Source organism: Pogona vitticeps, chromosome 4 (assembly GCF_051106095.1).
Source record: "Pogona vitticeps strain Pit_001003342236 chromosome 4, PviZW2.1, whole genome shotgun sequence".
Taxonomy (NCBI): Eukaryota; Metazoa; Chordata; class Lepidosauria; order Squamata; family Agamidae; genus Pogona; species Pogona vitticeps.
The window spans coordinates 214,255,676-214,399,854 of record NC_135786.1 but is presented as its reverse complement, the minus strand read 5'-3'; the positions used below and the strand labels follow the sequence as shown (position 1 = coordinate 214,399,854).

The 144,179-nt window shown below is 41.0% G+C and overlaps 1 protein-coding gene and 2 long non-coding RNA genes across 4 annotated transcripts; 1 reads left to right on the top strand and 2 right to left on the bottom strand.

Annotated features, from left to right (window-relative positions):
• Positions 1 to 3,887: 3,887 nt before the first annotated feature.
• LOC140706974 (uncharacterized) lies at positions 3,888 to 13,376 on the bottom strand. Its single transcript, XR_012086958.2, has 2 exons — positions 8,392 to 13,376; positions 3,888 to 5,946 (listed from the first exon to the last, which is right to left on the bottom strand). It is a non-coding gene; the product is annotated as an uncharacterized LOC140706974 (long non-coding RNA).
• A 1,155-nt stretch (positions 13,377 to 14,531) lies between these two features.
• LOC144589292 (uncharacterized) lies at positions 14,532 to 62,342 on the bottom strand. Its single transcript, XR_013545337.1, has 4 exons — positions 52,145 to 62,342; positions 34,663 to 34,750; positions 17,046 to 17,157; positions 14,532 to 15,590 (listed from the first exon to the last, which is right to left on the bottom strand). It is a non-coding gene; the product is annotated as an uncharacterized LOC144589292 (long non-coding RNA).
• Positions 62,343 to 77,368: 15,026 nt separating this feature from the next.
• On the top strand, positions 77,369 to 128,268 carry NIPAL2 (NIPA like domain containing 2). Of its 2 annotated transcripts, none has more exons than XM_020785393.3 (11): positions 77,369 to 77,523; positions 81,263 to 81,331; positions 87,389 to 87,560; positions 94,567 to 94,626; positions 97,760 to 97,881; positions 106,206 to 106,302; positions 111,796 to 111,931; positions 121,221 to 121,309; positions 126,341 to 126,404; positions 127,497 to 127,591; positions 127,936 to 128,268. In XM_020785393.3, the coding sequence occupies exons 1-11, from the start codon at positions 77,431 to 77,433 to the stop codon at positions 128,028 to 128,030; spliced, it is 1,092 nt and encodes a 363-aa protein (XP_020641052.3). In that variant the 5' UTR covers positions 77,369 to 77,430; the 3' UTR covers positions 128,031 to 128,268. The 2 variants fall into 2 exon arrangements, with proteins under 2 accessions (XP_020641052.3, XP_078249734.1); XM_078393608.1 differs by lacking the exon at positions 77,369 to 77,523 and adding an exon at positions 77,806 to 77,910.
• The last annotated feature ends 15,911 nt before the right edge of the window (positions 128,269 to 144,179 follow it).

Below are 144,179 nucleotides of genomic sequence, written 5' to 3'. Positions count from 1 at the left end.
CTGCAGTCTTAAACAAAGCAATTGTTTTTTATCCCTGCAACATCCTTCTTTAGCACACAGTGCCCAAAGGAGACAGATGGTGAAGGACGGCATCCTATTACTATATTATTGGAAGTCATAAATGTGACCCCTACACATTCTCCAGTCAAATGACTTTCACCTTTCCCTCCAACTTGTTTGATCCGACAATGGATTCATTCTGCAAGTCTCGACCGCTTCTTGCTGCTGCACATTTTACTGACCAGCAAACCATTAAAACAAGAGTTCATTTTGTGGAGTAAAGTATTCTGGGAATTGTAGTCCAAAACAGGAAAAATTTCCAAGTTCCCAATGAAATACCTTCTTGTGCAACTTTCCTCAAAATGTCTGTATGAATAAATTTCAGAAGCAACGTAATGCCTTTCAGTTTGCTTTCTTATGTGCCCAGGACATGATTTAATTTCTGCTTGTCTGCCTGTATACATGTTCAATGACATTTTTACCTAAGCCTCTGGGACAGGAAGAGTACAAGTGCCAATGCTGGCTTCAATGTTATTCATGCATATCAGGAGATCTGTGGCTACCATAAGTAGATTACTGCTAGAATGTTCTTTTTTTTTTTTTCAAAAATAAAACTATTCTTTGCAAGCCTCAAGGGCTAGAAATTTCTTGCATGTCTTTACATGAAAAGCCAAAGAAAGCACTGTGGTTCATGCTGACAATAATATCTAAAAGATAACAGACACTGCAGACAGGTCTGGGTTTTCAAAGGATCTGGGAGAGGAATGCAGCCTGATGGTTATGGGAGAGAACAGAACATGTTCTGCTATTTGACCATCCAGGAGAAACTTGAGAGAGATCTCAAACCTGTTATAGGAATTGCCTGGATAGGATTTTATTCATGAGGAAATGCATTATATTTGTTCTTCGCTAGGTACTGCTTCAGAAGTAAAGTGTTGGGGCTTAGGAAGCTGCCTCACACTGTTTCAGAGTCCGGTCTGGCCAACACTGAGTGACAGCATCTCTCTAAGGTTTTGGGATGGGTTTTTCCATAAACTTATCTGGATATGCTGGGGGCTGAAACCTGGGCCCTTCTGTGTTCAAATCATGTGCTTTATCCTAAGTCTATGCCACATTATACTGTTCAGTGCATAGATTAAAGAAAGAAGAGGAGGAGGAGGAAAAGTGGGTTGAATCCAGGTTTTTTCTTTGCATTGTGGGAAGCGTGAGTCACTCCCTTGCAATACACGGATGGTACCTGCATAAGCATATACCAAGAAACAATGGGTTTCCCTTTTCCCTTTGATATCTATTGTGCTCTGTTTCCTTTCCTTTCCTCTTATTTTACTTCTTGCTCCTCCTCGATGGGTTCCTTGTCCCCTGTGTTTTCCGAGAAGGAGAAATTAAATGTGACAGCCGCATCTGTTCTGTGAATTTCTCCGAGTGATATCAGATCGGCGGCTGCGGCAGCCCAGGCAGCATTCAAATAAATGCATCCTTTTTCCATGCAGGTGGTCCTGAAGCAAATAAAAAATGCTCCCGGCTCCCAGCTCAAGATCTCCAAGGAGGTTTATAAATATCAATTAGTTTGGTCTCAGTTCATGCCTTGAAGGGGATGGTGGGTGGGGTAACATAAATAAGCCTATAAGAAGGTTAGCATGACAGCCTTTTGCTGTCTGCAGAACATTATCTATGATTCTCACAAGCTGGCCAGGTGCAGAGATCACTTCCTATTTTAACAGAAATATTCCTGATCCTTTGTCTTAAAGATACATAGGCCTATATCCTAATGCTAGTCTCTAATTATAGTAGGCCTGTTAACTCACTAGGATTTACCTAAGTGTTGGCTTACTATTCAACAATTGGTTCAATGGGTCTGCGCTAGCTGGGAATAGTGATAGGATACTAGTTGGGGTGTTTTACCTCTAAGCAATCACAACTTACACTTTGGGAGCATTTTTCAATTCACAGTTGTCACTGGCAACCAGTGACAAAGACTGCGGCCATGGTTGCTTCAATAACTACAAACACTCTTGAACAGGGATGACATGGCTATAATAGTGCATACTCCCGACTAGACTTTTATAATGCGCTCTGTGTGAGTTTCCCTGGAAGACAGTCTGGAGGCTGCAGCGGATGCAGAACGCCACTGCACATGCATCCATAGCGGCACCATAAGATGGACATATTACACCTGTTTTGAATTCTGTGCATCAGCCATTATTCAGTCCCAAGTGAAGGTGTTTGGACTAGCATAAAAAGGTAAAGGTTCCCCTTGACAATTTGTCCAATCGTGTCCGACTCTAGACGGCGGTGCTCATCTCCGTTTCCAACCCATAGAGCTAGCGTTTTGTCCGCAGACAATCCTCCGTGGTTACGTGAACAGCATTAGACACGGAATGCAATTTACCTTCCCACCGAGGTGATACCTATTTATCTACTTGCATTTTTGCATGCTTTCGAACCGCTAGGTTGGCAGGAGCTGAGACAAGCGACAGGGGCTCACTCCATTGCATGGATTCGATCTTACAACTGCAGGTCTTCTGACCTTGCAGCATAGAGGCTTGAGGCTTCAGCAGTTTAAGCCTCAGCATACAAAGCTCTAAAAAGCTCAGGGCTCAGGTGTCATGTCCTGTTTCTCTGATACCTATATCAACCACTCTTTGCTTTGTCACTTGACTGTTGAGGTAATGGCCTCTTTAAGTCACAACAGGAATAAACATGCTTTCTTTAATAATATTCACTCCACTTCTCTTTCACTGTTACTAACTTTAGTTGCTCCTATGTGTGCATATATTTGCCTCTTCACTCAGGCCCTTTTAATACTATGGGGAAACATCGCTATACGGAACAGAAAATGCCATAGAAACGCATTAAACATAGTTTAATGCGTTCCTATGGCTCTTAAACTCACCGTTCTGTGAAGTTTCTCCATAGCGCCGCCATTTTCGTGCCCTTGGTAAGCAAGGGCAGGGTGCGAAAATGGTGCGGGCGGCCATTTTCTTCACCCCGTGGCCATTTTGGAACCGCCAATCAGCTGTTCCCAAAATGGCCACCGGGTGCAGAAATGATCGCAATGCGATGTTTAGCCTATCTAAACATCGCAATGCGACCGCATTAGCGACCCCAAAAAACGGGTCGCTATGCGGATTCTTCGTTAAACAGTGCGAGGCACCACTGTATTCACTCCACTTATCTTTCACTGTTACTAACTTTAGCTGCTCCTATGTGTGCATATATTTGCCTCTTCACTCAGGCCCTTTTAACACTATCCACATAGCCTACTCTTGTGTATTTAACTGAGCACCATTCAGCTTGAATGGAACAAAAATGTTTTATTAAAAGAATGCTGTTCCTTCCTTGGCTTTTAAATTCATGCAGCACGATCCTCTCTATTAGTTCTTCTCAGCTCCTCAATCTCTCTCTGTCCACGTGTTCACTCAGATCCCAGACTCCAAACCACCCGCTCCCTGGTCACTCCACATAGACTGCTCCTGTATCAGATTCAAGACTAATTTATCTCCCACACACATTCCTCAACCTTATCTAGTATCTTACTAATAATAAAACCATTCTTACTAATATTCTTCACTCACCCTTCCTGTCACATACTTACCAAATCATATAAACAGTACATTTAAATGTGACCAGGCTTCATACCAGATACCTGAAGAACTACTTTATCCAGAACAGACTAACCCAGGATTTAAGATTAGCCAAAGGGTTGTGCTTATAGTATCCTGAAGTGGCCTGATTCAATTGCCCTCTCCAAGATATCATCCAGATGTCAATTTAAAATGAATTAGCTTATCCAAGCTTTCTACATACGTATAACACAAGTGTTGCATTTGTTTTCCTGAACCTATGTATTGTTGGGTTTATTGTATTTTTTAAATATGTATTTGTAATTTTAGATTTCTAATTCCATGTGTTTATGGAGGATGCTAGCCATCCTGGCCCCTTGGGAGGGAGATGGGGTAGAAGTCAAATCATGAATAAAATAATTAATTTATGGAGTTGAGAAAGGTATCCGTTGTTGCTGTTTGTTCATTACTTCCACTGCAGCTGGTCCTATTTGATACTTATTGTTGTTGTCAGCAGCAATATTAACAGTGGTTAGTAGAGCAGCAATAACAGCTATGGCAAAAGAAATAGTAGCAATAGCAGTTGATGTAAAGCACAGTGTTTATTAGGCTGTGTAAGCTCCTGTACTCTCTCCAAAAGTGATACAGTATATGGGTTGAAATGATATTTTAAACTTGAACTATAGAATGTCACTATAAACATGCAGGCCATTTCCACTCCCAGATCCCAGTATTCATGGGAGACACCACCTTGTGACTATCTTAAAATCACAAACTAGGAAGTAAAATTTATTAAATTGGGTTGGATTTACTCCTTGGTAAACATCTGTAAAAATGTGCTGTATGCTGTGTTATCATATCTCTTCTGACAGCAAGGTAAACAAGAACAGGGGTTCAGCTGGATTTTGTACTTCAGATACAGTGGCCTGAATCCAGCTTCCTTTCACCAAGGGTGCAGTGGTCCATTTTACATGCAGTTGCCTTTTCCTCATCATTTGCATGAAGAGGTATGATTCATTGCCACCTTAGACAAGTGAAAAAGCTTGCTGCTTTGCACAAGGAGATCTTCAATTCACGCTCCATAATTTTCAATAGAATTCTGTCTAGTTTGTTGTCTTGACCATGGAATTGTTTATACAGTATTTTCTTGAGGGTAGAATCATCATTCTAGTGACTCAGTGTCCAGTGAGGATATGCTGCATTATTTTTTATTTATAATTTCTGTATCCTTTGAAAAATATGGATGAAGGGGGTGAAGGTGGTAGTCGTCCATCTTGAACTTAAACATGAAACATGGAATTATATCCTGAAGTATGCATAATAAATTTCAATTTGAAAAAAATAATGTTCAGTGGACTTAAAACACTGGAAACGAAATGTCTGTCAATGATATGTTATTGTCCCAGTTATATTGTCTCCCGAAGACCCATATGGTGGTTTAGATCATTCAAGCCCTTGAATAACAGCAGTAGCCAACAGCTTCCATCACTCAGTGCTTCTGTCAAAGAGCAGAAGCATGACAATTGTGATAAAAGAATGTAAACACTGAAAAGAACTAGGTATAGGCAATCAGTCAACTTGCAAGCCACAGGGCAGCAGCAGGATGAAATATCCTCAGTCACACAAACCAGACATAAATCAAGGTTCCAGAACTTCAGAGCCAATCTTAGTAGCCATCACAAACCCCTAGAACTGATGCTTGGAATGAGTCACTACTTCCTGTTTTAATTGCTCCACACTGCAACCTGGACATACGTCCTGGATCTTCACATCACTCAGTAGCTTCAAAGACAAGGCAACTGCAGCTTCTCTTACTGGTCCTGCTGTCTTCTATCTGTCTGTTACTTAGTACGACTGGAGTTCTACTGATTTACAGCAAACGGGAGATATGCAACATAGGTTAAACCATGGTTCCTTCATATTTTATTGAATTGAGGTATGCAAATATAGTAGCTATCCCTGGGCTAGCAGTCCTTTTTTTTCTGTACAACCATTATAACATTATTGGTGGATCCTAGGTTCTTTTAAAGAAAATAGCTGGTACACAACATTCATTGAAGACAGCAATCCTGTTGCCCAGTTCAGTATAAAAATTCCCCTATAATAAATAATTTTTGAAAAGGGAGAATTTGAGCATCTCCTCCCACTAACGTTATGGGAGTGATATGACAAACTGTTCATTTTGATCCTTTATCTTAGGATCAGACTAGTCAGTACGCTTATAGTAATGTTTGCAGAGATTGTCTTGGATCTGATGGATCAGCAGTATGTCTGGAGGAAGAAGAATGAAGCATACACTGAAAAGAACACTCTATCTGCAATTAAGCATGGTGATGGCTTGATGATGCTCTGGGGCTGCTTTGCATCTTCTGGCACTGGAACCCTGCAGGATGTGGAAGACAAGATGAATTGTTGTTGTAGGTTTTTCAGGCTGTTCGGCTGTGTTCTGAAGGTTTTTCTTCCTAAAGTTAGGAAGAAAACATTAGGAAGAAAAACCTTCAGAACATGGCCAAACAGCCCGAAAGACTTACAACAACCATCAGATCCTGGCAGTGAAAGCCTTCGAGAATACACAAGATGGATTCATTGAAGTATCAGGAAATCCTAGAAGAAAATGTCATGCTGTCTATGAGGAAGCTGAAGCTTGGGCATCATTGGATCTATCAATAGGACAATGATCCCAAGCATACCACAAACTCCACCAAGGCTTGGTTCAGAAGAAGTCCTGGAAGATTCTACAGTGGCCATCAAAGTCACCTCACTTGAACCCCACAAAAAATTTGGTGGGATTTGAAGAAGGCAGTTGCAGCATGCAAAACCAAGAATATTACTGAACTGGAGGCCATTGGTCATGAGGAAAGGGATAAGACTCCTCAGGACCACTGGTGTCTGGTTCTGCATCTCATTTGCAGCAAGTCATAACAGCAAAAGAGTGCTCTACTAAGTACTAAAGATGCTTTGCCATGAAGAGGTTGACTAATTTTAAGACAACAGAATTCATTAAAAGTTGCATTTTCAGTTGAATTTGGGGGAACCACCTGAAGCATTCATTGTGTTGAGCTACTTCAATTGCTTTTGTTTGATTTGTTTGATATAAACAGCTGAAAGTTTGTAAATTTGAACAATAAACTGATTTGCAACGGGGGTTGAACATTTTTTGATTATAACTCTATGTACAGCCAACTTTCTCTATATTTATATTTCACTAACTGATACAATAAGAGCAGAGCATTTCACTAATGAAGAAATTAATAAGAAAACCAGACATCAAAGGATAGCAGCATTTGGCATCAATGCTGGGACCATCTAGGCTGGATAATGCTTATTGTCCTTGAATTTCTCACACCCGAATATCTGGGGTAAATAATTCATACTTTCATCATACAAATCGAGTTCCTGCCAGTTTCTAACAGCTGATTCTTCCCCCTCTAGTAACCTCTAGCATCTATTCAGTGTCTAGTAGCAGCTTAAGCACTGCGTACATAGGGGAATATTGGTACATACCATACTATATCTCCTTACCATAACAAAATTTTCTGTATGAAGCTGGCATCTATATGCATCCTTCAGACTGTGTTTTTTTATTTTTTATTTTTGTGATTGGTCCCTCAAAGGTAAACAAGGGTTTAATTTTAAATTCTGCTTTGCAAGCACGTCTTTGAAGAAAATCTGCTTCAGGAGGAAAAGCAACAATTCTGGGGAACACACGTACCATTTATCAGTTAGTTTAACTCTTCGTCAAGTAGCTGTGGCCAGCACTTTCCATCCTTACCACCCTTAATGCTTTCTCACTAGCCTCTCATGGCTAGCTAAATGTACTTGAAGGTCTCTTTGGACTGTCCCTTCCATGTACAAGTCCTTTCCATGTGTGTATTGTTGGTACACATAGTGGATGATTTGACACTGTTCACATGATGACAGCTTGTGGTCTGAACCGATGGGGAAAACCTCATCCCAAAATCCAGGGATGTGATATCACTTTGTTCCAGTTCTGAAGTTTCCATGTTGTTTGATGGTCATACTTTCATTTTATTTGTTCCAGTGCTAATAATCTGCCTAATTAGGCGTACTTGCAGGTTCCTGGGTGTTATTCCAATAGGCAAAACATAAGAAATCCTATTCAGGTTCTAAGGAGGCTAGTGTGCTCCTTACATGAGGAAAGAATCATAGTACACAGCTTTCTCTGACACCATTTTAAAGACTCGAAAGCCACATGTCTGAAAAGCAGACATGATTGGTATGTGTACTCCGTGTGCAATACAAGGGAATACTGGGATTCTAGCCTGTGTTCAGAGCCTCTGTGGATAGCATCAGTCTCTCCTCTTCAGAGACATTGCTTTGATGTGGAAGACATCTTTATTAAAGACCAAAAAGGGCTAAGATTGAAATAGGAAATAATCCAGCAGAAAATGCAAAAAGACTGCAAATGGCCAACATCTTGGGCTGACCATATATATCCTACTATTCTACATTTGTGTGGGGGATGAATATGCATTATCACACACTCAGGCAGTTCAAACAATCTCAAGCAGGTACAACTGATTGCAATCTGTATTTGTTTGGATGCTCGTGCACATTTTTCTTGGTATGAAATATATACACTTTAATAAAGATGTCTTTATTTTAAAATTGACATGTACACACACCCAGTAGCAGTATGTTTCCAGCATTCCCTCTCTAGAGTGCTTTGTCTCTCTCCTTTGCTGAAATTTCTTTCCAGACCTCTTCGAAGAAAAGAACTTTGGGTCTAGTCAATTCATCTAGGGGAGAGTTTCACTGGGAGGCAGAGGGAACTACAATAGTATACCAACAAAGAGTCTTATGGTACCTTAAAGACGAACAGGTTTTATTTGGCATAAACTTTGTGGACTGCAGCCTTTTCATCTGAAGAAGCGGTCTCCAGAATTCCTGCAAAAATGCTTTAAGGTCATCTCATAGTGTGTTTGCAGATGGAAGGCTCCAAATGTTACCAGTTAAAGGTCATTCTGTGTAGTTATTCTGTCTTTCTCTCTGTAACAGAAATGTCCGGTAAGAAAAAAATATAGAAGAATTGGTGGGAAAACACCAGAGGGGAACAAGGAGAGGATGACGTTATCTGGACTCATGAACGAAGCCTCAAGTGGAAGGACCCCAAGTTCTTGAATCTGGCAATCGGAAATGAGATATAAAGAAACTTCAGGTGCAAAGGATACTTACTATTAAAGTTGAATGTTTTCACTCCAAAAAAACCTGTTTACAACAATCCTGATCCAAATGTCTTGTGAATTAAAGGCCAGGGATATAAACATAGAAAGACTGGGAATCAAGAATGTGACAAAGGTTGAAGTTTGCTTTTCACTTCTGAAAGTATGTGAGCTTAAGCAAAGTACACATGCCTTTAAAGAGCTTAAAGTATAGAACAACTGGGAAACCTTTATAAACTCTGAGCATCCCATCCTTAGCACAGCAAACAGTAACCTAGAAACATATGTGGTGAGCAATAACAGTCATAAATCTTATGAGATTATGTGTTCCTAATGTGAGATTTCAGACTGATCCATTCTGTCCCCTGTGCCAAACTTCAGCAGGGTTCAATCAAGTTTGGCTTAATCTGAATTTATTTACTCCTGGGGAAGATGATGATTCACTGAATATGTCTGTAGTCCAGACTGCTGAACTAATTTATCAGGTATTTTGATGGACATGATTTTTGTTTTTCTTTGTGTATTTCTTTGTTTATTTATATCATCATCATCGGATGAGAGCTGGATTGCACAGAGCGGGAGCTGCACATTCTGCTATGAATTAAATATTCCAAGGAACAATTCCATCTGTTAGCAACAGTAAACACCTGGCACATAGGCATTCAGCTGTAGCTGAACTTGAGAAGAGTAAACTCAGGGAAAAGGCATTTCTGAAGACTGGTGTCCAGTGGCTTCAGCAGGAAGGGAGCCAAAGCTGGAGCCTCAGACCCTCCACTGTTCTCCTGGATACTGCTTTGGGGGGGGGGGCAATGTCATGCAGTTCACCCCTTGCACTAGCCCTGCACCCACTGGTCTTCTGCTGCTCTGATTGCTCCTTCATCATCCAAATGGAGAGAACACGAGAGGTGGTTGTAATGTTGAAAGCACTGATGAAGTGATGCAGCGATAAACGTTTTATGAAAGAATACAGAAAAATTAAAAGGAAAAACAGTGATGCCCCTGCTATCCAAAATATACATAGGCACAAATTAAAATGACAGCAGCATCCACATCCACAAAACCACATTTAACTGAATCTATTTAGGTATTTTAAAAAGCCCTTGCCAGTTAGCTGGAAAAAAAAAACTCACTTTGTAGTCCATATAAATCAATTTCACCCATATGTCATGTGCCCAGGAAATGATAAATCAATTTAACCGTGATTCTTATTGCCAGTGGGACCACATCCTCAATGGGCTATCCAGCTAGCTGCCTCCTTTTAACATCATAAACAACAGAATACTGAGGCAGTTGACATTAATAATATTTTCTAAGAAAAAATGTTTTGAAAAGGTGCCAAAAGCACCAGATCCATAACTATGATGTGTTCAGCAACAATTAATATTACTGTACATCCCTGGAATGTAAAAAACAGATCTTGATGGTGAATCCGTCCCTCTGGACTTTGCAAGAGGGCTTTGCTCTCTTCCTCCCAACACCATTGTTTGGTCATTTCCAGCTTTTGTTTGGATTTTTCCCCAGTCTAAATGTTCGAAAAGCCTTGTCCTCAAGCCCATTGCAGGCAGAAATATTTTTCAGCCAAAATATGCTAGTAATTTTGGTTGCACCCTTTTGTCTTTGTCTCTGCCCACTCCCAAGAACTGTTAAGAAACTGAATTTAAGGGTTGTTGTGGGGGTTTTCGGGCTCTTTGGCCGTGTTCTGAAGGTTGTTCTTCCTAACGTTTCGCCAGTCTCTGTGGCCGGCATCTTCAGAGGACAGCACTCTGTCGGCTAAACTGAATTTAGCTTTCCAACTGAAAGATGTTCCATACCCTTGCAAAATTTTGTTCTGGACCAAGTATCTGTCAAAAGAGCCAGCTCGTCAATATCCACTCTATTATTGCCAGGTCACTAGTATTCCTTTCACTGAGACTTCGGAACCTGAGACGAGGCTTTTTGTCACAGACAGAGATCCTTATTAAATATCATGGAGTCCAGGCAAGCAAAAGAGGAGGGTGTTTCTCTTCCAGACGTTTGTGGAAACTGAGCCCAGAATCTAGATAGAGCCAGCCATTCAGGTAATATGGCAACCATGAGTGGAGTGGAAGGAAAGCCAGGTATTTTGGCAGCCAGCATAGGCATCCTTCAGTCTCGAGAGACTATGGTAACATGCTCTGAATCAAGGAGTGTCCTCTCCAGAGCATGAAGCCCGGGTAAGGTAATATGGAGGATAGGTTGTTACCCAAGCAGCAGATCCCCCCTCTCCACATTGCTGAAATGGTCCAATGGAAAGGCAAGAGCCAATACAACTGGTTCCAGCAATGTCGCAGGAGTTGGCAGAACGACACATGCTGCCTTCAGGACTCCAGCTCCGGATTTTGCCTCGAGGTTAACTCCTGAAGCCTTTTCCATGAGTCGATATAGCCACAAGGCAGTGGAGGTTTGAAATCGGAGTTTTCCTTCTCCTAGATGGGCTGCCTTCCATGGCTGACGAGCCCCACCTACCTGGCCTGCTCTTTAATAGTGCAGAAGTATGATCTGACACTTAAAACTTTCCTGCCTCCCAGGCTTATGCAAATCTAATTGGCTTTCCTATTTACCATATTAAGGCCAGAGATAGAATTTGAGACTTTCCATGCAAACATACCTGGCCTTCGCCCTCAGCCCAGCTTCCTAGGGAAAAGGGTCCAGAGTCCTGGGACACGCTCTTTTAAAGCAGAAAGTCCCACCCCTAGGCTCCACCCCCAGGCCATGTGGTGAGAAGACAAAAAGAAAGCCCAGGGAAAAAAAACTCAGCAAGGCATCCATGCAAACATCTGCTTGGCAGCCAAGCAGATGGCAAAATGCACTGTGGTGCAAGCTGGAAAGCAGTGGAGATTAGTGCCCAGGCTTTAAAACCATGTCACGTACAAGAATCATGCTTTCTTCCTCTGCCATGCTGCTTGTCTTGAGATTTCTCTCACCCCCTGAAGAACCAAAGAAACACAGCAATTTCCTGAGACTTAATCCGGTGTCATGAGAGCTGACAATCCTAACTAAGAAGGCGGAGAATGGGTCTCCTTGTGTGCCACTTGCACCATGAATGAAAAGTCCTGCCTCTTATGCCATCTCCCTTGTCACCTGCTTGGCCTGGACCTTTCCTCCAACAGCAGGAAAAATGGCTGCATTTATACAATGCTGTGCGTTCTATGTGCAAAAACGCTTTGCAAGACAGCCTGAGTGGCTAGAAGAAACAGCACATGTATTGAAGGACAAGAGTGTTCAAGATATTCAAAATACCTGGCATCTCTGAAACACTTATTTATTCATGTATTTATTTAAAATAGTTTTACTCCACTAAAAAGACCCAAGGTGGCTTACAACATTGAGAGAGAATATTTAAAATTTAGAAAAATGAGTATGCAATGGTGATTAACAGCATCAAAAGACAATACAGTGTTTAAAACTAAGAACAATGAACAATGAGCATAAAAAGGCATCTGACATTATTAAAAGGCACTATTAAGGCTAGAACAAATATATATAAATATTAAAAAGAGAGGGGGGAAAAGTCACCCTGAGAAAGGGAAAACCCAAAAATGGAAAACACAATTACAATCCATCTAAAAATGACATACAGGTAGCGAGATTACTGAGGGAAGGCTTGCCTGAAGAGAAAGCAAAGATGGGGCCAGCCTGGTCTCGTATGGGAGAGAGTTCCATCCTTTCCCATTTTTCTAAGTTTCTATTATGAGTGATAGCAATAGTCATAGCATTTATTTTTTTATGGGTGACTTTTCCCCCACCCTATCATTATGGGAAAAACAAGTTGTGCTCATCTTTGCTACAGATTCTATGGGACTGTATTGGCACATTAGTGCATTAAAAAAATCTTGCCTGACCTTCCGTCACTTTTAAGGGTAAGTGGCTTCCAGTGGATAGTGGATAGCATTCCTCTGGAGTCATGATGATTGTGCAGCAATAGTGAATTCCACCTAAAGAGCTAGAGTTACTTTTTATTGTAGCATCTTGTTGGTTCTATGTTTATTTCAGTCCTCTTGGTGTCCTTGGCAGAAAGATGGTTTACATATTTCAAACAACTTAAAACACACAGACACTAATTGTAACTGCTTGGTAGGATGGGTGTGCAGTTTAGGTCTGAAACATGTATCATTAGAGGACAAATGCTTATTATTGAAGAAGAAAATACTGAAGAATACATGGCCCCTGTTCAAAAATTCTAAAATGATATATGCAAAATATCTCCAGGGATACAGTCTGGTGCAGGAAGTAACCTCTGAAACGGTACAAGTCTGTTGGCATGAAAGCATCATCCAACTGCCCTGTTTCCCTGAAAATAAGACCTAACCCGAAAATAAGCCCTAGTATGATTTTTCAGGATGCTCATAATATAAGCCCTACCCCAACTATAAGCCCCAGTTAAGTGAAACCCTGCCCTCCATCATTGTGCAGGGCATCCTCCCTCCTTAATAGCATTTCAGCTTTGACGGACCACGTCTGGTAATTTCTCTCGTTTAATCCTGTCAGGGGAAAACCTCCCATGCTAGTTCCCGCAAACGCCTGCATGCTGGTGGCTCTGCTTTCAGTTCTCCGTTTTCTATCTCCTCCTGGGCTCTCAATATCAGAACTCCCACCTTCCAGGACCTCCAACTCTTCCTCCATCCGCTATAGTGGCACCCACTGGTACTCACCAACATTCTTTGCCCAGGCCGGTCTTCACAGGGCACGTCGCTGGGCCCATACCCCCTTGTTAGTGCGTGAACATGCGGAAATTTAGCAGAGTAACTTCAAGGTCCTTGTGGCAAAATGACTCACACAAACACGATCAGCTTCTTCCACCACCAGATGTGTATTTACAGGATATTTACAAGTATACAGAGTGACAGCATGACACCATGAATTCATCAGAATAGCAGGAATACAGTGGTGCTTTACTTAATGATTACCTCGTTAAACGACAAATCCGCTTGACGATTAGGTTTTTGCAATTGCTTTTGCGATCCCAAAACGATGTTCCTATGGGAAAAAACGCTTTACGATGATCAGTTCCCTGCTTTGGGAATCTATTTTTCGCGATCAGAAAACAGCTGATTGTCGGGTTTCAAAATGGCCGCCCGCTGTGCAAAATGGCTCCTCGCTGTGTTAGGGACGGATTCTTCACTTTACGGGTACCTGAAAATGGATCTTCACTGGACGAGCAGGTATTTCGCCCATTGGAATGCATTGAACGGTTTTCAATGCATTTCAATGGGCTTTTTAATTTTGCTTGACGATGATTTCGCTCTACAGCGATTTTGCTGGAACGGATTAACATCATCAAGCGATGCACCATTGTACATCTTCTCTGCACAGTCCACACACACATGCGCGCGCGCGCGCGCGCGCACGCACGCACACGCACGCACACACGCACACACACACACACACACACTTATGCATCTGGCTGTGTCCAATCAACACAGATGTTGCATCATCTTTGAGCCAGCCCTCCTGAGTCACAGTGACTCAGCATTTTGACACACCTGAACATCATGGCTGCTCATTAGTACATTTGTTCTGCTCAGGCCTGTAAATTTTATACTCTGACACAACCAGAAGAAGACAACATGACAATATTTGAATAAATGTAGATTGTTGTGCATGAATAAATAAAACATTCCCTGAAAATAAGCCCTAATGCTTTTTTTGGAGCAAAAATTAATATAAGACCCTGTCTTATTTTCGGGGAAACAGGGTAGTGGCAAGTCCCTATTCATAAGTCCTGCCAATACTCTGTCTGTCCTCTACTCCATGGACGCAGCTGCATCATGGGGGTTATTTGTGTCTGAAAGTACAAGAATTTGCCTGTAGAGAGACCAGTTTGCCTGTTGGGATTTGCATTTGTGACACATGATAAGCATGGCTAGCATGAAGGCAATAAAAGTCCACACAATTAAGTGCCCTAAAAGACTTGCCAAGCTTCTGCGGCTTGATTGGTTCATGCACACTGTGGCATATGGAAGCAGGGCATGTTTATTAACATTGTTAATTAAAAACTGTTAGAGAGCTTTGCATATTTGTTTCGGTCGGCTGACTGTTGTCACTTTAAAAACAGCATGGCCATTTTGGAAATATAGCATTTCCATTTAAAAAAAACAATAGATCAGAATTATCCTGCTTGACCTTTACTTCCTTATCTTTTCAGTGCAGCTATAAAGCTGGTCTCATATCTGGAAACAAAGCCAGAACAAATTTCTTTGTTATAGCTTTATAGAAGGAGAGAGCACCAGAAGACGGGATATAACATTTTTTTTTCTTTTTACGGAAATGAAATGAAATGTTCTAACTATTTCTGTGCTTCATATGGCAAGAGAACCAGAACTAGCACCACTACTCCGGATGACTACCTCTCTCCCAGCACCATCAGATGTAACCTCTTTCGTATGGCTCCAGACACAGGATAGCACTGCAGGATTTGGGGTGCTACTTTATACAAGCTGGGCCACCGTCTTGGCAGTGATAGTGCTCAGGGTGAGCAACACAATAGGAAGAATATGACCAGAGGGGCAGTCTTGCCTCTTGCACTCCACCATTCAAGGTATGGCATTCCTCATGCATTAATTCATTGGGTTATACACATAAAGATGTGTCTTGTTCTGATCTTTCTTAACAAGTTTCCTGTCTGTCAGAGGGGGATCAAAGCTTTTTATATTACTGCATTCCAGGTTGCTTCCTTCCACAGAGTGCCTCTGTTTTCAGATTCTCCTGTTTCTAAATTGCATCTGTTGTTCACTTTCTGTCACATTTCAGCTCAGAGCATGCTGGGATGTGTGTGGTTCCTTTCTTTTCTTCATTTTTTGCAACACCTCCAATTTGTTATAATCTTCTACAACGAATATAAACTGAGTTAACATTTTGTTTATTCATCTCTTCCAGATCGTTAATATATATGCTAAATAAAACCAGATCTAACCCAGATCCCTATGGATACTTCCTGATGAACTTTATGCCTGGCTGTTTTATCATTCATTACTCTTTGTTTATGGTTCTCAGCCTGTTTTCAATCTACATGACAGCACTTTGCATTTCAGCCAATTTGCATTAATTTTTAGCGGAATATTTCTGTCCCAGAAGCTTCATTCAATTCTTCCTGTGTTAAATTTACTTAGTTCCTGTTACTTATTGTTCTGTTAAGTCACTGAATCCTAAAAGCAGGTCCAGTGTCAACACATCTTATACTGAGACAGCTAGTTGTAAAGTTACTGATTTAGACTACAACTCACAGAGTCCCATAGCCAGCATGGCCATGTGAATTCTGGGATCTGTAGTCCAAATAATAAGAATTATGACAACAACGACTTATGTGAAGACCATAAAAAGGAAGCTGCAGAACTACCCTGTTTCCCCGAAAACATGACCAGACCTGAAAATAAGCCCTAGTATGATTTTTCAGGATGCTCATAATATAAGCCCTACCCAAAAAATAAGCCCTAGTTAAGAGAAACTATGCCCTCCATCATGGTGCAGCAACCAGAAGATGACATGACTCTATTTGAATAAATGTAGATTGTTGTACATGAAAAAAAAAAATAAAACATCCCCTGATAATAAGCCCTACTGCGTTTTTTGGAGCAAAAATTAATATGACCCTGTCTTATTTTCCGGGAAACATGGTATAAATTCGAAATGAATTAGAAATAGCTGCACCTCAGCTTCTCCCAAGCAGAAGAGAAGCTCAAATAGGGCTTTAAAAAAAAAAAAAGGGACTGCTTTGTTTTCATTGTTGTTATTTTAAAGGTTTTTTTATCTACTAGTTTTAATATTATATTTGTTTAATTCTTTTTTAAAATATGGTAATAATTTATTGTTTAACTTCTCGTATTGTTTATTTTAATAGTGTGAGCCACCTTGGCTTCTTTTTAGGAGAAAGACTGGATGTAAGTATTTTTAATACATACATACATACATACTGTACCACCTAAGGAAGATTTTGAAAAGTACTGGGTAAATTTGTGGTCTTAACTTAAATGCCCCTTGGCTCAAAAATTAACATGAAATATACACCAGCCTTCCAGTTGTGGTCCTCTGTAAAATATATGTCAGGGAAGCATGTCAAGCATTGGAGAAGACAAAGTATTGGAAAGTCTCTGGAGTGAATGGAATCTGTAATTATCAATGGAAAAAATGCCTTCAACTCACATTGTCTAAATTTCTTTAATGAAACACTGAGCAACCCTAATCTTATCCCAGAATTCTTCATGCAAGGAATAACTTTTCCCCTCTATAAATCTAGCAAATGTTCTGGTCCTAAAATTTACTGATCTATCATCTGCTTACTCACCTTTTCCAAGCTGTTTACAGCAATTACTTCCCAAAACATTTGCAGTTTCCCTGAATATAACCATGGCCTTATCTTCTCCTTATATCCCTGTTTTGAGCTTTGGAGAGAACACCTACAAACCAACAGAGAGGTTGCATTAAGAAATCCTACAGTTCTAAGGAATTGCTCAGTGCCAATTCTTTCATATAGTCTAATGTGGTTCAGATCTTCACGACACTCTTTATCATGGTGTTCCATCATATCTCGTATGATAACAGGCATTGCAGATAACAGGCACCGCTGTTATGGCTTGAATTTTGCTCGACTGGAATGAGCAAAGATGGTAAAGTTAGTAGAAAAGAGTGCATAGTTTATCTAACTGTTAGTGAGCCTCCAAACCTAATTCAGTTAAGTTAGAGGAGGCACATTTTTAACAGTCAAGTTGGTGTTAAACTGCCATATGGATTAGGTGACTAAAATAAAGTCTTTCCACAAAAAAGAAGTAAAATCTCACTCTTCTCTCACTCTTAATCTTCTTCCCTTTGGAGAGACCAGTTACATGACGAGCTGCTGGATAGTCCAGTGGTGGAGCCAGAGGTTGGGAGTTCAATTCCCCACTGTGCCTTGTTGACAGGGGCTGGACTCAATGATCCATTGCCCCACATCACTCCTGTCAATCATATTCAGGATCTCATTTGCATGAGCCTATGAGAGGAGTGGAGGGGTGGAGTCAGGGGATATAAGAGGTTTTGGCAGAAGAGATGAAAGACAAGAAAGAATTTGCAGAGAGAGAGAGACAGATAGTCAGAGAGATAGTGAGAACAGATACTAACAGAGATAAGCTGGTCAAGATTAATAGATAGAGCAGGTGGTGATTAAGTATGTGGCAAGACATATGATATTTTACTGATTTGATTGTATGCATTGAATAAAGAACATCTCTGATTCTGATTAAAGTTAATACACTTCAATAAATAAGTTCTCTTGGCAGTAACCAGACAAGTGTCTGACTAAAGTTCTTTGTATATTGTGGATAAAGGAAAGTCATTGCTGGCAGTGAAGAAAAGAGGGAACGTCCCAATTGGTATCTGCTGGTGGGAGGACATAGCATGAGCCCTTTGTTTGGGGGAAACAAGCAGGGGCCATGTGGTAAACATCACACCCCCCAAACCCTTCTCTTGCTTGCCCTCTCCCCTTCCATATCATCTCCCCCTTTATGATTCCCAAGGGCCTATCATTTTGCCCCACCAAGTCCATGCAGATTATACAGATCTGAGGTAAACTGGAAACCATTTTCCATCATCTTACACTCAAGGAATACTTCAAAGACCACAAGAAAATTGGCCCAATGGCACAAAGGTACCATTCCAGGCTCCTAAATAAGGATGAGGAACAACTCACCGTCGTGCTTCTCCGTGGCACATATCCCTACAGAAAGAAGAATTCTACAGGGAAATATTCTAAAGGCTGAAGCAAAGAATTTGATTTCTACATTGAAAGCACAGGCTGAAATAACCAACAAAGGGACATAATTTGCTACACAATCTCAGCTGGATGAAGTTCAAGGCCATCTATGTATAGCCTCATAAACAAGCCTAATGCCATTATCTAACAGGCAGATGAAGCAGGCATTATTGTTTTCATGAGCAAATTGATTATACACAGAAGGTTGAGAAACAGCTGTCCAACAACCAATTTTACACACTCCAGCCACAAACCCAGTTACTAAACCTAATGAAAGAATCCCATGGAGACATCAATGACTAAATCCTAACAGATATACCATAAAATCTTCAACAGACTCTTTCTACCTGCTACCCAAAATACAATTCCTGGACTTCCCATTGTTTCAAGTACTGGTACCGTTACCATTGTGGTATCTGGATATGTGGACCTTGTCCTCAGATCATATGTCTTCAGCACCCTAGCTACATAAAGCACAATTACATGTCTGGCAATTACATGTCTCTCCAGGCACAGCTATGGTGCCATAGAATGTAAACCTATTCATGGCTGACCTGGAAAAACACTTCCTCCATTCTTATACCTAGAAACCTTCTCTCTGTCGGGGATTCATTGACAAAGTCTTCATCATTTGAACCCAAGTCAAGCAGTCACTGGAGAAATTCCACTGGAGTAGTTCAACAACACTAATCCTTATTTGAACCTCTTACACTGAAATAAATCTTTAAGTCTTTAAAATGTCTCACCTTTATTTTTTGCCAACAGACTGGGCAGATTCCAAATTTCTTTGGAATTTTTTTTTCAGTAAAACACAGTTTTTGGAGATATTTTGTACGGAGGGAGGCTGTAATTAGAAGATATATAACTATAATCCTAAACCCACATGGCTGGAAGTAAATTCTACTGGATATGATGGGAATTCTTTTTGAGCAGAGTCAGATCTTTGTATGTTTGACACTGACTGAAAACAGCTCTTCAGTGTTTCTGGCTAGACATTTCTCATAGAATACTGGGAATTAAAGCTGAGATCTTCTGCATGCAATGTTTGTGTCCCATCATGAAGACATAACCTGTCCTCTAAAACAGAAAGAGTTGTCATTTTAAAAAAAATCTGTGGAGAAGTATTTATGACCGGGATCCGGAGTAGCTGGCGCTGGCGGCGGATCTGAGTGGTGTGTCTCCAGGCACCTCTGTGCCCAGGATTCCCCCTTCCGCCACCACATCCAATTCTGTTGCTGCCCGCTGGTTGTCCCCCCCCCCCCATTTTGGGCACTCGGGCTCAAAAAGGTTCACTATCACTGACCTAGGACTAAAAAAAGATTGGGTAAGAATTTAGAAGAGAGGGAAAACACTTACTTTTCAAACTAGTGGTTTTCAGCATATGATACTAAGGCTAGCCTATATTTCAGTCAAGAAAATGAAATGTGGGCACAGTCAGTTGTGCTGCTGGTAGTCTCAAAAATGGTCTCCTATAGACTTCAGGAGTCCATAACTCATTTGTCGTGATAGCTACACTGGCTAACCACTTGTTTCATGGGATTAATTCAAAGGGCTAGTTTAGTCCTATAAGACTTGGATCTAGGCTATATGAAAGACCATATTTCCTGATATGCTTGGGCATTAAGACCTTCAGGAGGGACCCTTCTCTTGATCAGACAAATCTGATGAGGACATAAAACAGGGCCTTTCGGGTGTCTACCTCCAAGCTGCAGAACTCCTTTCCTAGGAGGCCATGCTGGCCCCTCCTTCTTGTCCTTCCACTAACAGGCAAATAAATTTCCTTACAACCAGGTTTTTGGCACCAAACAGGCTGCTACAGAAAGGCATTTTAACAGAAAGAGCTTTTCATTTGTTTAGAAAATGATGTGCTGTTAGTATAGTATAGGCATCCTTCAGTCTTGAAAGACTATGGTAATGTGCTCTGTATGGAGAACTTGGAACAGCGTCTAGTGTGGCTGAGAAGGCCAATTCCAGAGTGACAGTCCCTTCCACACTGAAGACAAATCCAATCTGTCCCCTGTCCGGCTCCCTGGTTTTGCTGCTTTTGTGCCTTCCTCTTTGCCTCGGCCTGCTGGGCAAGGGTCTCTTCAAATTGGGAGAAGCCGTGATGCAGTGCCTGCCTCCAGGCTGAACGCTCAGATGTCAGGGTTTCCCATCTGTTGAGGTCTATTCCTAAGGCCTTCAGATCTCGCTTGCAGATGTCCTTGTATCGCAGTTGTGGTCTCCCTCTGGGGTGCTTTCCCTGCACTAATTCTCCATACAGGAGATCCTTTGGAATCCGACCATCAGCCATTCTCATGACGTGCCCAAGCCAACGTAGACGTCACTGCTTCAGTAATGTATTCATGCTGAAAATTCCAGCTCATTCTAGGACTACTCTATTTGGAACTTTGTCCTGCCAGGTGATACCAAAAATCCGTTGGAGGCAACGCATATGGAAGGTGTTCAGCTTCCTCTCCTGCCATGCACGAAGGGTCCAGGACTCACTGCAGTACAGGAGTGTGCTTAGGACACATGCTCTATAGACCTGGATCTTCGTATGTGTCGTCAGCTTCTTATTGAGCCACACTCTCTTTGTGAGTCTAGAGAACATGGTGGCTGCTTTGCCAATGCGTTTATCCAACTCGACATCTAGAGAGAGGGTGTCAGAGATGGTTGGGCCGAGGTACACAAAGTCATGAACAACCTCCAATTCTTTTGTGGAGATGCTGTTAAATCACTTTGAATTTAGCTGTTGTTTTAATATGGTAATCCATTTAATTGAGGTTACACTTCAAAACTTTTTGTCCTTTTAATTTTATCTGTTTGGGATATGTTTGTTCTATAAATCATGTTAGTGAGCTTTCCTGAAGCAGGAAAGAAATAAAATAGAAGGAAGGAAGGAAGGAAGGAAGGAAGGAAGGAAGGAAGGAAGGAAGGAAGGAAGGAAGGAAGGAAGGAAGGAAGGAAGGAAGGAAGGAAGGAAGGAGGCTGTTTTTCTATGGCTTCCCAATGTGGTGCCCTACAGGGTTATGGGACTTCAGCTCCCAAGATACACAACTAGTGGCCATGTTAGCCAGTATTGATGGGAGTTGCAGTTCAGTCTACATCCCAATCCCAAAGAAAGGCAGTGCCAAAGAATGCTCCAACTACCGCACAATTGCACTCATTTCACACACTAGCAAGGTTATGCTCAAAATCCTACAAGGTAGGCTTCAGCAGTATGTGGACCAAGAACTCCCAGAAGTACAAGCTGGATTCCGAAGGGGCAGAGGAACTAGAGACCGAATTGCTAACATGCACAGAGAGTTCCAGAAAAATATCTACTTCTGCTTCATTGACTATGCAAAAGCCTTTGACTGTGTGGACCACAGCAAACTATGGCAAGTCCTTAAAGAAATGGGAGTGCCTGACCACCTTGTCTATCTCCTGAGAAACCAATATGTGGGACAGGAAGCAACAGTTAAAACTGGATATGGAACAACTGACTGGTTCAAAATTGGGAAAGGAGTACGACAAGGCTGTATATTGTCCCCCGGCTTATTTAAATTATATGCAGAATACATCATGCGGAAGGCTGGACTGGAGGAATCCCAAACTGGAATTAAGATTGCCGGAAGGAATATCAACAATCTCATACAGTATATGCAGATGATACCACTCTGATGGCAGAAAGTGAGGAGGAATTAAAGAACCTTGTAATGAGGGTGAAAGAGGAGAGTGCAAAAAATGGCCTGAAACTCAACATCAAAAAAACTAAGATAATGGTCCCATCACCTCCTGGCAAATAGAAGGGGAAGATATGGAGGCAGTGACAGATTTTACTTTCTTGGGCTCCATGATCACTGCAGATGGAGACAGCAGCCCCGAAATTAAAAGACGCCTGCTTCTTGGGAGGAAAGCGATGACAAACCTTGACAGCATCTTAAAAAGCAGAGACATCACCTTGCCAACAAAAGTCCGAATAGTCAAAGCTATGGCTTTTCCTGTCGTGATGTATGGAAGTGAGAGCTGGACCATAAAGAAAGCAGACCACCGAAGAATTGATGCCTTTGAACTGTGGTGCTGGAGGAGGCTCTTGAGAGTCCCCTGGACTGCAAGGAGAACAAACCTATCAATTCTAAAGGAAATCAACCCTGAGTGCTCACTGGAAGGACAGATCCTGAAGTTGAGGCTCCAGTACTTTGGCCATCTCATGAGAAGAGAAGACTCCTTGGAAAAGACCTTGATGTTAGGAAGAGGAGAAGAGGACGACCGAGGATGAGATGGCTGGACAGTGTCTGCGAAGCAACCAACATGAAATTGACAGAACTCTGGGAGGCAGTGGAAGATAGGAGGGCCTGGAGTGCTCTGGTCCATGGGGTCACGAAGAGTCGGACACGACTAAACTACGACGACGCAGTTCAAAACATCTGGAAGATGCTAGAATGGGGAAAGCTACACTACTGGGTTAGCATTTTTACCTGCACATATGCTACTAATTTTGGTTCAGTATACACAGGTTCTGTCTATCCATCAAAGTAAGCAAAATGTGTTCTGTATAAACTGCTCCAACTTCCAACAGGGGCTAATCTGACCCCACAGCTGCCTTTAGGACAAAGCAAGGTACGGTGACTCTCACAGGAACAACTCTTGGCCTGGAATACATATCTAAATTCCAGCAGAGCATATTATGTTTTATCCCATTGTGACAGTAAACTTAGCTTGTAACAGGTTTAGCTCTGCCAGATTTTAACTTGGAAAGCAGCACGAAAGCAAAGCAAAGGGAAAAGGTCGGTGCCCCCATTCTGCTCTACTTCTGTACTTGACTGTGTTTATGTTACATTGTTATTCCAGGAGTTCAGCCGTATCTTTGTTGGGAATAGTTTCTGTGTATCAGGTTTAATACCATTTCTTCTGTGGCCATGTGGAGGAAGACAAACAAGAATATAACTAGCTGACAGATCCCCTTTCAAGCTGCTGCTTGACTTGTGAGAATGTTAATTGTGGAATGTTAAACCTTCAAGTAAGCAAGCCTTGGACATACAGTCAAGCAGTCAGTGACGTGATGGTAGAAGAATTCTTGGATACTATTTCTTGGCTTTCATCTTCTGACTGACTGACTGACTGACTGATTGATTGATTGATTGATTTCAGTAGCTTTAGACTGGCCTCCATCTTTGCAGATCTCACAGTTGGTACAAGCATATAATAAAGACGACCATATACTTCAGAATGAAGAAAACGTACCATCCATAAAAGAAGACAGAAAATAAAATCAATGGATAGATAACCTCAGTGGATTAAAATAGCAAGGGGAGGGATGAAAACATGTTGAGACAGTATTGGTGTCTGTCAGACCTCCAATGTCTGTCAGTATAAGTAATCGGGGCACTAAAAAAAAAAGGAGACTGCACTTGGCATACATTCAGGGGACCTTCTCTGGATGACCTTCAGTCACAGGTAACCTGATACAGGAAGAGGAGTTCCATAGATATTTGGGTCCTAAAATCAGGACTTCAAACCAGATATACAAAGTACATATGCTCAATGTCACTCACCAGCTTTGGATGCCTCTAAAGTCTCATTAGCAATTTCACTTCCATTTTCCATTAAATGTTGCCACCAAACCTGCACATTTCACTTAAGGACAATGTAAACAGAGAGTGTGCCTCTTTCTTTATAACCAATTTACATGCATAGAAGCCTCTTGGAAATATGAATTGCATTTAATACAAAATGTTCACTCTTTACCCATTTTGTTTTCAAGTTAAGCTGGGGAGCGTGTGGGTGGGCCTGCTACCGTACCACTGATTTGCTGTGTCCAGTCTGTGGCACCATGGCAGATTGCAAGCCTTAGGAGCCCCAGAACATCTACTATACATCCCCACTTCAGAAAATAAGTATCAGAAGAATACTAAATTGAGCTTAGAATGGCAAAGTTACCAGTACAGTTTCTCCACCATTGGTTCTGCCTGACACTTTCAAAGTACCGTCTTGGGGTAGATGTGGGTCAGAGGGTCTATCCTGGTCTCAACCCTCAGGAACCTGCCTCCACCTGCTTTAAACCAACACCTGAATAAGCCTAGTATATGTAGTGTCGAGTTCTGTAGAACAGGATTCTCATTCTTCCCTTTAAAACTGGGGATGAAGGAACTGCATCTTAATGATGTGAATGGAGCATGTTAAAGAGCTCCACTGCTGTGCTGTTGCTCCTAACAATGGATTCCCTTTGGCCTCTTCTACTCCATTGACGCTCTCCCCTTTGAGGGATTGCTTTTAGGGTTGCCAGGTCTGCTCAGTCTGGGCAAGCAATCAGGGAGCTGTAACCAGAGCACTGACAGGCCCTTTCCCTGCCTTTCCGAGCGGGAAGTCAGCTGCAGTGAAGAAACTGTCCTCTTCTGCTTAGAAAATGAGAACAGACTCTCTGACCAAATGTACAAAGGAGATTAAGGGTCAGCTCACAAAGGACCAAACTGTTGACGTTTTCGTCTTAGAGAATGTAAAATTACCCAACTGTTAAAAGCTGTTTGAATAAGCCTGACCTGCAAATGCTATTAAAAGATTCATGCTCAGGCCAGCCACGGTGACTTTATCCTCTGAGGGACTTCTGAGAATAGGCTGCTGCGCTTTAAAAGAGGCCTGTGTTGCTCCCAGAAACCTCTGGTTGTGTTGTAACCACAGCTGCAGGCATGACAGCCAGGCTGGAAAGCTCTGCTCTTTCTCCCCCTCTGGTTTAGAGGAAAGCTTTAGAATAACTTTGCACCTGTGCTGACAGAACAATGTCCAGGGCTGGCAGGGATTTGCTCCAGAGAAGCTAGTGCAGAATTTTTTTGATACCTTTCTGCAGCAACACCAAGAGTTCATAAACACAAACAAAAGAGACCTTTATTAAAAGTTTTGAAGGCTGACAGAGCTGGAAGGCGGAGGGAAGTAAGAGGAATATATTCTCTGTGGGCTTCTTGTGCAATTTGGCAGCTATTGCACAGGGTAAAGATGTAGCAAATGCCAAATGATAAGCATTATGCCCTGGAGACTAGGTTGAAATCTGTGAGTAATTGTTGTAAGCTAACTATTCCCGGCAGGTTGGTTGATGCTTTAGTGCCTAAGGGTTAAGGGCTGTTCATTAAAGAGGTTAGAAAAACAAATCACCTCTTTGGTAAGGAATGCCATGAGGCCTGCTCAGTTTGAACCTCTCCCTATAGGTTTTGCTTGGCCTTTGTTTATAGATTGAAATTTTTGTTTGAGGGAGGTAAGGCCTCTTCTTCAATTCAAGTAGTGGATTAGGAATCATTTAAGAAAGGTAAAGCAGAGGTGAGTGCAATGTGGCCTCCTGGCTTTATGGAATCCTGTTCATTCCTCCCTCCCTCACCCAAAAAAAGGGGAATCATACATCTAGGATGGGAATGGGTCAGCTGGCCAAGAACTCCACATAGCCATTTCCAGCAATTCCTAATTAGGGCGATGTGAAGGACCGTTTTTCACATGGCACAGTAGCTGATGCAAGCCTGCCATCGAGTGTGTTGGTGTACCAGAAAGTCATGCAAGTGGGAACATGGAAGACTGTTTCATGCACGACAGAAGAGCCAACCCAAGCCTGCCATCAAGTGCACCATGATTGTTTGTATTTTTGTGTTTTTGCATTCATATTGTAGGGCTGCTTGGTCTCAGACTCTATGTTAGCAATCCTCACCTGGTTTTAGGGTTCAGCCTGACAAGCTGTAGAACCCTTCCATATCGATCAGATTTTCTTTTGCCTTTTTTTTGTTTTTGAGAACAAAGTCGCTTTTCATTTCAGTGACTCACTTGCATAGTATATAGTGTTATATCCTTCAGCCTGCTTGTCTCTTCCAATAGACTCTAGGAGGCAAGGCTCTTGGTAAGCACTCCTTCATCGCTGTGTCCCCACTTTGTCCATCTGTCACATGCACACACCAAAGTGCAGCCAGAGGGCCACAGACGGCCCGTGAGCCGCTCCTGTCTGGCCCGCGGACAGTTTTGAATATCAAAACCATTTATAGCTTTTTGTCTAAAGTTGATGAGTTGCTTATCTTTAACATACTGCAAAAAAACTCTTTAGTATTTGTGGAGATTAACAAGTTTAAAATAAAAACAATCATAACATCACTGTTTCATTTTATTTTTAAGTAAAGTTGGTTTGGCCCCCGAACACAGTTCAGATTTTTCATGTGGGCCCCCCTACAGAAATTAATTGCCCACCCCTGCTCTAAACCTTACACCATTCCACCACGATGTATCATTGATGTGGTTTTAAAATTATAAGCACCAAGACCAGAGTGGCCAAGGCCATATTCTGTGTCTCTGTGCACTCACCCCTGGGTATCTACAGTCTGTACTTATATCCCTTACATATATCTTTCATGTGTGGCACCTCAGTTTTGGCCACATGAATCATGAGCATTATCATTAAGACGAACTAATGGCAAGGTCATTTCATGAATGCACTTTACCTGATTTTCACAGCTGACATGTTATTGAGCCCTCTTGGTTTTCAGATCCGTCCGTAAGTTAGATGGGAGACAACTCATTAGAGGCTGTGCATTTTGCACAGTTGACTTCTTCTTCTCCTTCTTAGGGGTGTCAATATAGAACGTGGCTCACTATCCCTTTCCATATTTTTACAGTCATAGCAGAACTAGAAGCTGTTGGGTTAAGCAGGAATGTTGGTTTCTGTCTGGCCAGTTTGGGTAGCAGGTCTGTGAAACGTTTTGTTTCAGGACCTGATGACACTTCAGCAAATTGGGGGCTTAATGGGTCTGGTTCATTGACATAAAGCAAGCTGCCTTAAAAGGAGTCTGATTCTGTGGGCAGCAAGAAGATCCCCTTGAGTCCCTAGCACACCCCTTATTTGTTTGTTTGTTTGTTTGTTTGTTTGTTTGTTTGTTTGTTTGTTTGTTTGTTTGTTTGTTTGTTTGTTTGTTTGTTTGTTTGTTTGTTTGTTTGTTTGTTTGTTTGTTTGTTTGTTTGTTTGTTTGTTTGTTATTTAGCCCATCTAGACCAAAGTCTACTCTGGGTGGCTAACAATAAAAAATAAAATAAAAACTATATAATATAATAAAATAAAACAACAATAATAATATAGTTCAAGATGGGGGGGGGAATATTCAAGTGATGACAGGAGGGAAAGCCTGCCTAATAAGCCAGGTTTTACGTTTGCTCTTAAAAACACCCAGCAAGGGAGCCAGACAGATCTCTGGGGGCAGACTATTCCAGAGGCGAGGGGCCACTGCTGAGAAGGCCCGTTTTTTCATTCTTTCTCTCTGGGCCTCCCTCGGCGTCACGCCCCTCAGCCGCCCTTCCTGGCTAGAATGAGTGACTTCCACTTTATCTTTTAAAAAGTTTATTAATAGTCAATTCCAGCCCTAGAATCTTCTTAGGTATGTAATTAGCCATTTTAATTGTATTTTGGATCATACTGTATAGCTTCTTTTTAAAAAGAGAAAGTGAGCAGTCACTTACATTAGCCTGTTTGAGTCCTAAAGTAGGCCCCCTGGTTACCAGATACCTCCCAGCTGGTCTACTGTGCCTCCTGGAAACTTCTAGTAGTGAAATTGACCATTTTTACACTGGATTTCTACCCTCCACCCCTTCGTGTTGGTGGGGGGAGTGTAGCCTTCTGAGGTACAGGGGCCATTGCTCTTAGAAATTGTCCACACCTGGCTCAGCTTCACCCAGGCCTTCTGTAATTGTATTGCTCAGTTTGTGAATATTTGTGTTTCGATTGCAGCAGGTTTGTTCTAAGGATGGCTAAAGCTGGGCTCAATGTATTACTTCTTTTTGCATCCCTGAGAGCCAGCCTGCCTGGTCACATCTGTCCAAGAATTTAACTTCTGCTAGCAAACAGCTGCATCTCACTTTGCACGTATTTAGAAAATGTTTTATTCATGGCCATTACACTAAGTATTTGCATTGTTACGTTTCCAGAAAAACCAGAACCCTTCCAGAACAAACAGCACCATTAGGCCTCCTGCCCTAAGGTTTTAGCCCTCCAGATGATGTGATAAAAAGAGAGGGACATGCTAATTAAGTTTCCAAACACATGCGCGTGCACGAAACCCTTAGTAAAAATGTCTTCTGTGGTCTTCCGGCTATTAACTTACATAATTAAAACCACACATTTCTTACATCTCATTAAATGCTGCAGCCATTTCTGAAATCTAGTGTTTTCGACTTGATCTCAAGGTACCCCTCTGTGTCTCTGAGCAGTCTATGTTTGCAATATATGTTGTAGTTCAGGATGAGAAATATATGTCCCCTGGACCAGATATGCTTCTGCATGCACCTTTTGTGGCGCCACTTGCCACTTCAAAAATTAATGGTCCTGCTGCTCTCGGTAAATTCGTGTGGCTGAAAATTTGTCCCAGCAGCATAAAATCTTAATTTCAATGTTTCTTTCAAGCTGCACACCCATGTGGCTGCACAACGCTGTATTGGGGCTATGCAGCTGCAGTCTGTGTGGCAGTCCATTTGGCTCTGGTCGCACCCAGAACCCTGCATGTGCAGGGCGGGGGCTGGCAGAAAATTAGAGCGAACGTTGCTCAGTTCCCTCTTCTATAACTGTTAGAACACATTCTAATGCCCATTATTGTGGTCTCCAGCCCAAGCTACCACACATGGCTGGGAGTGCTGCACGAGGTGCAAAGATCACAATTGGTGTGAGCTTTTATAATGTGTAACTCCATTTATTACATATGGGCTGAAAAATATTCTTGCTCAGAGTAGATCCATTGGAATCAATTGAACTTATGAAGGAGTTGACGCACCAAATTCCCACAGATTCCTTGGGTCTACTCCAATGCAAATTACTATGCTAAGCATCAGGATTTCAGTCATAATGATGCTTCTCCCTCCCCTCCCCAAACAATGATGGCTTTCTGTTGCATTCTTTTCCTCCCTTGTATGGTATAGTTATGACATCCTATATTCTAACTTGTCATAATATTATTCTCATTTGCCTTCACTTCATGTATGATGTACAAAAGCCTGTTGAAAGCCTAATGCAGGAATAGAGAACCCATAGCCTTACCATAGTCTCTCAAGACTGAAGGATGCCTACAAGCCTCCAGTATTATAGATACAGATATATATATACATATTCCATCAGTCCAGGCCATTGAAGTCAAGGGTCTGGGATGTTGGGGAATGAATCATTTCTAGAGCACCACATGGATATCACATCTCATCCAATGGATAGATAGTCCAATCCTACATCACTGGGTTAGCTGATTTGGCTTTTGCTCTATTTACTACTCACTGATTCTGCGCTTGAATTGTGTGGTCTTAACCGACCAGATAGGCGGGATATAAATAAAATAAAATAAAATAAAATAAAATAAAATAAAATAAAATAAAATAAATAAATAAATAAATAAATAAATAAATAAATAAATAAATAAATGTCAGAGGATGCATTCCATTTGCTAATGAAATTGTCTAAACTATTATATATGCAAATATATTAATTTGACAAAAGACTGTATAATATGATAATTTTTAAAAATGTGCTGCTTATATACCATTCCATAGCACTTCAAGTACTCATTGGGTGGGTTACAAGTTAATTATGCAGGCTACACATTGCCCCCTCCCCAGCAAGCTGGGTACTCATTTTACTGACCTCAGAAGGACAGAAGGCGGAGTCAAGCTTGAGCTGGTTACCTAGGACTGAACCCAGAGTCATGAGCACAGTTTTGGCTGCAGTCCAGCAGTTTAAGCACTACGACACGAGGCTCCTTTAACTATATGAAATGTTTAAAATGTTGTCGCTAGAAAAAAATATTGGTGTTTTATTTTCTGTTGTATTTTATGTGATACAACCCTGGAAGAAGGCTGAAAAGGCCAAGCCGAAACATGTCATGATTTCATTTTTGAATGCAATTATTATATTCCAGAGTTCTAGAGAATGCATATATGTATACTTTCCAAATTGAGGAGCCTTGTGGTTAAGTAGTGAAACAGCAGGATTATACTCAAGATTCTGCTCATGATCTGAGTTTGATCCTGATGGGTTCAGGTAGCCAGCTCAAGGTTGATCCAACCTTCCACCCTTTTGAATTCGGTAAATTGAGTACCCAACTTGTTGTGGGGAGGGCAATGCGTAGACTGCATAATTAAACTGTAAACTGCCCAGAGACTGCATTAAGCACTACGGGGAGGTATATAAGCAGTACATTTTTTCTCTTAGAGCAGAGGCAATGGAGGCTGCTGAGTCCAGTTTCATGGAGCCAGTGAATACACTCCCAGGTTTAGTCCAGGTTGGGCAGGAGCTGTCCAAAGGCTCTGAGGGAAGTGAGGAAGCTACAGCCCACACATGTTTTTGGACCACAGCTCCCATCATCTGCCTCTCCCTTAGTCATGAGAGGTTGATGGGATTTGTAGGAGCACAAATCCCATTCTCCCATAGTTTATAATATTACTACTGCCCACCTATTTCATAGAATGCTTGCAGAACAGTACAAGCTTTTCATCTGCTGAGACTAACATCCGCTAAATATTCATCCTGACCTTCACGTTTTCTGAAGAAGTCTGTTTGATCTTTTCCCCTTGCTCTGCTTTTGCTATTCTCTTCTCTATCCTTGACTTAAAGGTTATTTCTCTGGTGGGCTGGGCAAAGCACTTAGAATACAGAGTAAGAATGATTTTAAAAAAACATGCCAGGTTGTGTTAAGAGATGCAGTCATTTTGCCTAGCCAGAACATAAAGCATTCTAATAATTTTTTTGAAACAGTTATTTTAGCTGTCTGTCTTCGTAGATGTTTATTTATATTTATTGGTTTAGGTATTTAGCTATGGAGCCAGAGGATGTGATTTCAATTCCCCAGTGTGATTTCCACGAATAAAGCCAGCCTGTGTAGCCCTTGGCAAGCTGCACAGTCTCAGGGCACTCCAAAGAAGGGAACGGGAAACCACTTCTGAATATTCCCTACCTGGAAAACCCTGACGAGGGTCACTATAAGTCAGAACCTACGTGGTGGCACAGTATGATAATGATGATTTAATATTAGCCTAAAGGGAAGCATTATTTATCCTACAAAACCTGAGTGTTAGTGTTTTCTGGAAACTGGGACTCACTGGGCAAAATCTTGTTGTGCAGTTACACTAGCAAAAGGGAAATGTGGTGACTTGTGACAGGACATTGCCACTAATTAATGAATCCCTGCCAGGATTCCTCATTGTGCAACTCATGCAGCAAGGCATCAAAGTGGTGGTGGTGGTGGTGGGGCTTCTTAACTAGCTACAATTTGCTGAAGTGAGTTATATTTTTCCCCTTTCTCCAGCATAACCTCGCAAGAGGATTTTGGACATTCACAGGTAAGTACGTAAGACTAATTTTTCTAGGCAGATTTTAAGGGATGCTATTACACTGGGATAAAATATTTTAGACTGTATGTTGTGCTTAGTAGACTTTTTAATATAATTCTTTTTCTATGAATTTTAGTTAAGTGTATTAACCAGCTCTTCATTACCAGGATTGCATTGACAGGATACTGATAGAAGTAAAAAACTTCCAGTCCCTTCTGTAGACATGATGGAAAATATAATCACTGCTGCAGAATGCTTTCATTTCAAAGGGAATTAACTAACCATACAAAACAGGACTGAGTGACTTTCAAAAGAAGGCATAAACCGGAAACAGTTCAGGAGTCTAGGGCTGTGTGCTGACATGTGTTTTATCATCCCCACTGAAACTAGAAGGGGCTTACATAGAGAGCTTGGAAATTATTAATTATTATTCAGTGGTTGCTTCTAATTTTTAAATTTAAAGGGGAATCCTGCTGGGTTAAATCAGAAACCCATCCAGTGCAACCTTCTCTTTTGTATGCTGACCACCCAGATGCTTCACAGAAGGGCCACCTCTAGCTACATGAGCTTGTTTAGGACCTACTGAGGGCTTTTGTCCATAATATAGATTATGCGTCAAGACAACAAAATGTTGTAGTATATTCATTTCTTTTAGAATGAGACATAGTTTTTCATGATCCACAGAGTTAAAGGCTTTGTTGTAGGGCATAGACTGGTTTTCCTCCAAAATTCCTTGGCATGTTCTAGCAGTCAGTGTATGTTTGCAATATGATCTCTAGTGCCACCTTCTTCTCTGACTCCAGCTTGAACATATGACATTTCTCTTGCTAACATATCAGCTATGCTTTGAAAGGGCTTTTTTAAAAAGTCCTTTTGAGACATCACTAATGCACTATGCAAGTTAGCAATCACTAAAAAGAGGTAGAAACCTTCATCCCCCTTCCCTTCTACAGGTAAGCAGAAAGGAAAGTTTCTGTTTTTCAGGATTGTTAAGTTGCTTCAGCAAAGGGACAGCCAGCCAGTGTCTTAACAATCTTGAGAAAAGGGAAGTGTCTTTTTCTTTTAAAGGGAAAGTAGATTGGTCTTGTTTGTTCTAAACAGGGTCACTTGAAGTTCAGTGTGGTTGATCCTTGCACATATATTTATACCAAAAATCTTTTTGTAGTAAAAAAAAAATCCACCAGGAAATAAAACACTATTGGCTCAAGTACAGTACAGATCATAAGGAGAAGCAGAAGCAACTATACTATTTGATACCTTAATTGATGCAAATAACCCAAGACTGCTTTTTGAAGGGCTGTCATACAGAAGGTAGAGCAGACAGCTTGTCTTTTGCTCCAGAGGACACACAAGACTAGAATGACTGGGTGGAAATGCTTGAGAAGCAGATTTCAGTAAACATTTGTTAGGCTGTTTGACAGTGTCATGGACTACCTTGGGGGGTGGTAAACTCTCCCCCACTGGAGGTGTTTAAGCAGAAGCTGGAAGATCATCTATTACAGAGGTTGCAGTTGCATATGATCTTTTGCAGTAAGTTGGCCTGCTGCACAGTTAAACAAAAGATATTGTGAGATCCCTGAAAGATTTATAGTAGATTGGGAAGGAGTTCTATCTCTCACCATTTTTAAAAAGAATAGCAAAATGACTTCCCTCTACCACATGCCTAGGCTGCACATGAGACATCTGGATCAGTCCTCAAATTTTTGTGCTCAGTATCTGTTATGTTGTTCTTTTGAATTAAGTGTGTATCTCTTGCTTCTGCCCATAAGTGGCAGATCCAAACGTCCCTCCAGCAGATCACAAAGGGCATCCTGCCACCTGAAGATTTCCATCCCCTGGATTAGGTGATCTCTAAGGGCCATTCTAAAATTATTCCAAAACAATTATTGAATGAGCTATAGAAGTGCTATTTATTTCATTATTTTACTTCCCAACACAGAGATGAAAGCAGAAACTGCATAATTCTGACTGTTCAGTTCTCTCTCTCTCTCTCTCTCTCTCTCTCTCTCTCTGTGTGTGTGTGTGTGTGTGTGTGTGTGTGTGTGTTCTTCTGTTTCCTGTTCAAAAGATTTGTATATACCTTTGTCCCTGAATAATTTAGATAATGAGCGCTATCTCAGATTCAAGAAATAGGAGTTTCTATCACTGGAAGGTTTTTAAGCCGTTATAACAGCAAAACTGCTATTTCCCCCCTCAACAACCCTATCAGATTACCAATGCAAGAAAGAGTGGGTTGCACACATAAATGGAATAAAGGGTGGTGGAGCAGAAGGAAGCCAATCCAGTTGAGAGAGGTTATTCGGATTACGTGTTAATAAATGTAAATTAAAGCAGAAAGCACAAAGATCAGTGGTTTCACTATCACTGGTCCTGCCTCACATGAAACCAACTGCCCTTTTTGAATCAATGGGCCCCAGGAAATCTTGTAAGAGATGGTTACTGCTTATAGAGATGTAATGTGGAACAGCCAGGCTGTTGAATGCAAGTACACTAGATTGCCTGCTCATGCATGTTTCTCTTTAAATATTTTAAATTGCTTGCACTCCTCCAGCAGCTTCTCTTATACCGATTATAATGCACAGGGCAGCCATACCTAACAGTGTGCTTCCAAGTCAAATAAGCCCGTAAGTGCATACACATTTATGTTTCTCTCTGGGTAATCATGACCCCTCCATACCATTGTGCAGTAAACGCTATAGCTGTCAGTGATATAATGCAGACACAAGCCCCTCCAATCAAAGAAAGCTGTGCAGCGAACATGCAATCACACTGGTCTTGAAATAAAATCAACATAGAAATATTACACACACACACTTAAACATAACAAGAAAATGGCAGCTGACTATAATCTTCAAGCAAGTAAAATGGTATGCATTTCAGAATCATAACTTACCTACTACCATCAATGTGGTTTCCATCAGCTACACAAAGTCAGAGAAACTTTTTTTTCTTTCCCATCTACTGTGGAATGGCATACACAACTGCAAAGTCAAAGATATACTCAGATTTATAAATTGTTACAGCAGATATGTACAATAGATAAATTTTCCTAGTATGATCTCAATCCATAATGTCCATTTTTTTTCCTAACAAATGTATGGAAAACATTTTCTGAATTACCTCTTTTTGTGTGTGTGTGTGTGTGTGTGTGTGTGTGTGTGTGTGTGTGTGTGTGTGTGTGTGTGTGTGTGTGTGTGTGTGTGTGTGTGTAAGCTTGTGTGGCCATTAACCTACAGGGCCTTAATGGCCTGGGACCTTGTTACTCCTTGTTACTTGATGGAGAGTCTCTCCCTAAGATTTCCCCCTGGACCACCCAGGTCAGCCAGGTTTCATAGTTACCGGTGGCCATCCCTAGAAAGGCCTGGAAAAGTATCACCAGGAACCAGGTCACAATGTGATGGCCACAATGTGATGGAATGTGTTACTCGCAGATACGGCATATGCCAGGGTTCTTTCTCTTTGACCTTTAGGAAACAAGTAAAAGCGGTATTGTGTGAAAAGGCCTTCAGAAACCTCTTACCCCTTTGATATCCTTGTGGATCCATGAATTGGATATTGCTCTTGAGTTGTCATTGCCTCTAAGTTTATTTTACATTTTGGGTTATTACTGCTTTGGTCTGGATCTCATTATTTCTCTCTTTGTGGGCTGGGGTAGGTAGTTGTGTCTTCAATTGCTGTTAGCCACCCATAGTAGTGCTTGGGCAATAGATGGGTGGGATACAAATATCTTGTGACCCACCGGAGGGTGCACCAGCTGTAAAAATAGACTCAGAACAGAATGAAAATCCATTTCCAGTGTTGTGAAATTTCATTTGGGTTGTGGAGAGCAAAACAGTGAGGGTGGAGCTATGCCTCATTTTAAGCCAACATCCCAGAGTGCAAATAAATATCACTGGATTAGTAAACTGTAGGATTCCCATGCGTGAATTAGGCAATCGGTCAATGACTGAGCTAGATGGAGCAAAGGTTTGATCTGAAATAGTGCCACTTTGACAGTTAATTGTAATTCACACAGCTTTTAATTTGCTAGTCACTTGTTTTAACAGGTCTGTATGTGAAGAGTAGAATTCTTGGGTAGCCTCTTTCTCTTACCATAAGATGCATTTTTATGATACATAGGTACAAAAATAGAATATACAGTACTTCAAAATCTCTTAATAACAGAGAACTTTCATTGGACTTCAAAATTCAAGCCAGCAATATTGAATGATGGAATCCATCCACCCATCATGAATGCCAAGTCCCTTTTGCAGTGATCAGATGCAGTAATGGCCGTAGTAGCATCACGTGCACTGCATAATAATCACAAACGATTATCCTTCCCACTTCTCCCCATTTGTATCAAGTGATACAGTGCAAACATCCAAACTACAGATGCTCAAAATAAGAGTTGCCATGTCAGCAACATCCTCTTCTCTGAGAATCAGGGCTGATATTAGAGGCCAGGCTGTTTGTTTCACTGTTTGTTTATTTTGGTTTGGTCTGGTTGTTGGATTTTTTTTTTTTTGGTGTGAGTGTATGTGTGCATGTGACACTGAGCAAGTACAACACATGTAAGAATGCCTTAATAGTGAGCCAGTGAGTCTGGTGGCACCTATTAAAAGGCAGTTATAACGCCACCTCACTCAGAAAAATCAAATTTTCTCCTGTCAGATTTGCTTTCCCGTCTTGACCCCAGGGAAGTACTATATAGCCATTCCCTGAGACTTCAGCCAGCACCTTGAAATGAAACCTGGACACTCTAAGTGTTCCTGGGCATGCCGCCCTCAAGAAGAATACTTCAGGCAGCTGTATTGTGCCATATCAACAATTCGATTCAAGCATCTCCATTAGGAGGAAACCGCTGTTTTGTAAGGCTAATGGGCCTTAATTCACCTTTCAGTGTGAAGACAGCTTGAAGCAATTTGAATTAAAAGAAGGATCAGGAGAGCTCATTATAATATACTGCAGCTGACATTTAGGGAAGGAAAAAGGCATTGGAGATCAATACATGAAATGTTGCAAAAAATTATCTTATGTGATACCTTTTAAACCGGAATTGTTTTTACTGTATGTTATGACTGAAATTGTAGATAAAGAAATGAGATATTTGATAATACATGTAATTATGGCACTGAGGATACTATGTGGAAAATATTGGAAGAAAGAAGAGGTACTGTCTCTGGAGGAAGTGACAGAAAAAATACTGGAAGTGGCGGAGATGGATGTACTAACAGAAACATTAAATGAGAGATAATCTCAAAAATGACTTTAAAATGGGAACAATTTTATAATTGGATACAAAATATGGACTGGAAAGTATAGATAAAAGAAGTATGAGAAGGTCCAAAGGAATGGGGAGAGCTCTAAAGATAGTCTTGAAAATTATTAGATGGCTTATATATGTGATTTCCCTTTTAATACAACTAAGTAAGCGGATGCAAGAATACTCTTTCACCCTCTGGAATTTTATCCTTAGCCCACCCCTATCCATTCCCTCCTTATCCCCTATACCCCAACCCTCACACTTATTGAAAATGAATTAAAAAATACTGTAATAATATACTGCAGCTGAGAAAATTCATCTTAGCTACTATGAAGATAGCAACTAAGCTCTGAGGCAGTGGCACCCTGTGACCATTGGGCCTGGCAAAATAAAGATGGAGTCAGCTGAGATAAAACCAAATTTTTTAACCCAGCCTCCTCTCATGTACGATCTATACCTCATACCCTCACCCCTGCTGCCTGAAGAAGAAGGGGGATTAGATGGATGGTCCACCACCTGCCCAAGTCCAAAACCACCTCATCTCAGAAGGATGACAGAAACTTGAGGGTGTGTAGAAGGTCATTTATTTGTCTCTACTGATAAGGAACCAGACCCCCTGAGCCCCCTGGCTAGAGCAGAGACTCATTTAGATGGCCTTGAGATCTGAGTTCTTCTGCAAACGGAAAGGAGAGACAACTCCAAAGGCCTTGTGGCCAAAGCAACTGGTTGGATCTAGACTTAGTCATACTGTACTTAGAATGAAGCTACCGGAATGGGTAAATTTACCTTAATTATAATTTCATCTGGATCCAATGTAAGCTCTATGTCTTAAGCACTTCATGCTTTATTTAGAAAAAAGAAAAAGGGGAAAAACCCTGCATCCATCAGTAAAACTCTTCCTGCTACTTTGTTGAAATTCCCACACTGTATTTTATGTGGAGCAAAAGATGTGTAGGTTTCAAAGAGATGTCATTCTTTTATTGCTTGCGTGCTACAACAATATTAAAAGTAAACCAGCCCATTGTTGCACTAAAAGAAAATGTATATAAATGAAAAGCAGACAAGTGAACAATAACTGAAAGAATCCACATAATGAAAAGCTTAAAGGGACACTGTCAAGTTGATTTAGGTAAGAAAAAAAAATTACGTTTTGTAAAATGGAAACAATGGAAAATTCTCTATTAAGGAGATTTTTCTTCATCAAGAAATTCAGTGAAAAAATATTTCTAGCTTCCATGCTTTCTTTCTGTATACGCTCTGTATTACTACTGGTGCATGAAGCATGGGCCAAATAGTTGCTAGGTAATAGGACAATTAAATCATAGCAGAAAATGCATCGTAATTTTAAACTGTTAAGGTAGTGTTCTTTATTTTATCAAAATATGCATTTATTTGTATGGCTTTTTTTTAACCCTGCCTTCCAAAATGTTTAAGGTAGCAAAGATATAGCTTAATAACAATGTTTCAATAGAACATCAATATGTAACAACTTAAAAGCTAGAGAAATCATTAAAAATCCTTTAAAAGTTTAACAAAATAAATCTGTTTTCATTTGGTTTTTCAAATCCCACAGATAAAGCAAGCCAGGAAGTGAGGAAGGCTGGGGAGTCTTATACTGGAGGTGATAGTGCCAAGAGAACCCTGACTCAAGCCATCCTCCTCTCTCTGAAGTCCATTTTTGAAACTCTGATAGCTTTTACTATAGCCCCAATATATGACAGAGCTGTATCAGCAGAGAGCAACATGTGACCCTCCAATTCCCTTTATCCTGCATCATTACTTAAATTGGATATAACTGATGGGAGTTAAAATGCTACAACAGCTAAAGGTATTATAAAGGGGCAAATTAGACAACATCCTTAGTGTACTTTTGGAAGGGGTGCTCCATCAAGTGGTAGAAAACATATGTTTGCCATAGCATCTACATACTATGATTTCTATGATTCTTGCAGTTACAGTCATGCCTCGACTTACAAACTTAATTGGTTCCGAAACTCCGGTCGTAACTCAAAATGGTCATAAGTCGAAGCACCATTTCCCATAGGAATGCACTGAAATGCAATTAATCCTTCTGGCTGAAGAAAAAAATCTCACACAACGCAAAAATCACTGCAAGACCCATCAGTAACATGATTAATCTGTTCCGGCCGAAGGAGAGGAAAAAGCAAGCAAAGAATGCAAGACCCATCGGAAATGCAAAAAAGCAAAGCAAAAGCAAGTGAAGTATGCAAGACCCATCAGAAATGCAAAAAAGCAAAGCAAAAAGCAACCAAGCCCCGCAAGACCTATCAGAAATGGAAAAAAACCCCAAAAGCAAGCAACCACCCCAAGACCCATTGGAAATGGGGGGAAAAATCCAAAAAGCAATCAAACCCCCCAAGTCTCATTGGAAATAGGGAAACCCGCCAAAAAACAAACCCTCCAAGACTTGTCACAGCACAGAAACATAACCCCACCACCCAGCCCAAAACCACGCTGCAAAACCCACCCAGAGCACGTTTTTTAAAAGCAGAAAGCAGCACCTTACCTTACTAGGCAGTCCAAATCCTCCTCCAATCGCACTCACTCTAACCGTTGGGGTGAAAGAACTACAAAGAAGCAGCCTCTTTGCCTACCAACAGTTAGCAATTTGAATTCCCCACCTTTTTTCCCTGCCTTTTTTTGGTTGTAACGCAAAGCTCCGACCGCAAGTCGAAGCAACTCGAAATGGCCATAACTTGAAATGGTCATAAGTCGAGATGTTCGTAAGTTGAGACACCACTGCATTGTGCTCTGTTTGGTGATTGGTCGTTGGACTGAAAACATGGGCTGAATGTGCAAATCTGATTGCTGAGAGATATCACTCTGAAACAATTCCATCATAGACAAGAAAACGGGTTAATTGCAGGAAATAATTTTTTCTTAATGTTTAATTTGACCTTAACTATTGTCTGTAGTAACAAGAGCAAATTTCTGAGGTTTCAGATAGGGGTCTTCTCTGACTCTAAAATCTGGTTGCACATGCTGAAATCTGGGTCCAACCCAACTGTTACGGCTGCAAGAGTGAGTGTAACACAAACATGATATAAACCTGAAATACTCCCACAGAGAGAACTGTTGAGTTCCTCATCCTGCCTAGGTTGTCAGCGAATATCTTAGTAGTAAGGAAAGTTGAAGGCATTAAAATGCTTTCTTAACTCTACATCCCTGCAGACTCGTAAGATGTACACCTCATAACTCAAGTTACTCCTAGACATAAGACCTAAAGTGAATGGGGGAATGGGATTTCAAGTAGCATCACTCTCTTTCTGACCCCTCCCTCACAAAAAAATTGATTCTGCATTCTTTCTGGAATGAGGCATTGAAAAGGAAGAAAACAAACTGGGGGCAAACTGCTTTTGGGTGTTGTTTATTAATCTTTATTTTTGGATTTTTAAACCACCCATCTGACTGATGGTCACTCTAGCTGGTGTACAACGCTAAAATAACGATAAAACATATAATTCAAATAAATAAGGAATGAAAATGAATTAAAATTTCATTATGGAAATGCAAGGAAAGCCAATTGTTAGCTATTTCACTTCTTTATTATTATATTTTTGCTGCCAGGGAGTAGCGCTTATGGCATTTCTTGCCTCATTTACCAGAACAACTTATTTAGCTATGGGCATGACATACCTTGACTTCAAATTGAAAGGCACCATTTTCTGTTTTGGCTTAGGTCAGAAAAATGTTTCCAACCATCTTGGGCCACATAGACCACAGCATAGTATGGTACTAAAATACAGCAGTGAACTTCCGCTTTGTGATCATCTGGCCTCAAATAAGAAAATACACAGTACACATGCTTAACTGGCATACTTTTACCACTTAAAGAACTGTGGTTGAAGAATGTCATTTTGGTTTTGTTCAATTTTGTTTTTCTTCATTTTAAACCACAGAGCACAAACAATTTTGCCTATACCCTAGTTTAAGCCTGTCCTCATGTGGCAATCCCATGCATATTTGCAGAACTCATAGCACTGTCGAATGGCTGAAATTCTGATCATGTAGCTACACCACTGCCCTGTGGCTCCGTGATTAAACTACCATACTGCAGTCAAGGCTAACTTGAGTTCTCAATAGATTCAGGTAGCCAATTCAAGCCAATCCTTCTAAAATTAGTACCCAGGTTGCTGGGGGGGGGGGCATGTGTTAATTATGCATAATGTTGTAAACCCCCCAGAGACTGTTCTAGCATTATGAGGCAGTATATAAGTCTAAATCATCATCATCATCTTGATATTTGGGAACAATATCAAGAAATTTCACACAGTATTGCACGCAGTTGCAGACCTCAGAAATAACACCATCAGAGCTACCAAAAAAAGGGCAATATTAGGAACAGCATACATTCTGCACTAATATTTAACATATGCTTAAGTTTTTGTTAAAACTTGTATCTGTTATATAATACCAGTCAATGTTTTTATAATTTTGATTGACCATGTCTGGTATTTCTGAATAATAGTAAAAAAAAACTGAAAACAAATCAAACAGTTGGAAAAATAAACCACTGCATGGACAACACCTGAGAAATATTGATGGAAAGCATGATCATAATTCAACATGGGCATGGCTAAAACTGGGGGGCATTAAGAAAGAAACAGAAGGCTTAATTTTTGCTGCACAAGAACAAGCACTCCGAGGCAATGTGATGAAAGCTACAATTCAAGGAATTAGTGCTAACAGCAAACATCAACTCTGCCAAGAAAAAGATGAAACTGTGTCACACCTCACCTGCAAATGTCCAAAGACTGCACAAACAGATTACAAAAATTAGACACAATAGAGTAGCAAAATTAGTGCACTGGTCATTAGGCAGAGAATATAACTTGCCAGCATCCAAAAACCCATGGGAATATCAGGTAGAGAAGGTGTCAGAAAATGAGGAACTCAAGATCTTGTGGAATTTCCAGATCCAGACTGATAGATACCTTGAATGTAACACATCAAACATAGTAGTAATTGAATGAAGCAATATCTGGATCATTGACATTGCAATTCCAGGGGATGCACGTACATAAGAAATAATTTTCTCAATCTAGGCTTTCCATTAGTCATGTTACTATTCTGATAGTGGTTGTTGTGTAGATTGGTCACCACCATCTATGTCTTGAACATTTAAGGAAAGTCTGCAGGAACATCTTTTTCATTCATTCACTCATTCATTCATTAATTCACGCATTCATTCACTCACTCAACTCAAATATTGTCCCAGGACTTCCTGTGGCTCCATTGTCCTGCTATAAGTAGAATTCTTTTATTGTGGTAATGAGGTACTCTGGAATATAAGCTAAACATGAAATATCATGAGCTGCTCATAAAAGTTAAGTTACTGCAGAGCATTCAGATAATTGTGTCTGTACTCTACATGACATTTATTCAAAACTGGAGCTCTTTTATTTGAGCACACACTTCACCAAAGTGCCTCTCTTTCATGTACTAAGTAATTTTTGTTTTGCATTGCACCAAAATCAAGCAAAGACTGTTTGTTTTAAGAGTCTGATGTACATTAAAGTGCAATCCGGAATATAGCCTACATCCTGAATCAGATCCAAAATTCCTAGTCTGAATATTTGTTGTAAATCCATCATTCACTTCTCATGAATGTTCGTTCGAGATTTGATTAAAACTGTTTCTTCTGGCTGATAAAAATGAAAAACTTAATTCACACACCAAGGCACTACATGGCTAAAAACATGCACCACAAATATGAGTCCTGAATTCTTCACAATGGAATTGAAACATACTTTTTGTTATAATAAAAGCATACTTCCCACCACAAAGCAGTCCTTGAAGATTTAGAATGGGGTAGGTCAAAGCTTTGATTTTTGAACAATGGGTTCATGTACCTCCCCCACATGAAAGCTTTGGAAAAAAATACAGCTATCATGTTTTGCTACAACTGGATGAAAGGCATTTATAAACTTTCTAAATGTATAATGGCCACCATCATGTTTGACACCATGGTGTTTTGCAGGCCAAGTATCCCCAGACTGGAACAAATGGGGTTTCTACTGGGTCTGCAAGGAGATACTAAATAGCTCCTTACCCAAGCTCAGAAAAAGTCTAGCAACTCATATACGAGCAGAATTGCTGAAACATTTCAGGCCTTGGTGGCTTCTGGACACTCATGTAAGTAATACTAGTGCATTTAACTAGTGGTTAAACTGCAGTACTGCAGTCAAGTCTCTGCTCACAACCTGAGTTTCATCCTGACAGGTTCAGGTAGGTGGCTCAAGGTTGACTCAACCTTCCATCCTTCCAAGCTTGGTAAACTGAGTATCCAGAGAGCAAAGTGTTGTTTGCATAATTACATTGTAAACTGCCAAAAGAGTGCTCTACCACTATGGGATGATAAATAAATTGAAACAACAACAACATTTGCTACTTTTCATCTCTCTGAATTTGTTCCCATCAAAAATTTGCCTGCATTTGGATTCATTCCTTTGAAGCCATCAAAACTCTGTGAATGCAATGCAGTCCAGTTGTACAGCATCAAGGCAACTCATACAGACACCTAAAATGCTGCTACTATAATGCAATAGAAGGACCTGCAAACCAGGACATTTCTCAGGTAGTTGGATATTTGCTGTCCTAATCACAGCTTGGATGCCTTTTTGGATCACAGCTCCCAGAATCCCCCCCCCCCCCGGCCTGATCAGAGAGTAGCCATGCTGGTTAGGTCACTTTGGAAGCTGCAGTCCAGAAAATAATGTTTCCAAACACTGAGCCTAGTCAGCATGAATCTAGAGCTGAAAGTGACTACATTATCATAGGAAGATGTAATTAGGTAAACAAAATCTTTTACTCATTGCATTGGAATTTGGGATAAGGACTCCTTTCTTCTCAATATTACTGGAGGGCTAATCAGTGGGAAATACCAGGGTAGTTGAATCCATAAGGAACCGCTGATGCCAACTACAGATATTGAAATAAGGTACTGTTGGATTTACTGTTGGACTAGCATGTAGAACAATCAAAAGACATAACTGTAACCTTCACTGGATTTCTTTTTCAAGTTTCTTCTAGACTGGGATTCCGCTCACTACAATTGTTGCTGGATGGGCAAGATGTTGAAATTCCCTCCTAGCACTTGTACTCAGTGGCAAATGCATAAGAACAGGGAGCTTCCATTGACCTGTCAGTATATCCTGCCGTTATAGGTCTAACCTTTTCAGTAAAGTCATTTACATCTACATCAAATTCTGGCAATATATGGCCTTCTAGATTCAGGTGGACTAAAACTTCTGCCCCCCCCTCCACCCAGCCATATGACGAATGGTCAGGAATGACAGGAGCCCAGCAACATTTGAAAAGCTGCTCCCCTTGTATATATTTTGGGGACGGTTAGGATCCTCTTATGGACAGTCAGCAAGATCAGGGCTAGTATGGAGCCCCACTGCATTAGTGGTCCATAGACCTAGCAGTATCCGCTCCACACAAAAATATTACAGCCAACATGGTTTTTATGAGTATGCCTTTGCACTGCTTTGAAAGTCAAGATTTGACTTGATCTAGACCTGTGGGCAAAACAGAAAAGATTCCTTTTGGGGGGGTGGGGTGAGGCAGGCAAGAAGTTAAATCTTTCTCTTCCAACTGATCTGCTAGTTAAACATGAATCTCTGGGAAAATGCTGCTGTCTGCAGTTCTCCACAGCTTGAACAAGGCAAATTTATGGCTAGCGGGAAACTTTCCTTATGTATCCATCTCGGGCTCTGTTTGGCATCCAGTATTGACTCCACAGGGAGAAAGAATATGCAGGCCAGGAAAGCAAAAAGGTCTAATCAGTTAACAAATGGGATCCTTCTTCATCATCTTTGCAATTCCTACATATGGTGTATGTTAAAGAAGAGAGCTGTGTTGGTAAACACACCCATGGCAGCTTTGAGAGGAACTGGTGCCAATCACCAGCAGAACAATAGAACTCTGAGGCTGAAATTGGCCATGAAGTGTGATATGCCATGCAAAGGCACAGGCCTTTGTTTTTCCAAATGTGTTCATGTTTCCATTTGCAGTTTACTGAAACACAGAGCGTCTCTGTGGAGCTGGAAGTGGCTGTCATTTGGCATGAGTTTCCTACCAAGCAGAGCATCAGTCTGGGAAAAGAGGAAGCCTGAGAATGAGTGTAAAGCTTTGTATTTCTCCACATGGTATCATCTCCATGACAATAATAACTCGCTTACAGTTCCCTCCCATTGGGGAATTTTCAAGGCTCTTTGTGGATGCTAGAATTCCTCAAGACATGTTTGTGGGCCAGATATTTGTTTTGTTTTAAAGGGGTACAGAAGGGTACGAAGCAGTGGGCTTCAGCAACAAAAAAGTAATGTTCATTCTTCACAACTTTACAAGAGAGGACCAATATGGACACCTATATAGACACTTAGACATAGTGTCTAAGGTGCTCCACATACACTTGACATCAGCAGCTGGATCTAGCCATGTAGAGTTGCATTGCTAGGACAGAAGTACAAGGCACTGCCTTCTACTGATTGAGACCTTTGCTCCATGCCTCCCAGCATTAGCAACTCCAAATAGCAGCAATTCTCTGGGCTTCAGGCAAAATTATTTCTTATCCTTACCTGGAAATTTTGGAAATTGAATCCAGGACTGTGTTCTACCACTGAGCTATGGCCCCTTCTCAATATAGCACCTGGTATTCCTTGGTGGTTTCTCATCCATGTTTTAACCAGATGAGAACCTGTTAGCATTTGTAACTCGTCTCCACTAAATCTAGTGGAAGTGGGAACACATACTGTGCCACACAGGGCTGCAGACATTAAATGCTATATTTGGGATCACACCATCTCATTCCCACTTCATTGGCTGAAATCCCATTGCTTGCATAGTAAGTTATCATAGAAATCATAGAACAATAGAAAAGTGAAGTTGGAAGGGGATTACAAGGCCATCAAGTCCAACCCCCTGCTCAGTGCAGGAATACAATCAGAGCATTTCTGCCAAGTTTTTCTTGAATGCCTCCAGTGTTGGAGCACTCACCAACTCCTGATTTGACAAGCATTCCCTGCATTTCCTCATCCAAGTCATTAATAAAAATATTGAAGAGCACTGGGCCCCTTGGGGTACCCCACTTGTTACCAACTCCCAGTTAGAGAAGGACTCATTAATCATCACCCTCTGAGTACGATTCTGTAGCCAATTGTGTATCTGCCTGACAATTGATCTATCCAGCCCACACCTAGTTAACTTGCTAATCAGGATATCATGGGGCACTTTGTCGAAAGCTTTGCTGAAGTCAAGATATACTATGTCTACAGCATTCCCTTTGTCTATCAGGGAGGTGACCTGATCAAAAAATGAGATCAGATTAGTCTTGCAGGATTTGTTCTTGACAAATCCGTGTTGGCTTCTAGTTATTACTGCATTGTTTTCTAGGTGCATGCACAATGACCGCTTTACGATCTGTTCCAGAATTTTGCCTAGGATTGATGTCAGGCTGACTGACCTGTAGTTCCCAGGTTCCTCTCTTTTGCCCTTTTTAAAGATAGGGACAACATTGGCACTCTTCCATTCCTCTGGCACCTCATCCATTTCCCATGATTTCAAGAAAATAATGGATAGTGGTTCTGAAAGATCTTCAGCCAATTCCTTCAGTTCTCTTGGATGCAGTCCATGCGGCCCTGGAGATTTGAACTCGTTCAAGGTGGTAAGGTATTCCTTGACTATTTGTTTATCAACCTCCAGCTGCAATCCTGTCCCCTCCCCCCAACTTGCACTTCCAATTTGTTTGGAAGTTCATAGTCTGTCTTATGGGAAAAGACTGAATTGAGTACCTCTGCCTTTTCTTTGTCATGTTATCAATGTCTTTTGTTTTTCTTTTACTACTCACATACCTGAAGAATGCTTTTTTATTGCTTTTAATGTCTCTAGCTAACCTCAGCTCATTCTCAGCTTTTGCCTTCCTAATGCCATCCCTGTATTTCTTTGCTATTTGTCGGTACTCATCCTTGGTGGCCTGGCCTTTCCATTGCCTGTACATGTCTCTTCTGGTATTTGGATCCTCCCTGAGCTTTTTGTGAAGCCACACTGACCTTTTTTGCCACCTCCCACCTTTTTTTCTTGTTGAAATTGTTTGTAGTTGTGCCTTTAGAATTTCTTTTTTTAGAAGTTCCCACCCTTCTTGGGCTCCTTTTCTTGTTAGGATCTCCTGCCATGGGACCTTAGTTATCCTTGTTCTTAGGTCCATTGTGACGTTTACCCCGTGACCCCTGCTTGATTCACCAAACACAGAGCTCACGCCCTTTAACACACTGCCACCAGTTGATCTATTTATCAATCTATATTTCCTATGAAAGACTGAGGTCCATTCAGTACTGAACTTTTAAACAGAAACAAGTTTATTGATTACAAGTTGTTTTAGGAATAGTTCTTAAGCACATTCTTAAAATTACACAAAGCTTCAGTATTTTACTTTAACCTCTTCTATCTTAATCGATACAGGTGACTAATCACTCCTTAAACACTCTCTCTGCCTCAAACCTAAACTCTCTTTTCTCTTCTCTGTCTGAATGCCCTAGACCAGGCTTGTCCAACCTGCGGCCCGAGGGCCGCATGCGGCCCAGGTCAGCTCATAATGTGGCACAGTGCAAGAAATTCCAAAGTTTCAAGTTACACTGCTGGCACTTGCGGCCGGAATGTGGCCAGGACATGTCACAACAGTAGAGGGGGAGAGAGGGAAGGAAGGAGTGGGAGGGGAGGGGACAGGGGGCTGCGTGACTGTATTGCGCCATCCCCATCAATAGGTGGACCCCCTCCCACCGGAGTCAAAGCTGGCAGCTTCTGCTGTCTGAGATCACATTGCCGGTAAGCGCGCTTGGAACGGGGCTGCAGAGGATGGCTAGGGCTGCCCCCCATGCGGCCCAAACCAAATGTAGGTGCGGCCCAAACCAAATTTTCATCTTCTAGTGTGGCCCAGGGAAGGTGAAAGGTTGGACACCCCTGCCCTAGACTCTGACTCACCTCTTCTTTCTAGTTTCTCTGGCTCCGCCTCCCAACAGCTCTCATTGGTACATGCCAATAATCTTCTGCCTGAGCCAAAGCAGGGTGATTGCTACACCCATTGAATCAGTTTAGATCTAGTGATTTGTCTCCTTTGTTAGTTCCATTGATTCAAATGGGCCTACTCCAGTTGCAACTTCGTATTCTGAAGTATCAAACTAGAGCAGGACCATTTAAATCAATGGAGCTTATGGAGGAATCGACTCACCAAATCCTCATTGATTCAATCCAGCTTTTCCAGTGCAATTTACTGTGCTAAGCATTTTATTCTGCAACCATTCTGTTCTACATGTAACAAAATAAAAAAAAACTTTAGAGACCAGGCTTGAGGTGCTAAGTTTGGACATGAATTGTCATTATGAGGGTTATTTTAAAGATGAAGACAGGAGGGCCTGGCGTGCTCTGGTCCATGGGGTCACGAAGAGTCAGGCACGACTAAATGACTAAACAACAACAACAACAAATTTTAAAGAAGCAACACACTTGCAAATGGTGAGAAGGCTCTACCACTTCAGATAGTATCCATATGAACTGTGCCTACTAACAAGCAGTAACACAAGTAGCAAGTGATCAAATAGCTTCAACTCAATAACTTGTTTGGTTTTCATCTATTTTGTGGCTGGAGAACATCTGCTCCTATGGTACTGCACCTCCTACCAGCCCAAGGCAGTGCAACCAATTATGAATGATGATGGGAATTGGGTTTCAACATCTGCAGAGCAACATGTTCCCCAGCCCTGGGATATTTAATAAAAGAATTGTTGTGAATACATTGTCTCTTGTTCTAAGCCTGGAGATGCTTCCTTGCTTTGACCAATACTAGGAGGTAGATGACTGTGCAATAGCTACTTTGTAGTGGATTTCTTGTTGTAATGTCCATGAATACTGATTGGTGGCTTTATTTTCCTGATAGATGTATAGGACATCATGAAATAATACTGGGTCTCATGACATTTACAGATATTCCTTATGTATCCATCCCAACAATTTAGGAACTTTGTTAAAAAACTGTTTTGTACCAAATTTGAGCATGGCCCAACAAGCAGTGTTGTCTTAACAAGCTACGAGAGGCTCCCCAAAGTTTGTTTGGGGTTTGTTTAAGCCTGGTGACTCCCAGAAAACACTTTGTGCCCCCCTTAGGGGTCATGATCCCCCCAGGTTTGGAACCTGTGGTTTGACACTTCAGAAGTAACACCACTACCTGTAATGTATTTTTTAAAGAGAGTACTGAGAACTAGTGTGGTGTGGATAGGGCATGGGATCAGAAGACATGGATTAAAATCCCCGTGTAGTCATTGAGAATTGGCACTGGTAAATGAATTCTTGAATATTTCATATTCTTTGAAAGCCCTATTTGGGTAGTCATAATTTGGAAGAGATTTGACATTATATAAAAACACTGCTACCCAACCTTTCAAAAATAATGTAACAACTGGGAATGCTGTTACTTTTTGCTCCTAAAATAATTGCTTATGACAGATCATTTGGAGGATTATCTTTGGCCATTTGGAACCATTTTTGTGTTTCAAGTGTATTTTTAAAAAATAAAAAGTAAATTCAAAACAGAGTGGAAACTGAAAGAGTTACTGGATTTTCCCCTTTAATAAGTAGCATCTTAAGAGTAATGTTCAGGCCCTGCTGTGCTATAGGCAAGACAGGGGGGAATGATGTAGATAGTTCATTTTGGAAGATCATCCCCATATGTGTCTGGCTGTGATACGATCACATAAACAATTGTCCCATATGCCCACCTGAACAATTTGAATTGGCTTGGTTTTAGAATGAGAAAGGAGGGGCATCTAGCCTAACCAGTAGAAAACAAAGTTTAGAGATAATGAATTACAATTATCATAATCACTTGCCATGTGGTTTATGTTTATTGTTACAACCAGAGTATAATGAAGTCTCCCCTTCAAAAATAACAGAATGAATGGCAATAAATCTACTCTTGTGTCAAAATTTCTAGTTAGTTTTTTTAAAAGTCTATTTCAAAGCATTTTACAAACAGGATTTGTTCAGGTTTTACACCATTCTCTTATCAACATTAAGGAAAAGCAATAGGATGAGTAATGGAACAAGTTACTTTTTTAAACATTGTAATGAGTAATAAAAACGAGCAATTTTTAAACACTACAGTGTAGAACTGGAACAAACTAGCTTTGAAAAGTAAGTTTCCAAGTTCTGCTAAAAGCTGTGCATGGGACCCCACTGTCCCAGGTTTCAGATCAGCCTTGACCTTTTTATAAATGCTGATGGGAATAAATCACCAAAAGCTGATTCTTTCATTCTGGATGTAATTCGAGCCTTCCAGTTGGATCTGTTTGTCAGTGGAATTGTTATACTCTTTACATCTGCTGGCTAAGCAAGAAACATTGAAGGGCACTGGAAGAGTTTCTTGCTGTACGATGCTATAGCAATTGTTCCAATTGTGTGTGATTCAAGACTGATGTAAATCAACACTGCCACCTAACTCTTCCCCCTCCCCCAAGAATCTATTCCTTTGGCCGTTGTTCAGATGACCGCTGACTTTTAAACACGATTCATTGTGCCACACCTAGTGTGTTCAGTGTTTGCCCCACAGGAGGCTGGATGTGGAAGACAAAACGCATGTGATGCCTGTCGCTTTTCTGCAGGAAAGAGGAACAATGCAAAGGCAATATCTTGACCTCTGAAGAATCAGATCAGATAAAATGCTATTGAGAAAGTCTTTCGATATCATCTGTCCAGTCGCAGTTGGGGTGGCGGTTGCCCCCTCCCATCCACCCACCCCAAACCTATTCACAGGGTTCAGTTCTAAACTGTAATGTTTGGGGAAAGCACAATCTAAAACAGACAAATCTGTATGTGTTTAGGTTTTGCTTTCTTTCCATCTTAAATATTAAAAATTGACTCCAGCTGTGGGGTAAAGTAACGCCCAGCCTATAAAGACATTGACAAATAAATCACAGTGCAATTTGCTGCGCATTTTTGTGAGGTCTAAACACCAGTTCTTGAAGGGAATTTTCCATTATTACATTTTGGGAAGAGGTCTTTGCCACCAACAACTCATTTGACTTTATACTTCATAAATATATCTATCTATTGCTGAATTCCAGGGAGACCAAGTTTTGCTATGGCTCTTCCAGCAGATGAGCCATGATTTTTAACTCCTGAGTCTGCAAACTAAACTCCACAAAGGTAGCCATGTTCATCTGTTTTGTAGACACAGCAGATTCCACTAGCACCTTGAAGATTATCCTATATTTTGTGGCATAAGCTTTCATAAATCAGAAAGCCCACTGCCTAGTTTCAAATACCAGACTCTAGGATGAACAAGGCTACATCTACAGGAAAGCAATAAGCTTCTACCTGCTGGATAGCTCAGTGGCTTAGGTCTCTGGTTGTGGAGCTAGAGGCTGGGAGTTCAATTCCCCACTGCGCCTCCTTGAGAGAGAACTTCCAGCTCTGCAGTTCAAAGGTTATTATTCATATAGGCTAAACGAAGTTTGGAAATGTTACTTTATAAGCTAAGACACTGATATTACTTCATTTTTAAAAATCCATTTCCATTACTAGTTGTTTCCTGTCGAAAAATAATGCCCAGTCTTCTTGGGATTTATTCTAGAGTAAGGGAAACTGTATAAGTCACAATGTCAAATTGTAGCTAATTAATATGGTGCCATTCATGTGTATGGTCACGTGTTCAGTCATGGTACTGACACGCAACTGGTCTCATGACTGGCAGCTTGTTAATTATCTGCAATGTGCATAACTTTACTTACTCCAGAGGAAATTCCCAAGAGGATTCTCAACATCATATTGAAACTACAGTACTTTTAAAATGAGGTTTTCAAAAACCATTTTAAAATACAAAAAGTGGTCAGAAATGGCAAAAAAAATTTTTTGTCACAATCATTCCTTCAAAATTATATTTTGAAATAATCAGTACATATTACTCATACATACAAACACATGCATTACTTATCTCATTCTCACTAAAACAAGAATAATGACATTGGCTATTTTCACACACACATAGGAGGGGAGGTTAGTAGAACAATCCAAATCTAAATTTATTCCACATGCCTTCTGGTGAATGGTCTCTACATACCTTCTCTATGAAGGGAAGAACGTCTATCTGGGCATACTGAAATGAGATTCCCAATTTAAGACATAATTTTTTTTCTTAAAAACATGGTTTTAGATTTATATACTGAAATGGGGTGAATGATCTTAAATGGGAACCAAGGATAACACACTTGGTTGAATTTAGCCACCTGCATTGGGGTAAGATTTATCAACATGTGATTCAAACCCCATCCTTTAACGAGGAAATTAATATTTTTCCTACTACTGTTTTTAGAGCAGACTATTTCCCCCCCAGGAGCAGTAAAAACATTGACTTTTTAAAAATCACCTCACTTTACTACAGAAACATAGACCACAGAAATCCAGTTGTTTGTCCCCACTAGAGCAAACCCATTGAATTATTGGAACATACCTAAGTGTTAACTTAGCCATCTCCCATTGTTGATCTGCTCCAGCTGGAGCGAACAATCAGATTTAGGCCATGTCGTAAGTGCCGTTCTTGTCTCTTTTAATAAGGCTGCAACTGGATTGCTATTCTAATGCAGCAGATATGTATGTTTAAAGGGCATTGAAAAAGTAGAGCATGTCCAGAAAAGTCAGCAAGTCCTGTGACAAATGGTTGAAAGAGATGTGTATGTTCAGGGAAAGCAAAGATTATGAGGAACCACTTTACTCAGGTCACAAGCAGCACACGAGAAATTATTCTTTGCTGCTCCAGAGAGAAGGATTACAGCAAATGGGGGAAAATCTCAAACGATTGCATTTTGGTTAAACATTAAGAGAAAATGACTACAGTGGGGTCTTGACTTGAGAACTTAATCCGTATTGGAAGGCGGTTCTTGAGTCAAAAAGTCCGTAAGTCAAGTCTCCATTGACCTACAGTGCATTGAAAACCGATTAATCCCGTAACAGGCCGTTTTTGTTCCATTTTGGCTTTTTCTGGTCTGTAAGTCAAATCTCAGTCTGCAAGTCAAACCTAAATTTTGCGGCCAGAGAAGTCTGTAACTCAAAAAGTCTGTAAGTCAAGCTGTCTGTAAGTCAAGGGTTCACTGTAACAGAAAAGACTGTGAGTGTCGCTGAGAAGTGATGGGCTCTGTTTTTGGTGAAGGCATTTAAACAAAGATGGGATGGTGACCCATGCTCTGGCTAGATCTTGCATTGTTCATGAGCTACAATATCTCCAGGATGGCTTCCAACTGTTTGATTTAATGCTCCAGAAAAGGAGAAGAAACCTCCACAACCCTGCTGATAAGTCAACTCTAGGTGCAGCCACTCTCCTAGGCCCCCACGATTCTGCCCATATTAATAAGGAAATCCATTTTTGGCTGGAATAAGTGCTAGTTTCAAACCTTAGGTACCTCTGTCCAGGATGAGCATAGAATACAGAGTACTCTTTGTTCTACAGAATAGCTGTAGAGTGAGTCTATCCAACTTGCCGTGCTTCTTGTGTCTGCAACAGGAAAAGAGTTGTCTCTTTGTTTCAGGACTCCAAAGCAGACCGTGGAGAAGCTTAAATAAAAGTACTTCCTCATTAAGAGGATAATCAGTCCTCGGGCAGCATTGAGGCTCAGAGTTGCCAAGTGACAACAAACTGAATTTGTTTGCATGGGGGAAATTACATCATGTTTGTACATGACCCAAAGCAAGCCTGATACCCACACAGTTTTTATCTCCAGCTCTTTCTCGTGGCCAGATGTGGATTCTCTGGAGAGATGACACCAGCAGAATGCCTTGGCCTTCTTCCCAGAAGGATCATGTCCTAGGACTGCAGCCCACAGCAGAGCTCCACCATTCAGTTACAATTTGTTTTTGGGATGGTGTTACAGCCTTTGGGTGTGCAATTATCTCCTGGAACATTTCTTGAACAACAAGTGAAGACAATGAGAGGAAAACCCACCTCCCCTCATACCAGTGCTGGCAGCTGCCTTAGGCAATGAGTCAAAGAAGGAAGGAAGGATTGGTCTCCAGGTTATGGTAGCTCAATGCTGGGATCAAATGGGCAGCCGGTGCTTTTAGTCAAGGATAAAAAGAGCAGCAGTGGTAAAGAATGCTCTTTACACTCCTCTGTCCTCAGCTGTTCAACATTCAGCCCCTATTTAGTGAAGAATCATCTGCTCCACACCATCTGGCAACTGTGAAGAAAAATAAAATTGCATGCACAAGCACTGTTAATTTACAGCTTAAATACGACTCTTATGGGTTTTTTTAAAAATGGGGCAAAAAGATCTATTTAGATGTGTTCTGTATTAAGTTAATTATCTCTAATATGTATCAGGGGAAGTGTGTGCTGCTCCTTTGCCCCAGTTTGCTTTGCTACAAGGAAAAGCAATACTTGTTCCAGCTTTTTCAGTTTACAAAGGGCTAAAGCAGGCAAACAGGCTTTTTTCTCTTTAGTCCAGTTTCTCATGCAAATGTAGAAATGACAGTGGACAAAATATTCACTCCTGAGATAGTGTGGTTCTCCCTTTGTTTCTTTATGAGATGTTAGGGTGCTTTGCATGGCAGAAGAGGACAAGTCCCTAGTCAAAAGAATTAAGCAGTTAAAACTTCTACAAAGGGAAGACACAGGAAGAAGGAGAAAGGAGCTGGGATATCTGAAGGGGTCCTTCCAGATGTTTTGGACACCAATCCACTTAACCCCATCCCTAATTAGTCAGTGGTGATGGGATTTGTAGTCTAAAACATCTGGAATGGTTTGCCCTGGGGGGGAACTATTCTAGAAGCATCTGCTCAATGCTTTTGGAAGCAGAACACTGGTCTCTTCCAGCAAAGCAGTTTTTAATGTTTGTATCACAGCAATAATATACATCATACTGGTGCCTGACTGAAATGTGCTTGCGTATGCACATTTTTTCACACCACAGTCATGCAAAGGCATGAAATAGCACCTTTTTCTTTTCATAATCCCCTCAACATCTGCATAATTTAAAAGGTGAATAGCAAAAGCTTTAAGGGAAAGAGATGAAAGTAGCTACACGTGTGGAAAACGGTTAAGAAATATGGCTTTGGTGCTGCAAAGCACATGTGTAGGTCTGCTGGGAGCTGTGGATCAGATTGAAAATAATGACTACTATATACATTTATTGAGATAAAAATGCTCTTAACATATCTTAACATATGTGGTGAAGTCTAGAGTAGCTTTCATTGATACTTTAAGATAAAACACAGATTCTGAGGCAAATATTATTGCAACCTAGTTTTTCTAGATTCATTTACACTGAGAATGAAACAGAGAGACTGTAAAGGATGCAGCATGTACCACCCCATGGTGCTTAAAGCACTCTCTGGATGGTTTTCCCCCCATAGGCATCCTTCAGTCTCAAGAGAATATGGTAACATGCTCTGAATCGAGGAGTGTCCTCTCCAGAGCACGAAGCCTGGGTAGAGTAATATGGAGGATAGGCTGTTACCCAAGCAGCAGATCCCTCCTCTCCACGTCGCTGAAATGGTCCAATGGAAAGGCAAGAGCCAATACAACTGGTTCCAACAACGTCGTAGGAGTTGGCAGAACGACATGGACTGCCTTCGGAACTCCAGCTCTGGATTTTGCCTCGAGGTTAACTCCTGAAGCCTTTTCCATGAGTGGAGGTTTGAAATTGGCAGTGGAGGTTTGAAATTGGAGTTTTCCTTCTCCTAGGTGGGCTGCCTTCCAAGGCTGATGAGCCCCACCTACCTGGATGGTTTACAATTTAATTATACAGGCTATACATTGCACCCCCAGCAAGCTAGGAACTCAATTTATGAAACTCGGAAGGACTGAAGGCTGAGTCAACCTTGAGCTGGCTGCCAGAATCCATTGGGACTGAACACTGACTGTGAGCACAGTTTTGACTGCAAAACTACAGTTTAACCACAAAGCTCCTTGAACGTAGAGGTCAAGATATTTAATGTGACTAAGCTTTATGCACTCAGCATTTTCCTTAAGACCTCTGTGCTCAATGGTGAACACTGGACATAGAGTGTGCTTAGGGACCTTTGGGTTGAGGCATGTACAGTGGTGCCTTGCTTAACGGGTGCTCCGTTTAGCGACGAAACCGCATAGTGATGAAGATTTTGCAATCGCAAAAGCGATCGCATTGCAATGTTTTAAATGGTTTTTTTTTTTTGCTTTGCGATGATCGTTTCCCTGTTTCGCTTACTGATCATCGCAAAGCGATGATTTTTTAACAGCTGATCGGCAGTTCCAAAATGGCCGCTGGGTAAAAAAAATGGCTGCCTGCTCTGTTTTCGCATGGACTCCTCGTTTAAGAGGCAGCAAAAATGGCCGCCGTATGGAGGATCTTCGCTTTAAGGTCAGTTTTTTGCCCATAGGAACGCATTAAACAGGTTTTAATGCATTTCTACGGGCTTTTTTTAATCGCATAGCGACGAAATCGCTTAGCAGCGATTTTTGCTGCACAAATTAACGTTGCTATGCGAGGCACCACTGTATATGGACTTCTGAAACCTTCCTGCTTTAAGCTGATACATAGAGCTCAACATGTTACCCAGTGCCTGTGGAGCATATGTCTGTGCGGGCAATATTATAAAATTTTTATGTAGACTGTCTGTTCTACATATATGTGAAGCCACAAAATAATTGATTGCTAATAATCTGAAATCACTTTTTTCCCCATTTGGTTCTCACTTCAGTAAAAAGGCCTTCCTAAACAATATAGGTAAAGGCAAAATAGAAGTAAAAAGTAAAAATAAAAATAAAATGCAAAAAAAGACAAAAACATGACAGCACCTTGAAGACTAACTTTTCTCTTTTTAGATGTGAACTTTCAGGGACAAGTCCACTTCGTCAGGCAAATGAAACACTTCCTAAACTAAAAGTGCACACAAAAAATCCGGGTCAAATCAGATATTACAGCTACTGTCTATAACTCAGCTTAATGAAGAGTCCTGCAGGACTATAAAACTTACTTGCTGATTATGTTTTATTGTGTTCCAGTAAAGGTTATTACCCCCAATCGATTAATGCATCGTTAGAAGAAGAAAACACATTAGTGTTTCAACTACACAGTCCCTTCAAAGCATCTGTCTGAGAACTAAAATAAAAAGAGTGCAAATGTGAGAGAAAGAACAATTGTTTAATTCTTGATGGCCAACCAGGGGAAAAAATTAGGCATGCTAATGTACCCGATACAAGAGATTAGAAAAGCTCATGGCATTGTGATCAGATGGCATTCTAACCCTTGAGAAATTGCTGCTTATTTTGATGATCTGATTATACTATCTCTATAATATCTACATACTTTGAGCCTTAAGCTTTGTTACGTGGAGGATTCCTTGTCATCTCAATGTTTCACTGAACAGAGCCAGCCCAAAAAATTCTGCCTCCTGTTCTACATATAGAAGCCAATTGGATTTGCTGTTGTGCCCCAACCTGTGCGAACAATGGCAACTCAACAACATTCTCTATGGGCAACGGGCTAATCTAAGAGGTGTGGGCAAGCCCTTGTGGCACACCCAGCCCTGCCTTTCAAGAGAGGGGAATAAGTTAAAGAAAAGCTCAGCAGAAATGAATGTGGAACTGCCACTGACACCACTAGCATCTGCTGCCTCAGACAGCTGTCTCATTTTGCCTAATGGCAGGGCTGATCCTGTCTGCTGATTGCTTTGAAAAAGGCATGGGCAAAATGTAGCCCTCCAGATGTTGGACTGCATTCCTCCCCATTGGCCTTGCTCCCTAGAGTTGAAGGGAACTACAGTCAAACAACATCTGGAGGGCTGTGTTTTACCCACCCCTCCCTTAAAACAACTTCTTTATTAAAATGTAAAAAGACATCTTGTAAAGATCCACCGACTCAAAAGCTGCAGAAGCCAAGGGTTGTTGTCTCCCCCTCCCCAAAATGCTTGGGGGGGGTTGCCTTTGTTCTCAAGGGTGTAGATTCGTGGGAAGGTATACTAACATTAAAATATCTTCATGTAGGGTATCCAAGACTAATTCTGAGTAACTTAAAACGTGGAGTGAAAAACTTCAGAGCATTTGTGCAGCTGCGATCAGCACTTTAAGTTTTTAATAATGCCTCACTCCTCCAGTGCTCAGATTGCTGCTGCTTCTGCCTTTAAAAAAACAACAAGAAGAATAACAACCACTCTCTCTTTTCAATCTGTGGTTTAGTTTTCCTTTGTGGTTAGTGTCATGCACAGACTCATCAAGCAGAATCTCATCAAAAGCCACTTCAAAGGCAGTTTCTCTTTTTTACAATGGTAACATCATCTCCCATGCTTCGGCAGCACTAGCATGCACTGGAAAACATTTGTCTATTGGGGTGGATGGGGAAATAATACATTAGAGAGGGAGTCCTTGCAGCATCAAAACCAAACATGAAATATCCATGACTGCAAATGATTTCAAAGCCTGGGAGTGGTGGACAGGGTTCCACGAATCTGACTGCATCTTGCAATATTAACGTTGTCAGACTACATTCCCCGGTGATTTATAATTTCAAGATCACCATAGTTAGCATTTGAGTAAGTGTTATGAGTTTCTCAGTTTCCCAGTTGAAAATAAATAAATAAATGGAATAAAGCAAGAATGAGACTCATAGTCTGTTTCTATGTTCATAAAAACGTAGGTTTTGGAAGTAAGAGCTACTGAGCACAAGTGGCCTTGTTTGAGCTCAGTAGCTCAAGCAAGGGTATTTAAGTAGCTTGAGCAGGGGTATTTAAGATGGTCAAGATGGTCAGTATGTGGGCTGGACTAAATCTTATCTGGCAAAGTACTTTCTACAGAATCTGTGGATTTTGCCAACAGCTGTCCTGGGAAACCACCAGGACTAACATGCGCAGGTGGACTCTTGAGTAGTTTTAGTTTGTGGCTCATGAACTTGACATCCTGGTGGCATGTAGCATTCAATACTTATGGGTAACTGTAGTGAAGGGTATGATCTGCACTGCACTGGTTACCTATTCGTTTCCGCATTGACTTCAAAGTATTAATGATTACATATAAAGCCCTAAATGGTTTGGGACATCAATATTTGGCAGATCGCCTCCTCCCGCCCAGATCTACCCGAATCACCCAACATAGCCTGAGGGGCTTGACGCTGAGAGAGGCCTGGAAGGAGAAAACTAGAAACCGGGCCTTCTCAGCAGTCACCCCTCGGCTGTGGAACACACTCCCTACTGAAATCCGGCTGGCACCCTCGCTGGGTGTTTTCAAAAGCCAATTAAAAACTTGGTTATTTAAACAAGCCTACCCCCCAGTCAATTAAGTGATTTTCTTTTTCTTTATCTTTTTTTTTCTTTTGTGTATCACCATCTTGGAAATCTGTTGCTTAGAACTAATAGTATAACTGCATTTTTATATGTTATTTTAACCTGTTTTAACTGATGTAAGCCGCCCCGAGTAGACATTGTCTAGAGGGGAGGGGTAAAAATCAAATAAATAAATAAATACATCTGGGCCACTGTGCATTCATATTAGCTATTGCTGAAACAGACTCCGAGATTGTTTAGCTTGAGTGTGCAGGCCCTGATGATGATAAGATCTGGGAACTGCTGCTGATTCCTTCCTATGTCAGTCTATTAGCTTTCCTTCCTACAATCTTCCCCACTAAGATTCAGATAGCATCTAAGTAGTTAGAGTAAGGATTCCCTCAAGTTAGAGCAGGCTAAGTCCTTTCCCCCTAGCCAGGCCTCAGTATTTTCATTATTGCCGCTCTGTGAGCAGCTGCTTGTATCAGTAACAGAATCAAACTGTACATTACAGATAGCACCCTCGGGTACTTCAAAGATCAGGAACAGGCCCCTTCTTAGAGTAAAAACCTGGGCAGGTACACAGTTATGACAAGTTTGGCTTTCACTACTGCAGATATTTGTAACTCAGTAGAAGCAAACTGTCCAAATAGTGCATTTATTGATACTTGAAACACATTTGTATTCAGTCATTTGTTTTCACTTTGTGACTCTTTCATTCCCATGACCTGATCTTCAACCAAGTTGTGTTTAAAACACAACTGATGCCATCGCCATATTGTTGTTATCATTTATTTAGTGTACACAATGTAAACAGAACTTTACAAAAATTAGATATGACAGGCCTGCACAACAAGACCAAGGGAAACAATGTGGAGGTAGAATGGAAGGATGTACTGTACAGTATAGATGCAAGAAGAATGTGAGGTTATTTCAATGATACATTGTTTAGTTACAAGAGGGTGTAGTCTCTTTGGAGATAGCCTTAAAGGAACTGCATGAGGTAGGCTATTATCATGTCCTGCTTTAATACCTTACAACCCTTAGCTCGGCAGAGGCAATGCTCCATGTATTTGATTTATATTTGACATATTTCTGTCCATCTTTTGCAAACAACAGCCTTCTGGCAGCTTACAACAGCATCAGCTAAATTATAGTCATACACAGCAAATGTAAAAATGAGATCATGTAACAAACTAGTAGGGGAATAGTGGATAGAGTGATGGACTAGGGAGACCTGAGTTTGAATGCCCACTTGACCATAGAAACTCTCCTCTCTCTCTTTCTCTCTCTCTCTCTCTCTCTCTCTGTGTGTATGTGTAACTGGCAAAACTACTCCACAAAAACCTCACTTACCTTGAAAGCCCTATTAGGATTGCTTTAAGTCAGTTCCAACTTGATGGCACATAACACTAAACAGGAGAAAGCAACAGATAAAACAAGAAACATCAAAATAGAAAATAACAACAACAACAACAACAACAACAACAACAACAACAAAAGTAATGAGTAAGAGAAATATTAAAAACCTTTAAAGGCATACAAAGAGAGACTTCGCTTAGCAACTAATGTCTAACAAAGGTAGCAAATGCAATCATGCCTGAGAAAAAAGAAATCCCACAGTTCAGGAGCCACCATTGAAAAGACCATGTCCAGCAGCTAACAATTTATTTTCCAAAGAAAAAACTACTTGGGAAAGGTCCTATCATGGATGGGAATAAGGCATACAGTGAGCCACATGCATTCTCAAGTCTGTACAGTGGTACCTCGACTTGAGAACGTCCCTTCAGAAGAACGATTTGAGTTAAGAATGGCTCCGTTCGCAAAAAATTGCTTTGACTTGAGAACGGAGCGTTGACTTAAGAACCAAAAAAAGAGAGAAAAAAACTTTCCTGCCCTATTTTTGATCTAAGTTCACCTTAGGTCAAAAGAAGAAGAAAAATTCACCCCCTAGTGATAGATACGGGAATTAATGCTTCAACTTAAGAACAGCACCTCAATTTAAGAATGAAAAACAGCAGATACAGATTAAATGGTTTTCAATGCATTCCTATGGGAAATAGTGATTCGACTTAAGAATGTTTCAACTTAACGCAGTCCCAATACAGATTAAGTTCTTAAATCGAGGTACCACTGTACTCCCTGAAAGTCCCCAGATAAACTCATTACAGTTTAAAATGGGGGAAAGAGGGAAGTTATGGTCTAAGGAAACTTCAGGGAATGCAATTTTCCTTTAAAATGAGGAATATCCCACACTTTCTTTGAGCCTCCATGACCATATTTGAGAAATTGGAAACAACCCTGTTTTAAATGTGAATGAATAGAAACGCTGACCCCAAATCTTTCATCTGCCTGACCCCCCTCCCTGGCCAACATTTCAAATGGACAAAGAAGTTTACAAAACATGAGATTTCCCCTCCTGTTGAGCACTAATTTTCTCCAAATAAATAAATTCCAAAATAAAGCTGACTTCTTCTGGAGAGGATTCTCACACGGCAAGTTCACACTGTGTGTTCTCTGTCCAGAGAATATCTAGCCCCTTTCCCAGAAGGTACCACTCACCACTGTTATTGAAAAAGAAATACCAGCTTTAATAACTGCACTTTAAATACACTTCATACTTTAATAGTGACTTTATAACTTATGATAATCAAATAAGAAATTCTTGAACTCACCAAGCCATTCCTCTTTTATAGATTGCACTGGATTTATATCGATTCCTCATGTATTTCTCTGTGCGGCTCAGCATTATTATTTTTAAAAAACCAAACACAACCATTCTCAATCAACTAGAAAGCAAAGTTGCCTTTCCCCCACCCCGCCATGCATATGTGGTGGGATTACAGTCCTTAAGGAAAAAAAAACTTGTAAGAGTAAATTACAAAGCTAAAGAAAGCCTTGGGGGCTTGGAATTTGGGTGGATTCCATTTATTCCATATGTGTGAAAACTGGACATGGAACAAGATGATCCACAACAACCAGCTCAGGCTTTCTCCATGTGTTCCACCCATAAAAGCCTCTCTGATTGAAATCCCCATAAATCTTTTCCATCTATAATCAACTTCCTTGTCTGGTACAGCTTGCTTTCAATTTAGAACATTCTCTCTCTCTCAAATTATTTCTGTCCTGCTTATAGCCATAGCAAAAAGCTAATATCTGAATACTGTCTATAAAATGACCTTTAATACATGCACAAAATTTATTTTCAAAAGGAAGATCTGTTTCTGATGGCTAAACAAATTGAAGCTGGCTGGACAGGTCAGTAGTTTAGGTATCTGGCTGTGGAGTCTGAGGTTGGGAGCTCAGTTCTCCACTACGCATCCCAGAACAGCCAGTCTGTGTAGCCTTGGGCCAGTTTTGGAAGTGCCCGCTGAAGAAGGAAATGGTAAACCACTTCTGTGTACTCTCTACCTAGAAAACCCTGAAAAGGGTCTCCATAAGTTGGAATTGACTTGAGGGCACACAATTAATAATAATAATAATAATAATAATAATAATAATAATAATAATAATAATGATGATGATGATGATGATGATGATGATGATGATGATGATGATGATTGTTATTATTATTATTATTATTATTATTATTATTATTATTATTATTATTATTATTATTATTATTATTAAACAAGATGGAAAAGGGATACAATCATGAAGTGTGAAACAAGCCATGTGACCATTTGATTTTGAAATTATTATAATATGGTGAGTGAGAAATAAAATAAGGAATGTTCTGCAGATTCTAAACATAGAATCAAGCTCACAACAAGAAAATATTCACATCCCCTGAAGGAAGACAAATTTCAAATGGCACCTCTGCCAAATAGGCTTTTTCATATTTTGCAAAAAGTCTTCAGTAACATTTTTTTCATAAATGTTACAAGGATGGGTGAGTTAGTGTGCATTTAAAGTAAGCTAATCATGTATCCATTCAGAGAAGGTGGCCATAGGTCCCCTTTACAAAAGACAATTCTCCATTTTAAGGGCTAAAACTGGACAGACCTCTATTTTGAAGGTCTCCTATGTTTGAAGAGCTGGCTAATCCCAAAGAACTAGAGCAGAGTCAATTTCAGAAAGTTACCCATCCACAGTAAAAGCAAAGTGTGCTGCTTATATACTTCCCCACAGTGCTTAAAGCTATCTCTGGGCAGTTTATAATTTACTTATGCAGGCCATACATTGCTTGTCCCTCCACAGTAAACTGGGTATTCATTTTACTGACCTCAGAAGGATGGAAGGCTGAGCCAACCTTGAGTCAGGTACTTGAGCCCATCAGGATTGAACTCAGTTCATGGGCAGAGTCTTGGCTGCAGTACAGCAGCTTAACTACTGCGCCACAAAGATCCCGCAGTAAGCATAGTGAGCCTGTAGCTCTCCAGATGTTATTGGATTTGAACCCTACAAAGAACAATTCATGATAAGAAATGGCAGAAGTCACCACTTAATAACAGCTGCAGGGCTCCATGTCAGTTCTGTATCATTCTGATGCTGTTCTTCTGTGTCATCAATTCATGTTTTGATGCTGTACATGTAGCTGGAGTGTCCTCTCCAGGGCATGAAGCCTGGGTAAAATAATGTGGAGGATAGACTGTTACCCAACCAGCAAATCCCCCCCTCTCCACGTCACTGAAATAGTCCAATGGAAAGGCAAGAGCCAATACAACTGCGACGTCGCAGGAGTTGACAGAATGACACCAACTGCCTCTGGGACTCTGGCTCCAGATTTTGCCTCAAGGTTAACTCTTGAAGCCTTTTCCATCAGTGGATATAGCCACAAGGCAGTGGAGGTTTGACTAATGGTGACCCTAATTGGGTTTTTGAGGTATGGGAGATATTCTAGAAGTAGTTTATCATTGCCACTCACCAGTGAATTTCCAAGGCCAGGCAGGGGTTTGAAAATGGCCTTCTGAGTCCTGATCTGTCATTCTATCCACTGCATGACACTGGCTCTCACCCCTGTGATAGGAGGAATGTAGTAAAATCCCCCCTGGGGCTGCTGGAAAGAAAATTGCTTTTGTATTTTATATTTCTAGCAAATAAACTGTGGGATAGTTCTAACGCTAGTCTAATTAGATCCTTAGTTTTAGACTGTGGTTAAATGCAGGATGAAACTGAACAATGACCAAAACTCTATAGGGAAAATGCTTGCATAAGAGTAATTGCTCAGTGGTCTTTCCATTACCACCTATTGTATAACTGGGTACACAACTGACTGCTTGACCTGAGAAATGGCAGATGGGTGGCAGCACAAACTGACTCTCTTGCATGACTGCCTGCTCATCCTGTGTGGGATCAATATGCTTAGTACATTGTTAGAAGAGCTGTTTCCTCAAGTGGTGTAATACATGTGCCATAGCACATGATTTCCCTTAGCTTTGTATCTTTCATTTAGTATGCTTTGTTTTTGCAGTTGATCTCTTGAAACTAAAAGGGGGTCTAATACTGTATGTGTGTCTGTTTGCTGAGGCACATCTTTATGAGGAAATTCCCCGGTGGAAGGGCAAATGGGTAAAACATTATTCCCCTTAACACCTCAGTTGAGCTTAACTGCTTGGGTGGAAATAAAATGTCATAAGCTGCTAAAGAATTGTGTTGTCTTCAACAGAATTCAGAAATGTTACTTTTTGGACTACAACTCCCAGAATGCCCCTAACTATGTTGGTCAGAGGACTGGCAGTTGAAACTTGGAAAATTCACTTTTCCAAGTTCAACTTTTGGGGTACATTTAAGTATTTTGATTTATCTTTTATTAAAACAGGAGAAAGTAAACAAGTGGACTATCTCACAGCAATCCAATTCTTTTGCTATCTGGGACTGTCACACTCCCACTGCTGGGGCTCAAGAATTAGCTCCTTCTGGAAAGGATTGCAGAACGTACTCAAGAATATACCGGGCTGGTCAAAAGCTGCCTGTAATGGGCCTTGTCTTTGGTATGTACAAATGGGGAGTTCATTCCAAGGAACATCTGAAACTTCCCTGTAGCACACAAGAATTTAGTTGCAAATAATCAGGAGTTCCTTGGTGGAGAAATCTGTGCAGAATAAAAGGTCCATGAGGGAAAATACCGCATTTGTATGCCTGCCATCTGGCTCTGCTAGAGCCTTTTTAGTCCTCCTGCAAAGCTATGCTAATTTAATTTTTATCATTCCCAGATTTTTTTATGATGCTCATTGCAAAAATTTCAAAACCACCTTCAAAACAAATTCAGGTTTTGAAGGTGTTTTTTGTGGGCTTTTTGCTTTGTTTGCTTTGCAGATTGGATGCCTATAGCAGTAAAACATGAAGATTAGCGGAGCAAATTCAGAAGAAGGGATTATCATTCTGACAGGGAATGAGTGGCACCTGAGATTTGCGATTTAGACAATTCTTTGTTTCAGAAGCAACATGGAAACACACTGCCATCTCTGTTGCATTATTGGGGGGAAAAAGATCTGGAAAAAATATTAATTTTTGACTATACCCCTAGAAATCCCCAGCCCTCATGGCCACTGAAGGAAGAAGGAAGGAAGGAAGGAAGGAAGGAAGGAAGGAAGGAAGGAAGGAAGGAAGGAAGGAAGGAAGGAAGGAAGGAAGGAAGGAAGGAAGGAAGGAAGGTAGGTAGGTAGGTAGGTAGGTAGGTAGGTAGGTAGGTAGGTAGGTAGGTAGGTAGGTAGGTAGGTAGGTAGGTTGGTTTTTCAGACTTTGAGAAAAAGAGGAAACTGTTCATCTATGCCTGGATGACAACCTGCTGTTATTTCAGGATCTTGTTGTCAAACCCCTTGCCTGCTTGTTTTCAGACATGGACTGTGCACTGACATCTGGTGGCATTTGGAACCAATTCTTGGGAGGAGAAAAAACATCCAGGCTTTCATGGGCCTCTATTCTTCACCTAGGTATTCATTATTCAGGGCTTTCTTTCTGATTGCTCCCAAAATTTTAAATGGCATGTTGCCATGCTGACTGTGTTGTGTTTCGAGATAGTTCTTGATCAGTTTTGTTTCATTCTCATATCTTTTTTTTTAGTGTTTTTTAAACGATATTGCAGGGAAACCCATTTAAAGTTCTTTGGTGAAAGGATGGCTGTGGTAGTCCTTAAAAGAGAGCTGATATCAGTATCAGAAAATTGAAAGTTACTTAAAAAAAGTAATTAGTTAAATTTATACTTCCAAGAAGTAATCCATTAACATTACAGTTGCACCTTTTTTAAAAAAATAGAACTTCCCCATTTTGGGGGAAAATAACTAACAGTGCCCAGTATCCAATTGCCTAAATGCAGAGTAGAAGGGAAACAGTTACATTATAATGAAGTTATCCCTTGCTAAGTTATAACTGTTACATGCTGTAATTCCTCCATTACTGCAGAAAGCAATTTATCGCAAGTAAGTATGTGCTGCCATATGAAGACTGGCATTGTCATATTGATCCAAATGCCATGAATGAAAATGCTTGGTTTCTCTGTTACATGCTGTAATTCCTCCATTACTGCAGAAAGCAATTTATCGCAAGTAAGTATGTGCTGCCATATGAAGACTGGCATTGTCATATTGATCCAAATGCCATGAATGAAAATGCTTGGTATCTTTTACAGTGGGGTCTTGACTTGAGAACTTAATCCGTATTGGAAGGCGGTTCTCAAGTCAAAATGTTCTCAAGTCAAATCTGCATTTCCCATAGGAATGCATTGAGAACCATTTGATCCGTATCTGCTCTTTTCCGTCCATAGAAACTAATGGGAAGCTGCTATTCTGCCTATGACCACTAGAGGGGGATATTTTGTTTCTTTTTTTCTTAGGTCAAGAAAGGTTCAGGGAAGGCAGGGAAAATACAGTCCAGGCAGTACAGTACCAGGCAGTCTGAAGACTCCCAATCCACTCTCTAAACGCTGGGAGGCGTGAGGAAGCAGACAGGCACCCTTTTCACTGGCCAACAGTTAACTGAAAGTTCAAATTTTGCACTTTCCCTGCCTCCCACGTGGTTTTTTTTTAGTTCTTAACTCAAATCTAAGTATGTAAGTCAAGTCAATATTTTCCTATGAGAGTGGTTCTTAAGTCAAAATGTTCTTAACTCAAGGCGTTCTTAAGTCAAGACCCCACTGTATTTCCAAGTGTTAGGACAGTGAGTATAGGATGTTCTTCTTACATCCATCTCCTAGTTTTCACAAAACCAGTGTGACATATAGGTATGCATGTTTAAGGCCACTGACTTCAGCAAGGTTATGTACAGCTGCTTGTGAAGAACTGAAGTCATCTGATGAGCTTGAGGAAGTTACTTTTTTTTTTAACTATAATTTCCAAAAACCTCTGGGCCAAAATGGCTTGTTCACAACCAAGACTTTTCCAAGCTTTCTCTGCCTATTTAGATTTCCTCCAGTGTGCCAGTTGTCTATGTGTAGAAAAAATGTGTTATAAAGGGGATCATTTCCATTATCTGTTCCCTCACTGAACAGTAACAGAGCTACAGCCCAGATTCAGTTCTACACTTCAGTGACAACAAGTTCTTGCCACTGGAGTCAGTGATTACAGATTTAGAGCACTAGGATCTTTCAATTAGCAAGGGAGAATTATACCATCTGCCTTCTACTCAGACTTCTTTAAACTTCTCTGTGTGTGCCCGTGTGTGTGCGTTCTGTGCCGTCAAGTCAGAACTGATCTAATAGGGCTTTCAAGGTTAAGTGAGATGTTTAAGGAATCGTTTCACCAGTCCTACTCCTTCAGTGAGTTTCCATGGCCAAGTGGGGTTTCAAACCCTGTTCTTCAGAGTCCTAGTCCAGAGCCTATGTTTTCCTTAACCAGTTTGGTTGGATTTTGGAAGCTAAACAGGGTCAAAGTTCTTAGGACACAGATGGCAGACCACCAGTAAAGACCAAGAGTGGATCATATTGCGCTGGATGGACCAAAAGGTAAAGGTTCCCTTTGACATTTTTAGTCCAGTCGTGTCCAACTCTAGAGGGCGGTGCTCATCCCATAGAGCCGTAGAGCCAGCATTTGTCCGAAGACAGTTTCCATTGTCACATGTTCAGCATGACTAGGGAGCGCCGTTTTACTTTCCCACCGAGGCGGTACCTATTTATCTACTCACATTTACATGCTTTCGAACCGCTAGGTTGGCGAGGAGCTGGGACAAAGTGACGGGAGCTCACTCCGTCGCGTGGATTCGATCTTATGACTGCTGATCTTCTGACCCTGCAGCACAGGCTTCTGCGGTTTAGCCTACAGCGCCACCACATCCCTTGTGGATGGACCAAGGGTCATACTTTTATGCTCCTGTATACGTTCCTTTCATCCGCTCATAGGTCTGTTTCTAGATGAAATACAACGTGAAAACCACTACCTCCCTTTTGGCAGCTTGATCTTCTATGACTCTCAGAGGTTCTACTAAATGGGCTCTTATACAGAGAGAGAGGCAGGAGGGGTAGAGAGATGTCACTCTTTGGGCTTTTCCTTATAGGTGTAGCTATGGAGAGTGTCATTATGAATGCCTGCAGTTCACAGTCTTCCACAGTACCACTGAACCTTAGAGCGGTGGTTAATTTAGTCCAAAATGTTTCACAAATAATGAATCAACTAAGGATTTTGTTTTCTAATTTATGTGGAATCAGGGGCACCTGACTCCCAATTTCACAGAAAGGCCCAGCAGTGTCATCTCAGGAGAGTTAGGAATACTGTATGTTTACAATATGGTAGGAAGTGACATTTCAAAGATGCCATATGAATAAGATGAGGACCATTACACAAAAGGACTCATTTGACAGCCAGTTGTCAAAGTTTAAAAGAAATCCATTATATGGCTGTTTCTTGCATTAAATTTTGGATTAAAATTACACTTCAGTTTCATTTCCTGTATCCTTATCCTGCTTTTGATTAGGTTTTAAGAGCAGTTGATGGTCTTGTGACTTAGATTTTTTTCATTTTAATATTTTGTGTACATGGACTGGAATTTTATATGAAATTGTGGGTTTGATCTTTGACCTCTGTTTACTGTAATACTGATTTCCCACTAATTTGATAGCATAGGTCTCTACTAGTATAGTGATCTACTGTAAACAAGCTGCTCACTTTACATAGCTATGTTTGCCTCCTAAGTGAAGAAGTATGCATGGTGTATATTTTGGATACCATGGTCTACTGTAGGAATAATAAAAACCACATAATAGCTGTTTGGCTTCACAGGTAACATACACATTTGAAGAAATATCTTCCAAGCCTGTTTGGAGGGAAAGAACCCAACCAGTTTCTTAGAGCCAGATTCTGTCCACATTTACTTAGAGGTAAGTCCTGCTACACTGAATGAAATAATAACAAGGTACAGAATTGCAATCTTAGCGTACAATTCTGCGAATGTGTACTCAGGGTCCAGACTGACCTGGATTTCAATATACTGTACGTTACAATTTTTAATGCAGATTTGTGTCCTCTTTTTGTGAGGGTTGAGGATGAAAGAAAGAAAGAAGAGGATTAAGTCTTTCCTCCCCAGCTGCGGCCTCAGTAAGACTGTTCCACACACACCCCATGTCAGCATTATGAAAATCTACTTCTAGTAGCAATGGGAAATTTCTTTTAATAATGCTAATAGCTCTACACAGCATGATGGTGGTGATGGATTTTTGTTTTAATTTTTATTACAACCGCAGGTAAGTAATAAGTAAAGATGTGATAGGCATTAATAATAAATGTGGGAAAACAATAACCCGATCAAACTGTCATAATTTAATTGCTATTATTACCTCATACAGTATTAGAAAAAAAGTGAGATTTTAAAAATTGGCCTAGATAACAGACAATTTTGTGACAGTTATGTATTATCATGTTGCCTGTGGTTTATTAAAATGAATTTGATCCTCTCCTGAAGTTATTATATTAGGGATGTAGTGACACAATTCTGAAACTAATGTACTTAAAATGCCCGTTCACTTTATGATAAGAAGAAAGTCTTCAAGGTTGTAAGTGTGGGGATGGACCCAGTAAAATGTAGGCACCTAGGTCATCTTTGCCCCTAGCTGTAGGTCCAGCAATTAGACTGAGTGAGGAAAGTGTTTCAAGTTGCAGAGCCTAGAATTAACAGCATCAGTTCCCTTGGCTGTTCTTTCTGAGCTATCCAAATGGTCCTCTCCATCGGAGGACTGTACCACTCCACCTGTCGTCATGCCCTGACCTGGCTTGCTGTCTACTGCCCATGCTGAATTAAAAGTTATCTTGCAGGCCAGTCAACCTCTGTATGAGAAACTGGGAAGGCAAAGCCATTTTGTCGTCCAAGCTGGTGTGGAAAATGTCTTGTCTTGTCTTGTCCCTCTGACCCTGGCACATATAAAAGGAAAGCATCCAACTTTTCTGGCAGAGGGATTAACCTCTGTGCAGCAGAAGAACACACACTCAAAAGAAAACATGCCAGATAGACTTTGGGAAATTCACTGAAAAATTTAGTAGAACTGAAAGGTTGTTTTCTGAAAGAATCACGATAGGGGTGCTATTTACAGTCTTTCATAAAAGTGAACGGCTCCAGTTAGCTCTTAGAGAAAGGGAAAGGACTGCAAGGAGCAAGGAGCATCCCTGAGATGTAGCCAAAACTCAAAAATTGTTTCATGTGTTTGAATAAGAGCTAGCTTTGCTGCTAGTTTAACAATTCACCCGATTGCCAATTCTAACTCAGGCTTAACAGAACTGAGTGAACTCCAGTGTGAAATAAAAGGGAACCCAAAGGAAGCGCATTGTGCAGGGAAGACTGAACCTTTTCTTTCTAGCAAAAATTGGTGCCTCCCATGTCAGAGGAAAGAAAGAGGGTTTTCTTACACTACCAAGGGAGCGACGAAACAGGCATTTGCCCTAATGTTCGTCCTGGATTTCTTGCTGATGATCATTTTGATATTTTCTTCAATGATGAAATGTTGTTATTGCTAATTTTGAGTAATTTCAATCTTTTTGCTTGAATATCCACTACATTTTGTTCAGATCTCAGTGATTCTTTTCTGTTTTGTTGCTAGCTTCCTCTTGCCTTTCTTTTTCTTTGTTCCTTTTTAAAATTTTGAACTGTATTATGAAAATAAATTTTTTTATCCTTTGAGAATATTTCTGGGCAGTTCTGGAGAATGAAGATCAAAACGCATACAATGGGATGTATACAATTTTCTTTCTTGTTTGCACTGCCACTAAAATAATAATTCATTTCCTCTACTTTTTGTTGTTGTTGTTGTTTAGATCTACAAGAATTTCAGCACTAGTTAACAAGTTAGCACAGTTGACAAGTTTTATGCTATACTCATAAACCATTGCAGCACTATTTTGCTTATTAATTTACTTAGATTTACTTTAATAAGATTTTTTCATCAACAGCTACATGCAATGGAAGCATGAAATACATGTAGTGCCCCCCGCTAAAAAAGGGAAAACAATCACTCCAGAAACTAGATTTTAGTGAAATGGTTCCTTTATTGGAAACTGACAGAGTTTTGCACTATACTGATTGGCCCCTAAGCCATTTCAGACTTACATCTTTGTATAATTTTTTTAAAGGGATATTGAATCAAGGCCTGAAGTATATGCAATGGGAGCATAAAGTATATGGAAATAAATAAATAAGTGGTTTGAACAAATGACTGCTCGGTTCATTTTGTACTATATTGCTAAATCACCTTAGCATATCAGGCATATCAGTTGTTATTACACACACACACACACACACACACACACACACACACACACACACACACACACACACACACACACACACACACACACACACACACACACACACACACACACACACACACACACACACACACACACTAATCAGCAGCCATATGCAAAAGCAGCATGAAATATCTTTACAAGTAAATTTTCTGGTAAATCCATGTCTCCATAATCTGTAATTTATATTCACTTATGCATCAGGGCGTACAGTGTGTGAGCAGGAAACAAGGTATAAGAGAGTATAAAGGGTTTTTTAAAGGGTGAAAAAGAGAGACGGTGACAGTGGAAGAGACTAAGGGCTACAGGAGAAATGTTCCTCATATCCACTGGGTGGACCATGGAAATGTTGCATCCTGGGCTAAAAGAAACATGGATGTGTGAGTTATGCAAGTGGTGTGAATCTATGATTATGCAGTACAGGAAACATGCATCAATGCTGAATAATTAACCTGTCTATTCACTCCCCTAAACAGTCTTCTTGACCACTGCTGTCTTACAACCATCTTCTATAACTTTCCATAAGACCCATTGGTTTTAATATAAAAGAAATAGGGTTCTTTTCCCCATAAGAATGGTCCTGCTTAAGGAGAACAAGTAGACCAGCATAGAGATTCCAACAGTGGCTAGCTGGATACCTCCGGGAAGCTAAAAAAATGAGCACCATGATGACAGGTGTTCTCTACCCTTTCCTATTTCCTACATTTATCCCCTGTAGCTGATTATCTGTTAATAGTCCAGTATCCCATTCATTTGTCTAATTCCCACCCTGGAGATGTATCCAACACTGTCATTGCACCCACAGAACCAGCTTTCACATGTGCAGAAGGGGTTAATCCTCATTTCCTCCTGCAACTCCACAAGTGCAACACATTGAATTTGGGTCTCTGCACCTTCCAGATGTGTTGGATTGCAGTTCCCATCATCCCCAGTCAGAATGACACTGGTGTGATCTTTGAAAAAGACTTCTAAGCTAACAGCAGTCACCTTGTTGCTTGTCAACAGCCGAAGAAACACTTCCTTGTACTTGACTCTTCTGTTCTTCTTCCTTTCTTTTCCCCATAATAGCATTTGCCCTAATAAATACTATTATAAATATTCCTCAGTAGTAATACATCCATTCATTGCCAAAGCATTCATGAATTATTTCTCACAGTAAACAAGCAGAATTGTATTAGAAGGGCATGCTGCTATTATTATGGCTGTAGAGCTTGTGTTTCTGGGAGCTTTGCCCAATAATAACAATAATAAGCAAAACCTGGAGGACAGAGTAGGGAATGAGTACAGGCTGCCAACCTAATTATTCAATCAAAGAGTTTTCCCTGACAATATGGTCTCCCCCTGTGCCAGTTCAAGGAAACGGCAGCAGCATTTAGAGCAAGGAGAGTGGGTGCTTCTTCTAAATGTTTCATGTCCCTTTCCAGAGCTTAAGAGGAATATATTAAAAATGACATTTTAACTTTTTAATCCTTACTTTAAAAAAAATGATGGCCAACAGCTTTACTTTTACTTTGGGCATAACTTAAGTCCTCATGTCAATTTCTTTGATGTTCCTTATTTTTCCTTTCCTTTCTTTTTTGGGGGGGGGGTACAATGAATAGTGTTTCCTTGTTACTTCACCATGTTAGAGCGGAATCATTCTCGAAAATTAGTGGCCAATGTTCTGTATTTTTAAAATATTTAAAAATCTATCAAGAAGTAACAGGTTATTAATGTGCTGTAAAAGGGTAATGCAGTTCTTTACATTTTATCACTGAGCAAAAAATAATAATAACAATACTGGGTTACGTGAAGAAAAAAAAGAGTAATTCTAATGTGTTGAAGAACTTTTAAAATAATGTTTCTAAGCTTTGGTCCTATAAGACAACTCTCATTCTTCCTCATGCTGGTCTTATGGTTTCTTATGTGGCATTATGACTAACAAGACCTCTACAGAGACTACAGGCATTTTGCTGCCTGATGGAAGCTTTCTTTAAACTAGGGATGGAGCCTTTCAAATATTGTTACACTACAACTCCCAACATCACTGGCTATGTTGGCTGGAGCCAACTTGGGAGATTTAGGATGTGACCAGACAGCAAGAAAGGATATTTGTGGAAGTGGATTGGAAAAGAGTGCTTTAAGCATATAAGGGCAGTGTATAAGCAGCATGTTTTCTTTACTTTTTCATTTTTTCTTCTGCATTTGCTTATCTGGGAAACAGTGCAATTCTTGTGTGTACCTTTATTCAGAAGGATGCCCAACCGTGTTCAGTGGCACTTCGTTTGAGGAAAAGGTGTGTACAGAACAAGAGCTAGAGAGCATCGCCAGAAGGAAGACAAGCGGAAAAAAACTCTGGATCAGAGACAGAAAGGATTATGTTTTCAACTCTGTAGAGCAAAGGACTAGGAGCAATCTGTGACTGGACAGTATTTTTGTGAGGATAAAGTGAAGAGGATGTAAGCCAAGTGCATCATCATGTTGAGCTCCTTGGGAGAAAGACAAGACATATATCTGGCAAACACTCAGGAAATATGAGAGGTAGGTGTCTTGTGTTTTCCCCCAGCAGCTTTGCCACATACAGAGCTATTCTCTGCACTTACACAAGACTAGAACTACACAGCTAGAAGGGGCCCTATGGATCATGGAGACCAGCCCGTATCAAGGAAGCACAGTGGGGAATCAAACTCCCAACCTCTGGCTCCACAGCCAGATGCCTAAACCACTGAGCTATCCAGCAATTTTCTGAAGCTGAAAAAAGTTTTCCTAGGAGGATCCCACGGCTTCCAGCCAGCAGGACTTGTTCTGATTGGAAAGCAGTGTTGTGATTCATATGACAAGTCAGCTTGTGGTTGGGAACTTCTGTTTCTGTCTACAAAGGGTGATACCCACTGAGTAAATGTGCCCTTTGCATCAATGGTCTAAGCTTTAGTTTGAAATAACAGAACTCTCTACAACAGGCTTGTCCAACATGCGGCCCGAGGGCCGCATGCGGCCCAGGTTGGCTCATAATGCGGCCCAGTGCAATTTTTTATTTTTAAAGAAATTCCAAAGTTTCAAGTTACACTGCCGCTGCTTGTGGCTGGAATGCAGGTGGGGCACATCACAATGGTGGGGGGGAGGGAAGAAAGGAAGGAGTGGGAGGGGAGAGGGGGGCTATGTGACTGCATTGTGCCATCCCTGTCAATAGGTAGACCCCTCCTGCCATAAAGCCAGCGGAGTCGAAGCTGGCAGCCTCTGCTGTCTGAGATCGCAGCTTGGAGCAGGGCTGTGGAGGACGGCTAGGGCTGCCCCCCCAATGCAGCCCAAACCAAATTTATGTGCGGCCCAGACCAAATTTTCATCTTCTCATGTGGCCCAGGGAAGATGAAAGGTTGGACAACCCTGCTCTACAATATATTTGTGAAGGCTTTCACGGCCAGGATCTAATGGTTGTTCTGGGTTTTTCGGGCTCTTTGGCCATGTTCTGAAGGTTGTTCTTCCTGATGTTTCGCCAGTCTCTGTGGCCGGCATCTTCAGAGGTTGCTTCAGAGGTCCACTTGTAAGATTTGCTACCTTGTGTAAAATCTGTCTGCTTGAGGTTCAGTGCCAAACAGAGGCAATAAGCTTTCCATCTGGAAGCAGCAGTATCTGAAATAATAAAAGACACTGGAGTGGCATGGCCCTCATCTTTTCTGTCCACTGCATATCAGAAATTAGCTCACAATGCCAGAAGATTGATCTCTGGGAAGTAAACACAGACTTTCTTTGCAAGCTTAATTATTCAGACATCAAGCTTGGAAGGAAACCCAGGTTTGGATTGCCAATGTGTTATCATCTTTAATTATGAGCTGATTACTTCATAATATAATAGGGACGTGGTGGCAATGTGGGTTAAACTGCAGAAGCCTCTTTGCTGCAAGGTCAGAAGACCAGCAGTCGTAAGATTGAATCCACGCAATGGAGAGAGCTCCTGTCGCCTGTCCCAGTTCCTGCCAACCTAGCGGTTTGAAAGCATGTAAAAATGCAAGTAGATAAATAGGTACCACCTCGGTGGGAAGGTAATGGCTTTCCATGTCTAGTCATGCTGGCCATATGGCCACGAAAACTGTCTTCAGAGAAACGCTGGCTCTATGGCTTGGAAATGGGGATCAGCACCGCATCCTAGAGTCGGACGCAACTGGACTAAATGTCAAAGGGAACCTTTACCTTTACCTACCTCATAATATATGGGACGTGGTGGCGCTGCAGGCTAAACCGCAGAAGCCTTTGTGTGCTGCAGGGTCAGAAGACCAGCAGTCGTAAGATCGAATCCACGCGACGGAGTGAGCTCCTGTCGCTTTGTCCCAGCTCCTTGCCAACCTAGCAGTTCGAAAGCATGTAAATGTGAGTAGATAAACAGGTACCACCTCGGTGGGAAGGTAAACAGCGTTCCGGGTCTAATTCGCACTGGCCATGTGACCACGGAAACCTTCTTCGGACAAACGCTGGCTCTACGGCTTGGAAACGGGGATGAGCACCGCCCCCTAGAATCACACACGAATGACTAAAATGTCAAGGGGAACCTTTATCTTTACCTTTTACCTTTACCTCATAATATGGCCCAAAATTTAACCTGGGAAGAGAAAAACCAGGCATGAGGACTAAGGATGGGATTGTCATAATTTTGGGTCGTCCAGTCGCAGAAGTCACTTAGAATCCCCCAGGCAGACTTCTGAGATTGGAAGAACGGAAACCAGAAGACAAAAGAGATGTTTTCCTTCCTTCACAATATTCCTTGAACGCAAACCTACACCAATTACCATTCTGAAGCTGCATTTCCAGTGCATAATTTGTGTCCATCCTCCCTGCCCGTTTTTCTCTCTGCTGCATATTTTCCTGCCCAACCAACTCCCTTTAAAAAAGCTTCTTGTTTTTTTATAAGGCCTTTGTAGGTGAACCATTAAAGAAATCATCTCTGGCTCAGCCCATTTCGGTGGCCATTTGGAAGCACGGTGTGAGTTTCACTGGCCATTCCTTTGGATATGTCCTTAATCCAAGGGGGAATCTGTGTGATTCTTTGGAGGACCTGTCCCCGGTTAGAAAGGAACGGACAGCTTTCCACCGAAGGCGATCACCGCGCAGGAGGGCAAAGTAGCTGTTGCGGAATTTCTTCGTGCCTCTTCGCAAATCGGTTTCTTCCCGGTGCAATAAATAAATAAAAAGAACCAGCAGAAAAGCAACCCGCCCGGCCCACCTCGGCGCCTCATAACTGGCTAAGCAACCTCCCCACCATCCAGCCGGGGAACTTCCGGCCTCACCTGCCCCACAGAAAACAAACAGCCCCTCCCGTCCTCCTCCTCCCAAACTGTCCCAGACCAGGAAGTGGGAGACGGCGTTTGAAATCCGGCTTCCTTTGCTCGGATTGTCGCTAGCCTCGCTCGGGGGGGGGGGGGCGCCCGGGCCCTTCGGGGTTTGGCGCTAGAGACCCCTGAGAGGGGCTGGGGGGGGTTTCTTGGCGATGGGGAAGCTCCGCTTGGTCCCAAACGCCACTTTGGCGGGGAACGATTTTAGCCGTAGTTTCCTTTCCCGCGGGTGGTACTTCGCAAATCAGGTAAGCACACCGCAGACGCACCCCCCAATTACTAACTTAGAAAGAAGTACGAAGTAACTGTTCCCTCTTTTTAAGATGCGCAGGCGTTACCTGGAGAGTAATCTTAACCGGTGTTGCAGCCCTGTTCTCAGTACTCATTCCTCCGGTTAAATTCACCTCCGCTTGCCAGCATGACTTGGGAAACTACCCGTAGTTTTTGAAAACTTGTGAGGTTTCCTGTTGGCTGTTTCAGTAAAAGTTTGTTTTTGTTTATGATTTTTTTATTCCGAGTTGGGTTTTTGTTCTTGTTTTGCGTTCACCATCATAAACTTATAACTAGTTTGCATCGATATAGATACATGCTTTCTACTCGCATCCCAGGTATAATGACCTACTAGGGTTTTTAAGGTAAGTGAAATATTTACGGAGTGTTTTTACTAGAGCCATCATTCCCCTGAGTTACATAACTGAGCAGAAATTTGAACTCAGGTCTCCGGAGCCCTGCCCCATCACTCTGTCCACACTGGTTCTGTACTTTTGCATATCAGTAGAATTTTCTTTACAGATTGAAAAAAATCAACAAAGAGGGCTGTGGTCCTTTTAAGACTCACACGTTTTATTTGGCACGTGCTTTTGTGAGCTGCAACTCATTTCTTCAGAAGCATTTTTCCTCTCTGAAAAGTGTATGTGCATTATAAACATCTGTCTCTTGGATATCCTCTTGTAAGGCTGTTGTGAGAAATGTATAGCAGGGAGAATAACTCTAAAATCCTGTTTTGTATGCAAGCCCAACAGGATGGATGTAAATTAAATTGCTGCAGTAGACACAAGGAAACAGGAAGAGAGGAAGGCTTAGTATGAGATGGATTTAGTCAAAAAAGGAATCATGTTCTTGAGTTTGCAAGAGCTGAGCAGAGCTGCTAAGGACAGGATATTCTGGAGGTCATTCATTCATAGAGTTGCCATGTCAGATACAACTTTATAGCACATAACAGCAAGAAAGACACAAAGCTGCTTTCAGAGAGATGTGAATAATGAGGATGAGTAAATACAGCTAACTGTGGCAACTGTTATGTGGCATCATGGTGTGAATATTGCAACTGTGTGAAAGAGCATATATTTATATCTATTGCTTTGCTTCCAAAAATGGCAGTCAAGGTGGCTGACAACAGTTAACATTTTAAACAGAAACAATGCAGTTGAATCTATTAAAAACGTAAGCAGTAGGTGAGAAACAGATGGAGGAAGGTGTGGAAGAATGACACCTCATATCCATCTTTTAAAACGTTTAACATGGTTAAATAACCTCAAACAAATGTCTTTCTGTCTCATAATTTTCACCTTCTCATGCGTTTCTGAATTATGTCATTGCTGCCTAGCAATCTGCGAAACTTGGTTCTAAAAAGCACAGTGGAATTCACAGAGTGGAGGTGTGAGATTAGCGCTGAGTTCCTAGACTGAAGATGTGGGCACCTACTTTTCTCACCACCACAATTCCAGTAAGCCTGGTTTTTGACCCTTTCCCCTAGGTAAAAGTTACTTAGACCACACCTTGTGGTTGGAGCACATGCAGAAGAGCACATCTCTAATGGACCACTACTGCATCACCTTGTTGAAGGGAGAGAGAAAAGGGAACTTCATAGGATGATTTATACCAGTGGTTCTTATCCTTTGTTACTCGGATGTTTTTGCACTGCAACTCCCAGAAACCCAAGCCAGCACAGTTGGTGGTGAAGGCTTCTGGGAGTTGCAGTCCAAAACTCCCGAGTAACCCAAGGTTAAGAACCAGTGATTTATACTACCCTTTATAAAGTCTTTCTTGGTAGCTGTTCCCAGACTGTAGAATTCCTCGGCCTATGAGTTTCAATATTAAGGTACAGTTTACCCTAATGTAGGCATGCTGAGGTCACCATTACGCTGATTTGAATGGCTACACCTTAGAAAAGCTGTTGGAAAGGTGGAAAAAGTACGGAAGAGGACTGGCACAACCTCACAATGCAGGAAGTTTATAAGTTTGGGGGCCATGAGGAGGAAGGCTAGTAAAGAAGACATGATGGAAGTATTTAAAATTAATGCATGATGTATAAAAAATGGGTATGAAGAAGTTTCCCCTTCTTCCCTCACAATAATACCCCCCAGGTCACTGAAGGCAGTTGATTTGGTACAATATTGAAGACAGATAAGAAGAACTTAATTATACAGCACACAAGCTGTGGAATTTTCTTCCAAGATGTAATGATAGGCACCACTTTAAGTGGCTTTAAAAAGGGATTATGTTAAGGCTATCAATGGTCCCTGATCATGATGACTATATTATTGCCTTTAGTGTTGGAGACAGTGGGCCCCTGAATAGGAGAATGTCATTGAGCTCATGTTCTGTTTGTGGACTTTCTGTTGTCTCTGGTTGGCCCCTGGGACTAAATGCTAGACTGGTTAACCCTTTACTGAGATGCAGCATTGCTGTTCTTATAGAATGGTGATTTAACCATATGCTTATAACTCTGTGGGATGTAAACATCCTTGACTTTGCCTGGATCACATCTGTAGTATTTTAATTTTATTGTAATGGGTTTTTAAAAGTCTTCTCACTTTTATCACATTTTAATGTTCCATTTTAATCACATGTGTCATTACCATCTTTGATCCATTGGAGTTTTAATGACCTGGGTTGAGGTTGTTAAATGCGCCTTTAACAACTGTTGTATTGAGGGAGAAGGAAGGAAATAGCAGCAATTCATTAAATTATACTGTGATATTTCTGCTCTTCATTAACTAAAATAAGAAGCAACTTCCTCCTTTTCTAATTATCAAATTACTTGTTAATATTTTTTATGAAAGATTAATTACAGTATTTATTTTGCTGGACCTTATTACAGTATAAATGTACTTGGTGCTGCTGTTATTTGCATAAGTTTTCCATGTGCCTCACCCTTTTTATTGGCAGAAATATTGCAGTGGACTAAACCACAAAACCACACCTGATGAAGCGTTTCCATTTTTAAATATTTGCAGCACTGCTGTAAAGCTTTCTTATTTGCAACCATTGTTACACAAACTGTACACGAAGTCTGTGGATTGCGAAAGGAGTATTGACAACTAAGTTTGTAATCAATATAGCTATAGAAATAATTGACTTGGGGTATTTCAAATAGTCTAATATTTGATTGCAATATGGTTTTTTTCTTAATTCGAAAATGGGTGTAACTAAAAATGTTTTTTAAAAAATCAGAAACGCCCTTGTGCCCTCTGGTGGCCATTTTTTAAAAAAATGGTTGTGTGTAGCAGCTCCTGGTGGACACAGAGAGGTTTTTTAGTCATTTTTAGGGAATATGTAGGGATACGGGTGTCACAAGAATTTCCTGGATGGGTGCACACATCCTCTGGGCCACAAGCCCTATGGAATATAAGCTGGCTCATGTATCTTCCACGTAGGAGGGCTTCATTACATGAATGTTTCAGTTACGATCCTATGTAATCTGGAGAGCACTGGAGAAGATCTTATAAAGTTGTCTCATCCAACACCCTGTTGATGCAGGAATATGTATTCTGGTTTGACACTTAGTCTCTGATGTAGAAGAAAGGTTCAAATATATGGATAACAGATATAGCTTGGCTATGTGTATGTGTAGAGTAATAGAAAATTAGTAGTTAACCTGAAATATAGACTTTCTTTTAAAATAAGCTCTATAAATGAATGAAAAGTATGTTGCCTTCTGTTTTGTATGTTCTCTCACTTTACCTGGGTATTTTCTTCTTGCAGAATCTGCTCATAGGCATCTTGTTGGCGATCATAGGAAATATTGTCATTAGCATCTCTTTGAATATTCAGGTATGAAAAAAATCTCCCTTGCATATTATGGAGTTGTGGCCCAACTTGAACTGCCGATCTATGCACACAATTCAAGCCATGCTATTTTATGTTATTAGTGTATTTACATAACCCAACAATGAACCACTGGTTACCTTACAATTTGCTTTGAGATTTTACATTAGCTCCCAGCCACCAGATTCAATCATCATAATTATTTCCATCATACTGAGTTCTGGAGTATTTTCTGACCTCATGAGAATATGAACGGATACTTTGTTTCCCTGAAAATAAGACAGGGTCTTATATTAAATTTTGCTCCAAAAATGCATTAGGGCTTATTTTCAGGGAATGTTTTATTTTTTTCATATACAGCAATCTATATTCAAATACAGTGGTGCCCCGCATAGCGAGGTTAAAGCGTTCCGGATTAACCCTCGCTATGAGGAAACATCGCTAAACGGGATGCAAAATGCCATTGGAATGCATTAAACTTAGTTTAATGTGTTCCAATGGCTTCTATACTCACGGTTAAGTGAAGTTTCCTCATAGCGCTGCCATTTTCACACCCTCGGTAAGCAAGGGCAGGGCGCGAAAATGGTTGAGGCGGCCATTTTGGGTCATCCGGCGGCCATTTTGGAGCTGCCGAACAGCTGATTTCCCTGCGTCGCAATGCGAAGATCGGTAAGCTAAACGCTTACCGATCTTCGCGATGCGAGTTTTGGCCATAGAGGCCATCGGTAAGCAATCGCATTAGCGATCTCAAAAAAGAGATCGCTATGCGATTTCATCATTATATGGTGCGCTCGTTAAGCGAGGCACCGCTGCACAGTCATGTCATCTTCTGGTTGCTGCACGATGGTGGAGGGCAGGGTTTCACTTAAGGGCTTATTTTTGGGGTAGGGCTTATATTACGAGCATCCTGAAAAATCATACTAGGGCTTATTTTCAGGTTAGGTCTTATTTTGGGGGAAACAGGGTATGTGGGAGGTTAGCAGGAGGGAGAGGACTGTACTGAAATTTGGATTAGGCATTATCTTGCATTTCCTGAACCCACAAATGTAGTACCTTGAATGGAGTCAGCCTACTGAAAACCAAGAGACATCATTTCTGCTTGTCCTCATGTAGCCTCTTTTTATCCCGATACAGTGCATTGGCTCCAGCAAAAATGTCAGTAGCAAAAAGAAATAGACTTGTTGGGACACTTTTTGCCCCATATAGTCTAGCCTATATCCATATAAAAATGTAAATGGCCAGTGGCTGAAGGTCAGCTCCTGATGTAATAGTGTCACAGGATGCTAAACTCGTAGGTCTACTTTGAGCTTTACTGCTAAAGTATAAGCCTTCTTCAATTTGGTATATAAATATGAGGGTGGCTATAGAATTACTGTGGGCCCCATTTGGTCCTTGCTGTTGCCTGCTAGCCAGATCTTGTTTTTAAGACTTGGGAAGTGATCAGTGTTTTCATAGTAAAGTTGGACTCATGGACACTGGGCTGCAAATACACCATCCCCCCCACGCCCATTACAACTTTCTTTCTTTCTTTCTTTCTTTCTTTCTTTCTTTCTTTCTTTCTTTCTTTCTTTCTTTCTTTCTTTCTTTCTTTCTTTCTTTCTTTCTTTCTTTCTTTCTTTCTTTTTTGGACTGAAATAAAATGTACCAGAATTAAGAAATAGAATAATATAATCACAATATACAGACTGAAGTTCACAATAAAGACAATGAACTAGGAATACATATACAACTGAATTTAAATTGTATTACTGTATTCAAAAATGTGTATTTATGTACCATATTTTTATCCCGCCTTTCTGCTTAAGAAGAACCCAAGGTAGCTTACATCATTAAAAGACAATATTTAAAGCTAAAAACAGTCGGTATACAAATAAAAAAGGATCAAACAAATAGTGCACTACAAGACAGTAAACAAACAAAACCAAACAAAAATGCATTCAAAGCAGTAAGGCACAACCATCTTTTAAAAAAACAATATTGTCCATGATCTTTTCAGAAGCAATGACCTTTAAGTTCAGTAGTCTTACTCCTATGTAAGTTTGTATAAAAGTGTGGCATCTGCTAACATTATAGAAACATATAGAGGAATATAACTTTTCATTCCTCATGAATGCAGTAAAATAAAACCAGTACACAAGACAGGATTGCCAAATAGGGCCTTTCATATGCTGTTTGACTGCAGTTCCCAACATTCTTCATCACTAACTAGGGACTGATGGGAACTCTAGCCCAGCAACATCTGGAGGTCCACACTTCGACTGTCTCATGCTAGATCACAGTCTTTTGTTAATGGGGAGACATAATTTAATACCTTCAGAGAAGAGTTTTTTAAAACACTTTTTGCATATTTATTTCCCACTTTCAGTACATTATCAGCAATTCTAACACAGATATGCTAAAGTCTTGCCAGACTAAATTGGCACATGGCTGGGCTTTCCTTTCTTTTTAGCTGGGCTTTCCTTTCTTTTTAGTTTCATAAATGACCTGGGCTCCTTCATGGATTGCTGCCTTGTCGTGGCGAAGGGGCTTGAGTAACTCAGAGAAGCTATGGGCTATGCCATGCAGGGACACCCAAGACGGACAGGACATAGTGGAGAGTTCCGACTAAACGCAATCCACCTGGAGTAGGAAATGGCAAGCCACTCCAGTATCTTTGCCAAGAACGCCCCATGATCAGAAACAAAAGGCTAAAAGATATGACGCTGGAAGATGGGCCCCTCAGGTCGGAAGGCATCCAACATGCTACTGGGGAAGAGTGGAGGACAAGTACAAGTAGCTCCAGAGCTAATGAAGTGGTTGGGCCAAAGCCGAAAGGACGCTCAGCTGTGGACGTGCCTGGAAGTGAAAGGAAAGTCCAATGCTGTAAAGAAAAATACTGCATAGGAACCTGGAATGTAAGATCTATGAACCTTGGGAAGCTGGAGGTGGTCAAACAGGAGATGGCAAGAATAAACATCGACATCCTGGGCATCAGTGAACTAAAATGGACAGGAATGGGCGAATTCAGCTCAGATGATTATCATATCTACTACTGTGGGCAAGAATCCTGTAGAAGAAATGGAGTAGCCCTCATAGTCAACAAAAGAGTGGGAAAAGCTGTAATGGGATATAATCTCAAAAATGATAGAATGATGTCAATACGAATCCAAGGCAGACCATTCAACATCACAATAATCCAAGTTTATGCACCAACCAGCATTGCTGAGGAGACTGAAATTGAACAATTCTATGAAGATTTACAACACCTTCTAGAACTGACACCAAAGAAAGATGTTCTTCTCATTCTAGGGGACTGGAATGCTAAAGTAGGGAGCCAAGAGATAAAAGGAACAACAGGGAAGTTTGGCCTTGGAGTTCAGAACGAAGCAGGACAAAGGCTAATAGAGTTTTGTCAAGAGAATAAGCTGGTCATCACAAACACTCTTTTCCAACAACACAAGAGGCGACTCTACACATGGAAATCACCAGATGGGCAATATCGAAATCAGATTGATTATATTCTCTGCAGCCAAAGATGGAGAAGCTCTATACAGTCAGCAAAAACAAGACCTGGAGCTGACTGCGGTTCTGATCATCAGCTTCTCATAGCAAAATTCAAGCTTAGACTGAAGAGAGTAGGAAAAACCACTGGGCCACTCAGGTATAATCTAAACCAAATCCCCTATGAATACGCAGTGGAAGTAAAGAACAGATTTAAGGAACTAGATTTGGTGGACAGAGTGCCTGAAGAACTTTGGATAGAGGCTCGTAACATTGTCCAGGAGGCAGCAACAAAAACCATCCCAAAGAAAAGGAAATGCAAGAAAGCAAAGTGGCTGTCCAACGAGGCCTTAGAAATAGCAGAGAGGAGAAGGGAAGCAAAATGCAAGGGAGATAGGGAAAGTTACAGAAAATTGAATGCAGACTTCCAGAGAATAGCAAGGAGAGACAAGAGGGCCTTCTTAAATGAACAATGTAAAGAAATAGAGGAAGATAACAGAAAAGGAAAGACCAGAGATCTGTTCAGGAAAATTGGACATATTAGAGGAACATTTTGCGCAAAGATGAACATGATAAAAGACAAAAATGGGAGGGACCTAACAGAAGCAGAAGATGTCAAGAAGAGGTGGCAAGAATACACAGAGGAATTATATCAGAAAGATTTGGATATCCTGGACAACCCAGACAATGTAGTTGCTGACCTTGAGCCAGACATCCTGGAGAGCGAAGTCAAGTGGGCCTTAGAAAGCCTGGCTAACAACAAGGCCAGTGGAGGTGATGGCATTCCAGTTGAACTATTTAAAATCTTGAAAGATGATGCTGTTAAGGTTCTACATTCAATATGCCAGCAAGTTTGGAAAACTCAACAGTGGCCAGAGGATTGGAAAAGATCAGTCTACATCCCAATCCCAAAGAAAGGCAGTGCCAAAGAATGCTCCAACTACCGTACAATTGCACTCATTTCGCACGCTAGCAAGGTTATGCTCAAAATCCTCCAAGGTAGGCTTCAGCAGTATGTGGACCGAGAACTCCCAGAAGTACAAGCTGGATTCCGAAGAGGCAGAGGAACTCGAGACCAAATTGCTAACTTGCGCTGGATTATGGAGAAAGCCAGAGAGTTCCAGAAAAATATCTACTTCTGCTTCATTGACTATGCAAAAGCCTTTGACTGTGTGGACCACAGCAAACTATGGCAAGTTCTTAAAGAAATGGGAGTGCCTGACCACTTTATCTGTCTCCTGAGAAACCTATATGTGGGACAGGAAGCAACAGTTAGAACTGGTCATGGAACAACTGAGTGGTTCAAAATTGGGAAAGGAGTACGGCAAGGCTGTATATTGTCCCCCAGCTTATTTAACTTATATGCAGAATACATAATGCGGAAGGCTGGACTGGAGGAATCCCAAGCCGGAATTAAGATTGCTGGAAGAAATATCAACAACCTCAGATATGCAGATGATACCACTCTGATGGCAGAAAGTGAGGAGGAATTAAAGAACCTTGTAATGAGAGTGAAAGAGGAGAGTGCAAAAAACGGTCTGAAACTCAACATCAAAAAAACTAAGATCATGGCCACTGGTCCCATCACCTCCTGGGAAATAGAAGGGGAAGATATGGAGGCAGTGTCAAATTTTATCTTCCTGGGCTCCATGATCACTGCAGATGGAGACAGCAGCCCTGAAATTAAAAGACGCCTTCTTCTTGGGAGGAAAGCGATGACAAATCTTGACAGCATCTTGAAAAGCAGAGACATCACCTTGCCGACAAAAGTCCGAATAGTCAAAGCTATGGTTTTTCCTGTCGTGATGTATGGAAGTGAGAGCTGGACCATAAAGAAAGCAGACCGCCGAAGAATTGATGCCTTTGAATTGTGGTGCTGGAGGAGGCTCTTGAGAATCCCCTGAACTGCAAGGAGAACAAACCTATCAATACTAAAGGAAATCAACCCTGAGTGCTCACTGGAAGGACAGATCCTGAAGCTGAGGCTCCAGTACTTTGGCCATCTCATGAGAAGAAAAGAGTCCTTGGAAAAAACCTTGATGTTAGGAAGGTGTGATGGCAAGAGGAGAAGGGGACGACCGAGGATGAGATGGCTGGACAGTGTCTGCGAAGCAACCAACATGAACCTGACACAACTCCGGGAGGCAGTAGAAGACAGAAGGGCCTGGCGTGCTCTGGTCCATGGGGTCACGAAGAGTCGGACACGACTAAACGACTAAACACACACACACAACACACACAAATGACCTGGGAATTTGTGTTGGCATTTACATGGGGCTGCTCAAGGAATTGAGTTTTTTTTTAAACCTTTACTTTGGAAAAAAAAAAAAAGTCCCAAATATCAGAAACATTCAAAACCACCTACATGGCATGCTAACGTCAGCTCATGTTGACATTTTGTTCAGACGTGTTTACACAGGAGTTGAAGATTTATATAATTTATGTAGCATTATATAATGGAAGCATTCTTTTACCTACAAAGCACAAAGTCCCTGTAATACTATGTTAATACTTAGGGGATTGTCTCTTACGTGGACATTAACTCATGTTTTTCCTTTTTGCATTCTTAATGCTTGATTGCAGAAATGCTCTCATCTTCGTCTGATGCACCAAGCCAATCAAAAGCCTTGTTACAGAAGCAAACTGTGGTGGTCTGGAATTATACTGACGGGCATTGGAGAAATGGCAAATTTTGCAGCCTATGGATTTGCTTCAGTTGTAGTTATTGCGCCACTAGGAAGTGTGGCTGTCATAGGTGAGACACCCTTGCCTTCTAACATTGTTCAGGAAAAAAAGCAGCCCACAATTCTGTCTTTGAGGGAATTGCACACACACTGGAGGAGATAGGGAAAAACGAAGAGAAATGTAAGCGAGGCCTCTGGAGAGGCAATTTGCTAGAACAGGTATTATTCTAAGGGAAAGGAGGAATTTAACATTTCTTGTTAAGTTTAATGTTGAGCTGCATGTTCAGAGCTGAAGATAATCGAAGTACAGAGTTCTGCCGATTCTTCTGTCTTGCACAACTACTGCAGTATTTCCCTGCTGTTCTAGAGGCTGACTCCCGGCATTAAAACCTAGGGAAATCAGATGAGGAGAACAGGTTAATTAGCCTTGTTAGAGAATTGCAGTTTCTTGTTTTGATAATTCTTCCTCTGGCAGGATATTGTGGTTCCTTGTTTTTGAAGTAGATCAGGACTGGTGACATCTCTATCCTGCATTGTGTGGCTTGTCAGGCAATGATGAATCTCTATCTGGTTGAGAATAGGTTGTCGTAGTTCTTGTTACAATATATGGTAGCCAAGAAAAAGCTGAACTTTCTCCTCACTGGCCACTGTGCTGCTGTGATCAAGTAGGCCTTGTGCATATATTTCAGTTACATTGCCCCTACCGAGTTCTCTTGGAGAAGGTATTTTGTCCTGGGAGTGTATAGAAGGAAGAATTGCTTTGTTTCCTAGACTTAGGTAATTGCAGGAGATGAGAGATTTTACTTTTTTGCTTTAGAATTCCTGGAATACCCCACCAAGTGCATCCAGAGGCTGTGTCGGCTGGAGGATTCTGGGACTTTTAGTTCAAAACCAAAATGCCTGTGGTATTGAGTGTTTGGGTTGTAGTTCCATTGTGTGAGCAGATGCTCAAGAGTGGAACTTTCTACTTAGACATCTGTGCTCAACATGAGAGGGGTCAGAATGCAGAGCCAGCCCAGGAAGGTGACATCATGATGGGAGCTGGAATTTGCCCTTGTTTTTGCAGCTACGCAGTAACATGAATACCACCTTTTCACTGACACCATAAACCTTTAGTTGGGCTATACCATTTTGAATGCAATGAGAAAATAAATGCTCCTCCACAGAATCACAGAAATCCTTCCACACAGATTAGTAGCATTTCAAAGGTGTGGAAGCAATCGTCCCTTCTGCCTAATATTTAGTTATCTACCTGGAGGTTATTCTTCTGTAAGATTCTACCCAGTCGTGTCCTATATCTCATAGACAGGTTGATGATCACAAGAAGAATAAGGGATCAAAATGAACAGTGATTTTTATTTCTCCCCTACTGCCTTTCACTCATCCAACTGTAGTTTTATGTTGCTTGGAAACCAGTACATTTTGTTCATGAATGCCATCATCTGAGTGCGTCAGATGAAATGATAGTCTTAAGTAGGTATGTTTCCTAAGTGCATCCCCCAAAGTTCCTTTTTTATTCTTTTTATCAGTATAATTTATGTAGCCGTCTGTAGCACTTTACAGTAATTATATGTAAACCATTTATAGGGAGCAAAAACTTACATTTCCTCCACAAGGAGATTTCCTGCTGATGAAGTAAGCAAGCAGGCTGTTGTTTATCTCTTTTTGATCCCCAAGTAGCCTTCGAAACAGGACACTGATTTTAACAAACTTTTTGTAACTCACAGAACCGTCTGTGGGAATTTTTTGGTGGTTTGTTTTCTGTTGTACATACCATTTTCCCCACTGATTTTTTTGTGCAAGTCATTGGAAGAATGGAAATATGTAAGAATATTTTTTTTGGTAAAAATTGTATTAATAGTCTCAAAATCCTTGTTATAATTTGTGGACACTCTTTTAAAAATTTGAGATTGAAGTCCTAAATTCTAGAGCACTGGTTGCTATCCTGGTGGTTGCAACCCCCAAGGGAGTTGCAAAGTGTTTTCTGGGGGATTGTTGTGGTTATTTTTCATTGACTATGAGTTCAGTGCCATTTATTCACAGCCAGGGGACTGAGGGATGGGGGTTCCCCTTTCCCACTTCTTTTTCATGGAGTGTGAAAATTTTTAATACACTCCCTTGACTGCTGACCAGTGTTGGCATTGGAGAAGGGAGCACTGCAGTGCCAGCCAGTATCCACCAGGGGAATTTTGCCTTATTTATTATTTGTTTAAAACAGTTTTACCCTGCCTTTCTCCTTAAAAGGACCTAAGGCGGCTTATATCATTAAAAGATAATATTAAACCTAACAACAATGAGTATACAAATACTAAAAAGGATCAAATACCGTACAAAAAACATAAGCGACACCAAAACACATTCAATGCAGTAAGATACAACCGTCCATTTGAAAACCCCACTTGGCAGCCAGTCACTCAGGGAAAGCCTGCCTGAGGAGAAAGGTCTTTGCCTGCTTGCACAAGGACAGCAAAGATGGGGCCAATCTGGCCTCCTGTGGGAGGGAGTTCCAAAGTATGGGAGCAGACTCTGCCCTGCATTCAACAGTTTGAGTACCTTCTTTTTATGCAGATGTAGTGGGAGTCCCAAGTTACTTCACTATTGTAAAAGGGAGTCACAACTGAAAAAAGATTGGGAAACACTGCTGTATAGCCACAAAAGGCTATAACTTAGGTGTGGGGATAGTAGATGAGGAATTAGATAGCAGAGTTCTGGGGTAGTAGAATGGTCTGTTCCATTGGGGGCATCCAGTGGAGCACACCTTTTAAACCACTTCTTTACATCAAATACTTTGGTGTAAGTGCAGACCAGACCACAGAAGAGGGAGGTCTCGTATTCCTTTCTCCTCATGTGCTGTTCACTTGCCAGGAGACATTTTTACGGCTTCACCTACCTGTAGCCTGAAGTTGATTAGTCTCCACTACTGCCTATTTAAACCAGACATGCCTCAGTGACAGGAGACGTATTGCCACAGCAATATTCCAAAAAAGAAAGAAAGAAAGAAAGAAAGAAAGAAAGAAAGAAAGAAAGAAAGAAAGAAAGAAAGAAAGAAAAAGGCCTCCACGTGGTGAGTCATTTACCTTTTCGTTGCAGTATGTGCATCAAAAGATCTCTAACAAACATCAGTGTGTGATTTCAGCCCTTAGGATTTATAAAAGAGTCAGATTACAGTAGCTAAACAGCTGGGACCCGTATGCCTATGTATCTGTACGACAGGGCGTGAGGTAGGGATGAAACAGAATCTTTAGTGGAAATGGTATCAATCAAAGCTATTGAGTAAGTGGGTGGCATTGTTGGACCCCGCTAGCATCAGCTGTAATGTCAGTACTGAAGGATGAATTGAGGCAGAGCATGGGAAAGGCCAAATGAATTCTATTTAGGGCACTCTAAGAAGCCAGGATCTAAAGTAGGTAATATGTGATCTATAGGCCATGTGTGCCTTCATCCACATTTGTGGACCTGAAGGCTTATAAAATCTAAGCAGTTTGGGTTAAAATACAAAAAACCCAATCTCTAGGAAGCACAGTAATTCTTTAAACCAAGCTGCAAGACACTTTTATGCCCTGTTTTATGGAAAGAAGGGAAAAATAATGCTCTAATGAAACCAGACATTGATTTTCAGCCACTTCCAGTTTCAATAGGAGCAGGTATTTGATCTGAGGTGTCTGATCAGGAATTCTGATGCCCTAACGTATCCCTAAGAGCCTTACAGAACTTTATGGACCTCTTCGGAAAAATCAGAAGCCTGTGTTCGTCACACCTGCGATTTATCCAAATGAAGGGTTAACTCAAGAATGAAACTAGACATTCACTTCCAATCATGTAAAAATTCATCTGTCAAGGTACAAGTCTTCTTATTGTTGCAGTAATTCCAGGCAACAACGGCATGTCTAACTCCACAAGCTTTATTTCTCTACATTGTTTCTGTGTTCCATAAGCACAAAAATACTTCAGAGTTGTTGGAAAATTCTAAAGTCTTACAGCTTTGGAAAACTGTGGGCACAAATACTTAAAATATATGAAAACTAAGCTTAATTTGTGGGCAAACACTTAAATCAGAATTCAATCTAAAATACAGTCTAAATATCCTTTAAGAGTAAAAAAGAACAATGAAAGTGTTTCAGTTACATTCTAAAAATTCAGGAACTTGCAGACTAATAAAGCATATATAAAAAACAGAAGACAGAATACATCTCTAAAGCTGTATTAAAAGGTAAAAGCATTGTAACTTAAAGTAATATTTAGCCTTTGAACATATTAAAGACAAACACACAAAATTACTCCAAGTGCTCACCCAGCCAGACCAATTTCAGTCTATGTTGTTGGCATCCGCTGTGTGTGGCATAGCATGAAGGCTTGCTACATTGATGAGTTGAATGTGTGTGTGTTTATTTGTATCTTACTTACATTTATCATTTTTTTCACACCATTTCCCCCAATCTGTAAATAGTGTATTTTCCAGGGGGCAGGAGATCCAGTGGCCTGGAACTCCATAGGAAATCATATTGTTCCTGCATCTACTGTAACTCTAAGGGTTTGTACAGTGGGGTCTTGACTTAAGAACGGCTTGAGTTAAGAACATTTTGACTTAAGAACCGCTCTCATAGGAAAATATTGACTTGACTTAAGTACTTAGATTTGAGTTAAGAACTGAAAAAAACCCATGTGGGAGGCAGGGAAAGTGCAAAAAGTGAACTTTCAGTTAACTGTTGGCCAGTGAAAAGGGTGCCTGTCTGCTTCCTCACTCCTCCCAGCGTTTAGAGAGTGGATTGGGAGACAGTCTTCAGACTGCCTGGTACTGCCTGGACTGTATTTTCCCTGCCTTCCCTGAACCTTTCTTGACCTAAGAAAAAAAAAGAAACAATATATCCCCCTCTAGTGGTCGAAGGCGGAATAGCAGCTTCCCATTAGTTTCTATGGACGGAAAAGAGCAGATACGGATCAAATGGTTTTCAATGCATTCCTATGGGAAATGCAGATTTGACCTGAGAACTTTTTACTTGAGAACCGCCTTCCAATACAGATTAAGTTCTCAAGTCAAGACCCCGCTGTAGCTTAATATCTGGCAGGCTGTTACTGTGACCATTATGACTAAAATTTTTGCAGAGCTCGGAGGAATAAAGGCCCATTGCACAAAAGATCTGCCCCACCAGAAGCCCTAAAAACCAGGATACTGTAACAACAGAATATTGTAGCTCCAAGATCTTGAAACTACAGTACCAAGAGTGTCTATTATAAGTACTGCAATCTTTGTTTATGTGTTGTTCAGTTGCCAGGATTATGATACAGTGACCTTGTTTGGCTGGGGAGCCGGCTAATTGTTTTGCAATGACTTTAGTAACCTTTTGCTCATTTCCAAGGCTACTTCTTTTATACCCCTCCCCTTAATTATTGTAAAACACTATACACACAAAATTTCACATTTTGACAGGAGAATGATGTTCAAAAAGTGACACACACCCTCCAGGCGATCAGATGTTGTTCAGCCCTAGTCTAAAGCAACAAGTGTTGCTTTGTGTTTTGTGATTGGATTATAGCTATGGTTCACTTTGCAATAGCATTGTCTTAGATTTAGATTGTGCCCGTTGTGTCAGCCATGACTTAGCTTACACAGTTGTTGCAAAGGGTAGAAGTGAAAATAAGCTAGGAGTTTGATACCTACACCAGATTGTAACAGGAAAGCACTACTGGACTGAGTATGCTGGATGATTTATCATGGGTATCTTTTGTGCCTGTCTACTTTGGTAGTTCTTTTCTTGTGGTCAAAATTGGTTCTGAGGTTTGTGGTGCGATCAGACTTCACTTGTGTATGTTTACTAGGCCACACAGCACACTCACTGTCTATCTGGATGAGCATATGGTGAGCCAAATCTCTAATAGGAGTACTGTTCATTTCACGATCAGAAGTGGTAGAGCGCTGTTCACGTCAGTCATTCTTCCAGTCACAGAGAAGTAAATAAATGAATTATTTTATTAGAAAAACATGCCCTGTCCCTGTGTGTCAACATGCCTGCTAACTACATGTGGCAGTTGTTAGAAAGAGTCCACATTCATGTAGTGCCTCTTTGCTCAGTCAGGAAACATAGATAGTGTGGATTCCTGGTTGCACAAGAGGAAACCTGTCCATTCAAGACACATAAGAACCCCTTTCTCTTGAGTTCTAAACATGTGGCCAGTGAACAGAGACAATGACCAGTGAACAAAGCCGTAGCTGACATTTGAACGCTTTGTGTGTCATTGCCCTGTTGATTACAGTTCGGTCACAGGAGATTTGCATATGCAGAAAGAAGAAAGAGGAATGGGTTGGAATGTCTAGGTCTGAGTGTACACCAGCCATATTTGTTTCCCACTGAGCCTACCTGTTTTGTATTTCTGCTGGCAAGGAGTAGCCAGATGTGATATATGTGCTCATGGCAGACACGTTCATGCAAAGCAAAAGCAAAGCGTGCTGCTTATATACCGCCCCATAGCGCTTCAAGCACTCTCTGGACAGTTTACAAGTTAATTATGCAGGCTACACATTGCCCCCCCCCCAGCAAGCTGGGTACTCATTTTACCGACCTCGGAAGGATAGAAGCCTGAGTCAACCTTGAGCCGCTACCTGGGATTGAACCCCAGGACGTGAGCACAGTTTTGGCTGCGGTACAGCGGTTTAACCACTGCGCCACGAGGCTCCCTTCCAGGTAGAAAATTTTGTGTCCTCTAAACTTTGGAGCCCTGTGCCAAGGCTCAGGTTACGCCACCCTAGGTGTGACTCTGCCAGTAAACACATGGTTTTTATTACTCTTTCCCATATTTATTGAGTTCCTGAAAGGATTCATAAGAGGGGTTGTTTGTTTATACCCTGCCTTTCTCATTGAAAGGACCCAAAGTGGCTCCTGGGGGGTTCTTACAGTTTTAACTCTTTCATTAATTACCTCAGGGAAATAAACATTTGAGTTATGTGAAATTTACCGTTTCAGCCTCAGCTATCCTACCTAGAACAAGACGTTTGGATATTTTTGTATTGGTTCTAAGCTGACTTTTATGTTCCTTGATATCTTACTATGTGATGATCAAAAATAAATATTTGTTCTTCAGGTAGTGCTGTTATATCTTTCATGTTCTTGAAAGAAAACATTAGATCTGAAGTCGTATTAGGTAAGTAAATGATTGGTATACTGTTTTTATGATGAGAATTATGTGCTTTTCATACTCCTCTTCTTTGTTAAACTTCAGCCTAATTTTAAGGTAAGCATAAGTGGCTATAGGAGAGAAGCTGTGTCCTTCAGCTTTTGTTAAGGAGTGTGTTTATTTTTTAGTAGGTCAGAATGTTCTTATAGCCACATGTAGAACCCTCCAATTCTGCTCCCTAAAAGATGCTTCAAGCTTGGATTTCAAGAAAGTTCACAGGGCTTTCTGTCCTTTATTTTCTAGAGAAGGCATTTTTTAAAAAAATGTTCAGTTAGATGCACATTTCTGTCTCCTTGGTGGTGAAGGGGAGGGGGAGGCAGCTTTCCTTGGTATCCTCAAAGTTGCAAAAAACCCACAAAAAAACAAAACCCAAACACACAACTTTCTTTGTATTTTGGAACTTTATGGACATTTTTTTGTTCCGAAATTTGGAAATAAACTATTAACATACTGCATATTTTAATATTATATGACAATATAATTGTGATCGAACACAAGATGCAACCTGACTGCTTTTTCATGTGTTCCAGAGTTCTTTAGATGTTGATATTTGTGCACAAGCTCTTTTTTAAAAAAGCAAACTTCTTCCCCTCCCCCCTACAAATTTGGTCATTTCCAAAAGCATTTCGGTAATATTTTTCTGGAAAACATGTTTTTAATTATACAAGACACTGAACTATTTGTTTGCCTCGGAAATATTTTTGCATGTCAACATTGCCTTGCTCTGCAGTTGTTTTAACAACTAATTGTAACAAATAGTTTGGTTGCTTGTGAGCTTGTTGCTATTTTTGGTGTTTGAGACTCTATTGCCTAATTACTCATATGCAGAAACGTTGTTGACATATTTAAGATTATTGTGTATTCTCAAATATTTTCAAAATGCTCGTTCTCACAGCGGTGGGTGCATACTGCTCATTGAGCAGAGACTAATACTCAGCTAGAAGACTGAGAGGTATCCTTGGCAAATGTCCTTGTTTTGCTCCTTACTCTGCATGTAACAGAGTTCTAGCATCAAAATCAGGAAGCTAGTTACACAGACAGGTCAGCCTGTGTGTGTGTGCGCGCGCACACACACGCACACACACACGCACGCACGCACGCACACACACACACACACACACACACACACACACACACACACACACACACACACACACACACACACACACACACACACACACAGGGGGAAAGTGCTAGTTTTAGAGGTCACAATAAGCAAACCATGAATGGCTTATTATGACACGTGAATTGCTTTCCAGAAACCCCTGTTGAACAGTTCTTCCTCCTCTAAATGTAGCAGAATAGTTGTATATGCTGTTCGTGTGGTACGTAGCTTATAAATGTGTGTGGGACCTTGTCTTGTTTGAAGTATCCCTCATTTGTTCAAAAGAAAGAAAGATTGATTTTAGGTTCCCTGTACAAGTAAGTAAGCAAGCAGATGGTGCAGCCTCTAGTGTAATGATTGTAATCGCACAGGTGTTGAGGATGTTTGAGGTTCAGCCCTGCTCCACTTATCCTATAATATTTAGGGTGGCTATTTTTTTAAGCCAAGTGATTCATGAAGAATTCCTCCCTGAGCTGATCATGTTCCCCTTCAGACTTGTACGTAACACATTGTTTTAGCTTTAGTTCTGTGCTGATTTATTTCATTTCTGCGAGTTTGTTCTTGCCATGGAGAGTGTTTTTTTTTTTTAAATAGTGCCGCTGCATTCCATTGGAGTTAGCTATATAATGGCAGATAGGGTGATTGTTGGGAGGTTTATACAAGCACATAAATATACAACTCTGCAAGTTTTTTAAAATTTCTTCAAGCTGAGTGTCCTATTAGTGTTCTGTGCAGGCTTTTGTACCACTGAAACTCACATTCCACATTGATTGTAAGAGTGAAGAACCTTGAAAAACAACAACATGAGCCATTTTTATTGCCAATTTTAAATTGGCCTATCAAAGAATTGAAGTTACGCTTATGCAAAAAAGCATGTCTCTGCACACTCACATTTTGAAAGAGCCCCGCTAGCGCTCCAGATTTAAAATACAGTGGTGCCTCGCTTAACGATGTTAATTGGTTCCCCAAAAAACATCGCTATGGGAAAACATCGCTAAACGAAACACCATTTCCCATAGGAATGCATTGAAAACCGTATACAGTAATCCATTCCAATGGGAACGGATTACCGTCCTTAAGCGAAAATCGCCATAGGAAACATTGCTAAGCGAAACACGGTTCCCCCATTGGAATGCATTGAATAGGTTTCAGTGCATTTCAATGGTTTTGACAGGTCCGTTTTCGCTATTTTTAAAGTGTCTTAAAATGTTCAAAAACTGTAGGTTTGACAGCTGTCAAACCTACAGTTCAGTGCACACCAATGGGGGAAAGAAATTCACCAAAAGTTAACGAAGACTGAGAACAAAGCCAAATAAAGTTTGCAAAGGTTTTACAAGGTGCACTAACGATTCCAAGCATTTTAAACAGTTTTTGAACATTTGAAGACACACTGAAAATAGTGAAAACGGACATTGCTAAGCAAAACAGGGGGACCTAAACTGTCATCGCTAAGCGAAGCAAGGTCCCAAACATCGCTATGTGAAATTTCCCCATAGGGAACATCGCTAAACGGAGCGCAAGATCGCTCCAAAAACCTCATCGCTAAGCGACTACATTGTTAAACGAGGCAATCGCTAAGAGAGGCACCACTGTATTATAAATTACAGTTGGGGGAGCAAGCATGCTGTAGGTCCCAAAACATGACAAACCTGTCTCTGCCAGGTTATACTGGGACTTTCTGAGCAAAACCCTCTATTTTTTTTTAAAATTAGAGGTCAGTGCTGAGGGGGACCAAGGATAATGGGCTGGATTTTCACCCCTAGGGGCCACAAACAGGGTCTGCCTTGCCCACCCTTTGGCTTAAGACAAAAATGGAAACCAGGGTGCCACAACATCTTTCTAAGATTTATATTCCTTCCCTGAGTATGCACCATCTGCTTTATGTTTATACCTATCAATATTTTGCTGCTAAGAAGCTTTGTTCTTTGGCTATTTCTGATAAACGTGGTGGTGGTAGTAATAGTAACATGTATCTGAAATGCATTTCTTATGAAGGTGGAACCATGACAATCGCAGGAACATTTTTGTTGGTGACATTTGCTCCGCTTGTTACCCAGGAACTCACGGCGCGAAAGATACAGAACGATTTAGTCAGCTGGCAGTTCTTGATATATGTGGTGAGTCTAATGCTTCTCGTTCAGTCTGTATCGGCTGCACCAATACTGTGGTGCTGCAGTCAATCTGAGTGGCAGCCACTCCTCACTACTTGTCTTTCCCTAATAAAACTGTTAATTGTAGTAATGTGTTTTTGTCTATTTACGGGATGTGGGGGGCCAAAAGCTAAGAATTCTTAGAAAAAGAAGCACTGATAGGCAGTGGATTTGATGAGCCGGTTCATGGAATCAGATTTTGGTTTTTAGGAGGAGGGCTGCTCCTTCTGTTCCTGTGAAACTTGCACTGCCTACTTGTATTCTCACTTGCTATTTGTCAGGTTGTTAATATGCAAATACAGTGGTGCCCCGCTTGACGATTACCCCGCTCCATGACGAATCCGCTTTATGATGGGGTTTTTACGATCGCTTTTGCAATTGCAAAACAATGTTTCAAAGGGCGATTTTCGCTTCATGACGATCGGTTCCCTGCTTCGGGAACTGATTCTTCGCATTATGACAATCTAAAAACAGCTGATTGTTGTGTTTCAAAATGGCTCCCTGCTGTGTTTAGGATGGATTTCTTGCTTAACAGGCACCGGAAAATGGCCGCCCTATGGAGGATCTTACCTGGACGATGAGGTACTTCGCCCATTAGAACACAGCGGTTTTTAATGCATTCTAATGTGTTTTTTACTTTCTCTTGATGACGATTTCATTGTACAGCGATTTTGCTGGAACGGATTATTGTCGTCAAGCGAGGCACCACTGTAAATAGAAAAGTATCCTACCATGAGTGTCCAGTGTTTTCTTTTCCAAAAGTAAAGATATTCTGGCTCAAATCCTGTTGTGCATTTATGCAATTGGTGTAAGTTGTAGATGTGTATTGCCATAAGTCAAGAAATCTCTGTAGGCATTGTCTGTTGCATGCCAGGTTGTGTGGCTCAGTATGCAACAGGTAAAGCCTACCAAATTTTCTTAATTTACAGCAACCTGCTTCTAAAGTTGTGCCATTTGTGTAGCTGCAAAACATGATTTCAGCCTTTGTCAAAAGCTGTCCTGGGCTAGACGCACGTGATGTCAGAGAAGGGGACTCTGTGCACAATGGGTAGGATTGCCTGTTTATTGAATTCTGCCATAGTAGGAAGGAATGATTTATGAGTCAATAATGTGCTGGATTTATAATATAATTGGCAAGAGACCTTTCGTATCTCATGAGCCAGCCCAAGGGAAAAAAAGCAATACAGTACTTTGCGTTAGAGCCAGGTGTTAGTCCAAACTAGAGTTGACCCATTGAGTGAACAACACTCCTTATGTCATTGCTCCTGGAGTCAGTGGGTCTGCTCTAATTAGGGCTAACAAATTTTGTTCTTTTTAGTTTTAGTGGCAGAGAGTCCCTTGTAGGCCGAATGATGTGTTATAGGTCAAACAGATGTTGGTAGTTACAGCTCCGTGCTAGTTGCCATGAAAAACTCAACCTGATAAGGATGTGCCAATTATTTTAACACTTCCAGGAGATGTGAGTATTTTAAGCAAGAACAGAACATGCCTAGAGACTGGGAGCAGATCTCGTGCTTGTGTCTTCTTTTGTTCTTCACCCTTCCCTTTCGCATGCAGATTTATTTAGCCTTCCCTGCTCAGAATTAACCAGGGGCACCATTGATGAGACTGGACTGATGGTAATACTAATCTTGATTAGCTTCACAGGCCAGAGTTTGGCAACTCCAATTTACCCTCCAGTTGCACATTCCGTCTTGAAGCTATGCTTAGCGTTGACGTGGGTGAAAACAACTCTGCACTATAATTATCTCTGTGACAAGAAGGAAGAGGGAATTTCCACATTGGCAGGTAGAGCAGAAAACACCATAAGCTCATAGCATCCTCTTGATTTTCAAGCCTTGGTTAAAGACTATATGAGGCTAACAATCCTTTGTCTGGCTTTGTTTCCTCAGTATTTTAAGTGAGTGTCTTTCTCTGCCAGAATGGCCAGTGACACAACATTCTCGATGAATTAACATTTTCTTAAAATCATAGACTTACTGTGGGGGGTGGGGGGGTCAGAAAGAACCTTGCTCACCTTCTAAGCGTTTAGGCTGTAGTCCAAGAAAGCACTTAAAATGTACATTTGAACAAGTGTTACGAACATTTTACTGGTGACCTTATATTTCAGCGAGAAATGCAAAAGGGCCAAGACTCTCTTGATTGGAACATATTAGAGAGGAACCTGGGATTATGAATTTAGAAGTCAGTGTTTTGAAGTTTGGATAATTAGGATTGCCCACACTTGATTGGTTCTCTTATTTATGTATTTTAGTTTAATTGTTTTGTCCATAAGCCATAACAAAACTGGATAGGCATATAAACAGAATACCGCACAGATGCCTAAAATCCTAACAGATCAGAGTAATCATATAACAAAACACAGATGATTAAAATCAACAAATTTGTTTTAAGCAATCTACCACATAGTTCTCTGCACAAATTTGTTTCAGTCTTTCTGCAGTAAATGGCACTGTTTTCAGTTACCCAGCTCTCTTCACTTGCAGGGGGTTGAAAACTCTTTTCTGAAACACAGGCCAATAATGAAAGTGAGAAGGGAAATGGAAGTGGGGGGAATCTCTGTTGTCTCTTTTTGCACAGAACACTGGAACGAATAATTAAGAATGACTTCCACAATACCCACATGGCAATAATTTTTATTGAATTTTCCATAATTATAAGAACAGCAGTTCCACTGTCTGCCCTCCCATTATTCATTCGTTTACATCAGAGATGGGAAACATTTGGCCTTCCAGGAGTTATACCCCCTTTCTATTGACCATGCCAAATGGGGCTTTAGGGAATTGAAGTTAGAACATCTGAAGGAGTAATATATTCACTCTTTGTATTGAAGATGGAAACTTGTGGCTCTCCAGATGTTGTTGGACTATCATTTTCAGATTCCCTGACCACTGGCCATGCTAACTAAGGCTAGTGGACATTGGAGTCCAACATCTGAGAGCCCTCTTTTGCCTTTGCTGCCTGACACTGTGCGTATGTGCACATATGATCATGACATACACCATTTTTAATATGCACTGACTGGAATCCTGTTGCTTAATTTTGCCTGCGGGAGGTGAAAGAACATATCATGCAGTTGTTTCCAGCTGGCAGTTGAGTTACCTCTGGAACAAATGCTCAAGAATCCAGAGGGGGGACATTAATTGCCAGCTAGAAACGACTGACCATTATGCAATAGGATTTCAGCCACTGAATATTGGTAATACATAGTCCATAAATATCAACTGATGTCTTAGATAATGAAATGTTTCAGTTGCCTCTTTTCTTTTTATTGGAGGGAATTACATTCCACCATATCACCATTGGCATGAACTAAACATTGATCCTGTGTTTTAAAATTTCTTCTAATACTTTCTAAAACACAAGTAGCACCATTCCCTTTTTGTGGAACTTAGTACCAAATAGCAAAATATATAAATTAGCATCATGGAAAGAAATTAAAGTAAGGGAAAATGATAAAAGATTCAACAAAATGTGTGATTTGAGTTCATGTATATATATTTTAAAAATCCATAAGACGTATGTGACTTCATGTGTTGGAAATGCTACTGTTCTTGGTTTGGTCTATTTAAAATTTTGATCCCCTTGTAGGATATAATGTATAATGATTTAAAATGTCGTCTTAGATATTTACAATTCTGCAAGAGTTGCTGCAGCTAATTGTGACAGCATTGATAGGGTGCCAGAGTTGTCCTAGATACATGATTGGCATGGGTTCAGTATGCAAGTGGTATGTTAACTGGCACCTTGTCAGTGAACCATGGTGGGTTCCAGGACTGCTTCTGCATGTGTCCATACCCAATAAGATTCTGACCTATGAGAAAATTGGCCTTTTGATTTGCAAGAAAGTTCTTGCAAATATCAATATCAAGAGGCTCTGTGATATAGGGTGCTCTATAAATGTTTTAGCAGTTGGCCTCCTTAATCTTTGCTGGTGTCTGGGCTGGTGTGTAAGGAACCAGCCGTGCTTGCCATATATCTAGAAGGGTGCAGCAGTTATGTTGCATCTCCAAGTCTTGGCCTTCTGGGGCTTCCCACCCTTGCTTCCCATCTGGCACACTAGAACCTTCCCAGTCAATATCCTTTTTTACAGGTCAGTATCAATTGGTTGTCTCTGGGCTTTTCCCTCCTTATTTGTCTTCTGTTCAAGAGTCTGGAAATTTTACTTTTTGAACTACAATGCTAGGAAATCTTGCCAACCAGCATAGTCGCTGTGCTGGCTGAGGGTGGGGGAGGTGTCTGGAGAGTTGTAGTAACACAGACACACAGACACACACAGACACACACACACTTACTTCCAAGGCCCATTAAGATCTCTGAGGTCACAGCCAGAAGACATGACACCAACTCTGATACTTTACATAAGGTTCTTCCAAATGGACCATTTGTTCTTTGGATATTCATGTTGTCTTGATAAGAACAGTGGCAAATAATAACAAAATCCAACATCTTCCATATATATTATGAATTGCCCAGAATGTGGCAACACTAATGGGGCGGTATAGATATGGAAATAATTCTTCTAGGATCTTTTTTTTTTTTAAATCCTATATATATATATATATTGGATTTTAAAAAAAAAGAGAAATCCTGGAAGAATTATTTCTTTTAGGCCACAACTCCCAGAAACTCATAGCCTACATGGCCACTGCAAGTTCTACTCTTGAAAAGTCACTCTGCTTCTCCTCCTCCTCTGGTTGATGTGACAAATCTCAGTCTCTCTAGCAGTTAGACACCAGATTTGTTTGCACACTGTCATGCTAGGAATTCTTTCTTTCCTCAGATTAAGTGCACATATTTTGTATTGTCTATAAAAAGCTGAAGGGCTTGCTTGGTAGAGCGGACATCTGTTCCTCTTCAAAATAGCTGCGGTGCTCTTAAGAAGAGCCACTTACTTGCCATTCCACATTTTTGTGCCAGAATATTCCACTTCTGCCGGCCTCTCAAACTGCCCCCCCCCAAAAGGGGGGTTCTGTTCTGTTGAAAATGGTCTTCCTTGGGGGAAGAAAGGGAAAAGGAATAGGTGTTAGGTTCTTTTCTCTTTTTTTGGTAGGATTGTAAATTCCCACAAGTGAACAGGAGGATCCACAGAATTTTTCTTCATCGAGTGAGAAAAGGGAAAAGTATTTTGTGGCATTCTTGACTAGAGACAGAACAAGAACAATATTTTTGGACAAATTAAACAAAAATGCATAAATCATGCCAGAATACGCGTGACATTTTAACACAAATAATGCAGTTTTTTGGGGGAAATGATCTTGTTAACAATGAATATTAGGTGTAGCATTTACTTCTACAGACATGGCAGTGCTTCCCCCCCCCCAAAAAAATTGCATAATGACTGAGAATGTGGTTGTTGTGGGTTTTTTGGGCTCTTTGACTGTGTTCTGAAGGTTGTTCTTCCTAACGTTTCGCCAGTCTCTGTGGCCGGCATCTTCAGAGGACAGTGCTGTGAAAGCCTTCGCGAATAGACTGAGAATGTAATTATCACTTAGTTAATATTTAACTATTTCCCCCCTATTTTCAGTATATTTTTTTGAAAATAATAATGATGGTATTAGTACTGATAAAAGTAACACTTTAATTCCATGTTGATAATGTTACACTTAAAGAAATTAGCAACTGGTAACAGCTAATGTGTTTTGTTAGGCAATAGTCAGTGGCTGAAATATTGAGCTACACCTAAGGCATTACTATTTTGAGTCACATTTTTTAATGTTTAAATCATGGTGAGTACAAGACAATTAATTTGATGCGGAGGTAACAGTAAAAGTCTGTCTTTCAAATTCAAAACATTTAAATGTATTCATGAAATCAGCCTTTATTTCAAAGAAAAACTAAATAAAAAAATCCCTCCAGTGTCTCTTACATTGATGTGGGAGAAATTGCCCATTGCATGGGAAACATGAATTATTTTGCAAGAATTATGTATGTTTCTATTACCTCTGACACAAAATGTGTGATGTTCTGTTGAAGAATTATTCTGCTGATGTTCAGAGGAGGATGTGCTGGATTGCTTACTAATCCATTCTTCATATTATAAATGGATTTTTGCTTTAATGTGGCACTAAATTCATGATGAATCCTACAAATGAATATGCTCGTGCCAGCTTTCTTCATATTGCAAATAATGTTGCAACCTGCAGGTTTGATCCAGTGCAAGTGGGTATTTCATCAGTGGCAGAATCTTGAGTGTCTAGAATGACCAAGCCTTGAGAATGAGGAATTTAAGGAACCCTCAAGGTAAAAGGAGAGAGAAAGCAGTGTCTCTTTTATGAAAAACCAGAGGAAATGATTGAAATCCTGTTACTTAGTATAGTAAATTGTACTAGAAGTCATTCAATTCCTTTATAAGTCTAGGGCCTACTCTAGTTGCAAATTACAACACTAAAGTAAGTTTTAACTAGAGTAGGTCCATTTGAATCAGTGGGCCCAAAGGAGGAATTGACTCACCAAATCCCCACTGATTCAATGGGCCTACTCTAGTGCAACTTACTATGATCAACAATAAAAGCCAGTGTGCTTTGAAGCAGATTTTATTTTTCTGATTTGATGTTGGATCCACGCTTAGGTACACAACCGGACTGGCTGAAGTATGTATCTATGGCTAATGGCTAATGTAATACAGTGGTGCCTTGCTTAACGACCATAATCTATTCCAGGAAAATCACCGTTAAGTGAAAACATCTTAAAGCAAAAATAAAAACCCCATTGAAATGCATTGAAACCCGTTCAGTGCATTCCAATGGGGTAAAAACCCACCGTCCAGTGAAGATCCTCCATACTGCGGCCATTTTCACTGCCTGTATAGCGAGGAATCCGTCCCTAAACACAGCGGGGAGCCATTTTAATCACCTGGTGGCCATTTTGAAACCACCGATCAGCTGTTCAAAAATGTTGTTTTGCAAAGAATTGGTTCCCGAAGCAGGGAACCAATCATCGCAAAGCGAAATCCCCCCATTCAGACCATCGCAAAAAGATCACCGTTTGCGATCGCAAAAAGATCATTGTTAAGTGGTTTTGTCATAATGCGGGGCAATCGTAAAGCGAGGCACCACTGTACTTGTAGGCAAAAATACCAAATGAATCAAAGATCAGTTGCTCCTTTCTAGAGAATGGTAGAGCTGGACATTTGGCAGGTTCTCAGACTAGGAATGAGTTATCACCTAAACAGTGCCACCTTTCTTGCTTTGCACACAAAAGGAAAGTAGCCCTACCCATGCCCTATCAATGAACTTACATAGTTCACTGGTAGGGCATGGGTTTTATATACAGGCATCTCCAGATACAAGGTAGCTTCATCCACCTCGCCTCTCCCAAATTAAAACAATCCTCTGTGGGTGAAATTAATTAAATATTTTTTGGGTACTGATGAAAGGATGATTTTGTCAGTTCTTTAATGACAGTAGGTTAATTTGGGGGAGCCAAGGGGCAAACTACATGGTGCACATAGTTCTGTCTGCCAACAGAGGGCAGTGGCCATGGAGCTCAGGGAGGACCGCTGGGTGATGCTGCCTCAGCCTTCTCAATGGAAAGATCAACCCTGCCTTTTAAAATCTCTATATTAAGCAGCAACCTGCAGCCCAGAGGGAAGTCACTTTGAACGAATCTGCAAAACGTCTCACAAAGCAGCCTCTCCTAGCGTTCCATTAAACTCTACTGAGATATTTTTCTTTTCTGCAAACTTTTGACAGGTAGTTAGCTAGGCAGTGATTGAAAACCAGCGTAGAGTTACAAATCCATTACAGGTGTTTTGGATAGAAGTGCAAGTTTAGTCCAAGTCGTATTGTTTAGAGGAGGGGAGCAGGAGGAACAAGTGAAGTTAATGCAGATGATAAATAAGATGAGCCATATTTTATGACTGCAATTTTGAAGTCACTTGCACTGGAGGCATCTCACTGCAGCTGGATGATGGCAGGCTGTATTTATTTACCATTCCTAACCAAGATGGTAAGTCCAGAGCTGCTCCATGTTGTGCTTAAACTTGTGTGCTTTTGGCTGCCAGATTATTACTGCAAAGCACACTATCTTTTTCTCCTTGTCCTTTGCTTTAAATTTTTTCAAGGCAATAAAAACAGAATAGGCACTTGAAAGGATAAGAGAGCTCAACAACCAAATGAGAACATTTCCTAATTTTAGGAAAGGTACATGGGAATAATTATTTGATGAATAGCGAAGAGATTATTCTTTTTTCCTTATCCTTTTAAAAAGGGAAATAAGTATGTGACATTTTGCTAAAGATTTGTCTGAAGGTTAATTTAAACTTTCCCCCCTTTTCCCTTCCTTTTCAGATTGTGGCAATAACAACCTTCTGCATTCTTCTGTATTTCTATAAGATAAAGGACATCAAGCATCTTGTGCTCTTGTTAGCAATGGTCGCACTGCTAGGTAAGAATATGGTTCATCTCTAGTCTTTTGTGTTGACATGCACCCTGGTCTCTGAAAGGGTGGGCCAAGACATGTTGCTGCCTGAGGCAGAGCAGTAAATGGCATCCCCACAAATTATCCACGTCAAGAAACATGCATATACAGTGGTGCCTCGCTTAACGACGATAATCCGTTCCAGGAAAATCGCTGTTAAGTGAAAACATCATAAAGCAAAATAAAAAACCTAATTGAAACACATTGAAACCCGTTCAATGCGTTCCAGTGGGGTAAAAACTCACTGTCCAGCGAAGATCCTCCATAGTGAGGAATCCATCCCTAAACACAGCGGGGAGCCATTTTAATTACCTGGCAGCCATTTTGAAACCGCCGATCAGTTGTTAGAAAAACATCGTTTTGGGAAGAATCGGTTCCCGAAGCAGGGAATCGATCATCGCAAAGCGAAATTCCCCCATTTAGACCATCATTTTGCAATCGCAAAAAGATCGTCGTAAAGCGGGGCAATCGTAAAGTGAGGCACCACTGTACTCAAAGCCAACCAAGTCATTTGGGTACAGGAGACAGAAGCTCTCACAACTAACTTTCCCCATATCTGGCTATAAAACCAGACCAACTTAGATAGCTAAAAATCTGCTACCTGTTCATAGTTCTCAGAATCTGATCCCTGAGGCAACCACTTCATTTTGTCTAATGGTAGGGCCATCCCCAAATAGCTAGCTCTTTGGGATCTCTTGTGGTAGTTGATTCCAGAATTGAAAGCCGAAAGAAAGTAATTATAGCCATATGCTGGTCTTCCCCGCAGCATTTTTGCCTGCTGAGGAAGTTCTACTGGAATACTGTATACCCTCAAGTCCAATCTGACAAGAAGCTGTGGATCTATAGAGCAGACTTGGATCCACGCATCCAAAGGGTTCACCCACAAAGTTAACTCTGATCTTGTGGAATGATGGTGGGTTTCTAAACAGTGGGGATGGCTTTGAGACACCTGTGTTATTTATTTTGGAATGTATATGTTATTCATCATTAGTACTGCCCCCCAGGTTGTGACTGTGTGTTAGTGTAGGAAGCTGGCATGTTGAAGCAACTTTTAAAAATGTCTTATTTATTAAATTTTCTATATATCCATAGCGGTTAACTCCAAGAGTGGTTTAGCATCAGGAGCTTCCAAACAAGTTGGTCCACCCTTTGCACATGCAGTACCGCTTGGGCAAAGGCAGGACCTGTGATCTTGCTGCATTTAACTTTTGACTGCTTTGTCTCAGGAGACATGGATTAGGGCTTGTCCACATGGAGGTGTTGTCCCTGCCAGTTGCTCTGGCTTATTCTGTTGTTTTTTAAATTGCAGATTTATTTATTTATTTATTTGATTTATATCCTGCCCATCTGGTATATTTATACCACTCTGAGCGGATATATTTGAATATATCATCCTGCTTAGCAGAGGTTGGGGGAAGTGAAATTATTTTTTTAACTGTATATAAGCTATTGCTGATGTGCTGCATTAGTTATAAAAAAATAAAATGTATTTTCTTTGCTGTGTTCCCGAAGGCTTTCATGGCTAGTATCCAATGGTGGTTGTAGGTTTTTTGAGTTGTTTGGCCATGTTCTGGAGATTTTTCTTCCTAATGTTTTGCCAGGCTCTGTGGCCGATATCTTCAGAGGACAGGAGTTAGAACTTTGTCTGAGTTCTGGTATAGTGTATGGGATAGTTGAGTATTTGTAGCTGTGGGATCAGCTTTTTGTCCTTTTCAGGAGATTGTGTGATTATGGTGATCAATGTGTTTTTTGTTATGGGTGTATTGTTGTGATAAGGGGGAGATGATCTGTCACTGTGATTGATGGGTGTTGTTAGATAGTATTTTTGTGTGCAGTGATCTCCGGTCCTTGTGGTGTTTGTTGACCTTTTTTGCAGGCTGTATTTTTCAGTGCTGGGAGCCAGGTTTTGTTGAGTTTTAGACTTTCTTCTTTTTTGTTGAAGCTGTGCTCATGTTTGTGGATTTCAGTGACTTCCCTGTGTAGTCTAACATAATGATTGCTGGTGTTGTATTTTGAAATAGGATTTCATGTCCAGCTTGTTTCAGGGTATGTTCAGCTACTGCCGAACACCAGCAATCAGGAGTGGGTAATTTTGGAGGATCTCAGGGCCATTCCTGATACCCTTGCAGTTGCACCCTCCCATTTTTAAAACTAGAATTGTTTAGATTTTTAAAAGGGGGGTATTTCAGGCCTTTGAAGTTCCAAAATGTCCTTTCAATGTCTAATCATGCCACCCAGAGGCTTTTAGGAGCACAACTATTTTGAAACTGATTTTGGAGAGTATGGTAGTATTGGAGTGGTTTGGTGGACCACACTTTCCCCACTTCTCCCATAAAGTGCACTAGATGCTGGTATCAATTCCCGGCGTTTTGTTGGTGTTCTTTGCTTTTGATAACATTCAGCACTAAGGCAGGAAATTTTGGGCACAGTTTTAAAGAAAAGAAAAAAAAAGTTCAAAGCTATTCAAAGTACCTTGCTTAGCATATTTTATCACAAATGCTCTTTTTCTACTGAATTCAGCTTGTGCAAGAGCAAAACCTTGGCGATTTCTAAGCACCTCACAATTTTCACAGAGCTCATATTGCTTCAGCTATGCTGGTTTTCCACTGCAGCTTCCTATACTAAATGCACCAAGTGTGAGTGACAGGTGTCTATGAATACCCTATCCACTCATGGAGGAGCCCTGACTGGATTGTGCTTTCCCAGTATATGTGAACTGCTGGTGAAAGGTACAGGTCTGTCCTCCAGATTTTGACCTTGCTGCAGCAAATACTAGTTGTAATTGGTACAAATTTGATTGCCACATTAAGTTCAAACTGGTGTTGGAGCAGCTGCCGGCAGAGCATTTGCGCAGGTAATCTCGTGCTGCTTTCAGATGTCTTCTTGACCAAAGAGCTTGGAAAAGTTAGCCCTTCCCAACCCACAAGAGCTGAGGGGGAGCAGCAAGTTGTGTCATGCTTTGCCCACTGAGGTAAAATTACGCTGTCAGTGCCCAAGCCAAACAAATTATTTAGGCACATGAGATAGAGAAATCCCAGAAGCAACACTGCTCATCCCAGCCAAAAAAATATAACCACTGCTTCCACCAGTTCATTAACTAACCATTTGCTGTCTTTCTGTGACCTCAAAAATTTGAGACAGCCACCCTATTCTGCCACAAGAGCCCATGCCAGAAAAGGATGGCGCGCTGTGCTTCGCCAGCGTAGATTCAACTTCGCTAGGAAGGTTCAGCAGTAAGTCTGCTCTATTTCTGAACACAGAATAGGAGGCCATATTTCACTTTACTCCCCAGGCAGCAAAATGTCTCGAGCTACTCTGTGCTGTCCTATCTCCCCCACTGGCAATGTGAATGCAAAGGATAAACCAGCAACACTCACTGTGCCTTTCCCCCCAAAAAAAATTTTTTGTGAAAACTCAAGAGTTCTGGGAGGATTTTTCCATCTCTGTGACCCCTATGTACAAATTGCCATAAGTCCAGGGGGTGTGTGTGGAGAAAGTTATGGGAGGATCCTTTCACATGTCTGCCACACCAGTCTTAATAAGCAGAGAGGTCTGTGTTTCATGGGCTGGGGAAAGGTTTTATTTACCCTGGAATGGGAGCAGAGAAGTGTTACCGTTTAAATGCAGCTCTGGAAACTGACTCATCGAGAAGCACCTTGCTTCATGCCTAATCTGGAATTTACAGCATGGTGGATTGGCGAGGCGAAATGGGGGTGGGGAGGAACCTGAGTAAGGTTTCTCCACTTCCTGCTGTTGCAAGTGATGTCCCTTTTCAGCTGCAAAGTGAGGGTCTGTTATGGGAGTCAGCAAAATCAATTCATCCCTCTTTTTTTTTTGGTGCTGCATTTCACCAGAAGAGCAATTTCAGTATTTAATATTTAAAGAGGCTCTTAGGGGTGTCCTATGCCTGATCGTTAAACTTATATAGAAGCTGGATGGAAATAGTCCCGCCAGCCTCTGATAATACTGTCAGCTTTAATGTCTTCACCTTCCAGCAATATAGCTGTCAGCAGGAAGGACGGAAATGGCGAGTTTTATTAGGAAATTTTTATTTTACACCATTTGACTCTGTTTCCACAAAGTCTTGTGCCAGCATGGAACACACTGAGTTTTTTCTCCCATTATTTCACCTCAGCCCCTACGTTTGATCTAAGAGTTGCAGGCCAGTGTTTAATATTGATGCTGCCCCTGCAAGAAAAGGGCAACCACACCAAACTGTGGGGTGGCATTGGCTGGCATGTTCTCCTTTCCATTTGCCTGTTAATATTTGAGTCTGTCTATGTCATGTATGGATGTGAGTATTGTTATTGCTGGAGGCTACATTAAATGGTTACTACAAATAAGTTAGGAACCATTGGACGCTCCCACATGGACCGTGTGGAATTATGGTTAACTTTGCTTACTCCCAAGTAACTCTGCATAGGTTTGAGCTTGAATCCTGTTGAAGTCCTTGGGCCGAGTTAGTCCTGATCCTGGTGCTGTCTATTTCAGTGGTGTCTAAATGCCATTATCTAACAAAGCAATCATATGCATATCTACTTGGAAGTAAGTTCCACTCTGCTCAGTTTAAGTGTTTTTTAAGATTAGGGTAGTATCAAGTAAGGTAATTCTGCTAGGGAAAACCTTTCACCAATGATGTAAATTCCTCTCTTTTTTCATCCTGACATAAATATTACTTCCAGTAGTTTGGTCTTGTGTGCTGATCCATAGTCCATCCTAGACGTTGAACAAGCTATTGAGCCATTCAGCATCGTTTCACCAGCCTACTCTGGTTGTGATAGTAAAGCAGAACAAGAGCAATTTTCTTTGTCTGCTGAAATATTTTTGGATGTAGCCCTTAACCTGGATCTAATTCACACCAATAAGGCCAAAGGAACACCCTACTATCAGTGTTCACCTTGCACGTGCATGCTCTTCACGCTATCCTGGAAATATTCTCCCCTGATGAGGATTTCCGCATTAGCTTCAGTCATTTGAAATCCAAACACCATAGAGATATTTACTCAGTTGACTATTCACAAAAATGTTTCTGTCTTACCCTATATCTGGAGAACTTAAGGTAGGATGTGTTCAAAAGCAACTTCGATGCTAAAAACAATTTAAATAAATTCAGCATAAATAAGACAAAAAAGGAAACAAAGAAAATAGATAAAACAAAATGGAAGAGAAGAGAAAACCCACAATCCAGCGTGCCAGAACCAAGTAACTGGGCCCCTAAAGCTTGGATGAGCGGTCGTGTCTTTAACATGCATCAGAAAGAGGCCAGCATCAGGAGGGCTTCCAGGACAGAGAGCAGTTTTGGAGACTCACTCGAGACACAACAATTTTTGACTGTGATTTTTGTTCTCAGTTTCATAAGAAAGAAATTGAGCAATGGAATATTTAATTATTATGAATGCATGCGTGAATTAGCTGTTCATGTGTTTAACTCTTTCTTTCTCTCCCTCCCTCCCCCTGCAGCATCTGTGACCATTATTTCAGTGAAAGCCGTGGTAGCCATGATTGTCCTTTCAGTGAGGGGAAGCATGCAGCTAACATATCCTATCTTTTATCTAATGATCGTTCTGATGGTAGTAACATGTGTCTTCCAAGCCAAGTAAGTCTTAACAAATAAATGTGTATAGATATTTATAGAGACATATACAGTGGTGCCTCGCTTAACGAGCACACAGTTTAATGACGAATCCGCATAGTGATGCATTTTTGTGATCGCTAATGCGATCGCATTGTGATGTTTTAATAGGCAAAACATCGCATTGCGATGATCGGTAGGTGTTTCACTTACCGATCTTCACATTGCGATGTTTTGGGAACAGCTGATTGGCAGTTCCAAAATGGCCACCGGGTGCAGAAAATGGCTGCCCGCAGCATTTTCGTGTCCTGCCCTCGCTTACCGGGTGGTGAAAATGGCGGCCGGATGGAGGATTCCCTGCATAGCGGTGAGTTTTTCCACAATAGGAATGCATTAAACAGAGTTTATAATCATGATGCTTCACTTTGCTGTTAACTGGCCATGCTGTTTTTTCCTAAATGCACTCGCACATTTGTGGTGGATTTCAGGCCAACTGAAGTGTACTATTTTCCTGCTGCTTTCTCACTCTGACATTTACTGTAGTATTGAGCCCCACAGTCTTTCACTGACACTGAGATCTACTTTTGTAAATTTCTCCTTCACCCCCCCTTGCTTTATATACAAAACAATCCCTCCCACTTCTTTTTATTTCTTGGTTTACTTTCCCCAGAACGGCTGGTCACTGACAGGTGATATTTATGGGTGTACAAGTGCCAGCAGATAATACAGCATTTCACGGGTCATAATCATAGGCATCCTTCAGTCTCGAAAGACTATGGTGACATGCTCTGAATTGAGGAGTGTCCCCTCCAGAGCATGAAGCCTGGGTAAAGTAATATGGAGGATAGGCTGTTACCCAAGCAGCAGATCCCCCCTCTCTACGTTGCTGAAATGGTCCAATGGAAAGGCAAGAGCCAATACAACTGGTTCCAGCAACGTCGCAGGAGTTGGCAGAACGACATGAACTGCCTCCGGGACTCCAGCTCCGGATTTTGCCTCTAGGTTAACTCCTGAAGCCTTTTCCATGAATGGATATAGCCAGAAGGCAGTGGAGGTTTGAAATCGGAGTTTTCCTTCTCCTAGATGGGCTGCCTTCCATGGCTGACGAGCCCCACCTACCCGGCCTGCTCTTTAATAGTGCAGAAGTATGATCCAACCTTTACAACTTTCCTGCCTCCCAGGTGTATGCAATTGGTTTTCCTATTTACCATATTAGGGCCTGAGATACAATCAGAGAATTTGAGAACATGCTCTTTTAAAGCAGAAAGTCCCACCCCCTAGGTCCCACCCCCCAGGCCATGTGGTGGGGGAGACAAAAAGAAAGCCCAGGGGGAAAAAACTCAGCAAATTCTCCATGCAAACATACCTGGCCTTCAGCCTCAGCCCAGCTTCCTAGGGAAAAAGGCCCAGGGTCCTGGGACACGCTCTTTTAAAGCAGAAAGTCCCACCCCTAGGCCCCACCCCCAGGCCATGCCGTGGGGGAGACAAAAAGAAAACCCAGGAAAAAAATACTCAGCAAATTCTCCATGCAAACATACCTGGCCTTCAGCCTCAGCCCAGCTTCTTAGGGGTCAACGTCATCTATTTGAGTTGAATCCCCAGCCACATTGATCAGTCCAACACATCTGAAGGGTACCAGGTTGTGAGAAAAGCATTCTTTTTCAAACTAGGATTCTCTTCTGACTGATTAACCTGACTTTGATGTTTGGAAATTATAACGCCCAGTCTCCTATTGCACTTCAACTGATTGGAAAGTCATATTAGTGTAATAATGTAGTATTGCACTACTAGTGGAAGCAGTGCCATTGTTCAAGTGGTGGGCAGGTTTCTTCGTGGAGAGCACAGTTTTCACAAGGATAGTGCCTGCGCAAACAGCACAGTCATGTTACTGTGTTGTGGGACTTTCCACTCAGTAGGACATTGGCCAATAGGTCCTGAAACTGAGCTGGAGAGTACAGAAGGAAACTGGCTTTTAAGGGCAGTTCTTTGTCTAGTTTACTCCAGTCCTTTCCTGGCAATAGCCTGTGTGCTCTGATAGCTAACTATAAAGCCTGAGATATGTCCCACCTTTAAACTGTGTCTTTCTTGTAAGATTGCAGAGCATGGAATGCTGTTTTTTTTAAATAGTAATTCATTAGCAGTATTCATTCCCCCCCCCCGGTTTTGATAATTATTCACTATTTTCCTGTTAAGGTTCATCAGTTAGAAAATAGGCATGTGTACATGGGCCAAAGAGTTGCATCCTTAAACACTTATATGATAAGCAAAGACCCTGCACTCCTTAAGAATGATGCTGCAGGAAGATCCTGTCTTGATTGGATTTGGAGAGAAGAACCTGCCCTATAGAGCCTATTGAGATGTTAACATTTCTTCTTTTGTATTTTCTCTTTTGTCTAAGACTGGTTTCTGCCCCAGTCAAGCCATTTTTCCCCGTTTGTGAAGGAACTCGGACTTCACTGCCCAGTGTCACTCCAGTGCCTTTGTGCCAGTCAGGGTCAAACTAGCTAAGATTATCATTACCATATTTAGAAGTTATGCTGCCTTACTCTTTGAAGTAATGAAAGAGGTCTAATTGTCCTAACATGAGCTTTCCTCACGACTACATTTTAAAAATTGCTGGTGATTGGTTTGCAGATTGGTTCTTGGGAGGTAAATAAGGCTTCATTTGTTAATCTGATTGCTCAGCATGAAGCTCTGAAGAAAATGTATTGCTGGAATTAAAACTTGCTTTTGCCTTCTGATTACATCAATGTGTTCGGTAGTCCGGCCCTCTGTCTCTTGCTCCAGTTGATTCTTGTTATGCCTGTCATACTCTTCATATTCTTTGGATCCACTATTGCTGGTCTCGCCAACTAACTTCATTTTACAGAAACCGTTTGCTGGGATTGCTTTTGCCCGAGAATCCAGGGCTTGTTGGAGGAACTTGCTAGCTCTTCATCTTTATCCCAGAAATAGACAGCAGTCCAAAACAGACAACAGACCCAAGAGCAAACTGAGAAATTATTTGAAACAGGGTTTCTACTCAGCCATTACCCAGAAGAGGCAAAATGAGTGAAACATTTTTAAAAATAATAAGAAGAAGAAGAAAAGCAGCAGTTCCCCTTATGTCTTGCCTTTGGGCCTCCAAGAGATTATGGCTGGCAATGGTGGCAAACAAGCCCCAGGGCGGCATACAAATGGCTAAAAAAAAAACCCCAACAAGTTATGGCTAAAGTTTCCATTTGCTTAATCATGGTTTTCTTAAGAGCCTCCTGTGTGCACTCGACTGAAATAAGATTTAAACCATGGACTTTGCATATCACACTTCCAGTTGATATCTTGCCCCTGCTTTAAAAGACAAGTTAGCAAATCTAAACTTGAACTTCATTTCAGTAACTCGTTTGAACAGCCCCCCCTTTTTTTTGCAAAATCTTAATTCATTTCTGGTGAATTTCTTCACACCAACATTGGGACAAACAGGCAAAAGTAATGAGGTGTTTGCAGTGCCTTTGAAATTCTGACTATCCTATAAATATGTAGGAATTTTATTTTATTTTATTTTTAAAGTTCCATGGAGATTGCTCAGCAGTGGCTAAAATAACTATATAATCACTCCTAATGTCTAAAACAGATAAGAAGCTGGACTTTGATGTAGCCTTAGGCCATGTGGAGTGTTTTTCTATTTAAAGGATGTACGCCATTTTCTACATGAGACTTCAAAGTTTCTGTATGTAGATTCTTCTCCACCGGTTTTTCTTTCCAATTTGATCTCTCTTTTTTTTTCACTCCATAAGCGTGAAGTGTTTGGAAGCCATGGTAACCATGAAAACTCGGCAAACATGCGGAGTCTGATCATGTTTTGAAATCAAGGACGCATGTATCCAAATAAATAATAAAATAATATAGCGCTCTAGCGTTTGAAGTGCCTGACCTATAAATTATGACAGCCTTGTAACACAGTCTAGATTTATTATCATGAGAACTTAGGAAACAGACCTGTATAGAGTCAGATCATTTTCCATAGTAGAGTATGTGAGTGATCATAGCTCCCCGTTATGACATTGCCCAGGTCTTGAGAACATCAGGAGAGACCTTTCCTTCTGTCCCACCACCTTCTCAGCAGTTGCTCCCTGCCTCTTCCAAGGGAGGCCTGGGTTCCTTCTCCCATCAAGTAAATACGTATTTTAATTAGATAAGTCATTGGCCGCCAATCAACTGATGAAGAAAGACCTTTTAATGTGGCGGCTGTTGTTCTTGTCGTTTTGAAAAGCCTTTAAGTCGTTTTTATTTGTTTAAAATATTTATGCTCCATCTTCGAAAAGTGACCAAGGTGGTTTAAACTATTAATTTAGTATTTGGTTGAATGTGGCAATCTGTTGGACACTTTTAAAATGCTGTGATCTATTTTGTTTTTAAGCTGGCTATGTTTTTTTAAAAAAAATTTATGCTGTAAGTGGCTATCTGTTAGCTATGAGTTCTCCAGGGTTCCTGCAGTAGATTCTTTCTGCAAATTTGTGTGCGAGTTTGAGAGAATGGCTTGACCGTGTGAGTTTGTGGTAGTGATGATGTTTGAGTCAGGAAGTTCCTTAGTCTCTGCATCTGAACTGGTTCTTCAACCTGGTGCCACAGTTTTTAGGAATCTATTGATTTTCTGTATAGGATAAAATATTGCAAGTTTAAATGACTATATTTATATCTTTTTCTTTCACAAATGTGTCCCTTTGTAGTATTCTGCCTTTATTAATTACTGACAATATTTTAAATGGTGTTAGGACTGAGGACATACCTGCTGGGATCCAGATTTAATTGATGCGCCAGACAAGAGTATGTACAGTATATCACAGAAGTGAGTACACCCCCTTACATTTCATAAATATCTTAGTACAGTATATATTTTCATGTGATATATTACTTGGCTACAATGTAAAGCAGTGAGTATACAGCTTGTATAACAGTGTAAATGAGCTGTTCCCTCAAAATAACACCATATGCAGCCATTAATGTCTAAAACGCTGGCAACAAAAGTGAGTACACACCAAGTGACAATGTCCAAATTGACTGTAAGTGTCAATATTTTGTGTGGCCGCCATTATTTTCCAGCACTGCTAAATGCTCTTGAGCATAGAGCTTCACAGGTTGCCACTGGAGTCCTCTTCCTCTCCTCCATTATGGCATCACAAGAGATGATGGATGTTAGAGACCTTCCGCATCTCCATCCATTTCAGGATACCTCACAGATGCTCAATAGGGTTTAGGTCTGGAGACCTGCTTGGCCAGTCCATCACCCTTACCCTCAGCTTCTTTAGCAAGGCAGTACTCATTTTGGAGGTGTGTTTGGGGTTGTTATCATGTTGGAATACCTCCTTGCGGCCCAGTCTCCGGAGGGGATCATGCTCTGCTTCAGTATGTCACAGTACATGTTGGCATTCATGGTTCCCTCAATGAACTGTAGCTCCCCAGTGCCGGCAGTACTCATGCAGCCCCAGACCATGACACTTTCACCTCCATGCTTGACTGTAGGCATGACACACTTGTCTTTGTACTCCTCACCTGGTTGTCACCACACACACTTGATGCCATCTGAACCAAATAGTTATCTTGGTCTCATCGGACCATAGGATATGGTTCCAGAAATCCATGTCCTTAGTCTGCTTGTCTGCAGCAAACTGTATGTGGGCTTTCTTGTGCATCATCTTTAGAAGAGGCTTCCTTCTGGGATGACAGCCCTGGAGACCAATTTGATGCAGTGTGCGGCGTATGGTCTGAGCACTGACAGGATGACCCCCCCTCATTCCTTCAACCTCTGCAGCAATGCTGGCAGCACTCATATGTCTATTTCTTAAATCGAAGCTCTGGATATGATGCAGAGCACAGGGATTCACGTCTTTAGTCAACCATGTTGAGGTCTGTTCTGTTCTGATTGGAACCTGTTCTTTCAGACCACTGTGTGGTCTTGGCCACCGTGCTGCAGCTCAGTTTTAGGGTTTGGGCAATCTTCTTATAGCCTAGGACGGTGAACCTTTTTGGGCCCAAGTGCCCAAACTGAAAAACCGCAGACCGCGGTGGTGGCGGAACCGGAAGTGGCATTGGAAGAGGGAATCCTGGGCATGAAGGTGCCTTGAGACCCCACTCCAGATCCGCCACTAGCGCCAGCTGCTCTGGATCTTGGCCCGCCGCCTGTCGAAGCGCCAGCACCGCAGCTGCCTCCACAGGTTTGGCTGCAGGGGGGAATGATCTGGCAACTTATGGCTCGCGTCCCTGCAGAAAGAGCTCTGTGTGCCAGCTGTGGCATTCATGCCATACAGTAGATTCACCATTGCTGGCTTAGGCCATCTTTATGTAGAGCAACAATTCATTTTTTCAGATCCTCAGATAGTTCACTACCATGAGGTGCCATATGGAACTTCCAGCGACCAGTCTGAGAGAGTGAGAGCAATAACACCTGCTCCCCCTTCTCACCTAAGACTTGTGACACTAACGGGTCTCATGACACCAGGGAGGGAAAATGGTTGCTTGGGCCCAGTTTGGACATTCTCACTTAGGGGTGTACTCACTTTTGTTGCCAGCGGTTTAGACATTAACGGTTGTGTGTTGCGTTACTTTTAGGGGACAGCACATTTACACTGTTCTACAAGCTGTATACTCACTGCTTTACATTGTAGCCAAGTGTCATTTCTTCAGTGTTGTCACATGAAAAGATATACTAAAATATTTATGAAATGTGAGGGGGGTATACTTCTGTGATATACTGTATTTTGTTCATATCACAGGCTTCCCATTGCTATACCTCAACCCTGTGGGCTGAGGTACATTTCTTGCTTGGACTGTGGGCCACCCATTTTTATTTCCTACCCTATCTCAAAGGAGATGGAGAAAGTGTACATGGCTCCCCCACATTCATTTTATTCTTGCTGCAACTCTCAGAGAATGTAAAGAGACCAAGGTCACTGAAGAGCTTTATATCTGAGTCTGGGCCTCTCTGTTTCCAAGTCGACACTCTAAATGTTATACCACGTTAGCATAATTCTTGATGCTCCAAGCTAAATTGTTTAGTTCCTGTAAAATAAAAATATAGTTCCTGTAAATAACAATGTAGACCTACTTGGAAAAACACCATAAGTGGTGCGGAGTAAGAATAAGACATCCATAACAAAAACCTCCCCCAACTTTCGACAGTCTGGGCGAAGAAAACAGGGGAGGATTTTAAGGCATTTGCTCTCTCTCTGCAACCCCGGAAAATCTGCCTAATGGTTTGCCCTTATAAAGGAAAAGAAATAAACTGGTCTACTAAGAACCAAGTAGCAAGACATCTAAACTTTCTCCTGAAGACTCCTCTCTTATTAGATGACCTAATTTCAGTTGAAACCTTAAACAAATCTAATCAGATACAAAAAGTAGTGTTACTGTTCCAAACCAAAAAAACTCCATCTTTGATACTGAGGAAGAGATTCTTATTAAAGAAATAATATTTCCAACTAGAGTGTTTCACAGCCCCAAGATCTATCCCCTCCTCCCAAACCCCACACACACATCTCCTGATATAGAGCCGGCAAGAATAGCAGTGCCAACACCGAAACCAAGGACAGAGTCAGTCATGGAAACTGAACTAATCACGTGGACGGATCCAATGAGGACAGCCATACGATAGATCCGGTGGAGCTAGGGACATCGGCAGCTTTCCCGGGCCCATCAAAGGAAGCAGAATCAGAGATTCTGGTCAGGTTAAAAGAACTGTGCCTTTGGCCCCAGAACTCAGCAAGACCTGTTAATCCACCAGAGGGTAACATACAGGACAATGTGGGACTAAATGACACTGAGGAGATCTCCCTAATTGTTATGGACCAGCTTCCCGTTAGCAGCGGGGGTGGGGGAGAGTCCTCCATGTTAGTAAATGGCACCCCACGGGGTTGGAGCTGCCAAATGTAAAGGAGGGTAGGACCCCACTGATTATACCATCGATATTTGTCCTAGGAGCTACAAATCAAGAGTCATATGGGCAAACAGCCAGTGATACCTCCTTTACCACCTTCGGCATCAAAAAACAGAGCCTCCTTTAATTGCAATGGATGTGTATTCAACGATGGTGATAAAATCTTGGATAATATTGATAAAATGGAATGACAAATATTAATTTCTTCATACAAAATACTCTCATGGAATGTTGCAGGGTGGTTTCGCTGTTTTAACAAATTCCCATGACAATCCCTTCCACCGTCAGAAATTTGATATTATAGCAGTTCAAGAGACTTGGACTGACCAAGAAATCATCCTGCAAGGTTACAGTAATTATTGGGTGAAAACCAGAAGGGGAAAGGGACTAGGAAGGATGGAAGGTAGGTTGGCACTTTTAATTTCACATACTCTAAATTTTAAATGCATAGAGAAACCTCCTATGGGCTCAAGGGCTATGGCAGTAGTCCTGAAAAGTCGGAAAGATGGTTTAATTTTAATGTATATATTCCCCCACTCACATTAAAACAACAAATAACCGAAGTCTGGAATTCTCTAGAGACATATATAACAAATCTATTAGTAGATCACCCAAAAACAAAAGTGATACTTCTGGAAGATTTTAATGCACGCTTCGGCCCTGGTGATACCAGCCTTGAATTTAAGTACAAGGAATTTTTTAGTGATCCGGATGACTCTCATAAATTTCTCCCTTTCCCTAGGCTTTTTTCTATTTTTAAATCTTTGCAAGGACAAGTCCTGAACATCCTTCCAGTGATGGGCAATTTCATTATGGGTTCCTCCTAATATAATCACAATTAGTTCTTTATTTACAATGTTTCTTTGGACTTGTGAAATCAGCTGCAGATTTTGAAGCTTCTTCCCTCATGTTTTTTTAAAGGGTGTAGCTCTACAGCTCACTGAATGTAGTAGGGCTTACTATGGAATATAGGATTGTATTGTATTTCTCTGTGGAGGGAACTAGTTCCACGTGAAATGAAAAGATTAGGAAATTGTTTCATATATGCATGCCTACGAACAAATATTAGGATCTTCCTTCAAGGATGATGCTGATGCTAAAGATTCATCTTCTCAGTTTTCGTAACTGACCGTTCGTAGTTCAGAATAAGTTGCAGTCAGAATATGGATTGTGTCTATTTGGACTCTTGGAATGACAAAAGATAAGTCCCGAAGTTCCCATTGAAATCATAGTTGCCTTAGCCAACCTTCTCTTGTGTGGTGTAGACACTTTTGATAGCTGGGTGGGGGAATTGTGGGAGTTGTAGTTAAATGTACCTGGAGGACGTCACGTCAGGAAAGTCTGTCTTGGGATATCCACTCTTACTGACTTGACTGTAAAAATGCATTGACTTTCTTTCCCCAGGTTTCTGAACCAAGCAATGAAGCTCCATGATGTAACAGAAGTTATCCCATTGAACTATGTGTTCTTTACCATTAGTGCTATCTTGGCAGGTTAGTGGATGCTTCATAAAATTATAGAGTAATGAAGTTGGAAGGGACCTATAAGGCCTTTGAGTCCACACACACACCCCGCTTAATGCTTCAGAACTGTTCCCCTCCCCTTTGAATTTGAAGTGAATTTAAGAGTGTTGCCTTTTGCTCTTGGAGCTTTTATGTGCTTATGCAGCCTTATATAGATATATAGGCTCCTGGTTTTTACTTCTTTTTCACACCCTGGGTCAGGGCTGGAGTACCGAGAGGAAAACTAGTTGAAGACTGAATTTTCAACAGCTGTTGTCAGTTTGGGCAAGAGATGAGGAATAGTTCATCCACATATGGAGAGCCTCTCTCTTATCAGAAGGCTCCCAGCCATTATCAGAGCTTGGAAATGCTGCCATTTTGGATGACGCTCACACTGCCCATACAATCTGAGGAATTTTGGGTATTGGGGGTGAGGGAAAGTAATTTTTTCAAGCTTCATCCCTGCTCTTAATTTTTCCAAGGAATTATGATGTGAATAGCATATTGTCAGGAACAGTTGGCTTGGTTCATATTTGCTCCCATTCACTTCAATGGGGGAAAGTGAGTGAGTAGTAATTAATATAAAACCAGCAAGAGAAAGGTAGGTGGCAGATCAAGTGCCATTGAAACAATATCCCAGTGCCGGCACCAAACCCTTTGTGGCAGGAGCAGGTGCAATGTGCCACATCAACCCCTCACAATATCCAGGAAAACAACCATGAACAGAAGGCTGGTGGGAGGATGATGTGGTTGGTTAGAGTGTTTCCATTCCCTAAGTTCTCCTCTTGCATCTCTGGCACCAAGGCATTGTACGGAGGAGTGGCCAAAAATGTACGACATTTTCTTTGCTGCCTCTCTCTGTAATAGCTGGGCCTAAGGACCCTTGGTTTCCTGACCCTACAGATAAATGGCTGTCTTAAGGAGATGAAGAAAAGTGTCATGATGGATGCAAAACTTCTCTATGTCTTGGCTCCTGTAATTGGGGCATCTTTGTATTAACTAAAACCCTGGTGTGTTGTGGTGATGGGAAGTCTGTGTGTTGCTTGCACAGAGGTTCGTTGCACCCCTCTCAAAGGACCCCCTTCGAAATATATACTGCTTGTCAGAGTGAAGAACATTTCCCTCATGTAAGATAGGTTGAACATGATGCGAGTCAAAAGTTAAGCCTTTTAAAGTCCCATTGATTGCAGTTGTAGAAGGGGGAACATATATGCTCAACTCTGCCATTGAAATCTATGGGATTTACAAGTGTTGATCTGTGCCTGAACGATGGCCAGCACCAAGAAATATATTTTGAATATGGCTCTTAATTCAGAAAGGACAAAAATCCAATGTCATCAATATGTAGTTTTCCCAGTGTTTATATTGCCCATCTATCCTGTTTTATGAGTTTATTACAGGTATCTGCAGTGACATACAAGGAATGGCTTTCCCATGTGTAGGTTTGCTTCTAGTTCTTGTACCTGTTAAAGTCATTTCAGTAATGACGAAGCAAGCCCCTAAGATAACAACCAGCTGTACTCTGTAGCAGTCGGTGTATATTCTGTTTCAGCGGGCCGTATGCACAAGGCTAAAGAGAAGGAATTAGAATGAATCCAAAGCCCATTTTAAGCTATTAAGATTTTATCCTGGGTGAGAACTTTTGAACTGGATATGATTGAAAAGAGACTCCAATTCCCTCAAACTGTAGGCTGTGGTAGGAACAAGCGAGCAAAGTGGGACCAATATGCTGCATTTTGCAGTGAGCCCAAAAGTTATTGTTCCTATAACTTTTATGACCCCTTTAACACACTCAGGGGGGCTGCTCCATCATTGGTTTTCAAGAGATCTGCATACAGAAATTCCATTAGTTTATGTCAATTACTTATTCAAAGCTCACCAAAGCTTTAAAAAATATGGATTGGTTCAGCAGCTGTGTTAAAATAAGCCTGTGCTGTATGATCCAGAGGAAAGATTGACCTGAAACAGCTGTAATGATGTAACCAAATGGAGAATTTGATTCTATGTGCTTCTGGGCCAACTCCTAAATATCCTTACTCATACTAAATTTGACCTGAATAACATCCCATTAAAAACTAAAATGAAGGAACCTAACCATCGTCCCATACATGCCAGGTTTTTTAATGCAAAACAGTTATTATTCTTAATTACTGGCCACAGAAAGTGCTCCTCTGCAAATCAATTAGTGTTAGGAAGTGTTCCCAGTCAGTTGGCATACGTGTGTGCCAGCTCCAGGCAATTATTAGGCACTTAGTAAAACAGTCTTACAAGCCCTAAGCAACAGAAACAGGCATGTCCTCTTAAACCATAGTTACTAAGGATTATAATAATGTGCCATCAAGTCAATTGCGACTTACTTATGGCAACCCTTTTCAAGGTTTTCCAAGTAGAGAATACTCAGAAGTGATTTCCTATTCCCTTCTTCTGGGAGCACATCTGAAACTGTGCAGCTTGACCAAGGCCACACAGGCTGGCTGTCGTTGCAGGAGGCGCAATAGGGAATCCAAGTCCCAACCGCTGTGACCGCAGCCAACTACAGTATCTAAAATCACTGAGCCAGCCAGCCAGCTTAGTGGTACATATATTCCAGCATTAGGGTCACTTAAGATTCTGCTAGCCCTGAAGTTCAGTTATTTTTAAAGACTAGGTGACTAATTAGCATAACATTTGGCATGGCCATTAGTATTTCAACCTTCAGTCTCCTATTTCCCAACATGATAAGCAACAGATGTGATACTGAATATAAGGATGATGGTATTGCTGCCCCACACTACTGCAAGGTGCCAAATGGGGAATGTTGTTTTTATTACTCTAAGGGATCATTTAGTTTTATTAAAGTTTAAATTGTAAGTCAACATGTATTTCCATTCAGCGGGTTGAAACTAGAGATGGGGATCTTCGTATTCGTATACGAATACCCCCGCACAGGTGGTGATAACAAGGGTCCGGCCCCCTGGGGCCAGACCGTCCACTCACAATTCTGCCATTGCCGCCGGCTCTGCGATCCTTCCCATCACTCCGGAGCTCGCGATTGGCTCACCACCCCTGGCAGGAGGCGGGACGACTAGCCTCCCAGCCAGGTCGAAGAGCAGCTGGCCAATCATGAGCTCCAGAGTGATGGGAAGGATCGCAGAGCCGGCGGCAACGGTGGAATTGTGAGTGGACGGTCTGGCTCCAGGGGGCCGGATCCTTGTTATTGCCTTGTGTGGGGGGGAGTATTTGTATATGAAGCAATTTCTAGTTGAAATGGTTACACATTTTCCTGCAATGGCATTTTGGTCTCCTCTGCCAAGGTTCATGTTCCACGAGCAAAGCACATTTTGCTCTGCATGAAAAATGCCCAGACTGAGTCGCTGGCATCTCTTACCAAAAAGATTGTAAATAGCATAATAGAGAAATAGCAGCAGCAGATCCCATTAGCCCAAGCCAACTTGGCCAAGGGGATTGCAGAATTCCACTAAATCTGGAGGGTCACTGACTCCCCATCTCTGCATCAGAGAATCAAATGATTATGATTTTTCTTTTAGCAAACCAGACTCCTCTAACCAAAGCAAATAAAAGTTAATTATTGATAAGCCTTTTGATTTAGGATATTTCACCATACTGGTGGGGTTTGAATGTATTTTTTTAAGCACCTGTGATTGCTGGAAATATTGCTGGAACAAGATGTGTTCTTCTCTCCCTCCATTTATTTATTTATTTATTTGATTTATATACTGCCCATCTCACAGCCAAGGCCACTCTGGGCGGTTTAGAACAAGTAACACAAAACAACAAAGCAGCAAAATAGCAAATAACAACATCAGTACATTAGGGGCGCAAATCAAAAGTCATAAAGTGAACAAAGGGATGGAAAAATATTAGAGAGGTGGTATCCTTCTGAAAATGAATGGTAGATCCAATTTCACTTGGATGTTTTCTTGCCCATGGGAGAAATATTTTTTTTGGTTGCCCCCCAAAAGGCCTTAACACTGGCGTGTTAGCATTACACAACATTATTTTAATGTAATAGTTCCTTGATTAAAAGATCGATTCATTACCTGAAACTCTTCCTTTTGTTGGTGCCATTGATGAATAAAAATATTTCGGCAATCTTTGCATTTTTAAGAATTTTCTTCCATTTGCATTATGTCAGTGTTTCCTCTAAGGTGTGCATACATGCAGAGCTCAATCAGTGTCATGCAGTATCAGCTAGGGACTGGGACTTGTTTACTGCCCCCTGTGAGCAGACAGGCAAGAGATGACAGAAGGGAACATTGCTGACACGTATTACAAATCAGCACTAAATTAAATAAGCACAGATAGATGATGATGATGATGATGATGATGATGATGATGATGATGATGATAATAAAAACTTTGAATAAAAAATCAGCATTATTTAAGTGCTGATTTTTTAAATCTGTGTTTTCTAATATGTGATAACACAGTTTACTAAGAATAACTCTTGCAATGCCCAATAACAGGCTGTGCCATTAAGAGTTTTTTAAGCTAATGTGTACTAGCAAAAATGATCTTACACATTAACCAAAGAGAGGGCTACGTGATTGGCAATATTGCAGATTATAGACTCCTCGAGCCAGCATAAAATTCTAATCCTGAAAAGTGACTTTTCTAAGTATATATATGGTAAAAATAATCATGTGGTCCTGCTAACGAATATGAACAAGATCCAGAGGATCACATGCAGTGTTTTATACATGCATCTGAGCTGCTCAGGCTACCCATTCTTGTCACATTAAAAAAAATCCATTTTAAATGATAAAAGTCCATTTTGCACATTAGAGGACTGCCCCAGGTATCATTTAATGTGACCTAGGGAGCTGCAGTAGGAAAGATAAATTACCAGCTTGTCCATGTCTTAATGGAAATGCATTCGCTACACAGAAGATCATCATTAAATCAAGCCTGCTTACTTATACAAAATTAAGATTAAATTCAATATTTTCCTTTTTGATAAGAACAGAATATGCTTGATTTCTGTAAAATTTAACTGTGTTTTTAACTTTTGCCTCTGTTCAGGGGCTATATTTTATCAGGAATTCAAGGGTGGAGATTTGCTGAGTGATTTCATGTTTGTCTTTGGGTGAGTATACTCTTTGAAAAGGCTGTTCTGAGGTATGTGTGCCGATACAGCCATGTTAAGGAAGCACAAGAGTTCAAACAGTATTGTGTGCAAGCCAATCTTTGGCTACATTAAGGTAATTTATATTTGTCTTTGTGGCTATCATTCCATGTGTTCTGGAAGGACAGAACCAAAGAAGGTGTCTTAACCTGAGGTGTGATCTGCTAGAGACCTCTATTAATTGGATTCAAAACAGTAGTTTAGAATACGAGTCATGTGGAGATGATTAATAATGCAGAAGAGAAAGCACTGTCTCTGTAACACAATTGTGATTGCAAGAGGCTCCCTTACCATAGAGCATTGCTCCTATGACCTTTTTCCCTCCAGAAACTCATGCACACCAAGCCCTAGAATCAGAGCCCAAAGACACAGCTAGGAGGGGTTCGATAGAATTTCACAGGTAGCTTCCAGAATAGATAAACAAAGCAGGCAAAATAAAATTTCCAAATGCAAAGTTGATCTAGCTTTATATTTGAATTATGGGCCTTGACTTTCTTACCTTCTGTGATGGCTATTGGGTGAAGTGGTTCATGACCAGGCAGGGGGCCTCAACCCCCCAATTTTTGATGTTGAGGCACCAGCACCTCCTCAGTCCACAAATGGCCGTGGCTACTGGCTTTAGAAACCTGATGGGAAGATTGTGGGAACGGAGATGAAGAACCTAGATTTTATTAAGGGACTCCCTATATTTCCTTCCCCTGTTACTTGAAATAGATCTAAGACATGTGAGATGAGGTGTGTTATTTGCTCTTCCCATGGGTTCCAATCTCGAGGTTTTAGTATAAAGGCCTGGCTTCCCTCTTATCAAGGTAATACCAGAAGAGGTTATAATAATGTGTCATCAAGTGGTTCTGCTGCCACTAACAGAGCAGAGGGAAATGGCTATTTTGGACTGCAATTCCTGAACTCCCCCATCCTGCATGGCCAGTAGCTATCTTGGCTGAGGTATTTTAGGAGTTTTAATTTTAAAGTTCAAGCTGTTTTTTTTTTTTTTCAAAAAAACTGCAATCAATGATGATGCATGACTTCATGGCTTGACCAATGCTCCCGCAGGTGTTTTCTGTCGTTTGTTGGCGTGTTTGTGACGACCAGGAACACAGGCAAAGAACGTTTGACGAGTTTTTACATTGACTACGGGCACATTCCTGGTAAGTCTAATCCTGGAAATATTTTTCCTGTCATCTCTTTTCACACAGCTGAAAAACATCCCTTAGTTGAATAGCTGAGCAGCAAAAACCACATCAGATACCTCTCCCACTCATTTTAAATAAAAATTGCTTTTCACTTAATTCCTTTTTCTATTTCCAGTTGGCTTTTTTTTAAAAAAAATCTTGAATTATTTCCATCCCATTGCCATAGTCTATCATAGCAAAACAAAGAAAGCTTTGTGGTGAGAAACCTTTTAAAAGCAAAATAATTAAACTTGTTAGATTTGATTTATCATTGTTGCTCCAAGCGTTTATGTTGTATTGTTGTTATTTTAATCCCACAGGGGAGAAGACGAGGAGTAAAATACAGCCAGATTCAAATAGCTTATCCTACGGCTCTTTATGTAAGGAAGGTGACTCTGTGAAGACTCAGAGCTAAGAGAAGAGAGCATCTTAAATTCCAGTTAACAAGAAAAATGTTCTATTTATTGGCTTTGTATTCAACACCACCCTTTTATCACATGTGCTCATTATGTGTCAAGTTATTTTACTCTGACGGCTCTTATGGTTATTTAATTCCCTTTCGGGGATCCCTTGGCTATCACAAATACACTGCAACCTAAGTCAGCTATTGTGCCTGAAAAAAGTGAACAGTCATTAAATGGACCTGGCTGTTTTCTTCGTGCAGTGGGCCTTTTTGTGGTCGCTTGCTTTTTCTGAAGCCAAGCAGGACTTGACTAGCGTGAGACAAACATATAGCTGGGTCATGTGCTGCTTGCCTTATGCAAAGAGTCTTTGTCTTCCATTCCAGTGGGATAGTGTGTTCAGGCCAATTCTTTCCTGATGCAACAACTGCAAGAACACACCTTTGGGTTGGCTTTAGGCTCATCCACACTTAGAGCAGACCCACTGAAAATGCTCCGGCAAGTTACTCATGGCTGAGTTAAGCCCCAGTTTTGTAGCATCATAGAGAACAACAAATTCGTCATGGCATGTCAGCTTGCATGCTCCCAGTCCACTTCATCAGATGCATCCTGCCAACTGTTAAACCTCAACCAGTGGGACAATATACCCCGGGGTGTTGTTGGGTTTGGTGGATTGTTACTATATTAAAGCGCTAGAAGACTTTTTGGCCTCAATTGTTAGTTAGAACAGACCCTCTGTGGGATTTACCTATGTGTTCATTCAGTACTCAGCAACTGATTTTATGGGATGTACTCAAGCTGGGACAAGCTATTGGATCTAAGTACAGTGGTGCCTCGCTTAACGACGATAATCCGTTCCAGGAAAATTGCAGTTAAGCGAAAACATCGTAAAACGAAATTAAAAACCCCATTGAAACGCATTGAAACCCGTTCAATGCGTTCCAGTGTCGTAAAACCTCACAGTCCAGCGAAGATCCTCCATACGGCGGCCTTTTTCACTGCCTGTATAGCAAGGAATCCGTCCCTAAACACAGCAAGGAGCCATTTTAAGCAGCCGGTGGCCATTTTGAAACCGCTGATCAGCTATTTAAAAACAATCATTTTGTGAAAAATCGGTTCCTGAAGCAGGGAAATGATCATCGCAAAGTGAAAAAACCCTATTTAGACCATCGTTTTGCGATCACAATTGCGATCACAAAAAGATTGTTGTACAGCAATTTCGTTGTAATGCAGGGCAATCGTTAAGCGAGGCACCACTGTATTTTTTTTCTGTAACAAACACAACTTCATTTAATTAAGTTGCTTTAATAGGACTACTCCAAGCATGATGAAGTGTTTATCCAAACCCCTGGTATTTACTCTGAAATAATTATCCTTCCCGGATCCCTCTATTCACAGCATCCCAGCATTTCTTAGTAATCTCCCATGTGAAAAGTTAATCAACCTTGCAGGATGTCTTCCATAAGGAGAAGCTTGAGAACTCTTGCAAACCTTTGCAGGGTACAACTACTCTCCTTTTCCTTCCACTCATGGTTTGCTGAATCCAAAATGATGTCCAGCAAGTAAAGGAAATAAGAAACTTTTATTAATTATCTTCTGATGACAACAAAACCTGAAGACGTTTCCTCTGTTATGAGGAAACATACACAGATTCACTGTGGGATTTATTGTGGGAACAAAGAACAGGTCAACTCTGTTAGGCCTTTGTTCTGATGTAGTGTGGCTCTTATGATTTCTCTCACTCACAAACATACAGTGGATTATCAGCGGCAGTACCCCAACTGTCTATCTGATGATGTAGGGACGGTGTGTGAGCACCAAACACATTGTGACCTGGGCATTGTTTCTTGAGCTTTACCCTATGATCCATATATAGAGAAAAGCTTTGTGGTACAGTGGTTAAACTGCAGTACTGCAATCAAGACTATGCTCGTGGGTAACCAGCTTGTGATTGACTCAGCTTTCCGTCCTTCCAAGGTCAGAATACCCAACTTACTGGGAGTAATGTGTAGCTTGCACAATTAAATTGTAAACAACCCAGGGAGTGTTTTAAAACACTATGGGTGGTATATAAGCAGCACACTTTGCTTTTTTACTTTTGCCTACAAGAAGCGCTAAAGGGACTCTGACAGAGTTCAGAAAACACTTGCTAGGGGGAATCCTGTGAGTTGTAGTCCAAACAAAACTTTTTTGAGCTCTGGGTTCAGGATAGAGGAGGGACTGTTTAAATTACTTAAAATACTCACCCACCCCAAATATAGCTCACCTGTGCTTCAGATGCTAACCAGAATTCAGAATGTGTGCAAATGCATTTACTGCCTGCCAACAGACTTTGTACGGTACTTGTTCTTTTCGTACACGATCTATTTTAGCTTGCCATGTTGGAGAGTGCAAGCATATTTCTGCACATGCTGAGCCGTTTGAAGAAATCTGCTGTTCTGAGTGCCAGGTTTTGGTGGTGGTGATTTTTCGTTTTGATTCTGTACCGGTGGGTAACAACGCGCCTCATTAGAACATGAACTGGTAGGCATTTTGCTAGCCCCAGGTGGGCCAAAGCTGTAGTGGCAGCCACTAGCAGATTCCTTTTGGACAACTGATGTTTTTTCCAGAAATGGGGCTCTGCGATGGGAATACTGGCAAGGGAATATACAGATGTTGGAAGCTAAAACCCATACATTCAGCTTTTCCCCTTAATGGGACTTGGTAGAATTTAGGCAATCGTCATGTACTGCTTCATACACAGCATTAAAATTGCAACAGCTACATTGAGTTGTAGGCCAACTATTCGGTCATTAGTACCCTTATGTTCTCATGTTCTGACGATGTCAATATTTGTTTCTACAGCATTAAATATAACCTGGGATTACAGCTCTAGCTCTGTGAGTCAGATATTCTCTGCCCATTAGTATGATGTTTTACACCATCCTCAGGCTTACTGGCACGAACTCAGCTCCTTGCACTGGCATAATACGATGGGCTTGTCAGACGAGGGTGGGGGGGTTAACTTGGCATGCTGCTGTGCTTTTAACAGTAGCTTCATCTGCAAAAATCAAGTTTTCATGGCATGAAGGATAAGTATTATCACCTGCTAATGGCTGTGGATCAAGTTGCTATTAAAAGGAACAAGCACAGAGGCTTAGAGAAGAACTGGCAAACCTTAATACACACAAATTGGCATTTGCCCTTTGTCTCACCTTTTTGTTGGCTGATCTTCCCCTATGGAGGAGGAGGGAGAGGCACAGTGGTGAAAAATGAAACAAAAAGCTCATTGCTGTGCAAACAGCTGCTTCACAATCCTGCAGCCATTAACAGCAGTATGGAAAGTCCTCTCTATCCAGGCATTGTGCTTGCCTGGAGAGAAGAAATGCTAATCTAAATGTATTAATATTAATGGAAAAAAAAGAATCCTAAAAGATTTAGGAAAGTGTAATACTTATCTGTAGACACAGATTTATCAAACCTGGCTACGCATTACATATTTCATTGCATTTTACTAATACGAGCTTGTTAAGATTATGGTAGTAGTTAGATTTATAATCCACCTAATCATTATATAATGATACAGCTAAAGCACAGAAACATATTCAGGATCACCTTATTAAACCATGGCATAGATTTTAATCTGCTCTTCAATCCACATCAGTTGTCATACTTTCATGTTTATACTAATTATGTTGGTGCCTCGACTTACGAACGTCCCGACATACAACCATTTCTCATTACGACCAGCTCTGGCCGCAAAATTTGCTTCGATTTGCGGCCGGAGCTTCCACTTATGAACAGAAAAAGGCAGGGGGGAAAGACGGGGAATTCAAATTTCTAACCGTTGGTAGACAAAGAGGCTACTTCTTTGTAGCTCTTTTGCCCCAGCAGTTAGAGTGAGTATGATTGGAGGAGGCTTCGGTAAGGTAAGGTGCTACTTTCTACTTTTTTAAAACTGTTCTGGATGGGTTTTGCAGCATGGTTGATAGGATTATGTTTCTATGTTGTGATGGGTCTTGCAGGGTTTGTTTGCTTTTGGGTTTTTTTTTCCTTTCCATTTCCGATGGGTCTTGCAGGATTTGTTTGCCTTTTGCTTTGGTTTTTTCCCATTTCCGATGGGTCTTGCATGGTTTGTTTGTTTTCTGCTTTGCTTTTTTTGCATTTCTGAAAGGTCTTGCATGATTTGTTTGCTTTTCTTTTCTTTTCCCCTTCGGGCGGAACTGATTAATCATGTTTCTGATGGGTCTTGCAGTGTTTTGTGGGTTTTTTGGTGATTTTTTTCCTTCAGCCGGAATGGATAATTGCATTTCAGTGCATTCCTATGGGAAATGGTGCTTTGGCTTACGACCATTTCAAGTTACGGTCGGATTTCCAGAACCAATTAAGTTTGTAAGTCAAGGCACCACTGTACACTTATATATTGTGGGGGAAATAAAGCTGTGATACTATATGAACGGTCTGAACAAAGAGATTTGGATGGTAACATGCCTGTATAAGGAGTTCCAGATCACCCCACAAGCCCCAACAGCAGTCAATCTCCATCCTGGACAAGCGTTGTCCATAGGAGAAACAGGCAACATGCATGTGGCATTATATTTGCTGCATAAAATGGCACCCAATGAGTTTTCTTAATGAATATACATGCTGTTTCAAAAGCCACAGAGGGATCCAGGAAGTCTTACTTGAGCACTTATGGTTTCAGTTCCTTGTCTTTCTCTTTGATGTCTCTAACAACATCTGGAGGACCACACTTTGCTGATGCTTACCACCGTTGTTCTTCAATGTCCAGGTCAGATTTTTCTGTTTTAAAAATTGTCAGATTATTGCCTTGGTTAAAGAGGCTGATGCTACTCCTTCTGGAGTTACAGCCTCCAATTGGCACAGCCAGACAACTCCCCATTAAATATAATAGACAGGTGGTCAAAGGCTGAAGTCTTCGAGCAGCTGAGTAAGAACTTTGTCCACATTCTGAGGTCTCAGCAACTGAAAAGTCATCAACGCAACAGGATCAAACAGACTCCTTTCCATACTTTGACTAAGTGTTGAAGTTTTGAGTCGTGGCAACTGCAAGACTAGAACATACTGCCAAAGCTACAACCAATAGAAGGCTGAGAACCTGGGTATAAGCATTCCTTATCGCTATCAATCTCTTTTTAGGAGCAGATGTATGTTGTAGGTTGGATTTTGCTTGCACCTATCCCTGGGAGCAGGAGGTTGAACTTAGTCATTTACATACAGAGATGCACAAACCAGCTGCCAGTCATATGCATGAGTTTACGTACAGGCAAATGCAGCTAGATTGGGGCCTTAAAGTGTGCTGCTTATATGCTACCCTAGAGTGTTTAAAGCTCTGGGCAGTTTATGGTTTATTCAGGTTACCACCACCCCCCCCCCCCCCGAGCTGTGCACTCAGTTTACTGATCTTGGAAGGATGGAAGGCAGAGTCAACCTTGAGCTTGCTTACATGAGCCAATTGGGATCAAACTCAGGTCATAAGCAGAGTTTTGGCTGCAGTACTGCAGATTAATCACTGCACCACGAGACTCAGAAACTGATGGTTCTAAGCATACATTAAATTTCAGAGAAACCAGTGGAAAACTTTAGTGTCATATGTATTCCTGATTGCATTGCAAGTCATTTGATTTAGAAAACTGGTGATTCAGCAGCTGAACCTCTTCTTTCGGTTAAATGTCCAGCAGATCTTCTCTGCTCTTGTGGTGCCTTCATTAGCATGTGTACCACAAGCAGCCTATACAGTGGTTGCTCAATGAATGGGGTGACTCACCGCCTGATGGCTATTATGTGACCAAGACCTCTTCCAGTGAACCAGGGTTACTGATGTTTTCCACACATAATATGAAAAATATCCTTCCACCAAATCGAGTGAGCTATAGCACATCTGCTGGAACTTGGCTCTCGTTCCTTTAAGCATTACACATGCCCTTTGGTAAAGCAAACCACCTGTTGCCTGTGCACAATTTAGCCCCAAGCGCTGGAAATGTTTCTCTGAGGAGGAAATCCATCCAAACCACTGATGGGGAGTGACAACCTTGGCATTCTTTTCCACTCCATTTGCTGGTGTGCCATTTATTGTACTCTCCACAGAGCGCTGTGCTCTTTAGCCTAGTTTTTGCCCCTGTAACAAAAACAAAAAAGGGGCTCGTGTGATGCCAAAAAGCAAACAGAGTCTGTGTTTCCCATTTATTAAATGTGCTCAAATCCCAAGTGGGACCGAAATTCCCTGCTCTACCAAGTCACAATTTCAGAGCCTACGAAAATACATGGTAAATAAGAAGAGGGCAAAATGGTGACAGAAGAGCGGGAACACCTCACACTTTGCAACCCGATACCGTTAAATAAGCTGCTCTGCTAATCTATCCTGAGTTTTGCTTCTGGTCTGGAGCCAAAATTTTACTTGCAGTAAAATATTTTATTTTTAGAAACATAAGCTAATCAGTAAGAATGTGCCAGAAGTCCGTCTTAGGCCAGATCTTTTGAGGCGGAGTAAAGTTACTTTGCCGAGCTGGGGTTTCTTTTCACCTGATTTGGTGAAAAGTCTGGGAATGACAGCACACCTTCTGATGTTTTGCTCTCGGTCATTCTAATCCTGCACTTCACTAATAATGATGTGCCCTTCTTTCTGGATCTCTCCAATTTAGGAGGTTAAAACAGAAGAGTAGAAAATAAAAATACAATTTCTGGTTTACAGGACAAGCTCGCTTCTGTCCTACTGTGATGGGGGAGTTAAGAGACGTGAATTTCCTGAATTTCTTTTAAAAATAAATGTTGAGAACCTATGGCTTGATTGAAAGCCATGTGTAGCCCAAAACTAAGTTCATACAGTCTGTAAGGTCGGCAAGAGTCTTGCAGGTGAAAGGACAATTACCCTTTTCTCCCTCCATCATGCGCACAACATCAAGCATGATGTAGGCAGCAAGACCCACAGAATGTCTGGTTCTGGGCTTTAGGAATAGGTATACTGTACAAAGAATGGGTAACCACATGTGCATGTGGTTAAAACAAATCTTATTTGAACAGGAAGAGCAGTAGAAGAGGTTGGCAAACCATGCTGGTTTCTCTATTACAGATATTGTTTCTGAGCTCCTAATATGCATTCAGTTCTCTAAACACACTAACAATTGGTATTTTTCACCAGGTGCATCGGGATAGAGCTAGACATGATACCACCACATTGGCCCCAATACTCTTGTGTAGCTATGCAAGTGATGCAACTTTAATTACCCTAAGTTAAGAAATAACCATAGACAGTATCAGTTGCATGATGAGTCATATGACTCAGTATGCAACTGATAATATGTCTATAGTGATTTCCTAAATTGGAGCAATTTGCCTCTGTTTATGCTATACTTGTGAAACTTGGTCTGATGTCTCTTACAGTGCTACCCATGCCTATGACACACAGTGGAACGCGGAAAACTCAGCATGCAGAGGAGGATATTGGTAGGTTTTCATTTGTGTATGCTCCTTGCTCTTGAGAACAGAACTCATCCAGCTTTTCTGCTAGAAGGAGAACAAATAATGTCTGTGCCTGAATGGGAGTGATGGGTGACACATGCCCAGAGAAGCACTCAGTATCTTTCCAGGGATTGGAAATTTAATTTTTTGGATCATGTTGGCTTGGGGATTCTGGGAATGATAATTCCAAAAAAGAAACTTCAAAATTCTGCACCTCCCTTCCACTATGAATATTTCATCACCTCTTCTGCTTTAAAAGAAAGTTAGCAGAAGCTATAACAACTGGATTACAAAGATACATTTTGCCACTACATTGATAAATTTAGGTCTCAGAAGCCTGGAAAAAGATAATGGATATATTCGCAGCCCATACCAGGTCAGATGACAAGCCAATTGACATAGGTTTTACCTTATTAGGTGCTAGAGATGGGGATATTCGTATACAAATACGAATATCCCTGAGCAGTTGGAGTTAACGAGGGTCTGGCCCCTGGGACCAGACTGTCCATTCACACATCTGCCACTGGCCCTGCTCATCCTTCCAATCGCTCCTGAGCACCATTCTCTTCCCAGTCGTCTAGCCACTCCTGGCAGAGGGAGGGATGATGACTCTCCCTGCAAGGCTGCCGAATGGCTAGCCGAGCCATGCTCCAGAGCAATTGGAAAGAAGAGAGGGGCTGCCATTGTCACTGGATGTGAGAGTGGATGGTCCAGCCCCAGGAGCTGGACCCTCGTTAACTCCATCTGCGTGGGGAAATTCATATTTGTATAAAAATACGAATGCCCCCATATGTATTAGGCCCCAATAATCATTAAAACTAATTTATCCTTAAGATATGTATAGCAACAATGCTGTGTATGCAAACTACATGTACCAAAATTGCTTTGTCAAACACAATATCATTAAAGGACCACATGCACCTTCCAGATACAGTACTTTACTGCAAGTGTCATCTCTCTTTTTTTGGTAACCTTTTACATCTCTAGTTTTTGATAAGAAAATTGTGTGGTGTTTTAAAAGTATATTTGTGATTCAGTTGCTGTCTGGTGACTGAGAAGGAATGTGCAGATTTCCACTGGAGAAGATTGCTCCATAACAGTTAGGATAATCAGCATCATTAAGCAGCTTTAAATGCTATTATTAACAATAAGGAAGCAGAGGAACACACAAGGCAGAATAAGTAATACTTGCTTTGAATAGAGAACCTTGGTAATTAGTACAGATTTTAAAGACCCTTAACAGCTAGCGAATCTGAATGCAAGGAACTAGTAATGTTCTTGCGTTATTTTAATGTATCAATGTTATGTTGTAAGCCGCCCAGAATGGTACAATATACCAGATGGGCGGGATATAAATCGAATAAATAAAATAAATAATAAATAGTAATACTGAAACGGTTTTTATGCTGGTCTGGAAATGACAGAACATCTTGCAATGTTTGCTCTTGGTCATTCTGATTCTGTACTTCATTGATAATGTTCAGCTCAATCTATAAAAGCACTGTAAACATAGTTTTTTTTTTCTTAAACCCGCACCACCACAGTACTGAAGTCCTTTGAGATGATGACTTTCTCTCCAGTGCAATAAGAAGGAACCCAAATTAAGAGTTCCTTCCAAATCCATTCCCTCCAAATCCTCCCTTTGGAACTGGAGTAGGGGTCCAGCTGCTAGAACATGTATCACCTTCACTGGTTATAAACCCAACTACCTCTTAGTGGCAGTTTGTTGCTTCATTTCCAAAACAGATCTATCTACATATGCTAAAAGGCACAACAGGGACAACCAAGTATTTTTAATGCTTTTGCTTTAAAATTTATGACCAAGGTTACAGTACAACTTTTCCCTGGCTGCTTGGAGCAATAAAAGTGGCTTTCCAATGTGATCTGTTTGTCTGTTTGCTCCATCTACGATATTATTCCAACAATGTAACCACAGGCAGTAATGATGCATTTTGTTAATAAAAGAGAACCAAATGGAGATATTTTTATAAGATAAAATATGGCATACAATTAAATTTCCCTATCTAAATAAAAAACAAACTTCTGCTTTCCTAACAGGGGGCTTATATCAAATCTAATCTTTAAAAAAGAAGCCATTCCTGACCTTTGAGATTTTGAAGTATACATGTTTTTAAGGCTTACGCAGCCATAAATAAGTAATTTGCATATTCCCCAGCAAGATACAGACAAGCATCTACATTAGGAAGCAACGGCCTTCTTAGCATGCAGATATCCTGATGGGACTGCTGAGATGTAACTATTTGCATATAGACATCTTTCAGCAGGGTTTGCTTCCATTTAACATCATCAGTTTCCAAATAAAATTAGCTCCTATCTTGGCAATCCAAGTTTCCCAAGAAATGTATCACTCCTTTTCTTTCTGCTCTGGGTTGCAACATGCCGTTGCTTAAGAAGAAAAGCATGATTGTGGCTCTTCAGTTCCCTGACCTCCTTGCTTCTTGCTGATCTTGCAAGCCTCTAAGACAGTGGTGTCGAACTGTGGCCCTCCAGATGTTCTTGGCCTTCAACTCCCAGAAGCCTTCACCACCACCTCTGCTGGCCAGGATTTCTGGGAGTTGAAGGCCAAGAACATCTGGAGGGCCACAGTTCGACACCACTGCTCTAAGACAAGGTATACTCGTTAGTCAGATCTCATGGGTTTAACTAGTAAAGATGCATTCTGGCACATAACCTCTAGAGCAGGTCTCTTTGGTTTTCCAGATATTTCAGACTCCTAGAAGTCCCAACCAACATGAACATAACAGCCATGTTGTATCATGCAACAGGGCTTTCTACTCCAACCATCCATTCATTCAATAACCAACAAGATAGCTATGGGAAGCCTGCTAGTCAGATGAGGGTGCAACTACACTCTCTGTCCTCCATTCTCCAATATCTTACATACAGACACATACTGCTTCTGATACTGGAGATGATATATAGCCATCCTGACTGGTTGCCATGGATGGTCTTATCCTCAATTAATGTATCTAGTCCACTTTTAAAGCCATTTGAGTTGGCAGCCATCATTGAATAGTGGAAGTGCATTTCACAATTCAACTCTACTGTGCAAAGTACTTATTTTTATTTATTATGGATCTCACTATTCAACTTCAGTAGATGACCCAGGCATCCTGAATTATAGAAGAAAATCTGCTCCTTATCCACACTATGCATAATGACCAGTGGCAATGAGTTATGGGAACTGCAGCCTAAAGCAACCGGAAGGCCAAAAGTTCCCATCCTTCCACTGGAGAGGGTGAAAAGCTAATAAACTTAATAGCCTCCTTCCATATGAGCCTACCTGGCAGTTAAGATCTAGCCAGGGGGCCCTTTTGAAAGAGCCATCCCTCAAGGAGGCAAGAGGGATGGCTTGCAGACAAAGGGCCTTTTCATCAGCTGCCCCCAGACTATGGAATGCCCTCCCGACTGAGATTTGTCTGGCGCCGACGTTGATGACATTTCGGCGCCAGGTCAAAACCTTTTTGTTCCAGAAGGCTTTTAATTGAAGTAACATCAACTGTGGGTCCTGACAGCAATTTTAATTGTATTTTAATTATTTTATCTTTTATTGTATTTTAATTTGAACTTTAATTGTTGTAAGCCACCCAGAGACCTTTGGGTAGAGTGGGCAGCATATAAATTAAATAAATACATAATATATATTGTTTTGGTATTGACTGGACCAAAGTAACTCCATCTATGAGCCACAAGATTCAGACAAATCACAGATGGGCGCCCACCTGCATCCCACCAGTGTAGAGCCATATGTAGCAACATTAAGAAGAGCTCCACCAGATCAAGCAAAAGGCTGAGTCCAGCAGACACCTTTAGAAAAATTCCAAGCAAGGTTGGGGAGTCAATAGTTCCTTCCTGACAACTAACACTCAATTTCTTTCAACTATAGGGACATCATAGTACAACAAAACTTCATGGAAGCCCAGAGGAAGTCATCACATTATTCACATATTCAGGGATTGGGATACCCAAGCCAATGCCTTATATGCTAAAAGGACCAGATTCAGTTTGCTTTTAAAGCAGAAATTAACCAGTTTTAGTTCAGATAAAATTAGTAACTGATGTTAGTTCAAAACTGATGCAGAAACTTCAGATCTTATCCTCATGGCTGAGTTCAAGGCTGCATGAATATGACACTGGCCCACACTCACACCCATAAAACTAAATTATTTCTTAGTGTACTCAAAGCCTGAGTTTATTGTCTTCATGGTCCAACTGTCCTCTGTATCCAAATATGATGACAAAAACAGTCAATCACAATTATATGAGAGTGGTTTGATCAGTTTTTCCTCAGATACTGGGGCCCTGATATTATATACATCATCATAGGCATCCTTCAGTTTTGAGAGACTATGGTAATGTGCTCTGTATGGAGGACTTGGAACAGCATCTATTCGACGCTGTACGCAAAGCTGGAGTGTCCTCTGCACAAAGCCTGGGTAAAATAATATGGAGGATAGGCTGTTACCCAAGCAGCAGATCCCCCCTCTCCACGTTGTTGAAATGGTCCAATGGAAAGGCAAGAGCCAATACAACTGGTTCCAGTGATGTCGCAGGAGTTGGCAGAACGACACAAGCTGCCTTCGGGACTCCAGCTCCAGATTTTGCCTCAAGGTTAACTCCTGAAGCCTTTTCCATGAGTGGATATAGCCACAAGGCAGTGGAGGTTTGAAATCGGAGTTTCCCTTCTCCTAGATGGTCTGTCTTCCACGGCTGACGAGCCCCACCTACCCGCCTGCTCCTTCATGGCATGAAAGATGGCGGCGCCTCCTCCTCACGGCACGGGGGTTTGAAATCGGAGTTTTCCTTCTCCTAGATGGGCTGCCTTCCCAGGCTGCCAAGCCCCAGCTACCTGGTATATACATTATAATTAATTTTATCTTTGCTAAAATTAATTGTCCACCCTAACTAAAAGTTGACTCATCAAATCAATAAAATTTATGTAAATTATGACTTACAAATTAGGCAATGGTTAAATGGGCCTCCTCTAGATGGGATCAGCAACTGGATTTAGGCCCTCATTTTCTAAGGTACAAATCCTCCAAGCCAGCTTACAACTATACTTGATACGTTTTCACGAAGGCTTTCACGGCCAGGATCTAATGGGTAGGAAAAACAACCTTCAGAACACAGCCAAGGAGCCCGAAAAACCCACAACAGCCATACTTGATATATTAATACAATTCAACATGGCAGCTGGTTCTGGTCTGTGAGAAGAGAAGCACAGGAACAGAAAGCACAGACCCTAACAAGTTTCTGTCTCCCCATCTCCATGTTCCATATGTCGAATACCACAATGACCAAATTCTGTTATGTAGGCTCAAAATTCAATTTCCAATGCTGCTGACTCCCACTGGGTGATGGGCAAACAAGACATGAGTATTAAATGTTGCTTATAACTACAATCAACATCCTTTCTATAGGATTAAGAGCAGACTTTAAAAGGGTGATTGTAGGAGTATATTTAAGTCCTTCCCTGTATTCCTCTTGATGTCCCTACGCCTCTCTTCATCTGCTTTCCTTTGGAGAGATCTGGTTATAGTTCTTAGCTAATTTGATACATTTTGTGTGATATAATTTAGAGGCCCTTGATATACATGCCAACTAACTTACAAGAGCTATTGCACTGTGAAAGTATTCAGAACGCCTGGATACAATTAATATGCTGACAAAATGACTTGCAGAAAGATGTTACAGTTTGGTTAACTCTTTAATCTTGGCAACAGACTAAACACCTCAATTGAAGTGTCTGCCTTCCCACAGCAAATCAGTCACGTCTTTGGAAAGTCACTCTGTGTCTGAGACTATTAAGCCAAGGATTTTCATGGTGTGGCTCAGCTGCGTTATCCTGCATATGACTAATACGATGTACATACCTGATCTCTGTATATCTCTAAGACATTGCAATTCTGTGCATGAATAATTAGCCCAAATTAGGTAAACTGAACTTGGCCAAAGGGAGCCCAAATTAAATAAATCTCTTAAGAAATATGGACTGTTCTGAGCAGCTCACTACTGCCTTTTGCATTGCTACAGCCCATAAGTAAACACACACACACACCTGAAGCAATGGAGGTAAGCTTGACAGATTTTGGCACATGCAAGAGAAAAGAAGGGAACCAAAGTGCATATTGTGAACACAATTCTGTAAGTGGTATCTATTAAACTCAATGCAGACTTAAGAATATAGAAATCTGTCTTCAGAGTATTAGAAGCACAGGGCAGGAATGTGAAGGTCTGGGGGAAAATTATGAAAAACATTTTTGAGGAGGGGCAAATTTTTATATCCTAGGTCTTCACCTTTTTGGCTTAGATACATAAATGTATCATAAAAATATATAATAAAGTACAGGAGCAATAACCCATGCAACAAAAAGTTAGTAGCATTAAGGCTGCAACTAATGAGTGACAGCATATAGCATAATACAAAGTATTAAAGGCAAAGTATTAAAAGCTTGAGAAAGTTACTTTTTGAACAATGTTAAAAAAAGTAATTTTGCTAAGCTTTCACAGACTGACAGAATGAATACAGCAGTCTTAACTGTTTTGAAACAAATAAAGCAGCAGCTAATCTTGCCTCCATGACCTGGCACCTCAAGTCCAGGCCTGTAAACTATGACTGGCAGCAGCTCTCTAGGGTCTGAGGTAAAAGTATTTCACATTATTTTCTACTTGATCCTTTTAACTGGTCAACTAAGGGACTTATGTGAAGTTCTTCAGAAGCATACTGGAATGATGAAAGTGTTCAATCAACTGTTGGTACATTTGCACTTTTTTCTAAAAGCATCAGCACTGAAAACAACCAAGAGTGTGAAGAGATTATACATTGTGTTGGATCCTTCAGTCACAGAGATTCAGAACAACCACTCATCCAGAAAACTCCAAAAATCAATATTGCCAGGAATGTAATGGGAGAAAGCTTTTTGCCTCAAGCAAATCTAAAATTCAACAATTTTGAATGAATGACTATGTGAATGAATGAATGAATGAATGAATGAATGAATGAATGAATGAATGAATGAATGAATGAGCAAGCAAGCAAGCAATGGTTCAATAAGCCTTATTTAAAATCTTTCAGGTAGACAACAGTTCCTGATTCAAGATTTGCAAACTTGGACCAAGTATCTGACTCTGGGCTTAGATTCTTAACCAAATCCTTTTTCTGGGACCAATTGCTTACAATGGCTGTCCCAAGAAATAGAATTTTAAGCGCTAGATTTCTTCTGTGTCTCACTATATGGCAAGCAAAACATTATGTGGAGACTGGAAAGGGCCTCATTTGCTGTGGCACCATATATGTGGCATGGCCTCTCCTTGTAGGTCTGATTGGCACTAAGGAGTCCTCATTTCAGGTCTGACTTAAAAATGGTATCTCCATCAAGCTTTTGCGACAATGGCTTGGCTCAAACCAACTGTGCTGTCAATTTCCTTCCATTGTGTTTTGGTTGTTTTACTGTCTGTGCTTTACTTGGAGGCCTTATGCTATAAAGTGGAATAGAAATATTTTAATAAGTGCATAGGCAAATGGTACTCTTAAATAGTCTGTGATGTGAGTCACCAGAAAACCTGTTACTTATGGGAGACTTAGTGCTGCCAAGATTAATGCTTCTCTTTTCTATCCGATTTGGCTTGAAAATAGTATTTCCAATTTCTCCATCAGCCTAAAAAAAGCAGATATTAAATTAGCCATATAGCAAAGGACATGCTACCTTACCATTCCTACCAATGAGAAATACTATTTCCCAGCTAGGAAATATATCACATATTTTGATTTATGCTGGCAGTCACATGGAAAAGGGTAACTTGGCACAATCTTCTGGTTCTTCCAGAGTGGAATCCATTTCAGGTGAACCTATCCAATTTTCTCTTCTTTCACCTCGTATTTTAATTGGTAAATGGTAAAAATAATAAGCAAAGATCCCATGTTGGATTGAGACTCAAATATAAAAGTGGATTCAAAAGGCGCTAAAATATATTGGCCAAAATCCTGTGGTGCAGTTATACAAAACATGTAATTTCTAGCAGTGAATTATATCACATTTAGAATTCTGCATAGACATGATATGTTGCATGCTGAGTTGTACGAGTTGGCATAGAAAAGAGAATGTGCATAATTTTCTCAATATACAATATACGCAATATATTCAATTTGTAAATGGAGCATAATTGTGCAAGAGAATCTTAGCCATTGATAAAACTTTGCAAAACGTATCTTCTTCCAAAATTGAAGCGATAATTCAAGGGATTTCCATCTCCCCAACTTAGGGCTTTGACCCAAAGATTTGGACTGTCTGTGTGCCACCACTGTCGTTAACCATGCTTTTTGAACTTCTTCTAAAGTTCCCATGAGAGTCTCTCTGACAGAGAAAAAAGGAACACAATGTGCTTCCATACGGTAGGAAAAAAATATGGTGACATACATCAAAATGCACAACAGATTATTGTTTAAATTTAACTCTGAACAAAATAAGAAGATTTTACTGAACACCCAAGCACATATACTTGATTTATGTGTGAGTCTGTGAGCCATATGGCAACAACTCCTCCTGGAGTTTCACTTTTTAAAAAGACACATAGGGAGTGTGCATCTTGTTTTAAAGCTGCCAAATGCTTTAAAACAAGGCATGCGCTTTCTACATGTCTTATTTTAAAGTACATGCATTTTGCCGCCCAGAGGCCAGCATTCA

Bases quoted from the DNA above. Each gene is read 5' to 3' on its own strand.
- NIPAL2 (XM_020785393.3), top strand. From the start codon at position 77,431: ATGGGGAAGCTCCGCTTGGTCCCAAACGCCACTTTGGCGGGGAACGAT. The intron at 87,561-94,566 runs GTGAGACACCCT...TTTGTTCTTCAG, and splicing joins AGGAAGTGTGGCTGTCATAG to GTAGTGCTGTTATATCTTTC. The intron at 126,405-127,496 runs GTGAGTATACTC...ATGCTCCCGCAG, and splicing joins GATTTCATGTTTGTCTTTGG to GTGTTTTCTGTCGTTTGTTG.